Source organism: Numenius arquata, chromosome 1 (assembly GCF_964106895.1).
Source record: "Numenius arquata chromosome 1, bNumArq3.hap1.1, whole genome shotgun sequence".
Taxonomy (NCBI): domain Eukaryota; kingdom Metazoa; phylum Chordata; class Aves; order Charadriiformes; family Scolopacidae; genus Numenius; species Numenius arquata.
In genome coordinates, this window is record NC_133576.1 from 67557884 (window position 1) to 67679779 (window position 121896).

Genomic DNA, 121896 nt, shown 5'->3' on the forward strand with positions numbered 1-121896 from the left:
CTAGAGGACTCTATGATTCTTACTAGGGCCACCAGCAGCTACGTTTACCTCCAGACTCCCCTCAGTGCCAGCTGCCCACCAGCGCCGCATTTCACTCCCAGCATCCTTCTTCCCTTGTGCATAGCTGCATCGTTTTGCCCGTTTCCAGCCTCGACCCCTTCAGGCTGTTTCTGCCATTTTGTTTGTCTCTGAACTACTTATTGCTGATCCTTCTGTTCTGAAATACTTAGAACTCTGCAGATGTTCATTGAAGTGATTTTAAAAAAAAACCACCACCCAAACCATCTTTTGCGTCCCACCTAAAAGGAAACTTTGTTTTTCGCTATTATCGGCCCCATTTCAGACGCACTCGTCAGCCCACCCCAGGCCCCCCGTCAGCCCCTCACCCCGGCCCGCCCAGCCCACCCCCTGCACCTCAGCGGCCCGCTCCGGGGCAGGATGTCCCGCCTTCCCTCCCACTCCTGATTGGCTCAGAGGTTTGCTGGCGTACTGGGGGCCGGGCCGCCAATTGGCCGCGTTTCCCCTGTCTCCAGTACCGAGGGAAGGAGGGAGGGAGGAGCCTGCGAGCGGCTCTGCCGGCGGAGGCGGGGAGGGAGGGGGTGGGAGGGAGGACGAGGGGAGGAGGGGCGAGGATTACCGGGGGCCGGAGCGGGCGGCGGTAGACCGAGGCGAGGGGCGAGGAGCCGCCGCCGCCGTCGCCGCCGTCGCCGTCGTCGTCGTCGTCGTCGTCGTCGTGGCCGGCCGGTGAGTGCGAGGGAGGCTGGCGCGCGCCCCGGCGCCTCCATCTGGCTCAGGGGGAGAGAGGGGGGCAGCGCCCCCCCTCCCGCCCCCGCCCGGTGGAGCTGGCCGCAGTGGCGGGGGGGAGGGCCCGCGCCGTGCGCAGCGCCCCCTGCCCGGGGCCTTCAGCCGCCCGGGCCCCCTCAAGACCTCTGTGGTCCCGGGGGTAACCCCCCCTCCGCCCTCTCCCGCGGGTTGGATTCGCGGCTGGTGGCCGTAACGGGCGGTGACAGCGGGCCGTGAGGGAGGGGATGCTCCTGGGGGGGGCGGTTCTGCGGCGAGGGGGAGCCCCCGGGCCTCGGCTGCCGCCTGGGGGGGATGGCGGGGGGTGAGGTGTGTGTGTGGGTGACCCTGATAATCGCTTTATGTTGGCCTGCAGCTTGCGTAATCTGCGATCAATTATTTATTTCATGCACCACTTATGGGGCGGAGGGGCAGCGTTAGGCCGCTGGTGTGGCTCAGTGCAGCAGAAGGGAGGCTTCCTTCCACCAGTGTTACAGGGAAGGGAAGCGGGGATTTTTTGAGGGGGGTTTCACGCGAAATCCTCTCCCCGTGCAATTTCGGGGGATGTGAAGGAGGGAGGTCCTTCTTCACGATAAATTTTTAAAGATCGAGTGGAAGCCATCCTAGTCTGAACAAAAATAACCTTGTGTGGTTTATTTCATGTGGTAGATTGTTATTTTTCTTCATCTGTGGCAGGTTGGGCTGCTCAGCCAGCCTGGAGAGAAGGCTGGAGAAGGAAAGATGTCTTCTGAATCTTTTTGTCTGGCTGCTCAAGCTAGGTTTGACTCCAAATGGTTGAAGACAGACTTACAGGTAAGGAGTTGGATAGTTGTATTGCATCGTGACCTTTCAGGTGCAGATCAAGGATGCTTTCAGTCTGAACGGCTGACAAACAAGACTGCAGCATTGCTCTTGAGATAAATGGATAGGATTTTTGAATATGCTGATTTAAAACTGATCTTGAAGAAACACTGACTTATTTTGAGCTGCAGATAGATCTGTATTGTCAGTACAGTCCCTTCTGCTTAGAAACTAGCTGGACTACATACGTATGTTATCTCTGCGGAGTGTCAGAGCACACAGCTGAGTATGCAGCATTACTGCTAGAACTATAAAGTCTTTATTTACACTGTTGCTAAACTTCTTGCCTCCATATGAGCTAGCAGCTTTAACACACAAGAGAATTGAAGTGAAATGCGATGGAAATCTAATTTATATTTTGAAGAGTCCAGATTAGCTGTAGTTGCTTGTATAACTCGTAGAGGCTTCCTTTAAACTTTGGTTTTTTTTGAAGGGAGTTAATTTTTTGTCAGAGATATGTGGTTGAAATGGAACTGGTCTTTGTTGAAATTTGTTGGTGTTAGGTGGAAGTTTTCTTTTGTCTTAGAAGATGATCTATTCGTTTATGAAAGTTGCATGATGCGGGGATGAGGATACTATCATGTTTTCCCAATTCAGGTTTGAAAACTAGGCAGAAAATATAGAGAAGTAGAGTAGTTTTGGGTCAGTTATGTTTGTTTCAGATGAAATGGGTAACTAGAGTAAGTCCCTGTTCCGTCTGTAGTCTTCCTTCCCTCAAATGTTGCATATAGATACCTTACTTTGAATAAACTTTACAAGTTCCCGCTCAAAACACTGAAATTCTTGTTGAGGTGGGCCAGCCAGTGTTATTTTTTTGTTACAGATTAATAATAACAGTAATAAATATAAAAACTTGTGTCCTGAGTGACTTTACCTGAAATGACATGCGGATAGTCTGAATGGTTGAGTTCAGCTGTTCTTGTGGTTAGATGAGGGTTTTTCCCCATGTGGTTGTGATTCAAAAGCAGCCTTTCTCCAATATTTTACATCAAACAAGCTAAATTGGAATCAGAAGTGACAGATATAGCCTTAGAGGTTACATTATTTAGTAGGTCTTGTATGTAAATACTATAAAATTACAGGGTTTGCTCTTCATTTGGCTAGATATGTTCTGTTTTCATCTTTTATTCTTACCAAAGTAAAAGTTAAGATACAAAGTTAGATATTTTGACAATGTGGCAAATTAACATAGTAGAAAACAGTTTGAAGATAAGCATATTAAGAAATACAGAAATATTTTTGTGTTTCCTGGAACCTGAGTTCTAGATTACAAATGTGTTGCTTCAACGATTGTAAAATAGAGGAAAATTTTAGCTGAAAAATTGTCAATCTTTGTAACAGCTGCTGACTATGCATTGCCTGTTTTTCTTCTGTATTATATAGGGTGAAAATTGTGACTGTTCATGTGATTTGTCAGATTTTTCCTCTTATTTGTAGTGCCTTTTTTTCTACATTGCTTTTTTCTGTATATAAACTTTTGACAAGAGGGTTTCAGTTGCCATCCAAACTTTAAGGATTATTTTCAGCTGAGTGTGTATAAATGCAATGAAATATTTGTGTTTTATGAGACTGTTGGGTAGTTTATGTGTTGTGATAATTCCTTTTAATAATAAAAATCTCAATTTGTAACAACTTTCTATGAATAAGCTCTCTTATAAATAAGAGTTCTTTACAAGTAGTAACAAGTTAGACTCTAATTGGTAGGGTACTCTCTTTGTTTTCCTCCAGTCATCCTGTAGTCAAAATAATGAGATTAATGAAAGAAGAGAACAGTAATCATTTGTGATCTGTTGGACGCAAACATCACTTCTCTGGAATCTGAAGGCTAGCCAGGCCTCCTGGGTATAATATAATTTTCTTATTAGGTTTTTGGTATTACCCAGGTCCTCATTACAAAACTGTATCTGGATGTATGTGTTCAGTATCTTAAAAAATGTGCACGTGAATCTTGTATTGCTCCTTTTTAATGTATTAAATGGCAGATGTCTTCTGTCAAGCAAAGGGATTTTGGGCTCTTTTTCTATTGCGTGTTTCACTATTTTAGATCATGCTAGTCAACCAGTAGCTAATTGTGTGTAAAATTTCTTCATAGGTATAAGTCCTGTCTCTTAATCCTTTAAGAGTGTACTGAATATGCTGATTTCCTACTATGTGTGTTTTTACTGATGGGCTGTAGAAGGTGCTTACTGGCGTTCAAGATGCTGTCAACAGGAATTGAAAATATGAGCATAGTACCTAGGAGAGGTTTGAAGAAAGACATACTAATTTATGTGAATTAATCAAGCTGACTACTTATTGATGGAATTAGACCCTGAAACTCTTCACTTTGCAGCTAAATTTTTAACTTTTCACTGTACAGCAGTCCAAGAATGGGTAGATGAAAGTTCCTGGAGAAACAGAATTATACCAGGGAATTCTTACCTTAGGAGACATACAGAGATTGATCGGTTTTTAAAATGAGCTTTTTTTTTTGTGGTGTTGTTTTAAATGAAGTTCTTTGTTGCTGCAAAATTTGGGGAGTGTAGCTAGAATCAGAAATTAAATGTTTTATTTGGTGAGCTAGCAGTCTCCAAAATCTGATTTGTTTGGGTTTGTGGTTTTTTTTTTTTTTTTTGTGTCACTGTTGCCAGAGAGTTTGCTCTTTAGACTTGATGGCTGTAGCATATTGTGGGTTAAGCCAGTGAAATCTCTCTGAAAATCATGGAATTCTTTTTTGCTTTAGCTCAAGACTATGTTGCATTAATAATGTAATACATAATATTATAATACTATGTGCATTATCAAGTTTATAATATAGTGGTATTAATATAATAAGAAAAGAATGACACGTGGATTTTTAGCATGGATTGTGTTTAATCATCTGTGCGTGTCACTTTCAGCTGGCATCTAGGCCAAATTTAAATGTTCTTACTCAGTTTTCGGATGTTACTGTTAAGAAACAAAGCCAGTGTAACGTAGCATATTATTATTGTTCTTAAGAGACTGTCAAAGACACAAGCCCCTTTGTAATAGCAGTGAGTCTCTAGCCTGCAGGATTAACTGGTGAAATGTTAATGGAACTGTATCTTGACAATATATATATATTTTTTTTGTTATATTAATTTATCTGAAAATAATCAATATTATTATAGGAAGCTGAAATGCTCTACAAAGAGCCAAGTGCACCTCATAACTATTCCATGTCTTTTTACTAACTTTGTAATTGGTTGACCTCTTACTGTATGATTTACAGCTGCTAGTATAATTTTGAACTGATTAGAAACTTTTTTTTGTAATTAAAAATCTAAATTTCCTGGTGCAGCAAAATTGAGATATTCTGTGTTGTCTGAAAAAACACAAACTGTTATAGCAGCTTAAAAATTAGGATAGTTCAGCTCAACATGAGGTAACATCAGTTGTCAAATATGTAATATGAGAAGATATTACATATATCAATAATATGTGGATAACACCACAATTAATGAAATAAACCTATGAAGTTATAAAACAGGTGGATTTTAGTACAGGTCACTTTCATGGGTCGTGTTTAGCTTAGTTGCTAGAAAGGTTAGCTTAAAGGTAACTTAAAGGTAAAGGTATCACTTAAATTTCCAATTTATTTTTCTAGATTTGGATTAATACATTCAAAACCACCTACATATTTATGTCTCTTACTAGTAGGAACCATCACATTCACAGCAAAATCTGTGTGTAATGGGAGATTGTGTTTTAGTGGCCATTTCTAAGGAAGACAGCCTTTTTTAAAAGAGGAAAGTATGAAAAATATACAAATAGAAGGGAAGATTACAATTGTTTACTTAAACCTGGATACCCAGTTTGCTGTATCAAAGTATGCTTAAAATAATTCCAATTAAATAGATGTACCATACTACTAATTCAGAACCTTATGCAGAGAACTTTAATTAGTGGTGGCCGAATAATGAAAAAACAGAGTTGCTGTCAGCTAATGGTATGCATGTGTGTGTTCGAATGGTGTTTATTAGTCTGCTTATTCTGGATCCTGCAGAGAACTATTGTGCTTAGTAGCAGGGCTTACAGATGAAAAACTTCCATTTTCCTAAAGTGTGGAAAAAGACTTTAGGCAACAGTCAAGGTGTGAGAGCTGTCCACAAGAGCAATATGATGCCTCTTCATCAGTTTTCATTGAGTTTGTGGTTGGCAGGCTATTTCTGTTGTCTTTTGCCACAGAGATGAGAGTGAGTTCTTTAAAATGAAACAGCCACCTGTAAGAGGTGCATTAGTCTGAAACCTTTTTACTTTCCATTCAAAGTTAAATTTGGCGTTTTGATTTTCATGAAGATGCCACTCTTCTAGTATCTAGATCAGTGCCTTTGCTTGTAAGAAGATAATGTAAATGAACCATATCTTTGTTAGTGAAAGTTGCTTTCTCTGTTTTGTTGATTTCCTGTTAACTTTCTTCTTAGTTTTGGTTTTCTGATCAAAAAATGAAGGGCTTATGTGGAAGTTCATATAGAAGACTGCAAATGAGAACTCCTACATTTTTGAAGGAAGTGAGGTTTGCAATAGGGTTTTAGTGGTGTGTTTTTTTTTTTTTTAATTCTTTAAAAAAATGAAATAATGCTGTCCTTCCAAAATAAGTGATTTCCAGAGGGAGGGGTAAGGACTATATGTGGAGTGATAGGTTAGAGAAATTACATTTAATGTTTATGCAAATATTTGGTCTTAAACAGAACTACTGTTCTGCAAATGGAGAAAGAGAATTTGTCCTCTTAAGTTTGAGGAAATTGCATAGTTTTTCTTTGCATATCACCATTAACTGTTAATAAACTTATGGGAGACTAGTAGACTGTTATTATGGGCGGATTTCTAGTTTAACTCCTAGTCTGTTGAAGTAGTGTGGGGAAAAGTAGACTTTCCTGTCTTTGCTATCGGGGCTTTAGAGCAGTATGTTTAGATCTAATGATGTTTCACTGTGCTTTGCATAGGTGTGATAAGCAGCTGTGCTTTCAGGGCATGCTTCAGCAGGGAAGGAAGGAAGGAAGCTAGAGCAAAGTACTGAAGAAGATGACAATGAAAAAGGAACAACAATTGAATGGATTAAAAAAAAACTGAAAACAACAGAGAGACTTGGGAAAGGACTTACTGTTCTGTGATTTTCTTCAGCAATGCTGAGATGAAAAAAAAATCTTGTTTTTTAATCTATTTGTAAAGAAAATTTTTTTCTTTAACGTAGTCTTTAAAATGCAGCCAATGGCTAATGCAGAAGAAACTAAGTGAAAGAAAAGATTCCTTCCCCCTCCACCCCACTGGCAATTCTAAGGGGAAGATTATTTAAGTGGCTTGTATTTTAAATCCATATTGACATTTTGTGATTATGAAGTCACTGTCTTGAATTTCCAGTGCAGTTATATAATCAGGAATCTTACCTGAATCAATCCTTGTCCTTTTGTCATTTTCTTTTCCTGGCGTCATTTTTTCTTGAGCTCAAGTTAACTTTTAAAGATGCTTCTATGGTTTCTGCCGGAAAGTTTATGAAACCACATCAAGAACATGATCTGCTGTACCACATGGAGTACCTTTGTCTGACTTAAACAGTTGACTTTAGAACAAAATCACAGCTGCTGAGTATTCTTAAAATAACTTTCAAAGCACCACTATAATTTTGCTTTTAGTGAATTCTCAGAAGCTTATCCAGTTATGGTTGCTAGATTTAATTTTCTTGAAATATAAGGAAATGTTAATGTCCGTGTTTTATTCTCTAAGAGCTGATGGGGATGGATGGGAATTTCACTGCCAGTGTTGGAGAATGGCAACAGCATATGCCAGCAACCAACCTAGATATCCCTTTGACTTACCAAATATTGTACCAGACAGAATAAATTACAGTTTAACTGCACATATAAGATTAGCAAAAGATTAGAGTGGGGGCTGCCTAGTTTACAGTAGAATTTCACTTTGAAGTCTGCTTAGGCCCTTGCTTTTTTGGTGTGAGATAATTGAGCAGGGCTGAGATAATTAGATCTATATGGGAAGTATGAATTTGGTGAGATACATGCCTCACAAGTGTGCAGAGACCAAGATATGGCCTGGGGATGAGAATGTGTGACAAATGGTGGAAGTGGCTTGGGGTTTGTGAAGGTGAGGTGCATAGGAAGTGACGATATGTGGCTGTGGTCTTATCTGAGAGGAGGTCAGGAGATGCCATGGGAAGAACAAGGGAAATTTTGGGCATGGGGAATGCCACTTGATTTGGTGGAATGAGTAGGGGGATTAAGAACATGGGATCAGGTTGTAAGGCAACGGATAGTGGTGATGGAGCATGGAGCTTCTGTTATCTCAGTCCTGGGAAGGCAGCTCGTAGGTGGTGGGGCAAGCGGTGACTTCGGGTCCTTGTGGGGTTTTTCAAGAGCGTACATCTCTGGAACTGTTGCCAGTTACAAAAGTTCAGTGAAAACTTAATTATTCTTAATTTGTCAGCTTACTGAGTTTGTCAAGTTCATCCCTTTAAACATTCACATATGAAGTTACTAAATTATTAGAATGAAAGATGTCCACATAAATCAAGCAATCTAGTGAGAGTGTTAGACTTAACAAAACAGTCAGGTACTCTTGTACTCGCAACGCCAGTATGGCAGAAAAAAATGAAGACACCAAATGTGTTTTTCTTCTCTTGCATTGTACCATCGATTGCCTTGTGAACTTTCTTTAAACAATTGGGTGTAAGAAGAGCCATGTTTTTGAAGAAGAGTCATATTTTTTCAAAAACAGAAACCACAGAGAGGTGGTCTTTAAATTTGTTCTGAACAGAGTTCTGGTTCTCCTGTCTTGGCACTTGGATATATTGATAGACTCCTTGCAAATGACTGAGTGCAAGAAGTATTGGTGGGAGCAAAAGAAGAAAGTAATATGCGCTTGTGCTGGCTAAGATAGTCTTAAAACTGTAGAAAGGAAGAAAAGCAGGATTGTGTAGTCAAAGCAGATACTTGACTTTTCTGCCATACAGTTGACTTAATGTTATCTTCAGCTACTAGTTTCACAGAATCATGACTAGTTGAGGTTGGAAGGGACCTCTGGACGTGATCTGGTCTAATTCCCCTGCTCAGGCGGGGCAGCGCAAAACCAGTTTCCCAGGACCACGTCCGAATGGCTTCTGAGTATCTCCAAGGATGGAGGCTCCACAACATGCAAGTGCTCAGTCACCCCCGCAGTGAAAAAGCATTTCGTGATATTCAGAGGAGACCTCCTTGTGTTTCAGTTTGTTCTCATGGCCTCTGGTCCTGTCAGTGGGAACCGCTGACCAGAGCCTGGCTACATCTTCTTTACACCTTCCCTTCAGGTATTATATGCATTGATGAGTGTCCTGATGTGGGGTGGAGCAGAGACAACTTCCTCTTCTCTTGCTTATGCTTGTTGCTGTGGCAACCAGGGTCAGCTGACCTGGCTGTTTACCCCATGTTTGCACAGGTGGGGAGGCGTGGACAGGTCAGGTGACCCAAACTGACCAATAGGTTATTCCATCCCATCTGCCATGCTCGCTATAAAAGCTGAGGGATCAAAGGGGTCAGGATGGATGCTTCTTGAATGGCTCTCTTTCTTTGATGACTGATGCCCGAGGAAGACCCTGTCAGTTTGTCTACCTTTGATCCCCATCAAGGTGTTCCTGAATCCAGTTCCCATTCATCACTGAGGCTAGTCTGGAACTTTCCCAGTGCCTGCCAGTGACATCTCCCTGGGAGCTTGATATAATTTTTTTTTTTTTATATATATATATATATATATATATATTTATATATATTGTATCTGTTTCATTAATGAAATATTAATAATAAAGTAAAAAGGAAATAAAGTAGTTTATGTTTTTTTCCTAAACTCATAACTCTTTGTTTCTCCTCTTCCTCTCCTTGGAGTGAGATTTGGTGGAGAGCGTCTGTCGTTTTGTCATTGGCCAACCCAGCCCAAATTATGACAGTGAGTTCCCCCCCTGAGCCTTCTCCAGGCTAAACAGTCCCAACTCTCTCAGCCTTTCCTCATAGGAGAGATGTTCCAGTCCCTTAATCATCTTCCTAGCCCTTTGTTGAATTCTATCCGGTGTGTCCATGTCTCGCTTGTACTGGGGATCCCAGAACTGGACCCAGTATTCCATGTGTGGCCTCACCAGTGCTGCGTAGAGGGGAAGGATCACCTCCCTCAGCCTGCTGGCAACACTCCTCCTAACTCAGCCCAGGACACCCATTAACCTTCTTTGTGGCAAGGGCACGTTGGTGGCCTTGTGTTCAACTTGGTGCGCACCAGGACTCCCAGGTTCTTTTCTGTCAAGCTGCTTTCCAGCTGGGTTACCCCCAGCATGTACTGGTGTCTGGCATTGTTCCAGTTTGCACTTCCCCTTGTTGAACTTCATCGGGTTCTTGTCAGCCCATTTCGCTAGCCTATTGAGGTCCCTCTGGATAGCAGCATGACTTTCTGGCATATCAGTCACTCCCGTTTCTGTTGGTTGAGTGAAATATTTCTCTTGGGCTTATAGAACTTTGGGATCATGAAAATAAAATTGCTTGAATAGTTTAGCACTTGAAACCTCAGACTTTTCTTTCACTTTTTTGGCTATCATAGTGTTAGTGCACTGTTTAATATCTCCTGAATGTCAAGTAGATTAATAGTGAACTTGTTACAGTTTGAATTGAGTTGCCCTCAGGTAAGAGGGATGAAGTGGTTGTAAATTCTGTTTCTTAATTGTCCATTCAGTTGGCTGGTTTGATTATTGCTACAAAAAAAGTCCAGTGTTCCTTTGCTTTCAAACATGTCTCCTTTTCTCCCTTCCCCAACACATACACCACCGGCAAAACGTTAACTACAACCAGGATAAAAGCAAAATTGTTTATCTGAAGGCTGCTTATGGTGTAAGCTTCCACACGAGATATTTGTAGAAGGAGGGGGAACCCTCTGACCTATAATCTTGGTGGTTGCTCTATCTTTATGCAACATACCAAGAAAATGACTTTGATAAGAATTTTAACACCAAACCCGAGGCAGAAGAAATTTTGTTTACTTTTTCAGTGTTTAGTTGCTTGAAAGACTTGGGTGAACTTTGTGCCATGTGAAAGGATTAGAGGTTAAAACAGAGAAAACAATTCTTGATTCTCCTTTACAGCAGTACTTACAAAAGTAGTATGTTTTCTGAAATTAAACAATGCTGCATTATGAAGAACGTTGAATTCAAAGCCGGTAGGCCTTTAGATTGCAAGCTTAAGGGCTGTGAGAATAATTTTTCATATCAAGGTGATATGAGAATGTAAAATAAAAATTATTAAAAGCCAGTTTAACAGACAAATATCTTAACTTTGTGAAAACCGTAATTACACAACCCATCTGGAGGGTTGCCCTGCTCCCTATTTTTCAAGCTTGTATTTTTGCATAGGTTGGCATTCAACAGGTGAATGCTTAAAAAAAAAAATATCTTGTATGACATATGAGCCCAAAATAGTGACAGTTGTGTTTAGCTATTTTTTGCAAGAAAAAAATTGTGAAAAATAGATTCCTTAAGTGCCCCACTGAAATATATGACCACATCTGATGAAGGAGAAAGCGAATGCCATTTATCTTTGAAATATTAATATACTGGGAGCAATGCAAGAAATTCAGTCAATGGTGATTATTTTTTCATTGTTGAAATGCACGTTCAGACTATTACATTTTTTAAAAAAGAATAAGCCGAATGTAAAACTTTTAGCAAAACACGGAATCTTTGAAAAAGGTGTATGTGCTGTCAAGCCCTGAAGAACAGGGACTGTACCTTTCAGTAAAGCATAGTCACAGTGTAATTCTGGTGCTGCACCATTAATAAATTGCAGATAAGTTGAATAATGTTTAGCTCGTGCTGTGTGAATTCTCTTTGTTCTTATCCCCCTGAGATCAGGAGATAGCAAGTGAAAAATACATACTATGTGTCGGCTCATATTTTATGCTGAAAGAAAAACGGTTGAAGTTATTAATATGTGTTGGAGTGAATTTCTGAAGTATGCCATTTGAAGTCAAGAAGATACTATGGTAATTTAGTGTGTTACAGTGGTGTCAAAACATGCAACTTGTCTTTAATTCTTCATGTTAACTGAGATTAGGTAGATCAGCAAAAGACTTCCCTGCTGGTGGTTCTGACTCTTTAACACCTGCAACCTTTAATTGTTAAAATATCGTTAGGAAATAGATCACAATAAAGTATAAGCAGACTTCAGTGTATAAGGGTAAAGATTTTCCAGCAGTTGTGTAAGTAACATATTTGTGTTACTCCTCAGTTAGAACACTTTGGATTTGAATGCTAGTTACGTAACACAAAGATGCTTCTGAATAAGCCTTCAGCAGTTGCTTTTTTTTTTTTTTTTTTTTAAATGTCTCCACTGCACCACTTTGGTATGCTAAAGGTACTCTGTTTTTCAATTTCATGTGCTCCCCTCCTCCTTTATGCTATATGGTTGCAAATTATGGCCTGGTTATTACGGAATTCTCTTGGGAATTTGACACCTGTTATGCAGCATTTTATAAAGCAGAGAACATAATCAGTCGAAGACAAGTTATCCTGGTCATTAGGATCCTGCAAGGGAGATCCAAGTTGATAAATCATTAGGAGACTCTTGTTACAGCGGGCGCTTTCATGAGCGCTTCCAGCTAGCACAGCCCTGCCACTTGTTCTATCGCAAGAATTTGTCCTGTTGCCAGTGGTGGTGTATTGTGAACTGAGCTGGGGTGAGGCGGCCCCTTGCTTTTTCCCCCAGGCACAGCTGGTTTTAGTCTTGATGGGTTCCATAATCTGCTTCAGCAGATGAGCACGCATGTGCGTTGGTCTGCACCGGAGAGGAGGCATGGTAGCAGCTGGAAGGAGGAGGGAGGGCTGTGAGAGATGCTTTGCACAGCAGGGCCGGTTTGAACTGGATAAATACGTTTATGAATCTGTGCCTTGGAAGTCATGTGTTCTGGTTGAGTGCCCAGCTCTTCGGTTGCTGGTTTGGAGAGGGGACTGTAGTGACTTCCTTCAAGCTTCCCTGTTTTGTGACTTTATGCAGCTTGGCTTTGTTTGGATAGCTTTTTGTGAAGGCAAAAAGGACACGCCGCCTCATGCCCCCTGGATTATTGCATGGTGTGATCTCGAATGTGTGGATAGTTCTGAGGTGACCAAACTATGCTTTTGGTGTATTTAAATACAATGTATTTAAATGTAATCTATACTTGTTGTATTTGAGCCTATTTTAAAAGTTACTGCTTTGAGCTTTTAGTCGGAAAATACCATAGATAATCCTGAAAAGATCCCGAAGATCATTTAAATCCCAATCGTATACACACACGCACACAATGAATGTACCAGTGAAGTGAGACGTGTGTTCTTTCTTCTGGTACGAAATATAAAAACTGATGCATTTTAAATGTTAGCTTGACTTGGTTTGAGAGAAAATTGTTGTGTGTAACTATATATCATGTATTATTTTTAACAGCTTGCTTTTACACGAGATGGACTATGTGGCTTGTGGAATGAAATGGTAAAAGATGGAGAGATTGTATATCCTGGAACAGAGTTAACGCAAAGTGGTGAACTACCTCCAAGAAAAGGTATGAATTTTTAAATTTTTTTTTTTTTGTTCACTTTTTTCACCTTGATGATGAAATTGGAATTCAGATTTCATACTGTGACAAAACTCTGGTTAATTGTCACCTGTCTATACAATTTGCAGGTGTTCGTGTTTTGAATTAAATATAATTGAAACTGATTTCTTAAAAGTGTACAGAAAGGTAATGTTTTAAGCCTTTGTTTGAAGGCTTAAATCTATTCCAGCCTTCTGAAATTAAACTTCATAACTAGGCATGTTATTATGAGAGAGGTTTGGCAGTGTCCTTTTGTTTGGTATGCTTGGTCTGTTTACAGCTGAAGTTTCTGTTTAAAGGAAGTGGCCTGAGGAATGGGGTAAAGCTGATACTGCTATTTCTAATTTTGTTTACAATCTTCATAAAGTGACTAAAAGGTCAGCTAAAAAACTGTCCAGAATCTGACTGAGAATGTAGTGTTGTTCTTTTTTTTTCCTTTTTTTTTTTTTTTTGCCTTCTAGTGAAAGCAGTTCAAACACTGCTAATCCTACAAATGGCAGAGTAACGCATCTATTTAGAGAGATTATTTTGGTCGAGGTGGATTTTGTTTTGTGATGAGTTTTTCCAAAAATTGAGTGATTCTGCTATTGCCTTTTTTTCTTCTGCTGATTGTGGTGCTCTTTTGACTTCTTATTGAACAGAAAACTAACCGGGTCAAAAAAGGAAAAGGTTTGTTTCCTAATCTGCCTGAAATGGGTTCACCTATTCATCTGAAATGGTCAGATAAGTTTTGTCAGTAATTCATGTGACCCTCGAATAAATGAGGAGCTCTCTAGGAGAAGGGTGAAACTACTGCCTTTGGTAGCAGTGAACTATTATTTCAGCTTCTGTTACTTCCTGTACTGTATTGTTCGATAGATGGGATATTTCAAACCAGTAATGCTTGATTCCATATGGAGAGAATTTTTTTTAGTACCTATGATTTGTCTCCTTTAAAAAAGCTGGGGGGTAAGAAAAAGAAGTCTTTTTGACTAGAGGAAGTTATTTCTACAGGAAAAAGAAGAAGGGGGTAAGAAAAACAAAAGCCTTTTTGACTAGAGGAAGTTATTTCTACAGGAAAGAAGCTAAAATAATTAGTTTATGGGAGGAGAGTGAGTTATATGTTACTTTTTATCAAGAGTATAAGCTTCCTAGGCTGTGTGTGGCTGTGTGCTTTAGTAAGGACTAGAATTATGCTCCTAACTGTTTCAGAGCTAGGAAACTTTTTTGTCCTTCTTCTGATGCTCACCCTGCTAAATATTATTGTTGACACTGGATGAAAATACAACTGATCTTATCAGAAGGGCTACTACAGCAGCTGGTCATGAAATGAGTGGAGGTAGTTTAATACTTTTTTTTCTTAGGATTGACTAGTTTAATGTGTATTACTAAAAGACATAAACTTGATGCAGTGGAGGGTTATCCCCTAAATGAACCATGTGAAATGCTTTCCTATTCACTGACAGCTCATGGTAGACGTGTTATGACAGTCGTGGTACAACATTTCAATATACTCTGCTGTCAGGTAGCAAAAAGATAACAAACATCTGTAATAATACAGACAATATATTAAAGTAAATACCTGCTTTACAAATGAAATTGATGCAATTTCCTCTTTTTGTGCCAGATACTTACACTTTTTTTTTAGAATTGTACCTGTGCGGGTCTTGACAGAAAACTGTTCTTCTAATATCTTTATAGCTAAGTAGCCACAGAGGATGGGGATTTTTGTTAGTTATGGTGCTGTAGTGCTTTTACCGATTCTGAGAAAGCTTATAGAAGGATGTCATAGTATAATTGCTATTTGTTTTCAGGTGAATCATTGAAATGTCAGCTAGGAAAATGCAAGCTGTCAGTTTTGATCCAAAATGTAGACAGCAGTATAAAAACCGGAAGCACTAAGCGAGTCAATCATCTGTGACTTCACATGTTCATCCACGCTTGGGACACCTATTCTGAATAATGATGGGTTTTTTTAAATGAAATTTTAATAATGAAGTTTTTTTAAAAGTGTTGAGTGTATGTATGTACATGTCATTTGCAAGGATCAAAAAGGTATAAAGTGTTAAAGGCTGTAGGATACTGTTACCTAAAATTACAGAAATTCTGAGAGCTTACTGTGGAAATAAGGCATTTATTTTACCTTAAAATGTCAGTGATCCAGGCTGTGATGAGGCTTTCAAAAGCTTTCTTATATCTGTTTGTGAGATTTCTTTTTTCTCTTTTTTATACAAGACCCTTGTTGTTTCCAGTACTGTGTCCACTGCTGTCCAGTACTGTGACCTTAGCCAGCTGCCCACCCAGCTGCTCGCTCACTGCCCCTCCTCAGTGAGAGAGGGAGAAAATAAAATGGAAAATCTTGTGGGTCGAGATAGAGCCAGGGAGATCACTTACCGATTCCTGTCATGGGCAAAACAGACTTGAGTTGGGAAAAATTGATTTAATGTATTGCCAATTAAAATAGAGTAGTGGAGAGTAACAAAGAAAAATTTAAACAACACTTTCCCCTCACCATTCCTTCACAGGCTCAATGTCACTCCTTTTTTCCTGACTTTTCTAGCTGCCCACCCCAGTGGCAGAGGGGGATGGGGAATGGGGTTGTGGTCAGTCTGTAACAGTTCGTCACTGCTGCTGCTTCTTCGTCATGCTCCTGATCCAGCATGGGATCCCTTCCACAGGCTGCAGTCCTTCGTGAACTGCTCCAGCATGGTCCTCTCCATGGGCTGCAGAATACCCGCCCTACTGTGGTCCTCTCTGCCCACCTCAGGGAATTACCTGCTTCACCACGGTCTCTTCTGTGGGCTGCAGGGGAGTATCTGCTCTGGCATATGGAACACCTCCTCCCTGCTTATTCTGTGATCTTGGTGTTAATATGCTGTTCCTCACTTGTCTTTCTCCCCGGCTCCTCCTCTGCCTGTCTGTCATTTTTGCCCTTCCTTACACGTGCTCCCTGAGGTGCCACTGTTTTCACTGAGGGGCTCAGCTGTGTCCTGTGGTAGGTGCATTGGGATCGCTGTGTCTGACATGGGCTAGCCATGGCCTGTCCTCACAGAGAGGCAACCCAGCAGGTGTGCCCCCCTGCCCATACCAGAATCTGGCCATCTACACCCAATACGCGCATATGATAGGTTAGGTATTGGTAACGAATGGGCGTAGAGATCCTTTCTAAAGTGAGCATTATGTGAGTTTCTCGGCATTTTACTTCCTTTTACCAAATTCTTTGACTAGAGGCGTGTTCAATATGTTAGAGAAAGAATAGAGTTCTTCTAATATTTTGCATTGGATGTCCTGTGATTTTGAGATTTCTGAAATATCTTGATTTTGCATCATCTTTACTTTTGCCTTTATCAATAAAGGGATCAAAATAGTGGCAAGGTGCTCCTGGCTAAAAGCTGAAATAGTCTCCAGAGATGCCATCCACAGAACATGCTCCTTCATCTGTTCACTGCTCTGCAGTTATTTTGCCTGAACCACAGGCCTGAGAAAAGATGGTGTTTGGGATGACTTGGAATCCCTTCTATCTTTGATTTTGGTTTTGCCTCCTTAAAAGTAGCTCTGCGTACATCAGTTTTCTGACACCTTGTGATTTTCTTAAACATTTAAATCATGAATTGGACTTAAGTAGCACAACTATTCTGCCATTTTGTTCCTCTGGAGGGGTGAAGTGTAGGTATTAAATAACACAGATTGCATCTGTTCTTTTTCACAACTGGAGTATCTGTCATCTTCTACATAGGTACTGTGAAAACACCTATTTCTTGAAAAGCTCCAGTAGTTTAGAAATTTGAATATAGCTTTTTCAGGCTCTTAACTCTTAGAATTAATGTATGAATTCTTTTTCAGTGAAGTTAGCCTTCATAAATGCCATTGTACTGGTCTGCAGGATTGGTAAAATATAGTCATCTTTCTCACTAAACTTGAGCTTTGAGAAGAAAAAGCTAATCAAGGCTATTTCTGGTCAGTGTTGATCAGATTTGTGTATTTGATTCCATTAGGCAGTAGTGAATCTTGGAACCAGAAAAGTTGATGGTCAGTTTGTACCTCTGAACTTGCAGCTCGAATTGAGTTCCATGAAATTAAAATCTAGAATGTTTCAGTCTGTTTAGTTGGTAGTTACTGTTTTTGCATAAATGATTTGCAAATGTAATTCAAGAGACGAGGTAAAAGTACATCTCAGTAATGAGATTTACATTAAAAGCAATATATTTTAGTCTCAGTACTCATATTCTGCTGCTAAGTTGACTAATTTGGAGATAAAGAGGAGAGGTTGCTGTAAGTAGTCCTTTTTATTTGGGCTGTTTTGAGAAGTTCTGATTTATGCTCATGCGTTGTAATCCCTTTTTCTTCACTAGTGCTATAGGTCTGTTGATGCTGACTGGCCTGCTCAGAAGAGGCATTCCGCTCTTTCAGGGGATATCAGCAGTGGAAATAGACTGGAAGAACATGCTATTGATAATGAACAGCATTCCTTTTCTCTCTAGGAAGAATATGCAAATAGTGTATTTTTTTTTCCCCCACTGTTAGCAAGAACATTTGGTTAGGAATAACCTCTCTGTTTTTTCTTCATGGCACTTTCAGAAGAATGTGTTTGATAAAAGCATTCAGCAGAACGTATTTGCATGTTTCCAAGTATCATCTGAGGACACAGCTGTGACAGTAGTGATGTCCAAATACAGGTGCACTTGCAGCATGGCAAGTGCTTAAAAAGATAATCAGGCTGCCCTCAGGAAATTTGGATCAGATTAGTATGTTGCATACTAGAAGCTGTGTACTGAAGATAGTAAAAAATATTAAATAATGTTATTTTTACTAAATTCTTAAGTTAGAAAACTATTATTGTAATTTTTTGAGACACATGAGTCAACTATGCACTAGGCAGGTCTCTGTTTTTCTGTGGGTTTTAAGTTCCAGGGCAAAAATACGAAATCATCAGCTTCATCCCTCTGTCCTGCCTTCAGTAAACACTGGGGCTTCCTCTTCTCTTCTGTTCCCCCTTTCTGGAAAGTTGGACCTTTGTCAGTCTAGTGCTGTTGAATCCGCAGACTTCATTCAGTGTTGCACCTGCATATAGGTAATAAAGTCCAAAAGGCACAAGCAGTTCCAGAGAGGCTGGCAAAAACCAAATCTTTCTGGTAAGAATAGCAGTATATTGGAATTGATTATGGATGCTACCGTTCAAAACACGTATGTATCAAACTGTAGTAAGTGAGCAGGCTTGTAGGCTGGCTCCTGCCTTGAGCCTCCTTTCCTGTGTATGAAAGAACTTGTTAAAAGTGAGGAATGCCTCTTTACTCTCCCTCTTTCCTGGTTTCCTCAACCCAGCTGTAGTGGCTGCACCCAGCGGCTCAAGCGTTCAGTACTCAGCTGTGAGTTGCTGTACTCTCTTTGCAGGTCAGAGGGAAGTTCTGCAGTCACCCCGTTGAACAGTTTGACTTTCTAAGTGTAAAATGCTTTATTGCATATTCAGCATATAATTTAACAGATAATTTAAAGGATGCATTTAAAAAAAAAAAAGTATACCAGGAAATAGAAGAAACTTCATTTCTGGTTAGGAGAGAGAATCTGAACTTCTGCACTTGGAAGGCTGTGTAAACATGGTTTGCAAATGGTTAAGCATGCATCCTTCCTTCACAAATAACTATCAGTTAAAGTTTATATACATACGTATATGTGTGTATATATATATGAAGAAAAGCTCTTTGGCAGAGAAAAAAATTATTATTTTGTATTGCAGCTGAAACATTTCCTGAATCTGGGACCAAATACTATTTGAGAATGGTTGTACAATGCAGCCCTTGCCTAAAGCACGCTGCGTAACTTTTTTCACCTTGTGAATGGCCACACCTGTTGGGAAACTGTTGCGGGCTTTTTGTTTCTGCTGAGGGATTCCGAACTCTATCAGTTCATTGGCATTTAAGAGCAGCACAAGATCATACTGTAACGGGTGCCAGAGGCAGCTATGCAGTGTCAGTTATTTTCTTCCTTGAATAGGAAATGTAAGTTCCACCTTTAGTTGCTTCCTTTTTATCCTCTGTTTATGCTGGATTAGGCTATTGCTGTGGAAGGTAGAGCACGCGCTGCCAGCTACTGTGGTTTGGGAGCTAACTTCTAATTGAGGATGGTTATTCAGTCGCTCACTTTTAACTGGCTAAGCATACCTACCTCAGTTTGGAGGCTTAAGGTTGTAAAGCAGAAAGTCCCTTGAGGGAAACGTTACATGGTTGTTTTTTTCCACCACAATACTCAGCTTCAATCTGAGAAGAATGTGACAACCTGTTTTAACTTCACGGCAGCATATTTTTGCATGCATTGTTTTGAAAACTTTCTTATTACTTGTTATTTTGGCCTATGCTGGCTTCACTCAAGATTTCTTCTTCTCTGCCCCGCTTTCTGAAAAATCTTTGGCATTGCCTTTTTAAAAATCCCTTTCTTTAACCATAACTGAGATTTCACAGTTACGATGTCTGTTGTTGCTGCTTTTGATCAATACCGATACCAACTTTGTCCCTTACGGTGCAAGTGTTTGGTGGTTGTTGTGGTTTTTTTTGGTGTTGTTTTTTTTTTTTTCGCAAGTATAGTGAAAAGTCTTTGGAACAATTTGACATGTGCTCATGTGCTTTTAATGTGAATTTTAGCTCAGGTCTCTCTTCTGGTTATACAGACAATGAAAAAGAGAAAGTCCCCCTTGTGGATTTGCATGTCAAAGTTGTTTTTATACAATACAAAGTTTAAGTTCCAGCCTGGGCTGGGGCCTTCTCTATTTGCAGTGCAGAGTTGGGCAAAATGACTAAGTTCGTAGCCCTTTGTTGTCATCCTTTGCCAAGGATCTGCGAAACATAGTGTCGAAGGCACAACACCCTTCTACCCACTAACTAAAATCCCAGACCCTCTGGAGTGTGTCTCTAGATGTGTGGGTGAGTGGCGAAACAGTGAGATTACGGTGTAACTGTGGGAATACTCTGAACTACTGGAGCTAAACAGGGTCCTTAGTCACTGGTTGAACTCTATAGTGGAATTGGTGTTTTTAATATTATTTGCTTGTGCCTTGGAATAGAAACAGCTAGATACAGTCACATTTTGGACATGTGTTACAATGCTGGTGATGCTGTACCATAGGCTATTCCATGGTGTTTGAGAGAAACACTTATACTCTATGATTTCCACTTACAAGTGGGATATCCAAACTGCTTTTTCCTGTTCTCAAGTGACCTTTGCTATCCCCTCCTTAGCTCACAATCTCAGCTGCAGCACGTTGTGCTGCAGTTATGTCTCCTTTTTTTTTTTCTCCTGTGCTCTTTCAGTCTTCATCTGCCACCTCCTGAGCACTTGCATATGTTATAGGCTGGCTTTAATTTACAGTTTGGCACCTTACACCTTGTAATTAAGGCACCTTAAAAAAGTTTTATTTTGGGAGGTGCTATTGTCTATAGCTTAATAAATTTTTAACAGAGGCAGTCACAGATATAGTTATAACCAGATTAGACATTCGCTTTTTTTCAGGCCAGGTGGAAAGAATACTTGAATGTTTTTGTACACTGTGATAGGTGTATTTTGGATTTTCTGAGGTAATGAGAGCCTTTGATCTCCAAGTGGGGTCATGGTGACTGCAGGCTGCAATCAAATGTGCTGTGTCTGGCTGCAGCTGTAAAACTTGCTTATTATGCTATTTTGAAATATGCTGCTACAAATGTGAGATATGAAATAAGACAAAATTCTAATGCTTGTCTGGCTTGTTTTGGCCGTGACATTTGGGAGGGATGTCTCTGTAGACTAGGTTGGCAGATAGGAATGGAGGAGCAGTTGTTTTTAAGAGCCTGGTGAAAATGGCTGGAACTAAACTCTTCATTGGTAAGTTGCAAATGCTAGACTTGAGAAATTTTGGGGGATATTTTTAGAAAAGAAGGTCAGGGTGAGCAAAGCAGTTGCCAATGTGGCCCTTAATTGCAAGGCAATCTCATGCATTGAACTGACTGGAGGTATGGGTATGGAAATCCATATCCCCAATATGAACAAGGAGAGACTTCCAGCTGTCTAGTTCTACTGTGTTTAGAAAATTGGAACTTTCATGCAGCCTTTGATTACAGAGATAAGTGACTAATGTCTCTGTTCTGTCTTTATGAAAATGATCTCAAAAGGATTGCAAATGCTGTTTTGTTGCTTGGGCAGAAAGTGGTGGTATTATTTTCATCACTTGCTGTTAATTACTAAGATACTAGATACGTTACAGATGTTGAAATACTGTTGCATAAAATTAGTGTAAATGCCAATATATAGCTCTCCTTGATTTTTAAATTAAGGCAATTGCTAACTTTTTTTTTCTGTGTTGGAAGTGGAATATGAAAACAAGTAAATACTACAGAAATGTGGATGGCTGGGAGCAAAATCTGATTTAAAGTGCATCCTTTGTGATACTGTGTGTTGCAAATCCTTTGCAAGTCTTACGTGATGGTATTGATATTAAATGTTCATCCTCCCTAGAAGGTTACAGCAGTGTTCTCTAGATTCTAAGGTTACTGTCTTATGAAATGTAACATGAGACCTAGCACCTGTGACAGTTAACATGGTAAAATACTACTTCCCCCCCACCCTGTACTCTTAATGAAAGACAATATTGCTATAAACTTGTGGGCTGGACATTTTACCTTTACATTTCTAATCTAAAACTGAATTCAAGGGGGAAGTAGCTTAACTGTTTGTTTTTTTTTTTTTTCCCCTTTTTTTCTTTAGATGATAGCACTGAATGCCAAACTGCATCAAAGAAAGAAGAGCAAAACGACAAAGAAAAGAAAGATGAAGAAGAGACTCCGCTGCCCACTTACAGGGCCAAATCAATTGTTGAGAGTTGGGTGTGGGGCAAACAACCAGGTATTACAGCTGTTTTGGTCATTCTCACTGAAGCATGACGTATTCTATATTGATCGCTATTTTTGTAGCATCATGAAGTAATTGGATCAAATGTACTTGCTAACAGATGCATCTGTTAGGTTAGTGGAATAAGTTGGATAAGTGGTTAACTGTGATTCAACTTAAACATTTATTATAATTACTTTCGGATCTGATTAGACTCATGACTTGAAGAGTCAATTTGCACCTTTTATGCTGCTTGAAGGAATGATAAACTGACTTGGAACAAATGCAGTTATACAGTGAAATGTTACCATGTCTTCAGAATATTTCTTTTCAGTTGGAGACACTAAAAAGGAATTGCTTGGTTTATGGAGCCTGAAATTTCTGCAGGCAATAAAGGCTTAATAGTGATTTTTCTTTTTGATTTCATGGTCTGGTAGATAAGTTTGAGTGAATCATGGGAGAAAGGTTGAAATGGTTAGTTCAATTAACTGTCTGTCCTGACCTTTGCTGACAGTGTGTTTTGTGTGTTCACATCTTCATGTATGGCTCTATAAAATACTGATTTTGATACTGAAGCCAGTTGAAGTTCATGGCTGTTTATTACTGCAGAACAGCAATTTGTTGTCTAAAATTGGCCACATTTAAAAATAGCAGATCAGAAGAAGCTTCACTTCAGTGGTTTGGTTTACAGTTCTGGTGTGTGATATTGCCAGATTCAGTTGTTGTCATGTACAAACGTTGGAGACATCTGTTGTGCCCCTTTTTCTTTCCCCTCACCCAGAACAACTTGAAGATCCCTGGGAAAAGTATTGTCTCTTCAGCACCAGAATCTGCATCTGTGTAGCACTGTTTGCTAGGGAAGCTATTTGTTTCTGTTGAGCCACAGATCAGCTGCTAGTCTGCTGTCCTCTGCTCTGTGCCAGCCAGCTTGCTCCCTTTTCTTAAGGACAGGGGGACAGATGGACTTGCTGTCACTCTTGTAGTAGGACAGAAATTTGCCATGTAGGAGGAATGAAAAGAATTGCCACTACAGTGGAAGGGAGAGTGAGAATTGAACGTGTTGAAGAGATGTAAGCTAAAGGTCACATTATTTCTGCTTTTTTTTTTTTTTTTTTGTGTTTGTTGCTGAAGAGTAAAATAGAACTGATTTACAAAATGGTTATCTAAATGCCAAGTATCTTGCCAAATTTCTCCCAAGAGACCAACGTGTTTGGGACAAGACCTGGCCTTTAAGGTCACCCTTCAGTTATTTCTTAAAAATGGAACAGTTGTTTAGAAAAAAAAGAGATGTATGTATATTTGGAGTTTTCAGAAAATAATACCTTACTCTTTTGTATTTACTTCTAGCGCTTTTATATAGCATGGTTTATTGGCACACATACAGATACTTTCTCTAGAAATAACTTTGTCTTATGAATTTCTCTGTTACCATTTGTGCTTGAAGTTTGTATCACCTTGTCACATACAAATCATTAAACAATACTACAAACACACCTGCAGTTTATTTATAGAAGTGTTACAGGTGGCTTTTGTTCATGATTGTTGCTAACTTTTTGTTTTGTATTTGTCAGAAACATAGCTAACAGCTGCCTTCTGAGCCATCCTGTTTTTTTATGGCTTGGTAATTAGTTTTGAAAAAAAAAATAATAAAATACAGAGTAAAAATACAGAGAATCACTTCAATTTTGATACTTTGTATAAGTGTTTCATAAAATAAGGAAAACAGTTTTAACCTTTTCTTCTGTCATGCTTCATAAAAATAAAATGAACCTTTGAACGTTTGCCTGTCAAAAGCATGAAGGAACTTTTCGAAAAGTAGAATTGTTTCTTCAATATATAGCTGCTGATCAAGTAAGAATTAAAGACTTACTATGTTTTAATTTGTGTTTGATATTTCTTTTTTACAAAAAGAACTGAAGAGGCATTTAAAGTCTGTGTTTCAGGTCAATACCCTTAGCCGTTTCTACTGAGCTGAATGATTTACAGTCTTATATTATGAAAATAATATCTAGACGTTAGACAGTGTATATCCGTGGTTTAGAAGTGCTGTAATACAATCTTTTCTTGCCAAGAAGTGTGGAGGGTTGTGCTGTTGAACTTCAACAGGCTAATCCAGGTCAGTGGGCCTTGTGACATCCCTCCCCCATGAGGGCTGAGAGATTTTGAGAGCGCACAAAAAAACCCTGTTTATAAAATGTGTTGAGAAGCAGTACTTTTTGTCCCCCCATCCAGGCCCTCCCCTTGTTTCGTCATCCTGGCACAAGTTCAGAGAAGCAAAATGCTTTCCCTAGTTCTGATTTATGATGAGATCACTCCTCTGCCTGAACAGGGCAAAGAGGTCATAGCTTTTTTTTTGGAATGGTCTTATTATTCCAAGTACTGTAAAAATGTGTAAGATTGTAATAAATAACACAGGTAAGTCATTATTTGACTTTAAGGTGTTTTTTCTTCTCTTGCATCTTAGTGTTTGTCCATTTCATATTTGACTCTTAACAGATGTGTGTTGAAATATTCCAGCCTCATTTTTGATGTGAGTGCTTCTTTAGAACACCTTCCACCTACCCCATTCCTACCAGGTTGTGCGTTCATTAATCAGTTCTTCTGATTCTTCCCAAAAATCTTGTTTTACTACTTTCATCAGTTTTCATTTCTGAAAATGTTTGTCTTTGAGCATTTTACATAATCTGCAGAGATGTCTAGGTGTTCAGCCCCTGGATATGGGGAGAAAAAGAGGAAACCCTTTGAAGCAGTCGTTCAAAACCTACAGGAAGTAGAGCAGCATTTAATTTTTTGGGCTTCTTTGTTTTCAGTTGTGATCTGCATAACGTTGGCTATATTGAGTCAAACCTAAGGACAGTCTAGTCCAATGTCTTAACTGCAACAGCATAAACAGCAGCTGCCAAGTGAATAATTAAGTCTCATGTTTATGATTGTCTGTAGTCTATAGACTTTGAGCCAGAAGTGCTGGTATGGGGAAATGTGACTCTCTGTTTGGATTTCCTGCCCTCCCCCCCGCCTTTGTTTTGCTGGAGCATGTGTGTGCATGTCATAGCTTAATAGTTACGTTAGTATAATAACTTAATAACTTTAATACTTTTTTATGTTGATTTTTTTCATTAATTTGTCTTAGTCCCTTTTGAACATTCTGAACCTTTAGCATCCACAGCTATATGTAGCAAGGAGCTTTGCAGTTCAGCTGTTTATCACATGAATATTGTGTCCTCCTACTCCTTGGCTTGATTTTGGCATCTGCTAGTTTGACCTAATGCCCTTGTTCTTATACTGGAAGAGGCAGCGAGTGGTTGGTCTTTACTTGTCTTCCCCAGCACTGGTGGGGGGACTTTTTTGTGTTTCAAGAATTCTATTACAATCACCCCCCAGTTATCTTTCCCTCACTGAAGATCTTGTTTCATGCAACTTCTTTGCATACAGAAGCAATTTCAAACGCTTAGTTCTTCTGTCTATGGGTGTTTGTTTTTTTTTTTTTTCTTCCTATATTTTTATGCCAGGGAAGGTAGTTTGGGAACTGTATACGCTACTTCAGGTATGTTAGCACATGGATTTCATGAAGTGGCCTAATGATCTCTGGTTTTCGTTCCGTCTGTCTCGATACTCTGTTTTTCCAGCTGCTGTGGCCAATTTCTTCTTGGATCTACCCTGCTGTAGTGCCAAGATCTCATTCCTGAGTGGAAGGTTGTTTGGAGCCCCTTTAACAAGGAAAACTGGGATTATGTTTCCCTTGCTCATCACTGTACATCTACCGTTTTATTGCTCACTTACTTAATTGCCTGCATATTTTTGCAGTTGGCTCTCATCTTTACTCATGTAGTACCAACAGACTTAATGACCCAAATATGTCTCCATTTCCACACAATTTATGCATGTGTGGAGCAGCAGAGAAATTTACACAGGTTTCTGTGGGACTTGCTGTTGTTGTCGTCACTCCTCAGTGTCTACTGGTTATTTATTCATATTCCTTGACGTATTCTATATGTGTCTCTACCAGTGTTAAGGGTTCTAGCCCTTAACATTTAATGTATATCGCTATCGGGTGTTTAGAAATGTCTTCAATACACCATGTCTTTATAGATATAAAATCTGAAATATTTGAGTGTTTTCAACTTCCATCCAAAAATGCAGTTTTCCCTTAATCTTAAGGAAGATTAACATCGTAATTCCCTTAAGATTTTTTCTTTTGTAGTAGTTGTGTTTTGTTTTTTGTTATTGTTGGTTTTTTGGTTGATATTTTGATGGTAGGTTTTTTTTTTTTTTTTTTTTTGTCTTGGGGAAAAAGCACTGGCAGTCTTTCTCAAAGCTTAAAACTGTAGAGCCAGCTCACTTTAATTGTGGGTAGAGTTGAGTATTTACTTAATACTACTTGAGGTCAGGTAACTTATTTCTTGGAAAAAAATGGAAACAGCTCAACTGGTGCAACAACTATATGTATAAAAACTTAACTTTAAAAGCTGTTAAATAGATTATGATTCAAATTCACTGTAACTTGATCTAAATCTGTATGTTTAAGATACTAAATATTGCATACTTAGAGACAAAGTTACTTTAAACTCACTTTAATTGTTGTCTGACTAGAAAATGCTACTTTCTCCTTGAAAGTTTCAGTAGGAATGCCACTGTTCTGTCTCCTATAGGACAAAAGATTAAATGAGGAAATAATGTGAACATGCTTAAATGAATAAGCAATGTAAAGTTGAAGTTGATATATTATTTTCTTGTGCAGTCAGATCTGGTTTACATTAGCAGTGAATTAAACTATTATGCTGGTAAATTGGTGTCATGATGTATCACTTATGGGGTTTCCTCCTGCATGAGTGAGAGCTTGTTTACAGACAATGTGGGATCTTGTTTTTCCCGCATTGTTAGTATAGCTGATTGCACTAAGAAATGCTTTAGAGGCAATACCTAAGGGGGCAGGTTAAAATGACCCATGTGGATACAGTGAGATATTATTGAGATACATTTAACTACCAACAGCAGTAGAGTCTTTCTGTGGTTGCTTCGTGAGAGAGAAGGGGACATGCAGAACTCTCATTCTGTAAGGGCTATTAGTTACATGATTGAATCTAAGTTTGTACAGCGTACAAAAGTAATTAAAAGCAGTTATGGTATTGAAAAAAATGGCTTTAACCTCCTTTATAGTGACATTTTCTACTTCAATAACAGTTCTTGATCAATATTTTTTAAGTTCAGATTTAGAAATTCTGATAAAAGAATGTTCAGTCAAAGGATAAAATTTGACCTCCTCTGTTTTACATTTCTCAGAGTTCTTTCATCCCTGTTTTTTCTTGTACTTTCTTGCCACTTGGAATAGATTTTTAACTCACCTTCCCCCCCCGTCCTGCCTCTTGATAGCTGTTGTCCAGCTCCAGGTATCTGTTCGGTTGCAGTTTATGCTCTTTAAGAGATATGTGTATATGTATATTTTTACACACACGCAAAGCTCAGTTCTTGCTATTTTGTTTTGTGCGTATTTGAGCATCTATTTAAACAGGTTTTGCTCACAATATAAAACTTTGAAAATTAAGCACCCAGCCACGTAATGAGATGCATTCTGAATGTGCATGCAACTATTCATTATTTTTCCCGCTGAATACTAATAAGGTGAGAGCTGCTGACGGTCATCTTTTAAATAGTGGAACAGACAGAAGGAAGCTAAAAGCTAAACGCCCTTTTAGAATTATATCCTTTGTTGGTATAAAATAATTTTGGGAGTCTGTTTAGCTGTTTCTGGTGGAAATTATGTGCATGTGATCACTTTTTTGTCTTTCCCTCTAACTTTTGAATTCACTCATTCTGTAGCGATGGCTTGCAGGGCCATTAGATGCTTGTTAAGCCAAGCCAACTGCATCCTCTATATGCTCTTTCTCCAGTGGAAATACCATGTAGTAGAAGGGGAAAGAGGAGACAAAATATAAAAATCTCTAGGATATCAGAGCACATTAGTTCTGCTGCTGACAGGAATGTGTGCTCGTTATAACAGTAGATTCTTGCCAAATTCTGTTTGAAATGTGTTTTTGAGTTTTTAGGTCTGAAATCTCTCCATACCGTAACATCTGTATTTGCCTTTACTAAAGCTTGTCACTCAACCAAAGTCCTTGAAACTTGATATTGGCATTTTTAAGGTCCTTAATTTACCAGTTAGAAGCCTGTCATGTTCCCTGCAAGAGCTAATGAAATAAGTGTCAAGAAACCATTTAGTATGTTATTTTATTTTTTTATTTTTAAGGTGCTAAAACAGGAGCAAACATGCCTTTAGACAGGCTACCTATTTTAGGCTCATGTCAGGTTAGTGTTTTGGCTGTGGCTGAGATGGTTTAAGATATTACTGTCTTCACCTCCTCTTTCTGCCCCCCGTAGTTTTACTGGCACACCTGAATAACATGTCACTTCTTAATTCTGTTCTGTCAAATGATCTGGGTTAAACACTACCGGTATTTTTCCTTCTAATGCAGAGAACTTCTGGCGGGAGGAATCGAGAAGTGAAGACATGTAGTTATGTTAGTTGCTGAGGGGAGGGAGGGATGTGATAAATTTTAACAGAAGATGGTAAAACCCTTACCTATCTTCACTGCGGCCAGAAACATGTCTGACACTAGCTGTCATTTAATAAGTATTCTGCTGGTGGTGGGAATTCTTGAGAATTTAAACTTGTATGGTATGACTTTTAACTCTTGCGTTGTAGGTATGGATTAGGTAAATAATGTGACTCCACTGTTCATAAAATAACTGAAAAACAAAGCATTGCGAGGGATGGTTAGCATCAAGGGCCAGCGTAGTCGCATATGAACAGTTTTGTCTAAAGAGTTCCCTGTAACCTTCTCAAATGAAATTTGAATCGTTACTATTAATAAGCTATTCTCTCATAAGTCTGTTTAGTTCATTGGTGGTGTTCAGACTTGAGGGTCTATTGAAATCAATTTCACTGGATTGATTCCCAGATACATTTAAAACTTTATAAAAATGCACTTAATTTTTGTAAAGATAAGTTTACTTACGGAATAAGAGAAAGTAAGTAAGGAGGTGTATAAATGTATCTCCGTTAAAAACAGTGTTACTTTTAATAAAACAAGACAGTCCTTAGTTCAATTTTGAGATGTCTGAATTACAGGACTATTATAACCTGTTCCAGCCTTTACTACACTTTACATATAAACTTTCTTTTGTGTTCTTGAAATACTAAAGAAGTATGTATAAAATATTTAAGAGTGGAATTATTTAATTTTGGTAGAAAGCATTCCTAAAATTGTAGCCATTTGAGAATGTGAAGGCAAGGCGGGAAGGGGGAAAGAAAAGAATTTTGTTACCACTAAATTCAGTAAACTTAAGTTTGTTTCATGCAGGTTATTTTTATGTGGTTTGAATCTTAGCGATGCTAAATCATATTTTCCATTAGAAAAAAAAGAATTTTGCATGCAATGTTTAAGTATTTGAAAATAGTGTACTGTAACTGAACATTTCTTCATATTGCTAGTTTCTGAATATAAAGACTGTGATTTTTAGTGCTAATCACTTGAATAATGAATTCTTTCAAGCCCTTTTTCTTCATAGAAGTGATTAATTTTCTGGCTTTTGTATTATCTTAATTTGACTTTCTTTTACTTGTTGACTTCATTGACAGGAAAGCAAAATAAGTTGCTTTTAAAATCCCTTACTTTAGAAACCATTTAGAAAGCACTATTGTGAGGTTTTGTTTTGTGAAACATTGCATAGTCTGTGGTACTACGGACTGCTTTTGTATTAAAAAAGAATTGAACCTTTGAGGTATTTTAACCATACAGTAATGTTAATATTTTGTCAAATGAGCCAGTTGTCCGATCAGCTTATTGAGTAGGATGTTGAATATCTTAAAGGTTACCCTCAGTGTGTGTTGCTGAACCATTAGGAATTAATTTATGTGTGTGTAATGCAATGGCCAGCTTTAAAACTGGTACCGCTTGATGTGCATATGTTGTATGTGCTTCTGTAGCGTTCTGTTTTCTATGCATTCAGAGTTCATACAGTAGTTTGTGTCATGTATTGCGTCAAAATGGCTGGTATGCTGATCGCAGCAGTACTATGGTTGATGGAAAGTGGTTTGCAAGGTACGCGGTTGTAGACTTTTAGGGAAACTTCCTCATAAAGTAATTGCTGGAGGTGGTTTTCTGCCTGTCCTAAATGTTTCTTTCCAGTAGTTCCCATGAAACATGTTTAAATGAAGGGCTTTTTAATCTAATTTTTCAACTCTCAGAAGTAATTTTAGAGTGAGTCCACATTTTGATAACTTGCCAGCCAGGAAGGAATGATGGATGCCACAGCTCTGTATTACTTTATAGACTGCCGGGTCTGGCACCTAATGCTTGATTTCTGTAGCACCAAACATAGACTCTCTCTTCCCCAAACATAAGCGTTAATTGAAATACCTTGTTTTTTCTTCATTGACTATTTCTTTACTTTTCCAATAGATACATGAGACCACAACATGGGGAATGAATCTGCAGAATGAAATCAGTTGCCAAAAAGAGCAATGTTTAAGAAAAGCCTCTTTATGAAACAGAGTTTGGTTGTTTCTTACTTCATTGTTGTATCCTGGTGGTATTTAGAGGTTGACAGGGCTTTAGTGTTCAGGAAGGGAAGGAAAAAAGCCCTGATTTTTATCTTTTCTGATGGTTTGTTTAGAGGGATCATGAAACTAGCATGTCAGTATTGACCATGTTCTGTTAAGATACTCTGAAGTGCAGAAGTCATGTGCTGCAAGATACTTTTTTGTATTTTTGCTTATAAAATAAAAGTTAAGGCACATTTAAGATAACAGCAGCAGTCTGAGAACATGTAGTTTATATTTTGTAGAAGTATCTACTTGGGTGCAGAATACTTGTTAACTGACAACTACAGTCTGATATGGTTTTACTTTACATTAAATCTTCCGAGTAAACTTCTATATGGCCATAATGTGAAGCGACATTATAAAAGCCAAACCGAACAAATCAAACATGCCTTTGACAGGCACCTGTTTTATTTACGTGTTACTTTACATTGTAATCTGAAGTAGCTGTTTGTATGTAACTTGTTGATACACAACTGTGGTAGAGTTCTTTGTGGAATTTTGTAGGGCTAATATTAAGGGAAGTGTGGCTTTTTGTCATATTTCTTGTTGGCTTTGTCATATTTCTTGTTGGTTGAGTCAAGGTGATGTACCTTAGAAAAGGTATGAATGTGCATAACAGCTGCTGTTGCTTTTGTCTAATGTTTTTTTAAGGTCTAGACTGCAAGGAACACTTTTTAATCTATTCTTACTCATTGAAAAAATAAGATGTAAATTGCCTCAAGCAATCTAAAAAAAAGGAATCTAACACATAATGAAATAGTGAAATGTGAGAATGAAATAGTGAAATGTGAGAACAGGCTGTGGTGGTGGCTAACAACAAACCATAAGTGACTGTGCAATGCGATCCACTTGAATTCTCTGCTGGGTACGCAAAGCTACGTTGCAAAGTGGGGACAGAACTCTGAAATACATTATATAGTTACATTTGCAAAAAAAGTTATGCCACATTAGACACAATTTTCAACTCTAGAGACTACTTTAAGTATGTCAAAATTTCTATAGCTTGGAGGCAGCTATTAGAAAAAAATGTGTTGGTTTGGTGTGTGTGTGTTTGGTTTTTTTTTAGGTTGTGTTCATCTTCTCACAAACACTGTTACATATATGTGGACATACGTTTGGTTTTTTTTTTTTCATACCCCTTAGTCAGAATCACAGAATATTTTTGGTTGGATGGGACCTTTGAGATCATTGAGTCCAACCAACAAACAAACAAACAAAACTAAAACAAAAAAACCCCACCAAAACAACAACAAAAAAAACCCCCAAAATCCCAGAACACCAAACACCAAAACCAAACCAAAACAAACACTCACAACCACACACCACCCCACCCACAAACAGACACAAACCAACAATCTCGGGCACTGGAGCATGCCCTGAAGTGCCATGTCTACATGCTTCTTAAATCCCTCCAGGGATGGTGACTCCACCACCTCCCTGGGCAGGCTGTTCCAGTGCCTGACCACTCTCTCAGTAAAGTAATTCTTCCTAATATCTAATCTAAACCTCCCCTGCCGCAACTTCAGACCATTTCCCCTGGTCCTGTCATTATTCCCTTGGGAGAAGAGTCCAACACCCATCTCTCTACAGCCCCCTTCCAGGTAGTTGTAGAGGGCAATGAGGTCCCCCCTCAAGCCTCCTCTTCTCCAAACTAAACATGCCCAGTTCCCTCAGCCTCTCCTCATATGACTTGTTCTCTAGACTTGTTCTCATATGACTTGCTGTCTAGGTGTCAGTTAAAACAAAGGTACTTCTGTGTAGCAGTCAGGCAACAAATGTGGTTGGCGTAAGGACGAGTACGGTAATTCAGTGCAACACAGCGTGGTGGCCCAGTGATTAGACTGTTAATAAAGGGACATAAAAGAACCCTTCTGAGAATGCACTTCATTGATGTTTTTCATAGAAATTAAAGCTACAGAGAATGTAAAAATAACAATTTCTGAATTTTTATTTTAAAATGTTGTGGGCTTTTTTTTGTTGCTGACACTGTATTTGTTACCATGTGTTATTAGATTACTAGGACTTTGTTGACTAGGCTGTTGACTGCTTTTTCTGATTAGTGAAGAATTAATTCTCTAGTGTTGGTATGTAAGTCAGATCTTTTATTTGCTAATAGCACTTGAAAGCATCTTAAATTTCTGACATTATTTGTTTCAGGAGCTTAGCAGCTCTTGGCAGTGATCCTAGAACTTCTGAGACTAGTTTTATAACTTCTGAGAAAGATAAAGTGCATCGGTGCAAAATGAAAGCACACCCTTGTGGGGACTTGCAAGGTTGTTCCCTGAACTTAAGAGAAGACTGACTCTGAGGTCTGATGATGATAAGAATTTGCTAACTTGCTTTTTTTGAGAAGCGTAAATATTTCCTATGACATTTTAATTTCAGACATGAAATATGAGGGTTCAGATGTGTTCACACAAAACCAGTTTTGATGATAACCTTTGTCTAAACACCTGTTAAGTATGATTGTGATTATTTGTGGGTCAGAAATGCGCACATTAAATTTGGAAACAGAGTGTTTCACTGGGTTTTGAGGTTCAGACTTCTGGTCTGTTCACAGTTTTTGGTCTGTCTTGATTTTTCTTGATACTGCATAAACCAAAGATGAACACCCATAAAATGATGTCTTTCTCTGATTCTCAGATGTGAATGAATTGAAGGAGTGCCTTCAGGTACTAGTGAAGGAACAGCAAACTCTGGCCACCCAAACTGCTACAACAGCTCTTTCAGCTATGAGGCTAAAGCAGAGGCTAGTTATCCTGGAACGATATTTCATTGCATTGAACAGAACAGTTCTTCAGGAGAACGTCAAAGTTAAGTGGAAGAGCAGTAGTATTCCTCTGCCTGCTGTGGATAAGAAAAGGTAATGACACATGCATGAACAAGTTAGTACATTAGGAAAGTCATAGAAAGGTTATCAACCTGTGTGTGAGCTTAATGTGGTTTCTTCCTTCTCATGAAACGTCAGCAATAAAGAAACTCTTCTTACTTCTTAAGATGGTTTTCCGTGGTGTTACCTGCCATGTAGTTTTCCTCCTTGGCTGATGCTTGCTTATAGTGTCTCTGTTCATACTGGTGGTTTTTATTATAATACATTGTTGCAGTTATTATTCTTTGAGCTATAAGTATACTTTTATTGAGTTCTACTCAGCTAGAAAGTGTGGAGAAGCCTATTTCAGAAATTGTGCTGATGGAGGTTACATAGTTCTAATAGCGTTAATATATTTTTTTTGTCAATATTTGCTCAGTTAAGGCACATAAATTTAAAAATACAAATACAGAAAAGTTGAACAGTTTTCCTTAGTTAGATGAGAAATGCTGTAATGGTACATTTTTTATTAAACTGTTTCTAGAGAACTAACTGAATAAGAAATAGTCTGATTACTTTCAATGTCTAGATAGATTTTTCTGTTTTTAGGTCAATAAGCTATCAGATGAGGCATTAAAGAAGCTATTCAGTAGCTGAACAAGGTTGCTGTCTGACAGAGCAAGCAATTCAGCCAGGGAAATTTTTATGTTAGATTGTCTCTAGCTTCAAAAATGAAAGGAGACAGTAAGTAGATACCATGACTAGTTATTATGGTATTAGAGTTCTGAAAATGATATCTTTCTCTGAATAGTCTGTTCTCTGAAATTTTTTTTTCAGTTCTGATCAAAATTACTGATACATTTAAGTTATCAGATTGCTAAAAATGCCAGTTCAAATCTTTTCTCTTTTGAAAAAGTTGTAAACAGTTCATTTTCTTTTGATGGGAGATTAAAAAGAAAAGAGAATTGTTGGTGCCTTTCTGAGAGGAAGCAGTAGGGAATCTCCTGTCATTAAGTACAAAGGAAAGCTTACTTAAATTAATGTGACTGTTTGCATAAAAAGAAAAGTTAACACAAATGTATGTGAGTCCAGTAGACATTAATAAAATAAAATATGAAGAGAGATTCGTAACATTGACACTTGAATGGAAAGATAAGAAATGATAAAATTAATGGAAATAATTATCAATAATTGAAGATTCATTAAAAAAAAGAAAGCCTATAAACGTAGTTTATGCAGTCCAAATTAACTAAAAGTATAAACCTACTTCATGTACACATTATTTACTCAGGATCTTACGTCTGTGTATTTTGAATACACCATTATAATGTAACTCTAGGTAACTACAGACACCCTTCTAATGGCAGTCAATTATGCCAGTCTAGCTTATTCTTTCTCTGTGAAGCTTTTTGATGTTGGGGCTTGAATTGGTTGTTCCTTGAAGCAGCTGAAGTTGAATTTTGGTTGTTGACATTTTGATGTTGATCACCTTCATGCTCAAGAGGCAATTACAATTCTTTACAAATAAAAAGTATGTAATTATATATGCATGCATGTAGCTAAATTATAAAATTGTCAAATATTCAAGTTATATTTATATTAGTAATTAATTATATATATTATTATAATATAAATTATATCGAGACAATGCATATATAATTTTATTTAGCCCAAGACCTGTAGGCAAAGGTGTAGAAGGACTTGCACGAGTCGGATCCCGAGCAGCACTTTCATTTGCATTTGCGTTCCTTCGTAGAGCCTGGAGGTCAGGTAGGTCTACTCTGTAGTGTATTGCATATATTTTTCATTAGAAGGCAGATGATTTGTTAAAGCGTGTGTGTAATAAATATTTGCATAGAACTATACATTTATAAATGTTAGATTTGCGTAATTCTGTTTCATGTTTATGTGGTGTTGTGCCCACAGTACTGTTGCTGATTGAAGCCATCCAAGCCAGTACCAACGCTGTGTTGTGCTGGGATACTTTTATGCTTAGGAGGGCAAACCGGGATTTGATGAAGAGAATGTATGTTTAATGCCAGCTTTCAGAAAAGTTAGATTTATTCTTCAGACAGGGTCAATCCACTGTATTACTACATGATAGCAGCAGCTTAGAAAAGGAGTTTGGAGCAATAGTGTGAAACTTGTGTTTAGCTTGTGTATTTGTCAGAATTGTCATCTGTGCCACCTTAACCTACCTGTTTGTCTCAGTCTGCGCTGTTTGTTCAGATGGCAGCTGTTTGGTTCACTCTTTGTCCAGCCAGCCCTAGTAGTTCTTCTAATTTCCTCAGGAGATGCATAGTGGGATGGGCTGGTTTAAGAATTGTCACTTTTCTGAATGTATTTTTTGTGAAGCAGCTAGTTCTTCAGAAGCCTTGCAGTCAAAATGGTCATGTGAACACTGAGAACTTTGTATATATTATTAAGTAACTTGTAAGCTTGAGGTTAAAAAAAATAAATCCACAGAACTTTATATGCAAAAATGTGTATAATTTTTGTAAAGATGGGAGTGTAACTAGTATTACTGTGTTCCTCAGGTGAAGATGCAGACCTGTGCAGTGAATTGTTGCAGGAATCACTTGATGCACTACGAGCTTTACCTGAGGCATCCCTTTTTGATGAAGGGACTGTATCTTCTGTTTGGCTGGAAGTGGTGGAAAGAGCTACTAAATTCCTAAGGTCTGTTGTGACTGGGTAAGTTTCTTTTTTTTAAGCATTGCTGAAGTACCTGTTAAATGGCAAACTTGCATCTCTTAGCAGCTGATGGTACAAACAGAATAGCTTATGGAAAATTAAAAAGATTGCTTTCCTTTTCTAATGTTGTTATACAAGCAAGGAAAAGATATACAAATGTTTAAATGCTGTTCTTTAAATATGATCTAATTCCTTTAAGTGTTTAAGAAGAATCTGAATTTGACTATTCCGGATCACTGCATGTAGACTTAACTGAAAAATAGTGTTTCGCTAATGTAAACTGTATCCACATGAAGAGTGCTTTGGCAGTACAACATACGTGTACACTTAATTGTACCTTTCTATTATAGTAAAATAATGCAGACTTCTGTGTGTTATGAGATAAAATATACTCATATTGGACTTAGAGCAGTCCCCTGCTTTTCCCTGTTATGGAGGCTTAAAGTTACCCTTTTACAGTATTTAGCAGAAATTAATTGTTGTTTGAGTATTGGGACTACATCCTTATGGTGAATATCATAAAGAATGTTTTAATTTCTCCTGTGAAAAATGTTCTTCGTGTTCTTAGCATATTTAATAGAGCTATAGAGTAGATAGTGAAGCTTGAGGCAACTTTAAAGCCTAGTTGCCAGTCTTGCATGGACTGTGTCAGCTTTTCTTCTCAGTTGCTTTCATCACCAATTTTATATTTTTCTGTAAGTTTAGTGATTCTTGGTGTGATGTAGATGCTTTTGGTAAGCAAATATGTATTGTTTCCAATTACTTGTTAGTTAATGCATATTGTTTGACTTTTAGAGATGTGCATGGAGCTCCCAGTACCAAAGGGCCAGGAAACATTCCGTTACAAGACCAGCACTTGGCACTTGCCATATTGCTAGAACTGGCAGTGCAGAGGGGTACACTAAGGTGAGAAGGATGAGCGTTCTGATTTTTACCTGTTACTGTCTGTTGGAATGGGCTGAGCAGTGCCTGTCTTCAGTTTTCATGGCTTTGGGTTTAATGTAATATTTGTAGTTCAAAGCATATGAACCTTTTCTGTAATGCAGTGGTCATCAAGCTCTTATATTATCTAGACTGCAAAATCCATTTGATATTTTGATAATCTGTTTAAAATGGAAAGCCATAACATCTGATATTGCTAAACTTTAAAATATAGAAAGTGAATTGTATGAATAACCTAAAATAATGTGTTTAGGAATGCTTATTAATAGTAGATGTAAACTACTTCTTCCAGCCAAATGTTGTCTGCAGTTATGTTGTTGCTTCAGCTTTGGGATAATGGAACGAGAGAAACAGATAATGAGCGATCTGCACAGGGAACAAGTGCACCCCTTCTACCTTTGCTGCAAAGATTTCAGAGTATAATATGTAACAAAGATGTGCCCAATACTGAGGAAGAGATTCAGGTACTTACCTTTGGCTTATTTGAAAGGGGCATTATGTTGTATCAAATTTCATTTGACTGCCTAAAATAATTATAAAATTATCCAAACAAGATTTAGATTTACTTTGGCAGTAGCGTTTTCCATGTAAGATGTATATACACCGCTGTTGTTTGGTTTTCATACGTAGATTTGAGTTTGTTGAGATAGGAGGAAGAATGTCATAATATGGTTAGAGGTAAGCATTGTGTTCCAGAGTTAATGCTTTTCATAGAATCATAGAATGTGTTGGGTTGAACAGGCACCTATAAAGGTCATCTAGTCCAACCCCCCTGCAGTAAGCAAGGACATCTTGCTAGATCAGGTTGCTCAGAGCCTCATCAAGCCTGACCTTGAATGTCTCCAGGGATGGGGCCTCCGCCAGCTCTCTGGGCAACCTGTTGCAGTGTCTCACCACCCTCATTGTAAAGAGAGTGTAACTGTAATAATTAACTTAGAGATGTGGGCAGTTAACTTTTCTGCAGATTTAGATTGTTTTTATTTAGTTGTGTTTGAAGTTAATTGTACTGTAACTCAGTGAATATTACTGAGGTTGATGAAACATAGTAAATAAGCTTTATTATGCTTGTAACTTTCTATTATCTTCACAATCTGACTATGTTTTCTCAACATATGTGTTTGGAATTTTCCTCTACTGTAAGAAAAAGGATGTGCAGAGTTAGTTTTGTTTCTCTTAAACTTGTGCAGATACTCGGCATGTCTAAGATGTCTTGTGTGTCTGTATGTCTAGTGGTATAGGCATACCTTGAATATTTTTCTGACTGCTCTTTTTTCTTTTCTAGCTCCTGACTTACCCTCTGAGTCCAAATGAAAGTTTTCTAAGGTATCTGACTTTACCACAGGACAATGAGCTAGCGATTGATCTGAGACAAACGGCTGTAGTGATCATGGCCCATTTAGATCGTCTTGCCACCCCATGTATGCCGCCTCAGTGTAGCTCTCCTACATCTCATAAGGTAACTATTTGCAACGCCAAAACTAGTAAGGTGTTTTTCTTAAAGGTGTAACTCATTTTCAGTTTGGAAAGAAAACAACTCCTAAGATTCTTCAGATTTCTTTTTGATTTTCACAAGGTAACCTTGAGTTGCCTTAATCTGTCGCACTTCGGTATCTTTTGCTACATCAGTGCTGTGTCCATCAGACTTGGAGTACAATTTATGGTTTTTGAACTATTCTTTCTTATCACAACACTATGGCTAATTCTGCCATAGTTTGAGCTGTTCCCTGTATTTATGTGTTTATCCCTGTGTGGTTTTGGTGTTTGGTGTTAGTTTAGTTTTTTTTGTTTGGTTGGTTTTTTTTTTTTTTTTTTGTTGGTTGGACTCGATGATCTCAAAGGTCCCTTCCAACCAAGAAGATTCTGTGATTCTGTGATCAGAGCAAATGCTCAAGATTGGACTTTATAAATGTTGGGTGTCTGATGTGTTTAAAATTAAAAAAAAGAAAAGGAAAAAAAACCCAGAAAAATGTTAAACTTCCCAACTTGAAAAATCTCTGAACACTTACTGTAGATATTTATAGCTTAGGAGCAGACTAAACTGAATATGATGCGTGCAAGTCTTTATTTTTGATATCTTTTAATAGGTAAGGTTTATTGATTGCTGGCAGTAGTTACCGTCCCAGATTTGAGTATATTTGGCATACAAAGGTTTAAAAAATAATCTGCTCTGTGCGTGTTACTGAGTTCCGTATTTCAAAATTAGCACTTACAGAATTTCTTATTTTCTAGGGATCTCTGCAAGAGGTCATTGGTTGGGGTTTAATAGGTTGGAAATACTATGCTAATGTGAGTGGTCCAATTCAGTGTGAAGGACTTGCCAATCTTGGAGTCGTGCAGGTTGCCTGTGCAGAGAAACGTTTTCTAATACTATCTAGGAACGGACGAGTTTATACACAAGCATACAATAGCGATACTCTGGTGAGTTTTTTTACATGTTTTTAAAAATGTGTTCTTTTCTGTGTTACTTCATAGTATATCTGCAACTTGCACTACTTACAGTACTTTGGAAGAGTAGATGGAGACGTCCTGAATGTTGTGAGCTTCTGTGTTGTTGTTTTTGAACTTTCAGAAATAGTGGGTTTGATACCTTGTGTTGATTTGATGAAATACATCTGGTTTCTGTAATTTTTATCAGGCTAGAGGTTATAAACACAGCAATAATTGCTTTTTTTGGTATGCTGGCCTTAGTAAAAACTGTAGAAATTGAGAGATACAAAATGAATTTTACTTCAGTGATGTAATACTGCATCCAAACTGTGTAGTTTCTCAAACAAAACTACGCTGTACCAGAAACATTTGTCATTACGATTGCCTAGAAGTCTAACACCATTTTCATATATACTGAAGACCTCATAAGGATGGGAACAAAATAACTTCAGAGCATTGTTTTTGTCAGACTCTAAGAGTAGATTTGACCTTTTTTTTCCTTTATACCTCTGCTTCATTAATTTGAGCGTGCAGCTTTGATGAAGCCTTCGGAAAACTCTACCTAGTTATTCTGTATACAGGCAAGTGATACGGAAAATGTAAGCAGTTTTTGTAAGTGTATTGCTGTTGTTTGGTTCACAGGGACCACAGCTGGTGCAGAGTCTGGCTTCCAGAAATATTGTGAAGATAGCAGCACATTCAGATGGGCATCACTATCTTGCTTTGTCAGCAAACGGTGAAGTTTTCTCTTGGGGTTGTGGAGATGGTGGAAGGCTAGGCCATGGAGATACAGTGTATGTAAAAATCATGACATTTATTTGCCAGTGTTCTGAATTTGTAGTAAAAAACGCTTAGTTGTGTATACAAGCACATTCAGCATTTGATATGTCTCTGTTATTGAACAGAAATTGCATTCTCCCTGCATGTTTCCCTGCCTTTATTATTCCCAGTTCTGTGTTAATGCTACTTTCTGAAATAGTTGTAGATAGAGTGTATAGCAGTGGTTGCACTGTTATTAGGCTTTTTATTCATGGTTTTATGAATCCACAACACATTTATCTAGGAGCATTGACTCAGATGTCGGAGTGGGGTCATCATTTCCTATGCAGTCATGTTGCATATGTCATTCCTTTTCTTCCCCCCTTGTTAAACAATAACATCAGCGTCTTGCTTTTGCGTAGGAGCAGTCTTCTACAGGGCTATTCTGTAGGGGGTGTAAATCAATATACTTTAGAGAATTTAAGTGTCTTCCCCCAGTACTGAATTCCCTGTAAAGCAAGGGAGTGAATACACAAGGGTTAGCAGTGTCATTAAATTAATTGTTTAGATATAAGAATTAAAGATGGTATTTTTATAGTAGACAGATATTTTAAAAAATGCTGCATTAATTTAACTGGAAATAGAAATCAAAGACATTATTTCAGTGGTTTGTATAATATTGAACAATCTGAATTTAATTTTTGGCTTATAGCTCTATTTATATTTTGATACTTCAGACTACTAATCAGGTTTTACAGGTAAAATTGCAGCAATTGTTTTCTAACAAGTATGTCACATCTTTTATTATCTATTCATCACCTTTTGTGAAATATGTCACCTTCTCTTTAAATAGCCCTCTGGAGGAACCGAAGATGATATCTGCTTTATCTGGAAAGCAGGCTGGGAAACATGTTGTTCATATTGCATGTGGAAGCACCTATAGTGCAGCCATTACTGCTGAAGGAGAGCTATATACATGGGGACGAGGAAACTATGGCAGGCTTGGTCATGGTATGTTACTTGATATCTTGAAGTAAGATAGAGTTTTGTTTGTCAAATAATTGTTTAGTGCCCATCTCAAATGATCTTTTTTCCAACTTACCTAAAGGTGATTATGCGGTTTCACACGAATTGAAGTAATTATAGGAGGAATTGTCTTAAACCACTAAATTTCTATGAGTTCTGTGAAAATAAGCAGTTGGATGGAGAAGAAAAAATCTACACTGCTCTCTCCCTTGTGAAATAAAGGCTATCTCATGGGTTAAGTCCATACTAGATACCTAAGAAATCACATGGGAGCTTAGTCATGATGCTCAAATCTGAAAACAAAACCAAAGCAACACCTCTCCACCCCCACAAAACAAAACACCCAAAAGCAAGCAAAAAAAAAAAACCAAACCAAAGAAAAGAACCGACCAGACCTTCGTGGATTTGCTTCTCACAGAACTACTTTGTTTTGAAGGCTCTAGTGAAGATCAGACCATCCCAATGCTGGTCACGGGGCTGAAAGGACTCAAAGTTATTGATGTGGCCTGTGGAAGTGGAGATGCTCAGACTCTTGCAGTTACTGAAAATGGTTAGTAGCCAAGTATAACTTAACACTTTTAAATAAGCTTACCTTTTCTCCTTTTCATTCTGAAAATATTTATCTGCAGACATTATGCTTATTTCTAGTGGCTTGAATTCTGGAAGAAGCTGAAATGCCTTTTGGGGAAATATATATGTGCACTTATATGTTCTTGCGTATAACGTTTACAGATATATTGCCATGCATAGATACACAATATTCATTATGAATATGCAAATATATATTTCCATTTATGTTATACATTTACATGGGTATTTAAAATATATATAATACGCACACAGAATGCTACATATGTGTACATACGCATCTAAATTCTATGCATTATTGTATAAGTGCAAATAGCTCACGTTAACACAACAGTCAGAATTTGGGGTAGGAGAGTTGTCTTTGTTAACCTGTGGGAGCTGCCAAAGAGAGGTTGTATTGGAATCCTGCTTCCCAGCATCTCTGAGTGAGGTGCCTAGGGCGAGACAGATTCAAAACCTGAATTTCACTGTGTGAAGTTAAACTTCAGAGTCATCCCTTAGGAAGCAGATAGTTCTTGGAAGCTAGTTGTTCTTTTAAAATACAGCTGGTTATGGTGTGTATTATTTAAAAGCTGAAAGGTTTGTTCATCCAGGAAATGGAAACCTGAATTGAATTTTTTTTTTCTCTTGGTCTCTTCCTTGCATGCTTCCATTGCTTATCAGAGTACCTTACAGACTAGCTTATGCAAGTAGGGAACATAAATACATCAGTGTGTAAAACAAGACAATTTTTTGGGGCATGTGTGGGTTTACCATTCTTGAACCATAATTTTATTTGATGCAGAATGACTTGACTATTTCTAAGTTCCTCTATTAGGGCTTAGATGTAGAGTATTTCAAAAGAAGATGGTAGACAATAGCACTTTTAATTTCATTTCGTGAAATGGTTGAATGACAAGGACTGAAAATTAAGATAACAGGTTTCACTGACAATTTGGCCATTTGATGTAGAATAAAATTTAGCATGTTTTATAAATAACACCTTATTATAAAAGAAGGCAGTTTTCAACTAGAGATCTTGCTACAGGCTTGATTTGAAGTAGATCCTATGCATCATATATTTTTAAGGACTTTCTGTGTACTGAATTTTCAGTGCCTGTTATGTGTTACGCTTTTTATGTTTAGGTTTAGCAGCATGGAAACTTCTCAAATCTTTCTCTTCCTTTCTACTATCATGAACTATTAGAAATTAATTCATAACTGCTATTCTTAAATTAAAATTAGGAAATTGTGCTTATTATAGAATCTCAGATTTTTAAGAACTTGCTTGTCAAACCAGATAATGGAATATTTTTTGTTTTCTTTCTCTTAATTTAAAGGCCAGGTGTGGTCTTGGGGTGATGGAGATTATGGAAAACTGGGAAGGGGAGGCAGTGATGGTTGCAAGACTCCCAAGCTGATAGAAAAACTTCAAGATCTGGACATTGTGAAAGTACGCTGCGGGAGTCAGTTTTCTATTGCTTTAACCAAAGATGGCCAGGTATACACCTGGGGAAAAGGTGACAATCAGAGACTTGGGCATGGAACAGAAGAGCATGTTCGATATCCCAAGCTGCTGGAAGGCTTGAAAGGTAATTATCAGAGCTGGAAATATTCCAAAGTTTTTTTGCTGTTGGAACCTTTTACCATACATCAGAGATCTCAACTTTAAGAATGATGGTACCATATACTCTGTCATATTTTATGCTGGTTGCATTGAAAAAGGTAGTACTGCACCTTGCCCATCACTTCTGCATTTATACCTTTAGAATTCCAGCAGACTTAGAGCTGCCATGTTATGACTTCTTCAAATGCTGCTTGTCTTGTGTTCTCTTTATTCTTACTGCTCTTCTTTTATTAGGTTCACCAAAATGCTTATTTGAAACATGTCCTTTTGCATTGACGTGCAAATAAATATATATAATACATATATATGCTTAGATTAAGGCGTGTGAGTGGAATACATGGAAATCACAGACACTTAGTAATGTCATTGAAGTTGTGTTCGTGCCAGTATTTTTCACTAGTTTGTAACAGAGTGAAGATTATTTCTTCCATTTGTGAGAAACCTGAGGTTCTGTAGGAGAGGATGGGGAAGAAACCTCTTTTATTGCCCTGTCTTTCCTAAAATTGTTGTTCATATGTGATGAATGATCTAATTGAAAGCAACTTCTGAACTAATAACTACAGTATAACTTTATGGTCTGTGTTCATAGATGGTGAGATCTTTTAATAAACCTTTCCTGAAGAGGTACCTGAGTAGAAGGTATACAAAGTAGAAGAGATTTTTTTTTTTTTTTTTTTTAAAACTTGTACCTTTTGTACTTAAGCTGTCTCTTAAGAATCTTTAAATATTTCTTTGGTTTTTCTTTTGCTGTACTCTTCCAATCCACTACTAAGGCAAAGGTGAGACTCTTGACATCCATAACGTGTTCATAGTTAAGTATGGTTGTTTTCCTTACTTCTGGTACTTTTCTGTTAATGATTGTAATCTTTAAGTTATATTTTCAATATTTGACTCTTCTATCAGGAAAAAAAGTGATAGATGTGGTAGCTGGATCTACCCATTGTTTAGCACTGACTGAAGACAGTGAAGTGCACAGCTGGGGAAGCAATGATCAGTGTCAACATTTTGATACATTGCGGATCACCAAACCAGAGCCTGCAGCTCTCCCAGGATTAGACACAAAGCATATCGTTGGAATTGCTTGTGGGCCTGCTCAGGTAAGTTTTTTATTTTTTAATTGTTAGTTGCAATTTGTCTTTGTCTCTCTCTGAGACTGGTTCTGTACACTAATCCCAGTCCCTCTTTCTGTGCTTACATGACTTCTCTTGTTCTTTTTTTTATTCTGAATAAATGAAGGCTTGGAAAAACAAATCTTGTGCAGTTCCTCTGCCAAAAAGGAATGACTAGCTTTCCCTCTGTTGAGTATTCTGAGTAGCAGCTATTTACCCATTTTGTTTTTTGTCTGGTACAGCAATTAAAGAATTGTCAAACAGAATGTTTCCTGCAGTAAAGATAGTGAGGTATATGAACTGGCATAACTGCACTTTGGAAAATGCAATAAGATAATTCTTTTCTGGGATTGGTAGGGTTTTATGTGTGTTTAGAAGGATGGAAGTGGAGGGTTTTCTTCAACAGAAATGCTGATATTATTTCTGCATCTTCTAATACTGTTTGAAGGCAGATGTTAGCTTTACACTCCTGTCTCTAATCAGTGTCATCTTATATTTGGGAAATAACTTGAACTTTATGTTGTTTACATTTAAGAGTTTTGCTTGGTCATCATGTTCCGAGTGGTCAATAGGCTTGCGAGTGCCTTTTGTGGTGGATGTTTGCCCCATGACATTTGAGCAGCTAGATCTTCTACTAAGACAAGTGACAGAGGGAATGGATGGCTCCTCTGACTGGCCCCCTCCTCAGGAAAAGGAGTGTATGGCTGTGGCAACATTAAACCTTCTAAGGCTTCAGGTACTTTCAGTTTCTTACACATTGAGCAGTCATTGAACTAAATTGCTTGGATGAAAATAGTAGACTTAATGCACTTTAAAACATTTCTGTTGATTTAAAAAGTGAAATAAGTACATCACTACTGTTTGAAATGTGGCAGCTAGTGGTTGTTTTTTTTTTCTTCTCAACAGCTTTTGGATCTCATTAAAAATGAACTATAAAAATAAAACATAAATGGATTAAGCCTTGTATACTCACTCAAGCCCATACAGTCAGAGATTTTGAGCATTTCTAAGAATTTTAAATAACATTTTTAAGAGTGAATGTGCTCTTTAGAAGGTGTCTGGCAGTCACAGAATCACAGAATGATAGAGGTTGGTAGGGACCGCTGGAGATCATCTAGTCCAACCTCCCTGCCAGAGCAGGTCCACGTAGAGCAGGTTGCACAGGAATGCGTCCAGGCGCATTTTGAATGTCTCCAGAGATGGAGACTCCACCACCTCCCTGGGCAGCCTGTTCCAGTGCTCTGCCACCCTCAAAGTAAAGAAGTTCCTCCTCCTGTTTAGATGGAACTTCCTGTGTTCAACTTTGTGCCTGTTACTTCTTGTCCTGTCACTGGGCACCACTGAAAAAAGACCGGCCCCATCCTCTTGACACCCACCCTTTGAGTATTTATAGGCATTGACCAGATCCCCCCTCAGTCTTCTCTTCTCCAGACTAAAAAGACCCAAGTCCCTCAGCCTTTCCTCCTAAGAGAGATATTCTAGGCATCTAATGCCTACAAAGATGATCTAATCATCTTGTAGCCCTTTGTTATACCCTCTCCAGCAGTTGCCTGTCCTTCTTGAACTGGGAAGCCCAGAACGGGACACAGTACTCCAGATGGGGCCTCACCAGAGCAGAGTAGAGGGGGAGAATAACCTCTCTCGACCTGCTGGCCACACTCTTCCTGATGCACCCCAGGATGCTATTGGCCTTCTTGGCCACAAGAGCACATTGCTGGCTCATGGTCATTCTGTTGTCCACCAGGACTCCCCCGTCTTTTTCCACAGAGCTGCTGAAGTCACTGAAGATGTGCTGCTTTTCCTACCATGCTGTAGCGAAGTAGAGATAGTTTAGGTTATTCTTTAGGCTATACTTCAGAGTTTTAGGGGATATAGTTAAATACAGTTCATGATCTTTGAGTATTAGTTTAAATTCAGTAGGTGTATGGACAAGACAGCGTTTCCCTTGAATTTTACAAATTTACCGATGAAAGTTTGTATCTTGGTTAGTGAAATTACTCAATTGATCCAGAATTTACTTTTTTTTTCCAGTTCATATCTCTTCTTAATTAAAATTTTCCTTTTTTTTTAACCTTTCTTTTTTTCAGCTTCATGCAGCCATTAGTCATCAAGTGGATCCAGAATGCCTTGGCTTAGGTTTAGGCAGTATACTGCTCAATAGCCTGAAGCAAACAGTGGTAACATTAGCAAGCAATGCTGGTGTTCTTAATACTGTGCAATCCGCCGCTCAAGCAGTGCTGCAGAGTGGATGGTCAGTGTTACTGCCAACAGCAGAAGAGCGGGCTAGGGCTCTCTCGGCGCTCTTACCCAGTGCAGGTTGGTCCTAAGATTTAAACCCATTTGTTTCGTGTTTGCATTTCTAGTTTATTAATAGCTTCTCCCATTCTTAGTTTCAGGAAATGAAATGAATGTAAGTCCAGGCCGTAGATTTATGATTGACCTCTTGGTGGGCAGCTTGATGGCTGATGGAGGCTTAGAGTCTGCACTAAATGCTGCTATTACTGCAGAAATTCAGGTACGTTTCAGCAGCTTTGCAGTTCTGTATAAACAGAATAAGGTGTATCAAGTGTCTTCTGAAGTTCATGGGTTGGTGTTGTGCTCTTTTGACCTGAAACTTGAGCCAGTGTGTTTGTATGGAATCATGAATCATATTCTACTTTTTAGTAGACAGTTTCTTTTCATAGCCTAGAGTGATGATTTTAACAATGGTAACAATTTTTTTTTGGGGGGGGGAAAGATCTGTTGTAGGACCATCGCTTTAGAAAGCGCTTTAGAAAGTACTTTCTTGTTGGATTCTTGAGTTCTTCACTTCTTTGATGTCACTCATGTCTCTCCAGCAGAAATTTCAGCCTTGTTTCTTACGAATTCAGGATGAATGAATTCTTTACAGCATCCCAGATTTCCATACGTTCTGTTTCAGACTGGTTCAAATGTTCTACAGATGCTGACTAAGTATACAAAGGATGAAAGAAGCATTCTGTATATACTGTCTTGTCCATTAGCCTCTCAGAGATGACATCCTCTGCACAGACTGCTTTAAATTCCTGTATTTATGTATGGATGTGAAAACAAAAATGTGCTTTTCCCTTGCCTCTTCATTTGTTGAATTCTTCCTAGTATATTTTATTCTTGGTTTCTCTCCACTATTGGTAAATGGGGAGGTTTATGTTGCAGAGGAAGTGCGTATATTAAGTTTTGCTTTAATGCATAATCTAGCAGTAGCATTCTCTGTTGTATTTAAAGACATGCAGGACCTCTTGTTTCTTACCCAAGTCTTCTAGGGCACATTTATGTTATCGCATAGGTCAGAGATGGCTGAGGCAACTTCAGTTGTATGCTGAAAGTGATCTAGGTAGCAGCATACAACACTGCACAGGTTAATTTACATTGTCTAAAGCCTGGGTGAATTTGTTTCTGTAGAGTTCTGTGTGACTGTAGGTCAGTAGCAAATCTAACCCAGGTTCTTCTCTAGCAGACTGGATGTGTTACTTTCATAAATAACAAATAAATACGTCTTCAGTTATTAGCTACTGGTAGGTGTAAACATACATAGAGCAGAAATCAATTCTTAACTTGGTTTGGTGGAAATTGATTTTGGAGTTTGTCTGCTCTTGTTTAACAACCCCCTTTTACTTTTACTTTTTTTTTACTTTTTACTTTTACTTTTTTTTTACTACTTTGTTACAGAATATACAATACCCATTTGTCTGGTAGGAGTTGCTTCATTTCTGGCATAGGTGAAAGTAACTTGATCTTATTATGAATCCTTGTTAGTAAAGTGTTTCATAATCACAGTGGAAGTTTGTGCATTTTCTTTAATTTGATTTACTTTTTAGGATATTGAAGCAAAAAAAGAAGCACAGAAAGAAAAAGAAATTGATGAACAAGAAGCAAATGCATCAACGCTTCATAGGAGCAGGACTCCATTGGACAAAGACCTGATTAATACTGGAATCTATGAATCTGCAGGAAAACAAAGTTTACCATTAGTTCAGTTAATTCAGCAGTTACTAAGGTAATTGCTTTGAATTTATCTTTTATTTTTGTACAGAAGATCTGTTTAGATGTTTTAGGTACTAGTCAACTAAAGGATGACTAATTTTGACTAGCAAGTAAATAGCTTCCTGCTAGCATTTTAGCTCCTCAGAAATCAAAATATTGAACGTTATCCTAGCTTGCCTATAGTTTTGCTATTTTGTTTGTGAAAGAGCAAAATTCTATACTTAATTACATGATTTTAGAAAGACTTACTGTGTTGCTTTTATGGATTTTGATACTTCTGTACTGAAAGTCTGTGTAACATATAGGACAAATGTACAAAAGCCTGTCTTTACAAAGTATGAGAATTAGCACAAAGTTATTCAGGACTGAATGTTTTGCCTCAAGGAGACTGTAGCTGGGGCTATAAGTGGGCAAGAAACCTGAATTTTAAATTCTTGCCACTGAAAAAGAATTATGAATGCATGACAAATAAGAGTGCTGAAAACAAAGCTTCTTTATAGTGGCTGCAGCAGTATTTAATATGTAGCATATGTAGCAGGAAGTAATTATGAGTTTACTAAGAAATTTATTATGCCTTTTCACTTAATTGTGATAGTAACCATGTAATTTTATCAGTAATGAGACTCTTTTGAACTACATAGTGTCATGACTTTCACTGCAGCCTTTCAGTGAAAATTGTCAGATTATGTTTTTTGTGGGGAGTGATGACAAAGAATACAAAATTGATGTATTTTACGAAACCTGTTAAACAAAGTGCCTCCACAAAAGCCGTTGACCGTTTGGGTATTACGCTGCAAACATGGGAACATCCTACAAAAAAAACTTTGCATAGGTGTCATATATTTGTGTGAAATTCTAGCAAAAGCTTAACCCATGTTTCTGTGGACTGTCTTCACTATCGGCACCCTTTAAGTACTTTACATACTTTTATCCCAATTAGGAACATCGCTTCACAGACGATAGCCAAACTAAAAGATGTTGCTCGTCGCATTTCTTCCTGCATGGACCACGAACATTGTAGCAAAGAGAGATCTGCTTCTCTGGATCTCTTGCTCCGTTTTCAGCGTCTACTTGTTAGTAAACTTTACCCAGGAGACTGTGTTGGGCAGGTCCCTAATACATACAGTAAGTTATTGTAAAAAAAAATAAGACAATCCCCCCCTCCCCAGCATTTCTGTAATAACGTCTTTTACAGAATAGCAGTTTCTTATTTTAATTTATCTTCATGTCTCATCTATCAGCCTATTTGATGAGTCTGTCTGAAAAGTGTTTGAAAGTAGTTTCTTTAAATTGTTTTCTGTAAAGGAAAATTTCTTTTTGGAAGGCAGCAGGATCTAGGTAATAAACTTTTTGTAAACTTTTAAAACGATGTAGTTTCTTAATTCAATGCTAATACTGAGTGGCTGCATTTCAGAAGAGTTTGGTAGCTTTTGAAATCTGTTTCTTAAATGTGACTATGTGATGGTTTTCTGTGCTCTTTCTCTTTTTTATACAGGTCCTGACCTCTTAGGTGTTGGCTCTTTACTGAAGAAATACACTGCTCTTCTGTGCACACACATTGGTGATATACTTCCTGTGGCAACCAGCATTGCTTCTACTAGTCATAGGCATTTTGCAGAAGTGTCTCGTGTTGTGGATGGAGATTTAACAGGTATATTTTTCTTTGCTGCCCTCCTTTCCTCTTCTTCCACAAAATTATAAAGTTATATGGTACATGTTCTTGAAAGTTTTAAATGACTAAAAAAGGAGTAAATTAAATCTTTTGATTGATGGGAGAGGAGGAGGGAAAATCTTGATGGGGAAGGCAAGATCTTTAGATTAAAGCAGTAATAGAAGGCAGAATGTATTGCTTAGCGATTTACTTCCATGATGCTGTAAATGCGGGTCTTGAATGAAATCTGAATGTCTTCTGTTTTCTGTCTTTTAGGCATTCTTCTTCCAGAATTGGTAGTTTCTGTAGTACTACTCCTCAGTAAAAATGCTGGATTAATGCAGGAAGCTGGTGCTATCCCTCTGTTGGCTGGCTTGCTGGAACATCTAGACAGATTTAACCATTTAGCCCCTGGAAAGGAAAGGGATGACAATGAGGATTTAGCATGGCCAGGAATAATGGGTATGTACTAGTAGTGTCTAGACTGTTTATTTATGTTTTCATGAAGTAGCTATATAAAAATGGTGACTATTCATGAACTACTGTCAGGAAGGGAATTCTGCTTCAGAGTACAGATTTTTATTAACCAATTCATATGGCAGTCATATGGCAGTATTTATTTCTGTCAATGAATTCTTAAGTATAGAAGTAGGATTAAGCAGAGTACAAATGCAACTTTTTAAAGAAGTAGTTCCCATCATTTTGCTTTTTGAATGTGAAAAGTTGCAGTGAAAACATAAGTAGTACGTCTACACATTTTGTTACTAAATTCTATCTTTAACATAAAGGGAGAGTAATGTGAAGCTTTGAAATAAGAGGGTTTTCTTTTCCCAGGCACTTTATAATATGGACTGTATCTGGGGTGAGAAGAGAAGCAGAAAATGTGCATTTCTGACTGTGAGCATTTTACTGATAGAGGGAGGTACGAAACAGGGTTGATATGACCCAAGAGAGATAAGGGTCCCACTGCTAGACAGTAGCATGTTGGGAAGAGCAAAAACTATGTGAAAATTGAATTACTGGTCTAATAGAGCAAACTGAGATGAAAGCATATGTGTGCAAACATTAATCTGATGTTTCTTGCCTGGATGAAATTACCTTTAGTTTGAAGTAGTTGACTGATAAATAAATTGGAAGATTTCAAACGTGTATGTAACTTTCCTTCTTTTATTTAAAAAAATATGGATTTAGACTGAAATTAAATATACAGCCAATGCCTTGCAGGCAAGCATGTAATAAAACTGAAGTAATTTTGAGGGAGAACAGACTAGAGCAGTGATTTGCCAGAATACCAGTTGTTCTGCTCCACCTTCAAACAAAGCAGCTGTATAGTTGGGCAATGCTAGGTCTTCGACAGTGTGACATTGGAGATCAGTGCATAAAAGAACACAGCATACACACAATTTAATTGCATCCTATGTAGACAGGAACATATTAATAGCTATTTTGACTTTGAATCATATTGAAAAGACAAGCAGCCTTTTAATACAGGTGAAGAATTTGATTAGGCAACTGTTAAAAGGCTGTTTGCTTTCTGTTTTTCTTTTTATAAATTCTCTATTCTGTTTTATACCTGTAGGTTCATTTTTCACTGGCCAGAGTTGCAGAAATAATGAGGAGGTGACACTTATACGTAAAGCTGATCTAGAGAACCACAACAAAGATGGAGGATTTTGGACAGTGATTGATGGGAAAGTGTATGATATAAAGGACTTCCAAACCCAGTCTTTAACTGGCGGTAGCATACTCGGTGAGAATCAGAGTCTGAATTAAAGACACAAATTACTTCTATTTCACAATGAGATGGCATAAACAAGTTTTTAGATATTATACTGACTACCTCGTTCTTTCATTAGCTCAGTTTGCAGGTGAGGACCCAGTTGTTGCTTTGGAAGCTGCTTTGCAATTTGAGGACACGCGGGAGTCAATGCATGCCTTTTGTGTTGGCCAATATATGGAGGTAAAAATGTTATATATTAATGGATACATGCTTTCTAAAGTGAAATATTGCTTTGCTTTCAAAATTCTTGTTGGAGCTCAGTTCTAGCTTTCAACTTCTATTTCTTCTAATTAGCCTGACCAGGAAGTGATTACAACACCAGATCTGAGTACTTTGTCATCACCTCTAATAGACACAGAAAGGAATTTGGGTCTTCTCCTTGGACTGCATGCTTCCTACCTGGCAATGAGCACGCCACTATCTCCTCTGGAAGTTGAATGTGCCAGTAAGCAGAACTTTATTTTGACCTTAAATAAGTGATAAATACTTGCATGTCACAAGCATGCAAGAAAAAGACACAGGCCAAATAAATTAGCTGGAAATCTAGTACCTCTTTAGTTTTGCTGTCTTCTGAAGAAGTTCTTTATTCTTGACGTTAATTAACACACTCATCGAGGTCCAAAAATTTAGCAAGATTTAAATAAGGATTAGATAATTTTGAACAGTTAAATATCCAGAATTTTGTAATACACAGGATAGAGAGAATATTGGAAGAGAAAGGAGACTGTATCGCTTACCTCACTAATTTGTGTTCATTTAAGAGTGCCTGAAGCATCTGATGTTGGATTCTGTTTTGTTGGGTATCTTAGTTTGGTGAATAGAGGGTATAATTCAATATTAATCATAGAAAACTAGCTAAGGTCCTATTATCTCTAAACAGTGATGGCTGTCCTGTTGCTTAATTGTTCCTTAGTTGCAGCCCCCTTTTTTTCTACGAAAAAGTTGCAGCAAATGGAAGAGCTGCTAAACCTTCTCTTTTGAGTGTGTACATTGTATTTGAGGGAATTGTTGAGTCTCGATAGCTTAATCTTTCATCAGAATATACATTTGTGTTTTCTTTTCTTTCTTTTAGAATGGTTGAAGTCATCTATCTTTTCTGGAGGCTTGCAAACTAGTCAGATTCATTACAGTTACAATGAGGAAAAAGATGAAGACCATTGCAGTTCACCTGGTAACACTACCCCAAATAAAGCAAAACTGTACACACATCGATTAACTTTGAGTGACCATTCACAACCTTTTCTCCAAGCTATTGCAGATAATAATATTCAGGATCACACTGTGAAGGTAAGCCCTCAGTAGTTCTCCTCACAAAAAATGTTGCTGAAAGGAGACAGTGGTGGCCTGAAACAATTTTGTGGGTGGAAATTCTCCAGAAGTTATAAAAAAACAATTGTAAAAAGTTATTTCAAACTTACTTTTTGTGAAGGAGTGGTTGAATACAACTAATGGATAAAATGTGTGTGTTTCACTTAATATCATAACAGTACGGTTTCTTCTTTTGAATTTGAGTGGGAGGACTAAAAAATTTACATGTATTCTTATCCAAAAAAAGTTAATTATGCGTTACTTTTCATGTCAAGTTTTAGTAGCATTGACAGATTCTGCTTACCTCCAGTTGAACTAGGACGGAGTTTTCTTTCTCAAAGCAGATGTGTTTTGTGTCAGGTGCATATATGCCTTTGTCTTAAAGTCCCTTTGTGCCTTGGGGTTCAGGTTTCACCTCATTGGAATTGTGGATGTTATGAAAACCTCTATGATTTACATTGATCACTGTCTTCTGTAATACTTTCAGATTTTCTAACCCCTTGAGTTCAGTTCCTTTATCAAAAAACCCCAAATAAGTCTTTGGGAGGCTAGAATAGCCATAATGATGAGTCAGGAGAAGACAAAAATAGTGTTAGGTGACGTGGCTATCTCAGGAAGAGATAAAAGCAGTAGAAACTTTGTTCCTTGAGCAATGTTGCTCTTCGTACAAGAAGAATGATACAGGGTATTCTTTGTAGTATTTGGTTATAACTGCTGTGTATTAAATAGTGCATATTGTGTGTTGTATGTCACTTCTGAATGTTAGTTCAGATTGTGGAGGTTATTCAGTGTTATTTAAATGCTGGCTGCAGTATTTTGGGTCCTTTCACTGTATTTAAAACCAAAGTTAAATAGAGGCTGTTGTGTGTTTTTTGTAGGACTTCTTGTGTCAAATAGAGAGATACTGTAAACAGTGTCACTTAACAACACCAATCACATTCCCTCCTGAGCATCCTGTGGAAGAAGTAGGACGTTTGTTGTTATGTTGTCTTCTGAAGCATGAAGATTTAGGTAGGTAGGCTTGTGGTATAGCTGTCCCAGAATACGTTTTGGACCAGTTTAAACTCTGCTATGGATGATTTTGGAAATGTATATTCAGAGTTTGTCTTTTCCCATTAAGGTCACGTAGCACTGTCTCTTGTTCATCCTGGTACCCTTGGAGTTGACCAGGTAAAGCACAAAACCTTACCAAAATCTGTAGTGGATGTGTGTCGTGTTGTCTACCAAGCAAAATGCTCACTGATTAAGGTAAGCCTCTTACTTGCTGAAGTTTAGATTAGTTTTTATTTGAAGTGTTGTATTAAAAAGTTGTATATCGTTCATTTTATTGCATAGTAAACAGTAACCTAATCTTTCAATGGCTTTTCTAGACCCATCAAGAACAAGGACGTTCTTACAAGGAAGTTTGTGCTCCTGTCATTGAACGTTTGAGATTCTTATTCAATGAGCTACGTCCTGCAGTTTGCAATGATCTCTCTATAATGTCTAAATTTAAACTTCTTAGTTCCTTGCCCCGATGGCGGAGGGTAGCTCAGAAAATAATCAGAGAAAAAAGGAAAAAAAGAGGTAAGGCAATGTTAATGTTGTATTTTCTTTGAAACTGTGAAAATGAATCTAATTCCAAGGTCTGTTACTCTATATTTGAGACTCTTGATAGCTAAAGCATCAAAGCTTTTTGCTTTCTGCTGCATTTTCATGAAGTTTTCTAAATCAATGCTTACATGTCAGTTCCTACAGCAAAAACAGGCAGACAAGAGCCAAGGTTAGGTGAGGCATGCTTCTTTCTGTTCCAGCATATTAAAAATGATCCATCAATATCAGTCCCTCTGAATTGGTTTTAGCGGAGTTTAACTAGAAGTGGCATTTTACTAAAAATCATGTTTTATTAAAGCAGTGTAGTCAAAGAACTGTTTAAATGGAAATAAATTAATGTGGTGAACAAACACTCAAGTGGTTTTGAAGCTGGTCTTTAAAGATAAAAGCGTATTGCAGATACTACTAAAGCTAATTTGATAATAGTTGGACATAGAGTTCACCAGGGGTACATTTCCATTGTATTACAGGCAGATCTTAAGCATTCTGTATGCTTAGGTTATCATGCAAAACTAAAATGTGACACTGTAAAATATTACAGGTTACATGAGAAAATTTTTTTTTTTTTTTTCCTAGTGCCAAAAAAATCTGAATCCGCTGATGTGGAAGAATCCAAACTTGGAAACGAAGAGAGTGATTTAGAAGAATCCTGTGTGGTACCTCACAGTCCTGTACCTATCGAGAAAAGGCCCATACCAATCAAATCACCCAAGGTAGGCTATAAGATTTTGAATCAATCTTGTGAATAAAAATAACAAGAGGAAAAAAATATTACCTAAAGCATGATTGCTATAAGTTGGCATTTAATATTCTGATAATGGGAGTTTGGGATACATATATGGCACGTTGTTTTAGTGAAACATGGATTAATTCTTAAAAATAAGCGTGTGTACTGTGTACATATCTAGAGTATGTACCTTCTCTAGTTTTTAGAGTACTAATAATCTTAGAAGTGTTCATATAAAGCTTCATTTCAAAATAAAAGGTTGTGATGGGTTACTTCCTCTTTTTTGAATATTAATACATTTGAAATTTTGTGGAGCAATTTTAAACAAGATAATGAGTTATAAATAATACTAAGCTCTTTCATGGCTTTGAAGAAGTTCCTTCTTTCCCCCCCTCCAAGTATTTTATATTTGGACATGGTTTTTCATGAAATAACTTACATTTTTGGTAATTTAAAATCTGCTTTAACGTGCTACCTTACTGTTTTTCAGGATAAGTGGCAGCCACTTTTGAGTACAGTTACAGGTGTCCACAAATACAAATGGCTGAAGCAAAATGTCCAGGGCTTGTATCCACAGTCTGCCCTCCTTAACACCATTGTTGAATTTGCACTTAAAGAGGAGCCAGTGGATGTAGAGAAAATGAGAAAATGTTTATTAAAACAGGTAAAATAGATGAAAATGGGCTTGCATGTATTAGCAGTTTACATAAGTATGACAAGTTTTTTTTTCTCTTTTGCAGTTGGAAAGAGCAGAAGTTCGTCTGGAAGGAATAGATACTATTCTGAAATTGGCAGCAAAAAATTTTTTGCTCCCATCTGTACAGTATGCTATGTTCTGTGGATGGCAGAGGCTTATTCCAGAAGGAGCCAATATAGGGTAAAACTTTTTGTTGTTATGGCTTTCACAATTCTTCACTAAATAAAAAAACAACTTATTTTTGTTGTTGTTTTTCTGCAAAGGGAACCTCTTACTGACTGCTTGAAGGATGTTGATCTGATACCACCGTTTAACAGAATGCTGTTAGAAGTAACTTTTGGAAAGTTGTATGCGTGGGCTATTCAGAATGTCCGGAACATCTTGCTAGATGCTAATGCAAAATTTAAAGAACTAGGTGAATCTCATTTTGTTGTTGTTGGCTTGGGGGGAAAACTGTTTTAAATTAATATTGATTTTTTTTTTTTTTTAAAGTTCCCAATAATTGGTATCCTAAAATCAGTTTACTTGGTTTGTGCTGCGAAACACTTTGACTTTCTGTCCATCCATGTGTCATTCCGCTCCCCTCCTGTTCCTCTGCTCCCCTCCTGTTCCTCCTTAACTCACTTTTCAGTCTTTAAGAGAATGTTGCTGGTATCCCAGCAACAGGTGATTGATTACTCATCAGTAACATTTTACCATTAAAATCTAAATTATAAGAAGTTTCTTGGAACTTCAGTGTGTAAGCTCTTAAAGTCAAGCAGGGAATAAAAAAATATTTTAAGCCATCAAACAAATCTATAACCTGTTTTATTGTAGCTCCCAGATGTCAGCTGACATTTATATTACTTTATATATATATATATAGTAATATTTATATTACTTTTGAATTAGGTGTGCAGCCTGTTCCTCTGCAAACAATTACTAATGAGAATCCAGCAGGACCAAGTCTTGGGACTATTCCACAAGCGCGTTTTCTGTTGGTCATGCTCAACATGCTGACGCTGCAACACGGTGCTAATACCTTGAGCCTCCTCCTTAATTCTGGTATGCTGGCATTGACGCAAACAACGCTGCGGCTGATAGGTAGGAGATCTTCTGGTTTCTTGTTTGGAAGAAAGCACATTTTATAAATCTCCTGTATGTTTTACCTGTTGGTGTCCCCAAACTACAGAATGACTTTAAGGCTTAAAGATAGTACTTAATGCTATTCACCTTTACCACTGATACAAAACCCACATATTAAAGCACAATTGAGATTAAAGTTAGTTTGACTATAGCCTTTATTCATTCAGGATTTTCTCCAAAGCCTTTGCTTTGGCCATCTTTGCTGGAACGTAGGTGTGATAATGTAGTTTTGGTGGAAACATTACAAATAAAATTAAAATGGAAGCACTAAAAAGTGCCTGCTCCCTTTCATTTGTTGTAGCTATTAAAACCGTTCTCAGTTTGGTCAAAGCTGCCTTTGTGGTGTTTTTTTGCCATGATTCAAGTTGGCCTGCTTTTTCTTTCCTGTTTTTTTAAATATTAGCAAATATTTGTTCTCGTAACTGGTACTGAACTGGAGTGCTTATAAGAAGTTTTTCCAAAAACATTCTGTTGTTAGAACTATCTAGCAGCTAGACTCATCATTGTGATGTCTCTATTATTTGTCACTTACTTTTGTTCAAACAAGTATTGAAAGCCATGTGCATTCAAAACCACTATATTCTAGTTACCTGCAAGCTCATGTCACCTGTTAAGGCAGCTTTCCTATTTGTTATTGCTCTTATATTGCAAATCTTATGTACCTGAAAGTTTAAGTGTGACAAATGTACGTATAAAAACTTGTAGCTGGTTTTTAAATTTTTTGTCATGTTTTTTCTCTTAGGACCTAGTTCTGACAACATTGAAGAAGACATGATTACCTCTTCTCATGGAGCTTCTGCCACAGTCCTAGAAGAGTCAAGAAAGGAAACTACACCTGTTCAACTCCCTGTTTCTGGACCAGAACTGGCAGCCATGATGAAAATTGGTACCAGAGTGGTGAGAGGGGTAGACTGGAAATGGGGTGATCAGGTACAATTTCTTTCATATGGGTTTGGGTGTGTTAAAATCTAAAGTCTTTATTTAGTGGACTGTCTGTGAATTTTATGTTCAAACTTTAAAGGTAATTTTAATTTTCAAAGACTTGGAGAATTAACATAAAATATATTAATTATTTGTTAAACTTCATTTTTGGAGATGAAAATTCTTTTTTAGTGAGGCTGTTCTAATTCATGATTTAACAGGAAATGAATGTTTGCTACAATATTGTACACTTCCAATTAGGTGTGTATGGCACTTATGTAGGAAAATAAATATAAACATGAGCGTTGCTGCGTTTTACTGGGGTGATTTCTTTTGAAGATTGTGAAATGCTTTCCAACTTTATGCTGGATTTTGAAACATTATTGAATGTTTGTTGCCTAACCATTAAGTTAGCAGCAAAAAAGAGCAATTGCATTAATACTTTATGAACTTTGGATATGAGTTAGTGTTGTTCATTGTGTAACTTGAGCCCCTTTTTTCTGTCAGGATGGACCCCCTCCAGGTTTGGGTCGCGTGATTGGAGAATTGGGGGAAGATGGCTGGATCAGAGTGCAGTGGGACACTGGAAGTACAAATTCTTACAGAATGGGGAAGGAAGGGAAATACGATCTCAAACTAGCTGAGCCGCCGCCAGCAACACAGCCCACAACAGAGGATTCCGACACTGAGGATGATTCTGGTAAAAAAGCAATTTTTTTTTTTAATAAAAGTGGAGGCCAGGTTTTAGTTGAATTCCAAAATTGATAGTCCATATTATGAAAAAGCTTCTTTCACAGGAGAAAATGCTCCGTCAAAGAAAGATTAGTTTAATAGATGTACATTCCTGACCACAATCTTTCTTAAGATAGCTTTACCTTGAAAAAGGAGGATAGAAAGGATGGTATCACATTTGTTGCGTATTTGTGGGCCAAAGAAAACAGTATTATCCAACTGAAATAGTTTGTTACATATAGCAGGAGGTATACTTTTTAACATATGTTAATGCCATTCTGAAGTGTGTTTTTTATATGGCCTAATTTGACATCTAGTCATGATGCTTCCCTGTTCTTGGCACTGCATTTGGTATTTCTCTTGAGTTGTGTACTGCTAGAGAATAACTTTAAAATGTCTTCATAAAATACCTGGTTTATATTTTGCTCTTGCAGTTGGAAATAAGGAATCTTCTTCATGTCAAATAATCTTAGAGAAAATATTTACAACAAATACCTCACATCGTGTTTTTTTCAGAACTCTTTGTGAAATAGATTAACTCAATATTAATGTGTTCCTTTGCCTTTTGTGTCTCCCTTCAGAAGGAGAACAAGTTGAAAGGAATCTCCACCCTACTTCCATGATGCTTACGAGTACAGTGAACCTGTTGCAGACACTGTGTCTCTCTGCTGGCGTCCATGCTGAAGTCATGCAAAGTGACGCTACTAGGACTTTGTGTGGTCTACTCCGTATGCTTGTGGAGAGTGGAACAATAGATAAATCAGGTATATTATTTAGAAACAGTCTGACTCAGCTGTGTGCTTCTGTTTTGTGCTTCGTTGTCTTGTAGCTTTGTAAATCTTTTGTGACTAGTTTATAGCCTTTAAGGCCAAAGGCTAGAAAATGCATTTTCAGAGCTTTTAAAAATCTTAATTGTTAGCAAAAGCAACGTAAGTGATCTTGAGCATTCTTAGAACATTAGCAGTAAAAGCAGGAGAAATGCATGGGATGTGTATGTTTATAGTTGGCTTAGACAATAAATTTTAACAGTCTTTTTGAGGAGAACAGTATGACTGGATGTCATACTGATTTCCATAGCTGCTTTGTAATTTCAGAAATAATGCTAACTACTTTAAAATGAGGAAACAGTGTAAGTTTAAGTATTGTTTTAAAGGCATATTTAATAAAATTAATTACAGACTCTAAATTGAAGTTAATAGTTCATGTAAAGACAGTATGATTTGTCAAAAAAAGCCCCATGTAGTATATAGAGAAATACGTAGCTGTCAACTGTTATATGTATATATCTTTTTGTTTTTAGCTTCCTTGCCAAATAAATTAGTTTATAAAGAACAGCATAGGAGTTGGTGCACGTTGGGATTCATTCGAAGTATAGCACTCATGCCTCAGATGTGCAGCACTCTTAGTACATCTCAGTGGATAACTTTGCTAATGAAAATTGTTGAGGGGCATGAATCTTTCACTGCTGCTTCACTACAGAGACAGGTAATGTGTATATTTCCAAATTACTTTGATAGGCAATTAATTTAGTAGACTTTAGTTGTCTTAAAAAAAAAAAAGCCTATTTTAAAAAAACAGATGGGAAATGTCCTTAAGTCAATTTTTAATTAATTGAAAAAAAGATAACATGTCTTCTTATATTTAGGATTCAGTGTTTTAAATATATATCTGTAAGTTTTTTGAGCCTTCAGGGCACTACAGACTCCCTTGTTCTATTGAGAGCCTGAAAGTTTTGCATAGGTGAGAGAACAAAACAGTGTTTCAAAAATGTATTCAGGAAACTCCCATATAACATTTCCTAGAAGTTGAATAAAGAAAAGAATACCAAAAAGATGCTTAGGAAAAATGTGCAATTTCATGTTAAAGTTATCAAATTGTGTATTATCAACTTTCCCTCCTTTTGTAGTAGACTGTTACTATTGTTTTAATTACAGTCTTTCTTAAGAAGCTGCATCTTTGCATCTTCTTTTGTTATTGTATGTCCCTTGTCCCCTTCTGCCTTTTCTTTTTTCTTCTTTTCTTCTTTTTTTCTTTTTTTTTTTTTTTTTTGTGTGTGGTTGGTTTGGTTTTTGGGATTTTTTTTTTTACCTTTCCTTAGCATCTTATAGTGACTTTTACATGAGATTGAAAGGCAACCTTATTATGCAATAACTCTTCTAAGTTTTAAGCCTTGGGAATCAAAAGATCTTCTTAATCTTTTCCTTGATAAGACACCAGCATTTTTTAATAAAGACTTGTACCATAAAGGCCTTTGCATTTTTGTGTGATCTTCCAGCAAATTCCAGGAAGATCACACGTTTTTGTGTGATCTTCCAGCCAATTTGTTTTAATATGGTGAGACTTCTGTCGTCATTCAGGACTTAGTGCATTAGTCATCTGTGCTGTTCAGGGAATACTCGAGAGAAATAAGCATTTCTCATCTACCAGCATCTAACTTAATAAGGAAAAAACAAGACCTTGAAGTTTTAGAAATATGTGTTATTGACAGACGGTTACGAGAGAGGTTATCTTCACTGTTCTTGGTCACTTTTATTGTACTGGTCTCCTGGGTAGGAGGTGAGGAAGCTCAAAACCTGGAATACTCCTGTTCAGAGTGTGCAGCCCCGTCTGCTCTTTGATACTGCAGCTCGGCGCCTTCCCCGTGTTCCTCGTCAGTCCTGCACTGAGTGTCTGGGTTTAGAGATGGCAGCCTGTTCCTTCTGTGTTGGAGGCCCCAGTTTTGCAGTAACTACTTTTGGGTGTCACTGTCGTTGCTTTTTGCCTTCTTGTATCATTCAGCTTTATATCCCATGATTTTTAATTATCATACCTTCATTGCAGAACACTTGTGAACTTCCATTCTGAAATACATCTTGGTACTAAGTTCTGAGTATGGAATCTGAAGAAACCTTCCCATTCTGTATTCCTATTTTTCCTATGTGTTTTAGTCATTTACATTGTTTCCCAGTATGTGCTTGTCTCATGTCCTGAATATCGAACAGGTTGTATTCACTAATATAACATGCCAATAAAATTGTTACTGACTTTGAACTGGCACAACTTCTTTTAAAGTATTCCTTAGCAAACTGAACAGCAGATTGGTAGCTCTGTCATTTCTACATCCGGAAAGAAATCAGTATTATGGAAAGAACTACAAAGGAAGGCTAACTTTTAAAATGTCTTTCTTCTGTACTTAATATGCTTGAGAATTTCTTTACTATTTTGTGACTTAGAATGGAATAACACTAATTTTCTTCTCTTTTTAGATCCTTGCTGTACATTTATTGAAAGCAGTACTTCCGTCCTGGGATAAAAATGAAAGGTCAAGAGACATGAAATTTCTTGTGGAAAAACTGTTTGGATTTTTAGGCAGCCTGCTTAGTACTTGTTCTTCAGATATCCCGCTACTCAGAGGTAGAGGAGTTTTCCCTCAGTGGTTTATTTTTATGTATAGAAAATGGGTGCGTTAAATTGATAACTGTTGTGCAATTGCTTTATCTTTCCAGAATCTACTCTGAGAAGGAGAAAGGCCAGGCCCCAAGCATCTCTAACTGCCACTCACAGTAGTACTTTAGCAGAAGAGATAGTGGCATTGCTGAGGACGCTCCACTCGCTCAGCCAGTGGAATGGACTCATAAACAAGTACATCAACTCTCAGCTAACCTCCATCACCCACATCTTTGCAGGAAAACAGTCAGAAGGGGTAGTTTCCACGTTTTAAAATAAGCTCATTTTTATAGCAATATTTATTTTGAAATTATAAATATTAAATGTTTTTAAACAATATTAAGCTTAATTTTGAAACCATTTTTCTATTTATATATATGTATTTGTTTTGTAATTTTTAAATTGAAGTATGTGTGATTAACTTTGTATTTTAAAGCAGAGAGAAGTTTGAGTTTTCTCCCTACAGTTAATTTTACTGTTCTTTGTTAGGCTGTGTTGGACGACTACTTCTCTGACACCGAGAATCCGGAGGTGGGAGGCTTAATGGCAGTGTTAGCGGTGATTGGTGGCATAGACAGTCGCTTGAGACTGGGAGGACAAGTAGTTCATGATGAATTTGGAGAAGGCACAGTCACACGCATCACCCCAAAAGGGAAAATTACTGTACAGTTCTATGACATGCGAACATGTAGAGTGTGCCCTCTCAATCAACTAAAACCAGTAAGTTCATTTTAATGAGGCTTTAATACAGGGAAGGGTATGATTAATGACTCTGATATGGTGCAAAGAAAATATTTGTTCTTCATTGGGTAAATATACTGACATTCAACACATACAACGCTCTGAATGCAAATTTAAGATGATACTCATATGAACCTCTCTAGGGTCTTTAATGCCTGTCCTTATTTGTTGAGGAAGTGAAAGGAGAAGGGATTTGACCTGAAGTCCATTAACTTGAGGTAAAATCCCAAGTCATGACAATGTGATTTAAAGCTCTTACAGGAGAGGAGCTTATTTATTTGTCTTAACTTGATTTGCTGACTAATGTAGAAAGTGGTCAGTGTTTTCATTTGAGTCTTCATAATGTGGCTTTAGTGAAAGCACAGTCAAAGTGGCTGGTCTGCTTCAGGGACTGCAGTTCTTCCTTGCTCCTGACTCTGTCTTTTCACCAAGTAGACTTGCAATTGCATGGTACAAATACAGGTTTAGGAGCTATGTAAGGAATGGAAACACTCCTCAGTTGTTTCTGGTCAAGAGCAATAAGACAAATACTATTTTTTCTCTACTTCAGTTAATAACTATTGAAACTACTGAATGATTTTGTAAAATTTTGGAAAATGCTTAACTGTATTTTGTTTTGTTTTGTCTGGTTCTTCTCCCACTGTCTAGCTTCCAGTTGTAGCTTTTAATGTGAACAATTTGCCTTTCACTGAACCTATGCTATCCATTTGGGCTCAACTAGTAAACCTGGCTGGAAGTAAAATAGAAAAACAAAGAATGAAGTCTCCCAATCAGGGCCTTTCAGGTACAGCTCGGCTTTTTTTTGGTTGTTTTTTTTTGTTTGTTTTTATATAGAAGGGTGTACTCTGGAAACAATACTGGTAACAGCAAATGTACATAAGAGAAAGATGTTTATGGAACCCTACCTTTTTTCTTGGTTAACATTGAATAGTATGTACTTAGAAGACAAGTTCAGCTAGGAGATGAGTTGCTCTGCACTGTAAGTGGAATGCTGTTTGTACTTTGGAGAGAAAATGTAAATAAGATTTGGGTTTCAACTTTTTGTATTGAACTGTTTAAAATACTGGATACATATAACAACTGCACTTACTGTGCTATATATCAGCTGTATGATTGTCCAGGGTGTGGAAAGTAGGAAGGCAGTGTTTTTAATATCATGGGTCATAGAATGTGTGCAGACTTCTTTTCCAGGTGCTATTCAGACTGCCTCATATCATCAATATTTCACAAGCTTTCACACAGTGAGTTAAGATGTAAACTGATTTTTGGACTGAGGTTGTAAGAGTGATAGCCTTTCTTTATTACAAGAGATTACTAGGGCTCATGGCTGCTTAATGTTTCTGATAGGTCAAGTGGATTTGGATCTACTGCGATGCCAGCAATTAAAGCTGTACATACTGAAAGCGGGCCGAGCTCTTCTTTCTCACCAGGACACGCTAAGGCAGATCTTATCTCAACCAGCTGTTCAGGATTGTGCACTAAATCCTGCAGGTATTCTGAAATGCAGCTTGAGTATTCTGCTGTTTATTTAGATGGTAGATAGAGTATGTGACTGTAACCCTCGCTAGTGGCAGTTGGATGGTAAAATTAGGTTTACCCTCTAAAGACAAAAAATTAAAAATTAAAATTCAGGAATGCTTTAACCTTATATATAAAAAGCATTTTGACTTTGTAACTTACATTTTGAAGACTAAGTGGATCAAGTGTTTGAAGCTTGAAATATTGGCATTGACTAAATTTGTAAGTGTCCTATAGTTAATGTTGTAAGTAATTTTAAGGTAATTTCTGTGGGTTTTTTGCATTGGTTTCTCTTTCTGCTTCAAAACTTGAAGTATTAATTCTCAATTGCCTTTCCTTTTACTTCAAATGCTTAGTTTTGTTGGAGTGAGAACATTCATAAACATGAATATTTATGCCAACAAGAATACAAAATCAAATATAAAAGTTGCAGAATCGTGAGCTGGCTGATTGAAAAACAGTGTACTCTTTTGAAGGGGCAGTGAATACCTATAGGGACCTCTTTCCAAGAGGTGTATTAGAGGGAGAAATTACTCAACCCAGAAAGTATACACGATGATTTTGGGGATCAATGAGACTGTTGGTTGTCTATGTAAAGTGGTTTTTCCTGGAAGGACTTCTTTATAATAATATTATTGTAACAAGGTGAACTCAGAAGATACTTGTGCAAATTCACTGTCTGGTGAGCAGTTTCTGCTGGACATGTTCTAGGTGTATTTTAGTAAAAACTATTGTTTATCTACAAATTTCTCAGTTGCTTTTTTGTACAGAGATTCTGGCACACATGATTTAATTTTAAACACATGATTCCTGTGGAGAAGAAATATGGGAGAAATAACAATATGTTTGATCAACCAGTAGGCCCTAGAATAAGTTTCCTGATTGACTTGTATTACACGGTTTTGGTTAAAATAATGTTTTTGTTTCAAGAGGATGGAGCAGTTGCCTCTCCCGATATAGGAGATATGTCTCCTGAAGGACCTCAGCCTCCCATGATTCTTTTACAGCAACTTTTGACAGCTGCTACACAACCATCACCTGTGAAAGCAATATTTGACAAACAAGAGCTTGAGGTAGAGTCTGTGTTTTCTGCTAATTAGTAACCTAATAAATCTTTCTAATTCGCATCCCAGTTAGAATAGACTAGACTGTTTCAGTTAGAAGAGACGTATAAAGATTGTCTAATCCAACTGCCTGACCAATTCAGGGCTGACCACTTAAAAGCATGTTGTGAAGGGCATTGTCCAAATGGCTCTTAAACACTGATGCGCTTGGGGCATCAGCCACATCTCTAGGAAGCCTGTTCCAGTGTTTGACCACCCTTTTGGTAAAGATACGCTTCCTAATGTCCAGTCTAAACCTCCCTTGGCACAGCTTTGAACTGTTTGCACGAGTCCAATCACTGGATCCCAGGGAGAAGAGATCAGCACCTCCCTCTCCACTTTCCCTCCTCAGGAAGCTGTAGAAAGCAATGAGTTTGTCCCTCAGCCTCCTTCTCTCCAACCAAGGCAAACCCTGAGTCCGTAGCTGCTCCCCATAAGACATTCCTTCCAGCCCTTTCCCCAGCTTTGTTGCCCTCCTCTGGACACATTCAAATACCTTCACGTGCTGCTTAAATTGCGGGGCCCAGAACTGCACACAGCACTCAAGGTGAGCCTGCACCAACACTGAATACAGTGGTATTATCACCTCTCTTGAGCAGCTGTTTACTCTGGGTTTGATGCACCCCAGGATGCGGTTTGCCCTCTTGGCTGCCAGGGCACACCGCTGACTCCTGTTGAGCCTGCTGTCAACCATCACCACCAGATCCCTTCCTGTGGGGCTGCTCTCCAGCCATTCCTCTCCCAGTTTATACTTGTGCCCTGCATTATTCCATCCTAGATGCAGGATCCAGCATTTCAACTTGTTAAATTTCATCCCATTAATCATAGCCCAGTGCTCCAATCTATCTAGATCCCTCTGTGAGGCGTCCTGTCCCTGAATAGAGTCAACAGCACCTCCCAGATTGGTATCGTCAGCAGACTTGCTAACTCCTGTATCCAGACCATTGATAAATGTATTGAACAGGACTGGCCCTAGAACTAAACCCTGAGGAACACCACTGGTGACTGGTTGCCAGCCAGATGTAGCCCCGTTTGCTACAACCCTTTGGGCTCTGCTCTTCAGCCAGTTCTTCACTCAATGCACTGTGAACCCGCTCATCCAACAGTTGGACAACTTGGCCAGAAGGATGCTGTGAGAGACAGTATCCAAAACTTTACTAAAATCCAGAAAATTACCTCCACCGTCTTCCCGTGGTCCACTAGGTGGATGACCCTATCATAGAAGGATTTCAAATTAGTTAAATAGGACTTACCCTTTGTGAACCCCTGTTTTCTGTTTCTGATGATTGCATTATTCTTTAAATGTCTTTCAGTAGTACCCACTATAAACCTCTTTGTAATTTTTCCAGGAACTGAGGTTAGACCAACACGTATGTAGTTCCCTGGGTCTTTCCTCATGGCCTTTTTTGTAGATTGGAATAACATTGGCTGGCTTCCAGTCATCAGGGACCTCCCCAGACCCCCATTGAAGTTGAAACCTGTTAAGATACAGGTTTAAAAAAAAAAAAGTGACACTGAACCCTTTTTGGCAAATAACCTTTAATTTCAGGCACATACACAGAAAACATACTAAATATGCTTGTTTTACATGGACTGATTGATTTGTTCTCCTTTAGGCTGCTGCTTTGGCAGTATGCCAGTATCTGGCTGTAGAGTCTACGCATCCTTCAACTCCAGTGTTTGAAGACTGCAGCTCTAGTGAAGCTACAACACCCGTCACAGTGCAACATATCCGACCCACAAAAGTGAAGAAACGCAAGCAGTCTCCAATTCCACCCCTCCCCATTGTAGTTCAACTTATGGAAATGGGATTTCTTAGGAAAAACATAGAATTTGCACTAAAATCTTTGTCTGGAACTTCTGGAAGTGCTTCTGGATTACCAGGTATTTCATTTAGTTAATGATGTTAGAAGGAAAGGTGCAAGCAGATTAAAATACTATGTACAAGGGAGCAGTTGTTACTTCTCTTTTTGGATGCTATCTTAAGAATGTCAGAGAATCCCTTAGAGACAAACTGAGTTTGTTTTCTGTATTAGGAGTGGAAGCCTTGGTTGGATGGTTGTTGGATCACCCTGATGTTCAAATTACGGATCTCTCTGATGCTGATACTCTGTCTGATGAATATTCAGATGAGGAAATAACAGAAGAGGTAGAAGAAGCTGAAGCTGCTTGCCCTGTGGTAAGTATCAATTTACTAAATCTTGAGCCATGCTAGCTGGCTGCAAATTTTGTAATTATTTCCTTTTGTAAACTTGGTTAGAGTACAAGGACATTCTGCTGTCCCAAGCTTTCAAGACAGTAGCAAGGACCACGTTTGCTATATGTTTCTAAGGCATGTCATGAAAGAACTCAAGATCTATAAATAGATTACAGAGTGCTGGGTCCTGCACTGGGGTCACAACAACTCCATGCACCGCTACAGGCTTGGGGAAGAGTGGCTGGAGAGCTGCCTGGCAGAAAGGACCTGGGGAAGTTGGTTGACAGCAAGCTGAATATGAGCCAGCAGTGTGCCCAAGTGGCCAAGCACCCTGGCTTGTATTAGAAATACAAGGTGGGGATTGGTCTCTTCTCCCAATTAACAAGATGAGAGGAAATGGCCTCAAGTTGCTCCGGAGGAGGTTTAGATTATTAGGAAAAATTTCTTCATTGGAAGAGTTATCAAGCTTTGGAACAGGCTGCCCAGGGAAGCAGTTGAGCCACCATCCCTGGAAGTATTTAAAAGACAAGCAGATGTGGTGCTGAGGCGCATGGTTTAGTGGTAACTTGGCAGTGTTAGGCTAATGGCTGGACTTGATGATCTGAAAGGTCTCTTTCAACCAGCATGATTATTTAACAGTAGCACAGGGGAAGAGTGGTATGCAGGTAGATATTTCACTAGTGGTAGCTCTAAGTATTCCTGACAGTTGGTCTCAGTTTCATCTGAAATAGTCAGTGCTATAGTGTAATATTTGTGAAGGACTCTTTTTTAATTATAATTTTATTTTTTTTAGTTTTACTTTTTTTCCCCACCTCCCTTCCTTTGGTCTTGAAAAAAAATGAGTGTATGTTAGATACAAGAAATGTCTGAGGAATTAATGAATAAGTGGCAAAAAGATGTCAGTGAAATAAATTAGCTTTTTCCTTATAAAAACTGTTTTTCACTTACTGGTGATAAAATATCCATTACAATGCTTATTAATTGTGGTGACTTTAGTATGAATTTATATTAGGCTTCTGTTGACTTACAGGAACAGTTTCAATAAGAATTTGCCAAGGAAATGAAATGAGTTCTATATTTCTTTTTTTTTTTTTTTTTTTTTAAGGAGTTATGTTGAGTTTTCTGGCATGTGGGATCTTGTAATTGAAAGAAATGCATTATATTTTGAAGGAAATTAACTTGACATTGAGTTCTGATATCAGTGAGAAACTGCTGTATATTACCTTGAATAAAAAAACATTAATTGCTCAAAACAGAACAAAATTATCTGAAAATTCTCATTACAGATGGAATGCAATATTTCTCTTAAAATTTTTAATCAAATCTTGAAAGGAATCACTCCTGATAACTACAATCCTACCTTTTTCATCAGCTTGTTTTTCTAAGGGAATACTTTAAATCCCATTGTATTATATAACAAAAAAAAATTGGTACTGTACTTTAGGTAGAAGATTACCATTCACCATTGTTTGTTTGTTCGTTTGTTTTTTTTTTCCTCTCCAAACAAGTACCCTAAGAAGTGAAACGTGAATGTGTATCTGCACGGCAAAGTAGATTAATCACAAATCATTTTCTAATTTTATTTGGCAAGCAGATTTCATAAAAGCAATTTGCAGCTTGTTTCACACATGTTGAAAATTTGCAGCTACATTCCTTGGCAAGTAATTTTGGAAACTAAACTTTAGTTTGAAGTAAAGTAGATCAAAAATTTTAGCCCGATAGTGAGTTGACCTATTGAAGATTTTGCCCATTTTGGCATGCAACTTGGATATTGTATGTGTTTGGTTTTGTTGTGTTGTCTTCAGTCCCTGCTAACAATTTTATTTATCCGAATTGAGAACAAATTTTGTAACTGTTATATGTTTATTTTTGGTTTTTTTTTCCAGTCAAGTGGTGCTGTTGTAACAGAGAGCCAGACCTATAAGAAACGAGCTGATTTCTTAAGTAATGATGACTATGCTGTGTATGTGAGGGAGAATATTCAGGTAAGCGTGATAATGAAAAGATATATATATATATATATATATATAAAAATAAAAAAACTACTTTCCTCTGGTGTAAAAGTCTTTACGCATCTATGGCATTCTGTTGTCTTTTTTTCCCTAGGTGGGGATGATGGTTAGGTGCTGCAGAACCTATGAGGAGGTTTGTGAAGGAGATGTAGGCAAAGTTATTAAATTGGATCGAGATGGATTGCATGACCTGAACGTACAGTGTGATTGGCAACAAAAGGGTGGTACTTACTGGGTCAGATATATCCATGTTGAGCTTTTAGGTAAGTTTGCTGCTGACTGCTTTTTAATAAAAACCTAAATTATACACTAAGGGAGTTGTATTTTGGGGGAAGCAAAACCCGCTCACTATGCATTTATTCTTACAACTGCTAGGATTTCCACCGCAGAGTTCTGCCTCTCATATCAAGATAGGTGACAAAGTGCGTGTGAAAAGCTCTGTTACCACACCCAAATACAAATGGGGATCAGTTACTCATCGAAGTGTGGGAGTTGTCAAAGGTAATGTATATTCAAAATGGGGCATGGGGAGGTAGTAGAACTGGAAACCACACAGACTTTCTGCAATGTTTAAGGAGAGAATCTTCTAGACACTTAAAACTTTATCACACTGTTTTGTGGAATAGTGCATGATGATAAAGAGTATAGGATGCATTTCATGTCTGTGACGAATTTTTAGACACATACTCTGTGGCACCCTATTTTGTTATTTGAGCCACTTCATTCACATACAGTAAAGGTCTTCTCTGCAGCTTCCCGTTGTAGTTCTCTTTTATAATTTGGATGAACCACAAATGGTTTTACTTTAAGAAGTAAATCTAGCTTGAAGACTTCATATGAAAGTGAGGAGAAGGTGGGATGAGCTAGTGTCAAACTGTAAGGGATTTTATAGAAGTAATCTGTGGGACATAGATTCTTAGAAGGTGTACAGATTTTGATCTTAGAAGGTCTAGGCTTAGAAGTACTCTTTCCCTTTGGGAGCTGTTTTAAAAAAAAATATGAAAAATTCAGAGTCAAAGAATTTAAATAGATAATATGTATCTTTAAAAAATCTTGAGAATTCCTTTTCCCTCTGCCCCTTTCTAGGCTGATTAGGTTAATATGTAGTTCCATTAAAATAAGATTACTTTTGAAAGCTACTTTTATTACGTGTTTCTGCTCTGATGTTGCACCATATACTTTTCTGCTTCTTTTTATAAAGATTTGTAACACACTGTATTTTCTGCATGTTTTTGTCATAGCTTTTAGTGCCAATGGAAAAGATGTCATTGTAGACTTTCCGCAGCAGTCTCATTGGACTGGCTTATTGTCAGAAATGGAACTGGTCCCCAGCATTCATCCTGGAGTCACGTAAGTCATTATTTACATTTTTCTTAATGTGTGTGGGCTATCCTTTAGCTTTACTGTCCTGATTCCATTATCTTGACTGGTGTTACAATTAACTTTGTACCATGAAAACTTCTAGAAATACATTTACTCGTTGTTCTTTTGTGAAATCAGGTGTGATGGCTGTCAGATGTTTCCTATCAATGGGCCTAGATTCAAATGCAGAAATTGTGATGATTTTGACTTTTGTGAAACCTGTTTTAAAACCAGGAAGCACAACACCCGACATACTTTTGGCAGGATAAATGAACCAGGTAAGTTTCAGAATCTAAGTGTTTATTAGATTAATTTGATATGCATTGAATTTGTTTTTAGAAACGGCAGTTTTAAATTTCGGCTCCTTAACATAAGAAAACTAGTGTTCGGACTGACCCTCTAGACAAAAAAAAAAAAAAAACAACCAAAACATTTTTAGTAGATCATAGCACTGCTACAATTGCACATGGCTGACTACACCAAAAGATCAACCCTTAAGATTTCTTTTTAGTGTTTAAAAAAATTTAAAAAATATGGCTACTTGACAGTAACTCTTCATCAGAACTGAGATTTCAGCTACACCAAGAGTAAAATGTGTAATTCTTTAATCCTCCTGCCTTTTGCTATCAGCCTAAATGTAGGTGAATGGAATCCTCATGGCAGCAGGTGCAGTTTGAAATACCAAAGATACCTTCTTACACCTCAGTTGCTCTTCAACAATTTTGCCTATAAGTGTTTGATGGCTGTTGACTCATTTTCCTGACACTAGCTTTTATTTCTTTTCTCTCCACCTGTCTAAAAATCAGTCTGATCCCTAGTATTTGCAAGGTGATGCTGACTTCTGGACTAAACCTCTTCATATTTACACATAGCTGGTCTAATTGGTTTGGAAAACGAATAAAACTGATTCCCTACTAGAAATTATGAATGTGCATTGCATGTGTATGATGGTTCATCTAAAGCTCAAGAAAGACTTTCCATGAAGAAATCAGTTAATATGGTCATACAGCTAGTATGGCGTGAATCTGTAATCCTTCTCGTTGTCCTGGATAGAGTAGAGGAGTTACAATATTCTTTTAGCCAGGCTTTCTAGAAGCTACAAAGATCGGTGAAGGCGAAGTAGAAGTGGGTTTTTGCAGGGAGGAAATCAGCAACTTGCTAAACCACCTCGTTCTTGAGCAAGATTAGGAATTTTTGAGTGTTGTAACTTAGCTGTGTCTATTCTTCTGTAAGGAATGTCTGAGGGTTAGTTCATCATTTTTCATATGCTGTGGTGATGTACAAAATCCATGTGCGGTTGACCTGTATTTCAAAGTATATCATCATGAATTTTGATTTGTATTTCAAAAGGAACGACCCTTTCAAGTCACTCTTTAGTCAAGAATGCTAGTCTTTTAAGGATTCTGTCAGTTTGAAGATTGCACGACCATGTAATGTTTTATCATTTGATTTTAGGAATTACTCTTAGTGTCTTACATTTCTGGAGAGAGTAATCTTCCTTAATTTTTTAATGTTTATTTTTTACTAAATTATGCTTGGTTTCTTGGTACAAATCAATCATAAGTGTAAGAACAAAAAATATGTCTATCCCACCCAAATGATAGGCATGAAAACTCGTACTCAGGTAAAGTGCTTGAAACTCCTTTAAAAATAAATACATCTTGAGCTATGCCCTTTAAGTGTGAGTTACCATACCTATGTAGCACGCTTCTGTATTTTACTTTTAGACTACATACCTGAAATCTTTGATTTGTTATATTTCCTTTCACATTGCTTATGGGCTTAATAAAAGCAATTTTCTTTGAGAGGTACATGCTTAAAGTTTCATTTAACCATGCAGGTCAGTCTCCAGTGTTTTGTGGGCGTTCTGGAAAGCAGCTGAAGAGACGGCATAGTAGCCAACGGGGAATGTTACTGGATGATTGGTCAAGAATAGTTAAGAACTTGAATGTCTCATCCTCTGTAAATCAGGCTTCACGTCTTATTGATGGTAGTGAGCAGTGCTGGCAGTCTTCTGGCTCACAAGGAAAGGTAACTTAAGGCTGTGACAGGTTTATTCTGGCATACTTTCTTCTTAAGAGGCATACTTCTTCTTTACTAAGTATTTGCCTTAGTGAAATATATTTGTCTGTTACCCTCATCTAAGATAGAAGAGTGGTAAAAACAGACATCAGAAGCACAAAACTGTTTCTTAGCAAATATGTCTCTTTTTTAAGCTGTGCTTCATCTTTTTAATTATTTCATGTGAATTATAAGGAACTTGTGTGATTTTTAAACACAGGGTAATTCTCTATTCTATTCTGTAGTTGGTTAAATGGTTATAATTGCATTTTCAGTATAATAACTGATGATAACTTTTTTAACAATCACATTGATTATATTTTACTTAAGGGAGTTTGTTGCAATATGAAAAGCACCTGTGTTCTTGCTAGGTGATGCTGCCTCCAAGCACTCCCTCACTTGCATAGAATCATAGAATGTCTCGAGTTGGAAAGGACCCATAAGGATCCTGAAGTCCAACTCCTTCCTTCTCACAGGAGTACCTAAAACTAAACAATATGACTAAGAGCATCTTCTAGATGCTCTTTGGACTCTGACAGTCTTGGTGCTGGGACCACTTCCCTGGGGAGCCTGTTCCAGTGACCATCCACCCTGTCAGTGGAGAACTTTTTCCTCATGTCCGATCTGAACTTACCTTGATGCAGCTTGTGTCCTGTCAGTGGTCACCAGAGAGAGGAGATCAGCATCTCCCCCTTGACTGCTCCTCTTGAGGAAGTTGTAGGCAGTGATGAGGCCACCACTCAGCCTTCTCCAAGCTGAACCAAATCAAGACCTCATAAGTCTTGCCCTTGAGACTTTTCACCAACTTGGTCACCCTCCTGTGGACCCTCCTGTGGACCCACTGTAGTAGTTTGATGTCCTTCTTATACTGAGTGCCAAAAACTGCACACAGTACTCAAGGTGGGGCTGCACCGGTGCAGTGCAGTGGGGGACAGTCACCTCCCTCAACCAGCGAGCTATGCTGTGCTTGATGCATGCCAGGACACAGTTGGCCCTTTTAGCTGCCAAGGCACACTGTTGACTCATATTCAACTTGCCATCAACCCAAACCCCAGGTCTCTTTCCACAGGGCTGCTCTCCAGCCTCTTGTCCCCCAGTTTGTACGTATAAGCAGGATTACCCTGTCCCAGGTGGAGAATACGGCACTTACTGTTGTTAAATTTCATACAGTTGGTGATTGCCCAGCTCTCTAGTCTATCCAGATCTCTCTGTAAGACCTCTCTACCAATGAGGGAGTCCACAGCTCCTCCTAGTTTAGTGTCAACAGCAAACCTGCTTAATGTGTATTTGACTCCTGTGTCCAGGTCATTTATAAAAACATAGAACATTTTTCCTTAGTTTATGGTTTATCAGTTTATTGGCCCACAGCACTCCTCTGTGGCTAGCCTAGGCACTGGCATTTATGGCTAGGCTTCTGTGCAGTGTGTTTTGATGTTCTCTTGATGGCTATGCAGAGAATATCCCCGAGTACTCTTTCTTTGGGTTGTCTACAGACTGTAACCAATCAAAGATTTACATTGCCTCCCGTTTCTTGACCTCCAATGGTATTGTGCTTTCTTAGTCTTCTCAGTGGTGTGGCTCTTGGGTGAAATACATCATTTGCTGCAACTATTTCACTTGTATTTGGAGGTTGGACAGGTGAGAAGTTCACAAGGTCATTTTCCTTTGGCCAGTTTGCATGCATTGTGTACCATTCACAAATGTTTTTCACACTTTCTTCAAAACAGCACACGTTTATTCTTGTTAACCATATGGTGGTCCTAAGAGTACTGTCTGAAAATGAAATTCTTTGTGTTTCTCCTAGCACTGGATTCGCTTGGAGATTTTTCCAGATGTTCTTGTTCACAGACTAAAGATGATAGTGGACCCTGCAGACAGCAGTTACATGCCCTCTTTAGTTGTAGTTTCAGGTATGTGCAAGTTCTCAGAGAAGTCTGAAAAATACTTTTTTTGTACATTCAACAGTGGGTACTTACCTGGTTTCAGTTAATATAGTCATGTATTTAACATCCATAGTGCCCGTTTATGAAACAAACATCATATCTTAAAATGTTTTTCTTTCCATGTTTTGTTTTCTAGGGGGAAATTCCTTAAATAACCTTATAGAGCTAAAGACAATCAATATAAATCCTACAGACACCACAGTGCCTCTTCTCAGTGATTGTACAGAAGTAAGTGAAATTTATGTGAGAATTACTCTTGTAGGCAACAGAAGAATATTTTGCTGCAAGAGAGGGGTGAAAAGCACTGTTGTGATTAGTAAAGCATGGTGTTTTATTTTACTCTAAATTAGCGCTATTTCTGGCAGTTCAGTAAAGCTAATTATCCTGGTAAGTTTTACCACAATCACAGTGTAACTCTATAATAGCCTTAGTAGTAAAGATATTTTTAGGTTTTTTGATGTAAATCAAGATACCTATGAACGAAGAAGACAACCCAATAAACTTAAATTTGGGGATAATTTGGTGGGTGATAAAGTTTATTTTGGATAGTAGTTCTGATCTTTTTCAGTAACAGCAAGGAGGAATGCATAATGAATTTTTAGAAGACTGGAAGTGAAATCATTCTCAAATCAATAAGGCCATATGTTTATTTTAAAGTATGAATTATGTAGGACTGAAAGGCCAAATATTTAAAGTTACAGATTCATTTTGTTAAAGTGACAAATTGAAGCAAAAGTTCTAATTCTTTCCTATGTTTTATAAAGTTATATAGGACCCAAAAGATAGTAATTTAGTTGTGGTTTTTTTTTTTTTTTCCTTAGTACCACAGGTATATTGAGATTGCAATCAAGCAGTGCAGAAGCTCTGGGATTGATTGCAAAATACATGGCCTCAGCATACTGGGACGTATACGTGCAGAGGATGAAGATTTGGCTGCAGTCCCTTTCCTTGCTTCTGATAACGAGGAAGAGGATGATGATAAAGCTAACACTGGGAGGTAGATAACAGGAGGCAAGGGGGAAATGATAAAGAACCTTAGTGTCTATATATTCCAAGCAGGAGATTATTATAAGAGCAGCAACTTAATTAGGCTGAAAGGTAGTAAAGAGAAATCAATATCTTTATTTGTCAGAATTATAAGTAGGTCATCTGTTGATAAATAACTTCTTGAAATTACCACACTGGTAAGGTGGTAGCATTTTGTACAACTCTTCAGCTTCTGCAGTATACTCAAAGTGGAAAATCTAGCTAAAAACTTGATGTGTTTATATTTGGTATGTGACGTGTATATTTACCACTGTTCCACAAAACATTCTGGGTTTTTTTTTTTGTTTTCATTTGTTACAGCCATCGCTTAACTGTGGTGGTGTACTTTGAGTACTGAAACTGTTCCAAACTGTAAAATCAGTTAATACAGTAAAAAGATGCCGATGCTATATAGCATGCAGGTTGCTAAACTGCCTTTTTTTTTTTTTTCTTTTCCTCAATACGTTCAGTCTTGTTAGGAAGAAGGCAGCTGGGCTCGAATCGGCAGCTACAATAAGAACCAAAGTTTTTGTTTGGGGACTGAATGACAAAGACCAATTGGGAGGGCTGAAAGGTTCTAAGGTATGTTTGTCGTTTTCATACTTAACTACAAAACAGACCAAGCTAAAAGTAAAATGTACGAGTATCACACAAGTCAAAATTAATTAAAATTTAATCAGAATGTTAAAGTTTATTATCAAAAGCTATGAAGAGTAGGTTTTAATGGCTTTTTACTGTTAAGACATGTAGATGTCTGCTGGGTGGAAAATTGGAGAAAATATGCATTTTGGTTGTTACTCTGAAATCCAGTTTGATTTTTAGCAGCCACTTCACCATTTGTTTTAGATGATAGTGAACTAATTGTTCTAAAAATGTGTAGCACTGTACATATTCTGTTCCCTTTGAGTTTGTGTGCATGAAATGAAGATATTGGTGAACTTTTCTATGTATTACTTGTACCTGAGGCTGGGTGGAGTAATCAGAACTAAAAAGTTGAATTCTAATCTTTTGATTGGTGTAACTTGATTACAATTCAGTGTATTTTGAATGGAATTTCAGCCCTGTGTGCAATTATTTATACATAATTTTTAATACAATGCAAGATGGGAAATATATGGCAAATGCTTAATCAATAGAAGATACCATTAATCTGAAAAGTATGTTAAGAGAGCATTTCTTTAAGTTTTAAATAAAACATAAAGTGTTGTATCCATAGAGTGCCTTTCAGGAAACAAAAAAGTTACAGTATTCTCCATCATAGAGAGATAAAGCTAAATAGAGGGCTTTGGCTGGATCTCAGGGAGAAAAGGAAAGTCTACGATCTCTGGAAAAGGGGGTTTGGTTACTTATGAGCAATATCAAGGTGTAGTGAAGATATGCAGGGGAAAAATTAGAAGGGCAAAAGCCCAAGCAGAACTTAACTTGGCTACCACAGTTAAAGATAACAAGAAGAGTTTTTTTCAGTATATCAATAAAAAAAGGAAGGCTAGGGAAAATGTAGGTCCCCTGAAGAATGAGGTGGGTGCCTTGGTGGTGGAAGACACAGAGAAGGTAGAGTTGCTGAATGCTGTCTTTGCTTCGGTCTTCACTGCCAAAGCTGCCCCTCATGAATCCCAACCCCTGGAGACAAGGGGGAAGGTCTGGAGAGAGGACGACTTTGCCTCTCTTGGGGAGGACTGGGTTAGAGACCACTTGGCCAAACTAGACATCCGTAAGTCCATGGGCCCCAATGGGATGCACCCACGAGTGCTAAGAGAACTGGCAGATGTTATTGCTGAGCCACTCTCCATCATTTCTGAGAGGTCTTGGAGAACAGGTGAAGTGCCTGAGGACTGGAGGAAGGCAAATATCACACCAGTCTACAAAAAGGGCAAGAAGGAGGACCCAGGGACCTACAGGCCAATTAGTCTCACCTCTGTCCCTGGGAAAATAATGGAGCGACTCGTTCTAGATGTCATCTCCAAACACATTGAAGATCAAGAAGTTATTGGAAGTGGTCAACACGGATTTACCAAGGGTAAATCGTGCTTGACCAATTAATAGCCTTCTGTGACATTATAACTGGATGGCTGGATGAGGGGAGAGCAGCAGATGTCATCTACCTTGACTTCAGCAAGGCTTTTGACACTGTCTCCCATAACATCCTCATTAGAAAATTAAGGAAGTGTGGGCTGGATGAGGGGGCAGTGAGGTGGATTGAGAGCTGGCTGTGTGACAGACCTCAGAGGGTTGTAATTAATGGAGCAGGGTCAAGTTGGAGGCCTGTAACCAGCGGTGTCCCCCAGGGGTCAATACTCGGCCCAGTCCTGTTCAACGTATTCATCAATGACCTGGACGAGGGGACGGAGTGTATCCTCAGCAAGTTCGCTGATGATACCAAACTGGGAGGGGTGGCCGACACTCCAGAGGGCTGTGCCGCCATCCAGAGTGACCTGACCAGGCTGGAGAGCTGGGCAGAGAAGAACCTAATGAGGTTCAACAAGGGCAAATGTAGGGTCCTGCACCTGGGGAGGAAGAACCCCAGGCACCAATACAGATTAGGGGTGGATCTTCTGGAAGGCACTACTGAGGAGAAGGATCTGGGAGTCCTGGTGGATAGCAAACTTTCCATGAGCCAGCAATGTGCCCTTGTTGCCAAGACGGCCAATGGGATCCTGGGCTGCATAGGGAAGAGTGTGGCCAGTAGGTCGAGGGAGGTCATTCTTCCCCTCTACTCTGCACTGGTGAGGCCACAACTGGAATACTGTGTCCAGCTCTGGGCTCCCCAGTTCAAGAGAGACAGGGAACTACTGGAGAGAGTCCAACGTAGGGCAACAAAGATGATTAAGGGATTGGAGCATCTCCCTTATGAGGAAAGGCTCAAAGAGCTGGGGCTCTTTAGCCTGGAGAAGAGAAGGCTGACGAGAGACCTTATCTATGTTTACAAGGATGATGGAACTGGACTCTTTTCAGTGGTTTCCAGTGATAAGATGAGGGGCAGTGGGCACAAACTGGAACATAGGAAGTTCCATTCAAATATGAGGAAGAACTTCTTTATGGTGAGGGTGACAGAGCACTGGAACAGGCTGCCCAGGGAGGCTGTGGAGTCCCCTTCTCTGTAGATTTTCAAGACCCGCCTTGATGCAGTCCTGAGTAATGTGCTCTAGGCAACTCTGCTTTAGCAGGGGAGTTGGACTAGATGATCTCTAGAGGTCCCTTCCAACTTAGACAATTCCATGATTCTGTGATCATGTATTTTATTGGCGCATAAAGCCTTTAAGGCTTCAGTGCAGAAGCGCAGTTTTCGGATCGTCCTTGCTCTAAACATGTTGAAGGCAGAATTGTGGCTCTGCTTGACTGAAGTGCTTCCCCTCCACCTGGAAAAGGGGAGAACTATAGGACAGTTCAATGGAAGAAATGAGGGGAGAAAAAAACCCCCGACAGATACCTCTATAAATATGAACTAATTCTGTAAAGATGAAACTTTTTTGAATGGAGAAAACAGGCTGACATGAACTTGCACAGTTTATCTTTGAGGTCTTAAGTTATTAATATTATTAAATGCATAAATGGATTAATTAGGATAATAATTTAAAAACTAATGTAAGGATTTTCAGATGTCCTTCAAACTTTTTTCCATTATACTGTAATGAAGGAGTCTGCTAGAAACTTTATTGCTTTAGCTGCATAAAAATACATAACTAAATACTTTTATTATAAAAGGGGTTATGCCAGTTTGAATGTATGTTGATGTAAAACACTTGAAAAGGGATCTATACATATATATGCAGCTTGATCAAAGACTTCTTTGTAGTAATGGAGGAAAATATGTTTCGTGGTCTCTCTTTTTTTTTTTTTTTGTAGTTCCCCCCAAGTTGATCTCTAATACACATTGCTAAAGCATTTTTCTACTGAAAAACTCAGTTGTGTTTTTGTGTTCCCATATGCTGATCTGAAGTGTGTTGGTTGACAATTTTAACTATGTTTATTTGGCTGTTGTGCCTTTCTTCAAAACTGAGTTTGGTTTTCTCAAGAAAACTTTACTAGAAGGAAAAAATCCTTGTTTATATCAGATCTTATTTTTTCTCATAATTTGTATTTATCATGCTTTCAGTCTTAAATGCTTTTTCTTAGTTTCTGTCTTTTGCCTGGTGTTTATTAACTGGTATGCATGAAGTGTCCAAATAATATTGGGAGTTTCATATATTTGAAAACCAAAAAAAGTGCTTGTTAGATGAACTGGTTTATCACTTAATAATAGCTCTTCTTTTTAAAGTATAAAACTCTAAAGTGTATTGTAATGATCTTTATTTCTACTCTAGATAAAGGTTCCTTCCTTTTCTGAAACCCTGTCTGCCTTGAATGTTGTACAAGTAGCTGGAGGATCCAAAAGCCTTTTTGCAGGTAATACAAGTTTAAAATAAATGTAATTATTTAAGGTCAGAAACCGATTTCCAGTTGTGAAATATTAACAGTATTTCAAACTTTCTTCTTCATTTTAGTGACTGTAGAGGGTAAAGTGTATGCCTGTGGAGAAGCCACAAATGGAAGGCTGGGTCTAGGAATATCTAGTGGAACTGTGCCTATTCCCCGCCAGATTACAGCTCTCAGTAACTATGTGGTAAAGAAAGTGGCTGTTCACTCAGGTACTGGCTATTGCTATTCTTATGTGTGTAAACATAACACAATAAGCCTGAAAATAGTTGCTTTGCAATTTTATTGGGTGCTGTGATGCCCCAGCATATCTTATGTTCTTAAAATTTTTTAAAAATAAATATAGGTTATTAAAGTCTGTTGCATAAAATGACAGATTAATTCCAATGGCTCTGTTATTAAAATCTACAAATTTAGACCATACACAGCTTCTTACTTGCTGGAAGTTAAATTTCGTAACTTCTGAATATTTTTTCAGTCTGATCCAAAGAAAGTGTTTTCCCTTTTGAATATTACTAAATGGTGCATTTGGTTTTGCTTTTTTTTGCAGCATAGAAAATAGCAAATTGAGTGATTATCTTTTTAAGGTGCCAGGAAACCTACTTTTACAAAAGTTTTGTATTTTAAATCACATAAAAACTCTGAAGAAAACAAGTATTGTGTATTGGGTTGAAAGGCTTGTACAATTACACTGTAGAAGGGCAGCAGCATCAAATTTCTGAGATCTTTGCTAGACCTGCTGCCTGCTTGAAAGCTTGACAACTTGAATTTATGTTTACTCTTTCAGGTGGCCGGCATGCTATGGCATTAACTGTTGATGGAAAGGTATTTTCATGGGGTGAAGGAGATGATGGAAAACTTGGTCACTTCAGTCGAATGTAAGGATACCAAATTTGTGTTATTTCTGTAAGAGGAGATTTGTGTTGCATATTATAACACAGCTGACCACCACTATTGACAATAACAGGATTTTTAATACAATGGGAATAAAAAATTGTCGTGAAAAGATTTTTTCAGCTGTGCATGTCAATTTATGATGCAGCATTTGTAGCAGTCTTCAGTCATTTAAAAATGAGGCATTCAATTAATATAATAGTTGGAAACATACTTAGTGGATGAAGTCTTTAATAGTATTTTTGAATGTCACTGATGAAATGGCACACTTTCAGACACAGAATTTTTGGTTACTTTTATAAGGTAAGGTTTACAGAGGTGCCTTGAGGTGTAAAACCGTAGCAGTTTTACATTCCTGAGCTGTAACAGTTCATAATGTAAGCCTGCCAGAGTGTTTTGCAGCCCTTTTCATTAGACTTCTGTTCACAAAGCTGTTAGCCAGAAAGAAATTTCAGTAATGCATAGCATAATCCTCCACAGGACAGCTTTGAGGAAAATTTGAATTGTCTCGGGAATTTTCTTTATATGCACCACAGAACAATGTTTTGAAAAGAAAAAAAAACAACTAATAAACATAGCCCATAGGGAAATCTTTTTTGTCATTCTGATATATTTTGAAGTCCTGCTCAGAGTACATAAAAAAATTACAGTGCCCAACTTCTATGGTTAATATATAACAACAAATAAAAGTTTATTTGGGTATGCGTGTCGGATCAATGAAAAGGGAAGTCCACATTAGAGCTGTATTGCGTGTTTATTGTTCAACTGCCCCATGTTTTCTGTAATTTTATTAAAAGTGAGACTTGGAACTCTTGGGTGGTTCATGGGAGCAAATTTTCCAGAGGCCATGCATAATTTTATAAAATCTTAATAGTGGCTCTGATACACAGTCAATATTAGAAAACCTTGAGTTGAAACTCGTCCCTGAATTCAGAGGCTATTGTAACCATATAAATAGTAAAAGTTTCCTGTACTCTCATAGAAGCCTAACGTAAATTCCCATTCTAATTTCTCTCTTGTAAAAAGCAAAATTGGGATGGGAGTGTCACCTCTTAATTTTACTATCTGGCTCTATGTCCACAGGGTGGAGAAATAATTACTTCTAACAAATCACTCAACTTTGGGCAATGACAGAATATCAGTTTTCACTTTGTATTCTACATTTTTGAATTGATTCATCACTTGGGCTTTGTCACCTAAGTTTTGCAATGTATGCATAAAGTATTTCTTTAAATAAACTTTGAAGTACATTAAAATTGTGTAAACTTTGATTTATGCTGCTACTAAAGAGTACATCTTGGAGTCATAATGTGCATCTTATTTTATCTTTAGGTTACTGTTAGTTATTACACAAAATTTTTTGGATTATGAAGGTTGGAAAACTCTGTCATAATTAACTTAACGAATTCTTTAATCTTTTTCTCTAGGAACTGTGATAAACCCAGATTGATAGAAGCATTGAAAACCAAACGCATCCGTGATATTGCTTGTGGCAGTTCCCACAGTGCTGCCATTACCTCCAGTGGTGAACTGTACACATGGGGTCTGGGAGAATACGGCAGGCTAGGACACGGAGATAATACCACACAGCTGAAGCCTAAGATGGTAAAATAAATGTTTCTTGTCTCTGATGAAATGCAAATGTGTATGTTTGTTTAATAAATGACAAAATGAAGCTAAAGTAAAGCCAAAACCCATGAAAGCAGTATCAAGGCATAATTTTGGAGTGATCTTAATGAGGTTTTGGTACACATACCTCTAATAACAGGCAAGCTATTTCAGAAAGGCCAAAAAGATCCAGTTTCTTTCTTGGGAAGTGATGTGGCATAGCTAGTGCTGTTTTGAACGTTCCTGTCCTGCACCTACTTTGATACGTAGCTGTAAGCTACTACAGTCATTGAGCGATATTGGATCCTGAGTGAGCGAGGCTTGATAATCCTTTGCTAAATGTCATGCTCAGGCTGGACATGATGATCAGTCATAATAGCTTGGAAATGTCTGTAGGGTTTTAAAACAGAATTTCTCTGAAGCATCTTGCTTACTTTTTCTGTTTTTTAGGTTAAAGTGCTCCTTGGCCACAGAGTCATTCAGGTTGCTTGTGGAAGCAGAGATGCTCAGACTCTTGCACTGACAGATGAAGGTAGGAAGGTCTTGTTCCAGAAGCTTTCTAGCGCTTGGGAATACTGTGATCATTGTTTGACCTGCAGTTTTGTGTTTGTTAGGTTTGGTGTTTTCTTGGGGTGATGGCGATTTTGGAAAACTGGGCCGGGGAGGAAGTGAAGGATGCAACATTCCTCAGAACATTGAAAGACTGAACGGCCAAGGTGTTTGTCAGATTGAGTGTGGTGCACAGTTCTCATTGGCACTGACCAAGTCAGGAGTGGTATGGACATGGTACGTTACATCTGCCAGAAAATATTAATAAAGCAATTACAAAGGATATGTTGTATTTATTTGCTATTTGAACTGTCTGTGCCTTATCTGTGTGCTTTGCCGTTTAAATTGGCAGCTCTTTGAGACAAGCTCTGATGTGTTCAATTACTCTAATACTGTATCTTGTAACATGCTCAGCTGTGTGTTGTACTCGGTTAAGATGCTCGGGTCTTACTGAATTAGTGGTGGAAGGGGAAGATCATTCTCTCTTTTGAGAGCAATGGAGCACGTAAAGGAATGTTAATTTAAGACTTTGGAGTGGAGCGGGGGGGAAAAAAGAGAACCTGAGAATTAGTTTGGAGCATGTAGCCTACAGCTAAAGCAAAGACCGAGAGACTAAGGATGTAGCAGAGTAAGGAAGCAAGCTGAAGTTCGGAGGAGGTGCGAAGAACTTCCTTGGAAACACAGGGTCTTTGCAGAGATCATTGGTGCTCAGAAGGCCACTGAGTTGTCAGTAGTGGTGCCTCAATGCAAGAACTGGTATGAGATGATCACTGAGAGTTATTCAGAAACTCTTTTTATTTTTCTTGTCTGCTTGCTTTTGCTTTGTTTTGAACACAAACCTGGCTTTTTTGAGGTTTATAAACCCTTCTGTAAAATTTGAGAGCTTACTGTATGGCAGATCGACTTGAGAGCTCTAACCAGCTCAAGGTCTTACCTCATCCTTCTGTAATAAGACTATGACTGGTTTGATGTATATCCAAAGCTAAGAAGACTTAAAATGGTCTTTTTTGTTTTATTGTTTGTCAGCAATTGGTGAATGATATGAAGAGAAAACCACAAAACTTGTGTTTTCAGAAGTTAACCTCTGTTCCTAAAAGGGAGACAAGCTTTTAGCAGAGATGGTGTTTCGGAGTGGCCACTGGAAACAGTGTTTGTCTCTCTTTTTCTCCTCCCTCTTCTAAATTCTTTTTTTTGGTAGTGACAAAAGGAGTAAGAGGAAAGGGAATTTGGCAGTCTTTAAGAACTCTGCAAAATTCTTCTTTATTCCTTCCCACAGTTTGTCTTAACACTGTTACATCTAGTCATAAAGTCTACAGCTATGTCATGACATTGCAGGACTACAGGGAGATTTTTTGGGTCTGTTTCAGCTATGCATGTCTGCACTTTAGGATGGCTGAGTTGCTTCTAAACTTTTGCTTTTATCTTTTCCAATTTGTACTGATTTGAGGGAAAAATCACTTCTGTGTTACAACTTTAGGTAAGCAACAGTACTATATATTATATTCACCTCCAGCATAACATAATCTTTCTTGAGGAAAAATTGGTGGTGTTGATGGCTAGCAGCAGAACTGAGTGAACAGTGATTAAAAACACAGTGGAAAATATCTCAGGGTTTTCTTTCATCTTTCCTGACACAGAGGCATTTTAAAGTGTTTACATTACTTTTACATATGGTGTATTTTTAGTGCAGTTTGTGGTATAACAATTTTAGCAGAATTTAAATTACGGAGGCTCGAGAACCTATATTGAGGCTTGCAACAGTGTGAACTCAATTCTGAAAACATGTTATTTCCTGTATGTTTTTTCATGTGAGTATACTTGTCAAAGGGGCTGTTATTGTTAGGTTTATCCTCAGTAGGATAAATCTAAGTCTATCAAAACACATCAGTTTCGTAAGTATTTATAATTGCATTGTTTCTGGAACCGAGGAAATTCAATGTAATCAGAGTTGCACTACATACAAAAAATAGTCATAATGATGCCTGTTCTGTATTGAGGTGAAAAGTTACAGAGTCATAGAACTGCAGTTATCCTCATTTTTAGGCCTTTGTGATTTGGATTTGAAGAATTTTCTAGTTGGTGCTTGTGTTTATTCCCAGTGATAAATGAAGAATTTTGATTTGGGAAGCTGCGTTGACACAGTAATGTATAAACAATATAATTGTTCTAAATTTTACATTTGCTATCTCTTGCAGGGGTAAGGGCGACTACTTCAGGCTGGGCCATGGCACAGATGTACATGTACGAAAGCCACAAGTTGTGGAAGGACTGAGGGGTAAAAAGATTGTGCATGTGGCTGTAGGCGCGCTCCATTGTCTAGCGGTTACTGACACTGGACAGGTACGTTGTGCATCGCCCTTCTTTCCCGTTTATCCTTGATCCAGAAAGGAATAAGCTAACCTGTTGAGGAAGAAGAGTGTAATAGCATCAGTGCTGATTAAATGGAATAAAAATTTCTAATGATATTTATTTGCTTATTAAAGTCCTGAATAAATATAACCATGATTGTAATTTAAAGTACACTAACTTTCATATTATTATGGAGTTTAAATTATGATATTGTAACAGCTTTTGTAATATTTTCCTAGTTTGTGTATTAGCTCATGATCAGTTTCTGCTTCTTGCTGTTGAAATGCAGAAGCAGTCATCGTATTCTGGACAGATTTTTCGACTGTGGTCCAGCATTATCGTTATCATAGTATTGATTCAGATCCCCAGTGTAATTACTATGCAACTAATTCTTCTAACTTTCTGTTCACTATGAACATTGAATAATTTATGAATCAATGGATGATTTATGAATTGGTGATAATTTATGACTCATCTGATGAAGTGCTGCTTGGATTTTTTTTCTTTTAATATAAGATTAATGCCTACATTACTTAATGGGGTGCGAGGGGGGGGGGCACGAGTCATGGCAATGGTTCTCTAAAGTGTCCTAGATTAATAATACAAATCACTAACATTCCTCTATAGGAATTTTTAAGAAAACAATTAAATGAGTTTAAATGAGACAACCAGTGAAGCAAAGTAATACATGGCAGTGTTTATTGGCAGGTTTATGCTTGGGGTGACAATGACCACGGGCAGCAAGGCAATGGAACTACTACAGTCAATAGAAAGCCCACTCTTGTCCAGGGCTTGGAAGGCCAGAAGATCACACGGGTTGCTTGTGGGTCTTCCCACAGTGTAGCATGGACAACAGTGGATGTAGCTACACCATCTGTTCATGAACCAGTACTTTTCCAGACAGCGAGGGACCCTTTAGGTGCTTCTTATCTTGGTTGGTATTTATTGCCTTACGTTGTTGGTATTTTTATGCCATTGGAGAGTTACTTGTGTTAATAGGTAATAGAAGAAGGCAAAAAGAAAACTGTCTTTTAAAAAAACAGTACAAAACAACAAAATCCATACACACCTCTAAAAAAGCCCCCAACAAAATCCCTTCCGGACAGTAGAAGTTGTAAAGGACTTGTTCAGAAGTAGCATTAGTTTCAACTTTTGCTGTTCTTCAGGAAATTAAAATGCAACATGCTTTATCAAACGCCCCAAAGACTTTGTCTTTAATGTGGGATAGAGCTTTATGGAGGTAACAGCAGATGGATGCTACTGTAATATTCTTCATCTTACATGTTACCTCTTGCTATAATTCTTGATGCTACTTTTACCTTTTGCTTCTAAGGTAAGTGACTTAAGAATTAGGAAAGCAAACCAGCAGTGTTTTGTGTTGAATATAAAAGCACCAAATATTTTTCTAATTAAGGTATTTCATGAACAAGGCAATGTGTTTAAGAAAAAGCAAGAACTACATGTATAGAATATTTGATTAGTATTTTTAAGAGTACCTAATAAATACTCGAGCTATTTGAGAAATTTCTGTGTAAGTAAAACCTGTTTTAGATGCTGATCACCTAAATATTTATATCTGTATTACCTTAATTTTCATGAGTACGAAACAAGGTGGAACACTATTTTATGAAAGTGCTTGCTGCAAAGCCTCAGTATTGCCTTTAGTCTTTAACTGAAGACACTGCAGTTTAACAATCTACTGTGGAGTTAGTTTTACAGTTGTCTTCCTGACTTGACAAGAAATCAGATAAATCAGTTCCAGTTATGTATTACACCATTAAAAAATGCTCACTTTTTTTTTTCCCCTCCAGGTGTTCCTTCAGATGCAGATTCTTCTGCTGCCAGTAACAAAATTAGTGGGGCAAACAGTTCCAAGCCAAATCGCCCTTCCCTTGCTAAGATTCTCCTATCACTTGATGGGAATGTCGCCAAGCAGCAGGCATTATCTCATATACTGATGGCATTACAAATCATGTATGCCAGGTAGGCATGCAAACATTCTTGTCTTTTGCAGAGCAAAAGATGACATAGCTTACCATCTATTAGGGTCTCTTGGGTCAGGTATAAATTGTTTCACAAGTTTGGACTCCTCGGTTTAGGCCTAAGCTTCATTTAAATTTTATTTTGATGTTCATGTTAGCTTCATGCTGTTACATTTTCTTTACAATAAGAAGCTCCCAGTGCCTGGAGAAAAAAGATATTTACTTAGGAATGTTGAGGTAAATCACGATAGATGTTGTGGAGGAGGCAGTAGGGGGCAGGGTGGAAAGAAAATAAAAATTCATAGTGCCTTTCTTATTGTTGGTAGAGAACAGAGTATTTGTTCTAAAGTTTATGAAGAGGAACTTGCATGAAATAATGGCCTTAAAAACAATATTTAAGCATCAGGCCCAAAGGAGAATGGCAATACGCTACTCTCTAAATTCCAGAGCTTGAAAACCTTTCCTTATTTTATTAAGATAATTTTTTTTAAGTTCAACAAGGGAGTATAATTAGGGCTATGTTAATCTATCCTAAATGATTTCAGGGATGCAGTTGTTGGAGCATTGATGCCTGCAAGTATGATTGCACCAGTAGAATGTCCCTCTTCATCACCAGCCCCGCCGTCAGATGCTACTTCTACGGGAAGCCCTGCAAATGGAGATGAATGCATGCTTGTAGGAGATGTGGAAGAGAGGCTAAGCCCGAACCCATGGCAGGACAGGAGAGGGGAGGTGAAGTGTCAAATGAATATTTTCAACAGCTTTTAACACTAAAGCTGAAAAAGATTGTCCCGTTTAGTTTGATAATAGCAGAGATTAAACAGCTCTTTTGTGTTCTAATTTTTAGAGTGTGTTCTCTACATATTTCAGATTTGGAAAACCTAAAATTTTAATGTGAAATCAGCTTAGAACTTTCAGAATGCACTGTGTCATTTAAATGCAATTGTGATGATTTTTAGTACTATTTTAGAGTTAGCATGAAAATATTAGCAGTATGTGCAGGTATCAAATTCATTTTACAGGAGTGATCTTTGAAAAAAAAAAAAGTCAAGACTAAGAAAATTTTTGACAATTATTTAATGAAATGTAATTGTAAACTTATATCAACTGATGTAGACAGGAGGGCCTGAATGGAATTCTACTCTGTTGATTCCCAACAGCTAACAGAAGCAGAAAAAGAAAAAGGCTTGTTACTGAAGAGATCTTTTCCTTTAATAAGCTATTAATTTGACATGCATTGTCTTCTACATTGTAGAAAGACTTGTCTACTACGTTGTAGACTTTTCTGCAGGCCCTCATGTTTTATTATATGTTTTTGTAGCAGTCGCCAGTGAGAGGGGTGTCAGCTGGTTTGCCATGCTAGGAACACAAAATAGAGAAGCTAAAAATATAGGGAGCGAATCTGTTGGTTTTGAATTCATGGCTATTTTTAAATTGCTGATGTCTTTGAACATAAGCCCTTCTAATAAATAAAATAAAGGTTTTACAGTATCTTGTTGCAGCTTTTGTTAGTTCTTATTTGTTTTGGCTAGGTTGTCTCTTCAGAGGATGCTGTGACACCGTCTGCTGTAACTCCCTCAGCTGCTGCTGCTTCTTCCCGTCCTTTCATTCCAGTGACAGATGATCCTGGAGCTGCCAGTATCATTGCTGAAACCATGACAAAAACCAAAGAAGTAATGTTGTTAATACCGTCCTTAAAACTTAAGTCCTTACTGTGCTTTCATCAAGCAGTTTTGCTTTTTTTGTGCTTTTAAAGTTGTTTTATAAAGGACTGCATTTTTGAAATCTGTCCAAAGACAGAAGGATGTTTTTGTTGTTTTGTTTGGTGGTTTTTTTTTTTTTTTCTCTTTGTCCAAAGTTAAAAGAGGTTAGTTTTGGGAAAGCTTTTTCACTTGAGAAATGGGTTTAACAGTAGGTTAATTTTGGGGCCATATGATCCCAGATTTATAAATTGTTTTAAATTACCTTTAAACTTCTTCAGACAAGTTAAGTTGTTTGGATTCCGTGAGATACTTCTTTCATCTTCACTGTCTAAATATTTCTGTGATTTGTTTTGTAGGATGTAGAAAGTCAAAGTAAAGTGTCTGGCCCAGAACCGCAGTACTTGGATGAGTTTACTAGTCTCTTAGTACCAGACGACACGCGAGTCATGGTCGACCTGCTAAAGCTTGCTGTGTCCAGCCGAGCAGGCGAAAAGGGAAAAGATGTTCTTTCGGCTGTGCTGTCTGGGATGGGCACAGCTTACCCACAGGTCAGATTTTGTTTCTGTTGCATTTTAGCTATGGCCGCCTTATTAGTAGCTTACTAGAATATTTTCTTGTATTTGAGTTGCAGTTCAACATACTGAGAAACTTCATGAACGTGAAAATTTGAGTTGAACTTAAATGCTTGTGAACCTTAGTGATTTTACTAGAATTATTACATGACTACATGCATGTGCTACAAATGTCAGTAACACGCTATTTCCTCAATTTGTCATGCTGCAATTGGACACTAAAATAGAAGCTTAATGAACTGCATTTATGTGCTGGACAAGTGGCTGTGGTTATTGAAATGAAGTGGAATTAACCAAGCCCTGTTTCCTGGATCTGTGGAATGTTAGTTTAAAAAAAATTCCATCTTGGTTTTTGTCTTGCCTCTGAGTTTATTTCTCAGTTTGCAGTCATTATTGCTAGCTAAAAATGCTGTTAATCTATTGTTAATGATAGAGCAATTCGTCTTAACTTTTAAGATAACATTTGATGCACTGAAGTTTCTAACCATTTAGTATCCATGAATGTGGGGGTTTTTTGGGACAACTGACAAACAGAATTAATAAATGCTGTAATATTAGATACCAGCAGCTGTATGAAAGAATGTAACAAATCATAAATTATTTGTAGAACATCTGCTTACAGTAATGAATTGAAAGTTGTTTAATGTTTCTCGTAGCTTTACCCTTCAAATTTTTTTTTTTAATGAATAACAATACATTTCTTTTACGATGCTCGTATGATGTAGTTAATTTATGCCTTTGCACTGTTTAGACACTGGTTTGAAACATCAGAAGTGATTATGCAAAGCTGATTTTTGTATTCTTTTATTAAACTTGGCTTCGCTAACCAAAAAGATGAATAATGACTTTGCTAAGAAGTGTTCATTGAAGTGAGAGAAATCTTGTTTATTAATGGTGTAAGTGACAAGACAGCTTCAGTTTTAAACAATGAAGTCTTATGGTATCTCTGTCCGAGTAAACTAGGATTGTGGGAAAGCCTGACTGTTGCTATTCCTGTATAGGCAATTAAGTGGTATTTTTCAAACTGTTAGGTTTCTTTGTCTCTCCCTGTTCCCTGCCCCCAACATTTTCAATGATCAGCTCTGTATACTCATGTTCTGGGTTTCAGATGTAGTTGTCCCCCTTCTGCCCCAATTAGATGCATGCTATATATGCACTTATACATTAATTCTGGATTTTTGCTTCTAGCATTAATAGTGAGTAGCTAAAACTTCATGTTTGTGGGTGGTTTTTTTGCGGTTTGTTTTTTTTTTTAACCTCGAGAGTCAGAATTTTTTTTTAAACTGCTCTTTAAAAATGAGTACTATCAGAATTTTCTCTCTGAACAGTGCTTTGCAATATTAGATACTGGTTAAATATTTACACCTTTCATTAATCTCTTGGCCTGTGCTTTACAGTTTAGATTTTGCAGTTTGTTTTTTCTGTAAAGGAAAGCAATTTTTTGTGTTGTCATTTACTTACTGGAAACTTACTTTGGCTTTTAGTTTTAGGAGTTTTTCTAGCTTTAACAGCACCAAAAAGAGTTTTTTTGAATTAGTATGATGGTTGATGAATCAGAATTCAGAAAACAAGTGATTTATTTATTTATTTGTTTATTTATTTAAAATTTGGAAAGAATGGTTGTTGGCATAGATTTCCTGGACTAATCTTGGACTAAAACTTGCTTCTTATAAAGTGCATATTTTTCTTTTGTTAGGTTGCTGATATGTTGTTAGAGCTGTGTGTTACTGAACTAGAAGATGTGGCAACTGATTCACAAAGCGGTCGCCTCTCTTCGCAACCAGTTGTGGTAGAAAGCAGCCATCCATACACTGATGATACATCTTCTAGTGGCACAGTTAAAATACCAGGTATAGAATTCTTAGAGTTAAATTTAGTTAATTTCAAGACTGCTTGCGTAATTTCTTTCTTAGCTTGCAAAAATGTGTGTTGAACTTTCAAAGCCATGTCATGCATCCCATTACTATAATAAAGTATTTCTTAAAACACATACTGCATGAACATTCTCAATCCTGTAAAATACACATTTTTGAGTTCACTGGCTGTGACTGTGGCTCTATATCACTGCTGTTTTCTGTTTGGTTCTGAAGCTGAGGAGGACTGAGTCTTTTTCAGGGTCAGTAACTGAACACCTATCTTCTAGTCTTGAGTGTTAGGGAAATACTTTTCTTTGTTTTAACACTGTCTTTTCATTTAGTGCTTCCTTCAGTATGTTATCTAGTACTTAACAAAAGGTACAGGCAACAGAGAGCTATTTGCCTTAACTGTAAATAGACATTTTTTTGTCTGTTGCTACTTCGGTTTGGAATGTTCTGTCTGCTAGCCCCTACTCACATGGTCTTGCTATGTTGCAAGCCTTTCAAAGACAAGAAATTACAGACAAATAATGTCATTAAACCAAAGGAAGTAATTTTTATTAATGAGTGCTATGGCTTCCGAACAACAGTGTTTGATTTCATGTGGATTTCTAAAGTACTGCATTTGTTCGTGGTATTGATTGCTCTGTAGAAATGCGTAAACTCTCTGTTACTGTTTAGGTGCTGAGGGACTGAGGGTAGAATTTGATCGCCAATGTTCTACAGAGCGGCGTCATGATCCACTCACCATAATGGATGGTGTCAACAGAATTGTTTCCGTCCGATCAGGTTATAAGAACTAGTGCTTTTCAAAAATGTCTTGTGTGATTTGATGTTAAATGCTGAATGAAATGTACCACTGCCTGTGACTTGACTTATCTTGAGGGATATGCTAGTAAAAAAAGAGGAAAAACTATGTGAATTGATACTCTCTTAAATCAAAAAAGATGTAGGATCTAGACACAGACATGTGAGAGTGATCTTGCATCTTTAAATATAGAGGATCTCTCAAAAGAGCATGTTGTTACACTCTTCCTAAGAGCAGTTAGAGTGTAAAAAAGCAGTGTTTAGCACCCCTGCCAACATGTGTGAGTTTCTGTATAATAAAAGTATATTTTAACAAATGGGAACACAATTGGAAAAGGATACTTCTTTTTTTAGCTTCTTTCTTTTTCAAGTAATACTTACAGAAATTTGAGCTTTCAAACAGTCAAGACAAATGCTCTTCTGCTGTCGAATGCCCAAAATAATATCTAGACTCTCTTTCTATTTTCTACTCTAGCCTATATATGTGATACTACATGAAACCTTCACATCTTTTATTCTATTACCTCTGATTTAATTTTTAAGCACTATTAAAAATACTCCTCTAAAATCTATTGCAAATTATCTTATCAAATTTTACATTAAACTTACCCATAGATTACATCGTGTGTCTTGGTAGTTACTGCCTGTGCTTAAGATTTCTGGGCAGTCGGCTTTTACTGTTGACCCATTTTTCCCCAAAGTGTTTCAGATGCACATGTGTTTCATTATTGAGATATTTCTGATTGTATTCCTGGTTGGAAAAAGCTGTAAAGCTTAATTTAATATATGTGTTGCTGTATATTTTTGTAATATGAAAAAATAATTTGAAAATAGGGCAACAGATTTTAGTAAGATCTCATAATTGTCTTTTGAATGGGGTATTCAAAGTACCAAGGATAACTGTTAGCAGTGCTAACTGAACTGTTTAAGACTTAGGTTTTGTTGATGTAATATCTTTATAGCTATGTTAATTTGCTCCACATAGCTATTTTTCTTTTTCTTTAATGCCTTTGTGGTGTTTATAATAATAGGTAACCATGGAGGGAAGTTGCTATTAATGAGTAGCTTGCATATTGGCTCAGACGGTATAGGTGAATATGTTTGTATTACCTACTGCAACAGGTCGTGAGTGGTCAGATTGGTCTAGTGAATTGCGAATTCCAGGGGATGAACTAAAGTGGAAGTTCATCAGTGATGGCTCTGTGAATGGATGGGGATGGCGATTCACTGTTTACCCCATTATGCCAGCTGCAGGTAAGGTACCATGTATGATGTTTGCAGAAGGGTGAGAGAGTAGATTTACTTGTCTGTTTTCTACGGTTGCATTTATTGCATGGTATTTACATGCCAAAGTTCAAGAGTTCATTTACATACGTACTAAGAAAATGTTCTCATTCATACTTAGGAAACAATTTAAACGAAGTCCTGAGAGGTACATTTGTACATAGGGAAGAGAGAGAAATATTTTGTAATGACTCTAGTTTGCCTCTTCATCAATGAAGAGAGGATAGGGAAGGATAGTTTTGAGGCACAGTTCATCTGAAATTCTTTTTTTTTTTTTTTTTTTTTTTAATGCATCTGTTTTGGAATTAGTTGTATTATGTCATGAAAGAGCCTCTTTCTTCCAATCCCTTCAAAGGGAGTTGGAATGGACTAACTCAGATGCAGACTGGCTCTCTAGACCGCTGTGTCTAGTCAGCTAAATCCTGCCTATGTCTGTTCGTATTTCAGTCTGCGGACAAATCTTCCCCACCTTTTTGTTTTTGCTTTTTGTTTCTTGCAGGCCCTAAAGACCTTCTCTCAGATCGTTGCATTCTTTCATGTCCCTCAATGGATTTGGTTACGTGTTTGTTGGATTTTCGCCTAAATTTTGCTTCCAATAGGAGTATAGTTCCTCGCTTGGCAGCTTCTCTTGCAGCTTGTGCTCAACTGAGTGCCTTAGGTAGGTGTAGTCTTAAAATTAATCCTATTTGTTTAAAGTTAAAACGATTGATTTAACTATGTTCTTTGTGTGCTAATCTTTCCTTAGCTGCTGGGCACAGAATGTGGGCCTTGCAGAGGCTACGGAAACTGCTCACAACAGAGTTTGGCCAGTCTATTAACATCAACCGGATTCTAGGGGATAATGATGGAGAAACACGAGCTTTGGTAAGAAGGCAGTGATGCTCTCCTCTTCACATTTTTCACATTAAGATGTATGTGAAGCATTAAAGTGATAACCCTGATGTACATTTTTTTTGTTAATGGCAAAATAGGAAATGTACAAGTTCTTGCACAGGTCTGCAAGTTTGTAAAGGTACTCCATTTTACAAAAAAATGGCTACCTAAATGACCGTGTAGGCGTGGTATTGGAATTGCCAAAAAGTGATAGAAATATTTTCGTGTTAGGAAATAGATGGAAATAATACTTCACATAGCTATGGGAAGTTATTAATATTTTGTCATAGTTATCTAAATAGTGTACTTTTTGTAGTACATGCAGTAAGACTAACTTTCTAATTCTGTGGTTTCTCTAGAGTTTCACAGGGAGTGCTTTAGCTGCTTTGGTTAAAGGTCTTCCAGAAGCTTTGCAGCGACAGTTTGACTATGAAGACCCCATTGTGAGAGGTGGCAAACAATTGCTCCACAGCCCTTTCTTTAAGGTAAAGGGTTACAATCAGTAAAGAATTCATTAGTATAGTTCTGGACTTTTTTGTTAAGACTTGGTAAGCTCACCTAGTCCTATATCAGAAACACTTTCTGACAAAAATCAGAATACTACTTTGAAAAAGACAATCAAATATACAAATACGGAATAAGGATTACTTAGCTAGACAGAGGTAGGTAGATCAGAAAAACATCTTGGGAGTACAGTAGAATACACTTTTTGATAGGTAATTTCTGAGTTCTCCTAATGGGAGTGTTGTATATGTTTGTTTATTTATTTATTTAAGTACTCTAAAGGTTTTATTTACGTCTAGTTGGAAAAGTAAGAATGCCTTAAAAGGAAAGCTATTCAGTTTTGAACCCTGTACTTAAAAGTAAAAACAAACAAGCTGAGGAAGTCTAGAGAAGAGGAACAAGAATAAAAGGCTGAAAAATTGTCCCATGTAGTAAAAGTTAAACTAAGAGGACTTATCTGTCTTAAGGGAAGAAATTCTTAAAATATGTAAAAGTTTATACAGAGAAGAACTAAACCATTGTTCTCAATCTTCATCAGTAAAATTGATTTGAAATTCAGTTAAATTGAAAATCAATTGAAAATTGATTCAATTGCAAGAAGACAGTTTAGAAACAGAAGATAAAAAATTCAGCACGTGATATTTGATATAGAAAAGTTAATTCATCTGGTGTGTTTTTCATAGGGGGTTTGTGAAAATTTCTGGATTGGAAGAGGAAATTAGATACATAACCATGTGAGACAGTGTGGGTACGCTTGATGCATCCCATCAATGAGGATAATGAAGATGACTCTTAATTTCCTTTGCACTTTACATGTCTTTGAGGCTGTGTTCAGACCCTACTGGTCTATGAGCTGTTCAACTGCATCAAATGCATATTATTTTTTATTACACCTTTTTGTTACATCTCTAAAATGTTTTTTTGATGGTCTGCAGGTGCTGGTGGCTCTTGCTTGTGATCTAGAGTTGGACACTCTCCCTTGCTGTGCAGAGACGCACAAGTGGGCCTGGTTCAGGAGATACTGTATGGCATCCAGGGTTGCAGTGGCTCTTGATAAAAGGACACCATTACCTCGTCTTTTTCTTGATGAGGTACTGCAGGAATATTTTAAATGGTTCATGGAACACATGAAAGTGTTTAATTTAAAAAGATATACCGAGTTTGAAGTATTTTGTGCCAACTGTTATAGGAGTAACTGGTAGTTTGAATAATGTTGTTTAATCCAAAATATTTTTCAGGTGGCAAAGAAAATCCGAGAATTAATGGCAGATAATGAAAATATGGATGTTCTTCATGAGTGCCATGATGTCTTTAAGAGAGAACAGGATGAACAGCTTGTCCAGTGGATGAATAGGTTATTTCTTTCAGCTGTTATTAGTTTAGTCTTGTGATGCTTTATTGTTGTACAATGATAAACTGAACTTCTTTGTGAATTCTTTTAAAATATAATTTAAAATTTTGTTTGTTTTGAATTTTCTGCAGACGACCTGATGATTGGACACTTTCAGCTGGAGGCAGTGGAACTATTTATGGTTGGGGTCATAATCACAGAGGACAACTTGGTGGGATCGAAGGGGCAAAAGTCAAAGTCCCAACTCCATGTGAAGCTCTTGCTACCCTTAGACCGGTGCAGTTAATTGGTGGTGAACAGACTCTGTTTGCAGTGACTGCTGATGGGAAAGTAAGGATGCAACAAATGATTGTTTGTCAGAGTGCCTTGAAAAATTTCATCCTCAGTCAGAATGGGTTTGCCTAAGTAAAAAATAATGTGCCTAGCACAGATCTTTTTTTTAAATAATTTTTTTTTTTTTTAAAGAAACTGAGCTGTACCATTTCCACCAGTGCAATCTTAGGAATTCAGTGTACTATAGCATTAAGTGCATGAAAAAAAGATAGGTATCTTAGTTCTCGATTCAAAACTGTGATCAGATTTTGGAAAACAAAGCTGAATACAAGTAATGTGCTCACAGTGTCCCATAAAACAGGACAGACAGTGAAATGTGTTGGTGATTATGTCTCTCTGACAGGGGGAGAGGTGTAATTGAAATCTGAGATTGTTCACAATTGGCTAAATGCCTGTAAGTTAGATATTGCAGGATCTAATGAGCAGATGCTTACATCCTGAGTGAAAAGGAGCACCATACAGAGATTTAGTGTAAGGTGTAGGAGAAAAAAATAAGTTCACGAATTTGAAGTCTTCATTTTGATACAGATGGGAGCTTTTTGTTAAGGATGTGATCAAGAATTTTGTTATGTATAATGTTGTGTAACGGTTACATTAATCTAGTGAGATGCTGTAATAATTCTGTCATCAGTAGTCAGTATCATCCTTGTTAAAGATTCACGGAAGGATAAGGGACAGGTTAATGACATTGCTTGACATCATTCTGTTGAGAGAAATTACTTTCAGATAAAGAAAAAGAGAGTGCAAAGCAATACTTAAAACTGTATTTATGGGGTGGGAGGGGAAAAAGCAACTGTTTTTAGATATGTATATTCCACAGAAGAAAGAAAAATAAAACTGCTGCTTGAAAGACACTTATAGGTGATAGATGATTTTGTAATGTTATCATGCAAAGCTGTGGTTTCTTCATACTTTTACAAAATCAGCCTTAGGATTTAAAGTGAAATCCCTTAAGGCAGTTACAGTTCATATTGACTTAAATATAGCCATATTTTCACAATTTTTTTGGTGGAATATCTCAAAATATTTCTTATTTTCCATAAAAGGGTATAAAGGCATGTAAGAAACTGTTCTTTCAGGCTTTCCTTTAACTGTACTCTAGTTCACATTCATTAAGAATTCTTCTCTACAACTCTAGTGAATGTTCTTCAAGGGGAAAACAAAATTAAATTTTGTTCTTCATTTTAAAGCTGTATGCCACTGGATATGGGGCAGGTGGTAGGCTTGGAATTGGAGGAACAGAGTCAGTTTCTACTCCAACTTTACTGGAATCCATTCAACATGTGTTTATAAAGAAAGTTGCAGTGAACTCGGGAGGAAAGCACTGTTTGGCGTTGTCTTCTGAGGGAGAAGTTTATTCCTGGGGTGAAGCAGAAGATGGTAAACTTGGTCATGGAAACCGAAGGTCAGTAGTGCTTTGAAATGTTATTTTTAAAAACTATTAATGGATACTTATTATAGTTGCTATGTATTTGAAATGTTGTATGAGTACTACCTGTACGTAGTAGTCAGTTTTAAGTAGTGATGTGGAAATGTATGTTTTTAAATTGGAGAACCACAAAATAGGTTTCAGATAAAGTTACTCTGATTTCTGTGGTTAGATACTGAGTTCTAACACATCTGTGGATGCTAAAGTCCAGTGGCTTTCCTTTGGGATCTATCTTGTAGGTATGTGGAATCTCAAGGCACTTTGGAGAGCAAAATTCCGATTCTGCTTCTCATCTTCACATGTATTGTTGCCTACATTAAAGGAGAAGTTCTGTTGGTTTAGAGATAATGTTCTGATCCAAAAAGAAAAAGGAATGCTGAATTCCATGGGGGGCAACAGCACATTTTACGCTAGAAATTTTTGATAATGTATCTTAAATTGGATTGAATTTCCAGGGTAGATGCTTAGCTTTGACTAGATTTTAATGCAAGTGATTCTGTAGTTTCAGCTTACCTGTAATGCTGTAGTATAATATCTGGTAAAATACTTCTAGCTTTTCTAGGCCTCTAAAAATATTTCTGAATGGCTAATTAAACATAAAACTTTAGGACATTAAACTGGAGCGAAAGCAAATAGTTCTTTTAGGTGTCCTCATACTCATTTTTAAAAACCTCTCTGCATACATTGGTAAACATGAATGGTCTATTCTGAAAGTATTGTCAAGACAGGTGTTTTTATTTCAGCCCTTGTGATCGTCCTCGTGTAATTGAATCTCTGAGAGGTATTGAAGTGGTTGACATTGCTGCTGGGGGAGCACACAGCGCGTGTATTACAGCCGCAGGAGACCTTTTTACGTGGGGAAAAGGAAGATATGGGCGCCTCGGGCATGGAGATAGTGAGGACCAGCTAAAACCTAAACTGGTAAGAAAACTTTGGAATTCTCTACAGCCTTAGTCAAGTTCTTACCTTCTCATTTCTAACTTTTTGCATTTCTGCATGTAAAGAATGAAAGGGCAAAATGGTGGCATGTACTTGTAAGAAACGAACAGTTGCTTTAGAAAACGGGAATGGATTGGAAGAATAAAGTGAAAGTGAAGCTGTAAAACTTTGCTAGAGGCCACTAAACCACCTTATAAAGAATTTTTTTTAGAGAAGACTTAAAGAAAACCCCAAATCAAACATGCCATCCCCTAGTAAGTAAATTCCACTCCTTCACAGGAGTAGTTTGCACTGAAAGTAACAAGTGAGCTCTCCTTGTCTACTGGGTCCCCTCATTGTTTACGTCCTGGAAAATATACCAGTGATTACAGTGATAGCCACTTAGTCACCTGCAGACAGCTTTGTTTCCTGACATAATGATTATACTCTTAATTCTCATGATTGAATACTGAGATGTTACTGAAGTATATACTAACATAATGAGAATTTAACTTAAGTAATTATGAAGTATTTAATTGCCATTTGCTAAAGAAATGTGAGTTAAGCAATTATTGATGAAGGTGATACATGTTTCCATTTGACTCTTAAGTCGTAAATCTGAACTTAAACAGTATTGCATACAGGAAGACTGAGTGTACTGGTTAGCTGACGAGTGATAGTTCAGACCATCGTACTCTCTGAACTAGCTTGAAGTCAGAATAGTGGTATTAAGAAAACTGCCCTGCCTTTGAAATGAGAGTTCATTTTTTTTACCCATGTTCTCTTGCTGAAAATACAGCAAGGAATAAGATTACATTAGTTGAATCAAACTGATTTTTAGTTTGTCATTTTTATTGATAGCTCTGTGCATATGTTTCTATTTATGCAAGCATTATTTTTTTTTCAGTGCTTGCATTTGTGGGATTGAGGTATCATACATTCTTGGTCCACTTTGGGACCCTATCACCTATATCTACCTGTATTCCCCTGCCCCCAAAAAAGCAAGGTCTACCCACCTTTTCTATACATCTTTATACATCTATCTCCCCCTCCGTGTTCGTGGTTAGTATGACACTAGGTAATCTGTATGTGAAGTTCATGCTGCTTTGGATGATGGATTGTGCTATCTATAATCCATTTCAAGAAGGGGTGAGGATGGGGAGGATGCGATTATATGTGGGTCACTCTCCTTTTACTTTGTGAATCCATCCTTGATCACTAGATGGCAGCATTTGAAAAGATGTGGATTAGGCATATGATCCAAGTGCTAGAAAATTGTAAACTAGTAAAACAGTAATTGAAAATAAGACTTTTTTTCTTACTGTATGCAGTAGTCACCTAGAGAGCCTGAAATTATTTAAACAGAATATAGTTTTTGATAACCTTACATGTTTTGTATGAATTGTTTTGCTTTTTAAAAAAAAATTAACTAGTTCAACTAAAAAGAATGTCAGTATTTAAAATACGTAGTTAGTTTTCATTTTGCTGGTTTGAAAAGAGAAAAGCCCTTTGAATTGCCTTTATTTGCTTGTTCCTGTGGTGTTTCAGACTTGTAGTTCCAGTGAAGTGCCGCTACAAGTTTGGTTTGTCACCTTTCTAAAACTAAATGGCAAAAATGGGTGATTTCTTCACAGGTGGAAGCTCTCCAGGGCTACCGTGTGATCGACATAGCCTGTGGCAGCGGAGATGCACAGACATTGTGCCTAACTGATGATGATACAGTCTGGTCCTGGGGTGATGGAGACTATGGAAAACTTGGCAGAGGAGGCAGTGATGGCTGTAAAGTACCAATGAAGGTATTTGAGTGTAACTTTTTAATTGTCTTAGAAACCATGAGGTTGATAGAGAACGCTGAAGACCGATTGGTCACTGTGTGCAAACTTCCACGCATCTTGGATCAGGATTCTTCTGATTGTTGTTAACAATGAGCTTTGTAGGCTACAATGACAAGCCTTTAAATTTTGTGCAGGCTGTTAAAGTTGCACTTGAAGGTTTTTTCGTTGGAGAACATTGCTGGTTCCAGCAATTTTTCTCATTTTAATTTTGGTTCCTGTCAAAGTGTTAGATATTTCTGTGTGTTAACAAATGTCCGTAATACTGCTGAAGTCATATCTTCATTCCAGAAAGGGGTATCAATTGATTAAAAAGTAACGTTATGTTAAATTAAACCTTTCTTGTGAATTCATGGTTGACTTGGAATTTCTTCATATGTTACAAATGAAATCCATGTAGCCATGCAATTTGAATTAAAGCACTTGTTATGAACATGAATGGTGTTTGTGTTTGAGAAATGTATGCAAGTGTCTCTGTGTATACCTATGCACAGTGCATTTTAGATTCTTAGTCCAGAATTATACTTTATTACCTGGATACAGGTGTCCCAGTTTTGTTTCCAAATGGGCAAAGTCTACCAGCCTCTCCCAAATAACAGTTTTTTATTGGCTGATGTTACACAATATGAAAATAGCTTGTTTATGTTTCATCAATCATCAGTCCCATAGGATTGATGGTAAAGTCGAATAAGGATCTATGCCAAATAAATAAGAAGAGTGTACTGGAGGTTTAAATATTTTTACTATGTCGACAGGATCACATCCATGTCATACAAGCTAGAGATGATTAATTTTGAGTATTTGGAGACAGAGCCTTACCGTTTCTACTAAGGAGCAGTTGCTGAGTAACTATTGGCAAAACATGCTAGAGATGATCGTCAACAGTTTGCCAAATCTGAGCTGCTTCTTAATGTTTAATTTGTAAGTGGTAGAAAGTTGAAAAGAGTAGAATTCTGCTAAATGATCTACGTAGACATTTTAATTTATAAATATGCATATAGACACTTACACACTTGCACATATTTTACTTAAGGCAGCACGGTCTATGAAACTGTAGTCTCCTTAATTAACTTCAATTTCATTTGATATTACTTTCCTAGATTGATTCCCTCACAGGCCTTGGAGTGGTTAAAGTAGAATGTGGATCACAATTTTCTGTGGCTCTTACCAAATCTGGAGCAGTATATACATGGTAAGTATTTTGTGTTAGTTATTTTGACAGTGTTAGATGTAACCTTGTCTGCAACAGGTGTTAGTGTTGCACTGCCTTCACTGTTACGATTCCCTCCCCTCCCCCATCAAAATCTTTTTTGAGTTGCTCTGTCTTAATTAGTAATAAAGTCTACCACTTTGGGGAACATTTTATACTGCTGTTGGAATGAAAAATCAAAGTATTTTTTCTTGGAGACCTAAGCACAGAGTTGTCATTCCAGGCATTGACCACTGCAAGATGCAGAAGTTCCAGGGAGGTCAGTAGAGATATAAGCCTGAAGTTTCATGCAGGGTGCAAGATGATAGCTTAAATAATGTCCTGAAATTTTATCAAAATTGTGTCTAGCTTCTGGTGGCTGTAGTTTGATAATTTGATTTTAGTTCATTGTTTTAACCTTCTTCTGCCGTTCCAAATTTTGTAGTTTAAACTACTAGACTTAAGTGTTTAAAAGACTAAACAAAATACCTTCCCAATATCTTTCTAGCCCCTTGTTTCCATGGCGTTAGAGGTATCCTGAAACTGTACAAAGTTCCAGTCTTTTAGATCAGTAAACATACTGCTTTTGCAGATGAATGCTTCTAATACTTGACCCTTTTAAGAGGAAAAAACCAAACAACCCCCAGCGAAAGTGGTAAAAGGACCAACACAGAATAAGTAGAAAAAGCACATTGGAGGTTTAAGAATATTTTACTATATCAGCAGAATCACATCCATGTCATGTGAGCTAGGGATGATTATGTTTAATGCTTGGAGAATATCTTGGAATTGAACTGTTTATAAATACATCTAGAGGCCAAATATCAGGCACAGTCTATCATTCTGTTTTTCCACAGTTAAAACACAGTTTTGAAATGTTTTACTTTCTCTGTGCAGGGGCAAAGGAGATTATCATCGGTTAGGTCATGGATCTGATGACCATGTTAGAAGACCACGACAAGTGCAGGGACTGCAAGGAAAGAAAGTCATTGCAATTGCTACTGGGTCTTTGCACTGTGTTTGCTGCACTGAAGATGGTATAAAAAAATCAAATAATTTGCTTAGTTCTCAATACTGAATTTGAAAAAAATGAGACTTTATTTTTCAGTCAGCTGTTGTTAGGTTGTCCTTGCTAAAAATGGTGGTCGTCTGTGCATGGACATATTTTGTGTTTGCAGATGTGTATTTCTTGAGCAACAAAAATGTCATTGATTTAAAACGATCACATAAAACCAACTGAAGTTTTTTAATTAATAAAAAAATAGAGTTTAAGTTTCATACATGCTGATGGTCAAAGATTAATATAGAGGTCTAAAAGTAATTACAGTTTGGTCAAGCAGTAGAATGAATGGATTTTGCTTTTTTTTTAATAGCGTCTTCTGAGCCTGCTGAGGTGTTTAACTTGCTAAATGAAGCACTGCACAAACACTATTGCTTCTCACAGAGCAGCCTGAGATACTGAATATTCTTTGTAGCAGACTCACTCTCTCATTTAATTAACAAGTCTGCGCAATAACTGAGTGTTTTGTAGGTGTTAGTGAAGTAGGATATAGCTGCAGAAAAGGGATGCTCAGAAATAAGGTTGCTATTTTAAAAGTATTTTCCAAGTATTTTTGCAACAGTAAGCACCCCTTTTAATGTCCTCTTTAGTAATACAGTGTATGGTAGGATCTTTTCTTTCATCTCATACAAAATGTTAAGCCTTTTCTAATTATTTTTTTTTAATATCAGCTTTTTTTGGCTATGAAACTATCAAATACTGCCTGTTTCTGGTGTATCTCGTGTTGTTCGTCTACTTCACCATTTCCTCCTGTTATGGAACAGAACTTTTAAGTTATACAAACTATGAGGAAATGCATTTTATACCAGCTGCTCTACATAGACCATGGGCCTAATCATGTCACTCAAGACTTATCCGCACTAGACAGCGGATTTCAGGGTGGCCATCAGTCCTAGAAATCTTGATTACAGTCCAAGGCCTAATTCGGTTAAATGATTTATAAATGCTAATTTAAAAAAAAAAAAAAAAAGAAAAAAGGCAAAAAGCTTCTATCTTAGCTTCAGAACAATTAATTCTTTTTATTGGTTTAGGGGAAGTGTATACATGGGGAGATAATGATGAAGGGCAGCTTGGAGATGGAACAACTAATGCCATCCAAAGACCACGCTTGGTTGCAGCACTTCAGGGTAAAAAGATCAACAGAGTAGCCTGTGGCTCAGCACATACTTTAGCATGGTCAACCAGTAAACCTGCTAACGCTGGCAAGCTCCCCACACAGGTAATATTTTTAGCTTATTGCATTCAGATTTTAAACATACTTGGTATGGTTATTGCTGATCTTTCGGCAGATGTATTTCCTTTCTAAATGCCTGTATAAGCACAGCGTGCTTTGATTTGGCTTGGAGTTTGAGCCAGTACGTGTTTTACTTCCATATTTCCAAAGAAGGATTCCAATTTTCCGAGGTGAGAAAGACCCTTCATTCAGCTGTTAATCCAATGCAGAATAGTAACTGAGTTTACAAATTGGCACCAATTTTAATTCTGTATTTCAGCTATGAAAATCCTATGCTTTCCAAAGGAGTTCTTCATTTTTTGCTTTACGTGGAGAAGATTGGTTTTTTAATTTTCCATCTTTCAGCTATAATGCCTGGGTGCAGTGACAACAGGATGTAAAATGTGTCTGTTTATGGATAAAGAGAATTGTAAAATATGGAATAGCAAGAACAGTCTAACTGTCATGTTTCTAATACTTGTTTCAGTTTAGACCGATACTGCTTTTATCTTTTATAAACAACTGAACTCTGTGTATTACAAAGTTCTGAGTGTGAATAAGCAAATATCTGAATTTCTAGTACAAATTTACCTACAAATCTTATAAATTGTTCTTCTTTTTAATAAGATAAAGTGTGTAATAATTCTAAATAACATCTGGATATCATTGCCTTATCGTAGGTTCCTATGGAGTATAATCATCTGCAGGAAATTCCCATCATTTCATTGAGAAACAGGCTTCTGCTGTTGCATCACATTTCTGAACTCTTCTGTCCTTGCATTCCAATGTTTGATCTTGAAGGAAGACTTGATGAAACTGGCCAAGGACCCTCAGTTGGGTTTGACACATTACGGGGAATACTGATATCACAGGGAAAGGTATTTGTAAGAATGTTTTTAAGGGAATGATTTGTAACTGTAAAGGAAATGTACTGTTTAAATTGTTTCTAAAGAAAACGGAACTGTTTATCTCAATTTGTTCTCTAAGTTGTATATCAAATATTTACAGTCTGATTATGCAAACTTCTTTACTTGTGAGTGTGTTCTTTTTATTATGTTTTCCTCAGTTCTTTATCATAGACCTGTTGTGTGTTGATCTTAAAAATAACTTTACACTGTAAATCTTCAGTTTTTAGTATAGCTGAATTCTCCTAGAGTATTCAGTAGATGCCATCCTGGAAAACATGTAAGATAAGTATGAAATGGTCATTATCTGTCGTGATCAGGTTATATACTAGTTGATCCAAAGCTCTGTGCAGTTACAAACTTGTTTTAAACTGCACTAAAAGTGAAGACAATACCTAGGAGTTCAATCTCAAATTGGTAAAGTCATTTTTATAGTTGTAAGTAAAGTCAATCATGAGAAAATCTGAATAATTATAATGCTTGAAGGCTACAATAGTTAATCAAAACTTCAGATATGGAAAACCTTAAAAACATAACATATCTTCAGTACGATCATCAGTTTTGGATCATAATTTTCTCAGTCGGAGTAACTTGTCTAATAAAAAATGGTAACCTTATATAAAGAGACAAAATCTGCTGGGAGATATATTTGAAAAGAGAAGCGGTTAAATTTCCCTCTGTGGTGCTGTTCTGTGCCCTTAAATAAGACACATGGCCTGTAACTGTACTCCTTAGCACGTATTGTCTCAAGGTCTCTTTCTCTAGACTCTAATAAAATTGTGTAGTAGAGCAATCCAGCTTTGCAGACCATGAGAAGACCACACATTTTTCATCAAAACCGAAATTGGAAAAAAGGAAAGGAAAATTCTAGCTATTCTGTTCATGACACTTTTATATGTTAGTGCTATTAATAGGCAGTCTTAAGGTATATGATGTTAAGTATAGGCATGGGTGTGCAGGAGGCACATTCAAATAATTTACTTTGAGTCTGCAGAACAGTTACAGAAAGGCTACGGATATAAGATAAAATGAGATATCAGGCATATTTTATGTCAAAAGCATTCAACAGAGACACCAGAAGATGCAATGCCATATTCATATCTAGGCATGTCAAGCACACCTTCAGAGATTCTAAAGACTTAATAATCCTTTTAAAGCTTGCTTGAAACTGACAGTGTAAGATTTGATCCAAATATTTAGTGTGAGAACCTCAGATAATTGAATTCGTGTGAAAAGTTTACTTTTTGTTCTTATTTGTTGTCTTCCATAGCAAGATCATTTCACCTTTGGCTTTTTTGATTTATTTTTCTCTGATGTTACTTATTCTTCATATACACGTATTATTTTGGTATAAACTAATTTGTATCTGCACTCAGAGACAAGCTGGTTGCTTAGTAATAACTGAGTGTGGGTGGAATACAACCTTTTGAGCCATGGTTTTGAGTGGTACAGGAGAGACTTTCTTTTTCACTTAGTATCCTGACTGTTTCAGACTTGAATTGTATTAGCAGAAATAACGTGATCCTTAACTAACATCTCCTAGCTCTGTCTTCAGTTGTTTTTGTTTATTTTCAGTATTTCAAAAGTATTTGATGCTTGTTTCCATTTCTTCTGAAGAAAGACTCATAGGTGTTACACCTTTTGTAGTGTTTTGTGATGGACTTGGAAGGAAATTGCTGACGGATAGTATTGCAGGATCAGTTTCTCTGTTTTACTGCAGTCTTTATTTTTCCTAAGTTGACCCAAGTATGTGTTTATCCGTGAAATATGTGCAGCTTTCTTACTTGATTGCAATTTTGCCGCTATTTTAACTTTTTGTATTTTCCTTTTTTAGGAGGCAGCTTTCAGAAAAGTTGTGCAAGCAACTATGGTGAGAGATCGTCAGCATGGGCCAGTTGTAGAGCTCAACAGAATACAGGTACCTTAATCTGAAGTTTTAATTTTAGTATCTGTGTGTTTAGCCCACAGTGCTATACATTTGTCAAAGTCCCCTAGTCTTTCAGCTGTTTGGTATCAGAGTACTGAAAAGTTGAATTTTTATCAGAGAATCAAACAGTGAAGAAATGAATGCAGCAAGGACTGCTCATTTCCTTTTCAGTATGTTTTCGTCCACACTGTAGTTGTTTGGGGGAGGACACACACACATACACACACTTGTTGACGTGTTAAGTTAATGATTTAAACTCTAATGAGCAAAGTATTTCCTGCTTGACAAAGGACAGCTTTTTCAAAACTACACTTGTAACTTTGAAAACTACTCACTACATTATATAATTTGAGAGTAGTGATTCCTACTTACCTTTCCAAATGGTCACATGAATTATTCAGCTGTTGCTTTCATAACAAAGAACATGAAGGGAAAAAAAAAAGGCAAAAAAAAAAATATAAAAAAGCGTCCTTGAATATAATGAAAAATCAGGCTGATAAAATCTTGTCCTTTGCTGGCTATCACATGTGGTCATATTGATTGCAGAACTGTTTGATACAAAAGGGCTTTTTTCCTTATCATTGACGTTAGAAAATGTAATGTTGTGCCTTAGGCCAGATAAGTCTTTTTTCCATAGATATTTCTGTAACATAAAATAGTGAAACATTGTTTTCATTTAAATGGACTGAAGCCTGGTCTTGCAAAGTCCTCATGCATTTCTTTCCTCTAGTGGTGGTTTTCTTTTCTTTTTTTTTTTTTTTTTTAATATTATAAAAAGTAAGGAAACCTACTCTTTGTAAAGTTAGAATGGAGAAATTGTGCCTAATTAGTTTTCTTTTAATGAACAGAAGTACATCCTGTTGTGGCTGGACCCTGTTTCTGCTTCTTTGCCATTTTCTATGAGCACTGAATTTCTTGTGGTAATGTTATGTGATTAAAATATGTTGGTTTAGTTTATTATTTGGGAAGTTGGAGCTGAAGACGGATTTTCTTGTTACTTTGTATGCATGTGAACTCAGAAAGTCCAATAAAGCACTGCAAGTATTTAACTTTAGGCAGGAAACTAGTGAGTAGGTTTTGGCTGATTTCCAATTGTCACCCTTCTACTGTTGAGTTAATTAATTAAGTTAGGCTTTCTTTTATACTTCAGCTCATTACTTGAATCTGGCTTGAAATCTAGAAAAGAGCTGGTAGCTGCAGGACTTCCCTTATTCATAGCTTCTGGGGGAAATGAAATATTGCTGTAACACAAGTCTGTCCTAGAATTAGCCAAGCGAAGGCTAAAAAAGACCACGTTCATAATCTTGGCCTGATTATACGGTACCAAGTACGGGTCATGATTTCTTGAATTAGCTTTTGCAGAGAATGAAAATGTGGATTCTTAAACTCTTTGATCCTTTTTAATATTTAATTGAAGATTCAAAGCTGCTTTACATAGTCTCAAACAGCTAATTGTCAATGTTAAGAATTTTCATCTTATTTGCAGTTTGAGTTTAATTGCAGCTAAGCTTTGAGATCCCTTTGCTTTCAGAAGGCTCTTCTTACAGTTTATAAGTTATATGGTGCAGTCAATTCACTTCATCATCTTCCTTCATGTAAAATAAGCAGATAAGTTTTTAATTTAAAGTTGTTTTCCAGATACTGAGTTGTTTTATAAAGTGTTTCTTCATCTGCCTTGTTGCTCAGTGGTTTCTTTGGACATTCCAGAACTGGACATAACAGCTGTCTAACTTGCGGTGTAAAGGCAAACCAAACACCACTCCCTTGTCCTGAGATAGAGTTTTACATGGACCAGATTCCTTTAGAGTAGATGACATTCGTCTTACATACTACTTGGCACTGGGTCTTCTCTGTTGGGACCTTGTGCTAATAGGACACAGTAGTTTTATGTTGTTTTCTTGCTCAAGTTATGTGAAATACAGTGTGATGGGTATACTGCAGCTCACCCATGTGCCAGCCTGATATTGCCGTAGCATAAAACTGAGGGTGGATGTTTTATGGTTTGAAGTGTAGCACGAGGGCAAGCTTGAATGCACAGAGACAGTTTGGGACACTGTTGGAAGACTGTGTAGGGCAGAAGAAACCAACCTTGATGTAGTTTTATCCATGTTACTTTTTGGGAATGGTCGTTAAGTGAAATGTTCCAAAACAGCAGGTGGGCCTTGTTCTGGAAAGATGTAATAGAAGACTGAGCCAGAAAGTGAACTAGCAGTTACATGTCTAGACAGGGCTCCAGTGCTCAAGTTTACTTACTAGTACCCTAGTAAATCTTACTAGCAGATCAGATTTATCTGGTATTTAAGTACCTTAGTAGCTCATGTGGTGTCAAATGGACAGTGTGTTATGACCTATAAGCAGACACCTTCATAATGCTATTAAATCATATCTTGCCTTTGGATGAAAGAGATTATCATGGCAGTTGAAAGGAATTTCCTCCTTTTAAAAGGGAAACAAATTTCATTTATTAAGGAGAATGTCTACTTTCAGGAGTGTAATATTGCAAAGGATCTCCTGGTTCAATGTTCTCTGCTGTTATGGGAGGAATGTCACACTTATGGATATATGAAATACCACTTTGAGAATAGTTTCTTCCTTCTCACTAGGCCTCCTTATCAAATGGGGATTACAGAAATCTCACTAACATGATGATTAAAAATTATCTGATCTTAAAGTAGGCACAGAATGTCAATGAATGAATTATTTATTCTTTTGTGAGTGTTATACTTTATACATTTTAAATACCATTCCTCCTTCCTGGTTATTGTCTTCTTCCTTATCAAATGTGCTTTTAAAGAACACTCATTTCAGGACAGTCTTCATTTTCCTACACAGATCAGGCTAGGCTTTTCTTTTCTGCTTGTGTAGAAGTTTTTCTCTCTTCGTCATCTTTTTATACTGTATATTTTTCTGTAGCATTTCAGTTGGAGCGTAGATAACTGAAACCTAAGGTACAGGTGAGACTGTGTCTGCGCTCTTGTACTTATCACACTGATACTTCTCTGCCCCTTCTGGAAGTTGATTTCATGACATATCCTTGAATTGTGTGTATTTTCTTTGTAGATAGATCTGTGTTCTGTCAATAGTATATGTTTCTCTTTAGCTGATTCCAGCTCATAAGCTGTCATCATTTTGTAAACTTATTCATTAGCCTCTGAGTGCATGTCTTTATGTGCTACGTTTTCCCCAAGTTCTGGTGGGTTGGAGAGAGTCCCATAGGATGGCCAGTATTTCAGTGGGTACTGTCACAGGCTGCTTGATACAAATAAAAAGTTTGGCTCTTCAGATTCAGAGAAAGAACTGAAATTTTGGTCTTCCTCACTTCAGAATTCTTTAACCAGGTTACAAATTGGCTTGAGTGCCTCTCCCCCTTTGTTGCAGAGATTCTGCTTACAACAAGTGATATTCACTTAGGCAAGTTCTTGAACTTGATTCTTCCATGCTTCACTGTATGCTGCTTTTGAACTGCTGCGTTTCTCTCTGGTCCAAGGAAAGTTGGTTTTCCACTGATAGCTGATAACTTCTGATGGCAGATTGTTTTATGAAAATCCTTCTTGGGCTCTAGTCAACATATTAACTTCTTTTATGCGAAAAAATTATCAGCAAGAAGGCTGGAACTGTGTTTTAAAAACTTGAGATGCTGCATAATCTGTGTTTAATAAGGCATGTATTCAGTGACGGCTATATCTGAGCCTATTCAGTAAAATAGATTTCACAGGATACTTATTAAATCTCTAAAGGGGATGATTTGGAAACATGAGAAAGATGATGTGCTCTAGACCTCTTCGATAAAATTATAAAACACCTGTGGTGGATTGTGGCCTAAACATATCTGTATGAATTTTTGCCATTTTTCAGTGAAGTGTTTTACTCCTTGCTAATAACCTAGCATTTCTCTTTGTCAGCAAGCAGTATATTAAGGTACTGGCACAAATGCCAGTAATCTTTCATCTCATTCTTACATTGCTTTGTTAAAAGTCAAGTTGTAACCATTCCTGCATCTAAATGATCAGATTAAATTAAAATTCTGTGTTACTAGTAAATAAATGCTAATTTAAATGTATAATAGCAAATGTACATACCGTCCTATTCAGTTCAGGCAGGTTTACTTGCCTTTTTATTGTCGCTTGATCAATTTGTGTTTTAGGTCTGAGGTCTGCAAAAGCAGTGAATTAACTAATGCTTTCACAGACCTACTTATAGTTTCTTCTTTTTAAGAGAAGGCTTGATGATTTCTCAACTTAAAACCTCTTGTGCATCCAAATTTCTTAGAAATCTATTGAATTAAGACCAGCTTGTGTTGATACAGAACGTCTTATACATGAGGGCTTGAGTGTGTCAGCCTTTCAATAAAACCTGAAAGAAATCTGGTAGATGTTTTATTCAAAGCATCAGAACAATTGGATTTTGAGATGCACTGTACCTTGGAGTGGGACCATGTGAGATGAGTCTGGGTTATTTCTGAATGAACAGTCTCAAGGATATGGGTGAGATACGTGCACATTCGGATGTGGTCCTGAGCAACTGGCTGGCTTTAGGTGGCCCTGCTTGAGCAGGGGAGTTGGACCAGATGACCCTTAGACATCCTTTCTGACCTCAACAATCATGTGATTTTGGAATAATTCAGGAGTCCTAATAGCCTAAGATTTTATGTGCTTTCATCCTTCTGGAGAGGATCGGGATACATAATAGGAGTCTGTGATATCTAGGGATGGATATTAGATGGTACTGAAAAATAACGTAGTGCTGTAATTTGAAATTTTGCTCTTCTTCTGTGTATGTCACATATATACAACATACATTGTGGACCTCTGCAAATGTTGCACTGAACACATTAGTGTTTTATAAACGTTAATCTTATGGTCTGATCTGCACAGTGATGCCAGCTGAAATATGTTCTTACAGTGACTTTTATAATGTGCTTACTCAATAGGTAAAACGTTCGAGGAGTAAAGGAGGACTGGCTGGGCCTGACGGTACAAAATCAGTGTTTGGACAGATGTGTGCTAAAATGAGTTCCTTTACCCCTGATAGCCTTCTCCTTCCTCATCGTGTTTGGAAAGTCAAGTTTGTTGGTAAGAGGATTCTCTACCCACCCCGCTCCCACCCCCAATTTTGCACTTAATATTACAGTTTTCTTCAGATTTACTTTTCTGGAGGATGGGAAGGAAGGAGGAGATATAGGAAAACAGTGTATGTGTGTAGGCAGAGAAAGGTGCTTAAAATGTTAGGAAGTAAAACAGCCTTTTAAAATTACTTTATTAACCCCCCCTCAAGATTCGTGGAAATGTGTCTGTAATTGTCCTCAAATTCTGGGGGCAACTCTTTTGCTTACAACAAACATCCTGCAATACCTGAACATGTTTTTGAGCTGCCTGAATTGGTAAATAATCTTGGCTAGCTGGTTTTACTGGTAGGGTTGTTCTTACAATTTACCTATCACTTTAAGCTTTTTGATGAAAAATATTTTAGATTGAAGAGCCTGTATGTAAGATATATAAAATATCTGCTGTAAGATATATAAAATCTACTTTAAATTGTCACTTAGGAATCGCATTGCTTTGATTTTCTTTTTCTACCTCTCTTCTATTTTATTTTGATTAGTGCATAATGCAAAAATGTTAATTACACTCTGGGAAAATAGTATTTTTGACACTGTGATATGTTGTATAATCTTCTAAATAATAGAATTTACAATGAACTGGAAATTTCCAAATCTAGAGCAAAGCATAAAACGTTTTCATATGAATAGATATGACAGTGTGGCTTTTAGTCAACTTTTGTTTACTCTGTCATCCCTGTAGAAGGAAATACAGTTTATTTCAATACTTGATTTATTTTGAAAGAACATTTGATTTTGAGCCTTTTTTTCTTCTCCCAGGTGAATCTGTGGATGATTGCGGTGGAGGTTATAGTGAATCCATAGCAGAAATGTGTGAGGAGCTTCAGAATGGGCTGACCCCTCTGTTAATTGTGACACCAAATGGAAGAGACGAATCTGGAGCAAACAGAGATTGTTTCCTATTAAATCCTGCTGCCAAGTCACTCTTGCATATGAACATGTTTCGTTTTCTTGGTAATTCTTAACACCATTATGACATGCTGCTTGCATTACATGATCAGAATATTGGGAATCTAACAACAACAAAAATATTCTTTTTAAACTTACAGGTGTACTTTTGGGCATTGCTATCCGGACTGGCAGCCCTCTGAGCCTCAACCTGGCTGAGCCAGTGTGGAAACAGCTTGCAGGAATGAACCTAACAATTGCTGATCTCAGCGAGGTAAGTATGAAGTTTCTGAGTAGGATATAACTTACAGAAGACAAGCAGACTCTAGCATAAATCTTTCTCCAGTCACTGGCTCCTCTGGTATATTTGTGTTTTGACTGTCCTTTTCTGTTTTGAGCCAGTATGTCAGGATAACTTGTAGTCACTGTTAAAACCATAAATTTAAGTTGTTCAAAAGTAGTTAAGCTGTTTGATTTCTAGAGCATTCTCAAATCTTCTCATGGGTTTAACTAGAAAAACATTTGTGGTTGAACTGCTACTTTCGAGTAGACCTTTCTGTAGCTGTTACTGTCTGTTGTGCCAAGATGCAGTAACTGATTGGGTACACACACACCTACACTGTTTTTGAAGTAAAATAAAATTAGTTCAAACTACTACTGAAAATAGTTTTTACCCACATACTGAACATCACAAACTTGCCATTACTATTTACTGAGCTCAATAAATGTGGAGTAGGAGTTCGGCCTTCCTTACAAAGAAGGGTTCCTTCTCAAATACTGTCATGTAGAAATGTACTTACTGTAAAAGCATTGAGTCATTTACTTGTCAGTAAGAGGATTCCTTTTGTGGCAAAACCAGGCATTGGACTTTGTAGACGTGATTATGTTTTTAAGCTTTAAATCCATTTTCTTATATAATACAGTTTCTTGGCAAATGCTCCACAAAAGATTTGAAATCTAGAACACATTTACCCTCCCACATCCCAGCATAATGAAATTTTATGTAAAATACTAGGGTTTTGTGGCTTTGAAATTCAAATAGATGGGTCACGGTCAGATATTTGATGATGCTTTTGGTAGATGACACATGATGCACTGCTTTTGCTATGCAAGAGACACTCTTACATAGTTCTAGTAAACTGATTTCAACCTGGGCTTGTTATTTTCAAAAGGTTGATAAAGATTTTATTCCTGGGCTTATGTACATTCGAGACAACGAAGCTACTTCAGAAGAGTTTGAAGCTATGAGTCTCCCATTCACTGTGCCTAATGCAAGTGGTCAAGATATTCAACTGAGTTCCAAGTATACCCATATTACACTGGATAATAGAGCTGAATATGTGAGGCTGGCAATAAACTACAGGTTTGTTGAATAAATCTATCAAATTATTGACCTGAATAAGATTTTTCTTTTAAAAATATGTAAAAGCTTTTGAACAATATACTACTTTAACCTCTTATGTGCAATTATTTAATATTTTCGTGTGATTACAATGTTGATTTTTTGATTTCTTTTAATCTCTCCAGGGAGAAAAGGTTAAACTTAATTTTTAGGAAACAAAATAAAGTAGCAGATATGGCTCTAGATTTTAATAGCTGTCCTGACAGAGCAGTTTTGGCAGGCCAGGTTTATAGGTGGAGAAATGCCCCATCTATCTAGTTCTTCCTATGCGATAAAGTAGTAGGCTTGACCATTAAGTTCTTTGTGAAGAGAGTTTAGATTTAGTACTGCTGCTCCCACAGTTTCTCATATCATCAGTTGCAGTCAAGAGCAGTCCTAGATGAATTCTTACTATAGTCTTATCTAAGCTGGAATACACAAACCAAAATGTTCATTCCCTGTACACCATAAAATAAGTCTGTCACCTATGTGCAGACAAGTGAGTTGTCACCCCACAGGTGCCAAAAGCTGAACGCTGCACTGAAATCAGTGGCAAATAATTTTTCAGTATTTGAGAAGACAGACCTTTGGTTACTAAAATGCCTAGATATCTAGTATAGACAAGTACATCTTAAGCAACCATAGACATCTTGTTATGTGAAGCGGTGGGTCTAGTGCCTATTTAATTACAGAAATTCAGAGAATTTGGATGAGATACTGATTTATAGTTGTCTTGTTCTCTCTGCTGTAGTTAACCATTTCAGAAAGTTCTTGAGCAAGACTGTATCATCACTATATATTTGCTTACTTGTTTGTAGTTATAGTGTCTGCAACAACTACTTGAATTACAGTCTTTGGTTTTTTTTTTCCTCTATTAATGGTTGTGAACTAATAATTAAACCTATTTTTAATGATAGCGAGAGGAATTTCATTAGGAATGGATAAATGATATGTCTATAGAAGATGTTACATTCCTTTGAAGGAAGTGATTTTGTTCTCTTGACAGTTCTGGCTATCCTCAAAGGACATGAGCAATTCTAAAGCATTTTACAGTTAAAAGTCCTTTGGGAGAAACATTGAAATGTTAGATTAAGTATCAAGTTTTTTAATTATGTGAAGCCCTTGAGAGGAAAACTAGCACCTGAACAGAATCCATGTGAAAAAGTGGATGCATAAGAGCAAGTTTGTCCTGACATCTTTGTTCGTTTTGGTGATGATAAACCTGGGGACAGAACTTGTCAATGATGCAAATCTCTGCTCTGGAGAGTTCTGTAAAACATTCCAGAAACTATTTGACAGGAAAAAAAAAAGCAAAACACAAATCATGGGTGGCAGCAGATGCATTAAAGTGTTAGACTTACCTATGTCTGTCTTGAAATACAGCAACTCCTGTCCTCAAACATCATGTTCTAGTTCAGACCCATTTTTCTTGTACCATGATGTCTGTCTACTGTTGGGAATGTTTGAGGGCAGAGTTTCAAAGCACAGTCGTTTTTTTCCCAATAATTTGATTGTTTCCAAATGGGGTATCAGTTTGTTCTTGCCAGACACATCACATGAATAATACTGGAAATACAATATCCCAAACATTGTGATGTACCTCTCCATACTGAGCTTGCTGTGCAATGTGAATTGGTGTAGAAACTGGTATAAGTCAAGTATTTTGTGTGATAAATGTTTATTAATATTCCTTGGCACATAGCTGGAGACTTGAGGAAAATGCTTCAAGTTCCGTTGATGTTACAGCAATTGCTAGAAATAATTGCTAGAAATGGCATTAACAGAAACTCTGAAAATGTGTCTCTGCAGACTTCATGAATTTGACGAACAAGTTGCAGCAGTTCGTGAGGGGATGGCCCGTGTTGTTCCAGTTCCTCTACTTTCGCTCTTTACAGGATATGAACTGGAAACTATGGTATAAATTTCTGCTTTGCTACCTCTGTCAGACTAACTTGGAGTGTGATTTTTCACTTATATCTTACTAATCCAAAACCCACATTAAATAATACCTACAATTATCACTCTGTGATTGTAAACGTTTTGTTCAAGGAAAGACTAGAAAATGTTTTATTGCCCTCTTGGTGCTAATAAGATTATTTTGCTATAGCTGACCAGTGATGTAATTAATTATTTCTGGAAGAATAAAACAAACAAAACCGAAAAAACCCACAAAACATGGACCTATGAGGTGAATTGGAGATATTCATCCCAAGTAAAATGTTTGATTCTTCATGTGATTCAGGAATGTGGAAGAAGGTTCATTATTGTCCCCTGATGGGTAGATGTATATTTAGTATTGTTTTAATAGGAGATTATGCACAGCACTTCAAATATTCAAATGTTTGTTTTGTCAGTGTAAAAGCTGATTAAATATTTTAAAGGAATGGAGGGAAAAATTGATTGTAATTGATTTGATCAGATTTTATGTAGCCTATCACTATATTTTATTTTTCAGGTATGTGGAAGCCCGGATATTCCACTTCACCTTCTGAAATCTGTAGCAACTTACAAAGGCATTGAACCAACCGCTTCCTTGATACAGTGGTTCTGGGAAGTGATGGAGTCCTTCTCCAATACAGAGCGATCTCTCTTCCTGCGTTTTGTGTGGGGCAGAACCAGGCTGCCCAGGACTATTGCAGACTTTAGAGGGAGGGACTTTGTTATTCAGGTAAGGGGTGGGGGGGTGGGGATTTTATTCTAAAAAGCGTGGTGGACAAGTAGTAGCATGACATAACAAGAGAATAGGCTGATTTCATCAAACTGTTTATGCAACATTACATTGTAGGTTTGACAGTGCAACAGAGACGTATAATGTGTATAAACGGTTTTCTCTCTTGACTTGGGCAAGTGGATATTTGTGTCGTTTCCCAGCCATTTGCTTCTCTGGATTTTGATAGTTTTGCACTGACAGTCATCAGCCGTTTTTGCTGACATTTATTTAGTATTTCATTCAGCTCAGTAATCATTTCGTCTAAATTAAAAAAACCCCACAGTCACCAAAATATGATTCGAAATTTGCTGAAGTAATATAATCTCTTTTAAGATTGTTTCCAACCACATATTCATAATCAAAGCAGCTCATGGATGTCTGGTTTTATTTATTTACTAAGCGTAGGGAAATTTGGATCTGGTCTTTTCATTGTTGTTTTAAGAAGCTTCAGAATCACATATCTAACATGCTGTTAAAAAATTTCTCAGGTATTATTTTTATGGTTTGAACAGTGAATCAATAATATTATGCTTTTTGTTTTCAACAGGTATTGGACAAATACAATCCTCCAGACCACTTCCTTCCCGAGTCGTACACTTGCTTCTTTCTGCTGAAGCTGCCCAGGTATTCCTGTAAGCAAGTACTAGAGGAAAAATTGAAGTATGCCATTCACTTCTGCAAGTCTATAGACACTGATGATTATGCCCGCATAGCGCTGACAGGAGAGCCAGCGGCTGATGACAGTAGTGATGATTCTGATAACGAAGATGCAGATTCTTTTGCTTCAGATTCTACACAGGACTACTTAACAGGACATTAAAAAAATATAATATAAGGGATAGTTGTCACAAGCACTGAGGCAAAACGCCAAAATGACAATGAAGCCAAGGACAGTTTAGGTCTCAGAATATAGGGTATGTAGTCAGAGGGATGGTAATCTCCTGAACATGGGGAACGTGTGTTTGTTACTCACAGTAGGAGTTAAGGGTTACAGCTTAAACCATCAGCTTAGAATAAATGGCACAGTATATGGGCATTTAACATTTATTTTAAGAGCTGAAAGTGGCCCCCCATAATGCTGCACTACATTTAGAACCTTTGTGTTTACTGAAGTGTTGTAAATGTTTATATAAATATGGTAGTGCAGCATCCAAAAGGCAGCGAAACCTTTAAATTGTGGGTGCAATAGGTTTTTTTTCATATTAAGTGTTGTGTTCTGTGCATCTTCTTGATTGTATATTGGAAATACTGTGCAACAACTGAATAGTATTATAAATATTTCAATTAACTTTACTAGAAGTTTGTTAAAAATTTTTGAACATTGAATTAACATTATTCCTTGAAATTCTTCTATAGATAATAAAAATGGCCAATAATTTCACCTCCACCCCTGGTTTGTATATTTTAGCTTATGCATTATTTATCTCAAATTTGATACCTTTCTGTGAACAGCATCATAATTCTTATCATGGAAAGTGTACTGTATATACTTTGTGCCATGTAAATGCAAAAGTTATAATTTCCCTCCAAATAAAAGTTCTGCCACAGAAAAAAGTAGCGTGTGGGTTTTTTTGATGATAACGCAGCTATTGTAGGGGATGAACATTGCAACAACTGTACTAAGAAATGTTTCTGCAGTTTGCAGCTGGTGACCAAACGTTGCTGGTGCTGCTCCACCAATGTAGAAGGTGCATCTCCATAGAGCATGAGCTGTAGTAAACTCAGATCAAGTCTGTGCAACATGTTAATGGTAGCAATTAGGTACAGTTTGTTTATGCAGTTGTTCCTAATGCTGCTAATGTCAGCAATTGTAAATTTGATCTTGGACACTTAGGAAAAAAATCGCTTTTGAGCAAGCGTAAGGGACAGATGTCTTCCAAGTACCTGAATGTGAGTAGAAGAGTATGATGACACTTGTGTAACATATTGTCACTGAGAAAATTAGATCATTTTACAAGGCTTGATCATGAAATGTTCTTCATCCAGAGTCGCCTGAGTAACTCATCGAAGTCAAGTGGCGTTCAGGCAGGTATTATGTGTTTACTACATGGTGTATGCACTGGTATTTAAAGTAGGAAAATAAGATTTAGTTGTGCCAAAGCACTAATAATTTACTTTAAAATCCAGCAGAAGGTGATGTCAAACCATTTCTTCACTAATTGTTAGGATAGGTATATGTGAATATTTAACATTTTACAATTCAGAGTTGATTCGATTTTTTTTTTTTTTTTTTAACTAGCATGTGCATTTGACTTCTGTTCCAACTTTTGTAAATTTAGATATTAACTGTGGTCATGAAACACGTTTCCCTGGAACCTACTTGGTATTTCAAAATAGCGGTGAAACTACCTATTTGTTGTTAGGACACCAGAGTTTTGAAATTTGTTAGCTTTAGAGGCATCTATTTAGTGCTGAAGATCTCTTGCAACAAATGCTCCTGTCCCAATCCTCTGTCTTGCTGGAGATTCCAGAAGTCAGGCCTGTGCCTTCTCCTCCCAATTTTCTCTGTCCGCTGATGAAAAACATTGAGCCCTTTTTGAGTCTTAAAAAAGATGCAAAACCCAAAATCCTTAAGCAACCTCTTTTATCTTTGCTGCTCAATTGAATTTCTCCTGAGGTGAAGAGGGGACAATCTAGTACAGAAGTGCTCATGTGGTCGTCTGCTGTCCCTTGCCATGGTAACACCAGAGCCCCATAGGCATCCAGCTGGATCAAAGAGATCCTGTAGTCAGCTCTTCAGGAGACGTGATGGGTGAGTCATGCCCCAATGCCACAAACCCAAGGACTGAGACCATTTAAAAACCCGTTTCAGGAGCATATGAGCTACTGTAATATGGAGAGGTTTTGTAACTTGCTTAGGAAAGAGTATCAGAGCTTTTCTTCCAAGAAAAGCAAAAAGGAAGTATCCTTTGTGTAAGGAAGCAGTTTAGGTTGTTAATTAGTGAACTCTGTAAAAGAAGGTTTTTAAGCCTCCTTTGCTTTCCCATTCTAACAGAAGAGCCTCAGACATCCTTTTACTGTGTGAACTGCTTGTCACCTGTGGCCTGATTTACGGCATTTCTCAGTAACCAGTTTTTGGAAAACCATTGTTTCAAGTGGTCAAAAAATGGGATTTGCTTTTAATTGGCTTTTAGATGCAAATTCCTAGTTTGAGAAGAAAAAGGATTTAGTCTTGCAAATGAGGACTGGATTGCTGGTGCTCCTTTCCCTTCTTTGTATATTACTTCCCTGTAAAACTAAAGATGATTTATAATAAAGCTTTACCATTATGAAATTGCAGAAGACTTAGAGAAAAATCCCTTCCCGTGTTCAAAATTACTCTTTGTTGCCGGGGTACATTCCCGATACCTCTAAAACCACCTAATGGCTGCTAAACAACCTGTGAATAAGGAGAAGAGGTCATTGAGTCCCAGCAGTTAGGGGACTAACTGCTCCCAGGAGAGTTAGTTAGACTAACTCCCAGGAGTTAGGGGACATGTACCATTAATAATCATGGTATTTGTTCCTTAGCACTGTGCTAGTCAAAGAAGTCTTCAGGCCAGCATATATAGGTACTTGCCTCCCCTGCCAGTGTCTTTATCAGCAGACTATATGCAAAACTAAGCCATGCAGCGCCCCTTTATAAAAAAGAGAAGCAGTGGCTTCCAAAGATCTCATTGTTAAAATATTTTCACTTTTTTAGTTTAAAGAAAATGTATAGATGT

At 37.4% G+C, this 121896-nt stretch overlaps 1 protein-coding gene across 1 annotated transcript; it reads left to right on the forward strand.

The window, feature by feature from the left end:
• The first annotated feature begins 601 nt into the window (after positions 1-601).
• On the forward strand, positions 602-119740 carry HERC2 (HECT and RLD domain containing E3 ubiquitin protein ligase 2). The gene is made up of 93 exons (XM_074168238.1): positions 602-744; positions 1477-1593; positions 13080-13194; positions 21934-22071; positions 33302-33521; positions 35137-35237; positions 36005-36161; positions 36957-37067; positions 37396-37567; positions 38386-38559; positions 39333-39521; positions 40173-40324; positions 41143-41300; positions 41752-41865; positions 43223-43474; positions 44413-44606; positions 45154-45354; positions 46706-46934; positions 47009-47133; positions 48455-48633; positions 49561-49745; positions 50116-50271; positions 50548-50733; positions 51851-52021; positions 52128-52231; positions 52346-52496; positions 53124-53338; positions 54238-54370; positions 54480-54607; positions 54730-54925; positions 55529-55665; positions 56170-56343; positions 56420-56556; positions 56640-56791; positions 57268-57459; positions 58244-58431; positions 58930-59122; positions 59736-59918; positions 60455-60639; positions 62400-62547; positions 62640-62836; positions 63070-63300; positions 63970-64105; positions 64669-64812; positions 65770-65912; positions 67559-67826; positions 67979-68121; positions 70026-70124; positions 70246-70414; positions 70527-70652; positions 71393-71501; positions 71652-71791; positions 73354-73544; positions 75379-75484; positions 75654-75745; positions 76339-76514; positions 77014-77125; positions 80845-80926; positions 81025-81168; positions 81744-81834; positions 83278-83455; positions 83909-83990; positions 84073-84244; positions 86203-86347; positions 87065-87290; positions 88168-88339; positions 88884-89070; positions 89871-90011; positions 90398-90589; positions 92310-92463; positions 93151-93258; positions 94399-94530; positions 95060-95218; positions 95306-95424; positions 95793-95918; positions 96873-97028; positions 97176-97291; positions 97420-97618; positions 98812-99026; positions 99794-99971; positions 101603-101764; positions 102901-102992; positions 103887-104026; positions 105081-105268; positions 105943-106140; positions 108002-108085; positions 113025-113166; positions 113973-114167; positions 114263-114375; positions 115274-115464; positions 117292-117397; positions 117938-118150; positions 118740-119740. Exons 2-93 carry the CDS (start codon positions 1522-1524, stop codon positions 119010-119012), a joined length of 14520 nt encoding a protein of 4839 aa, XP_074024339.1. The 5' UTR covers positions 602-744; positions 1477-1521; the 3' UTR covers positions 119013-119740.
• Positions 119741-121896: the final 2156 nt, after the last annotated feature.

Excerpts from the sequence above, each read along its gene's own strand:
- HERC2 (XM_074168238.1), top strand. The coding sequence starts at position 1,522 with ATGTCTTCTGAATCTTTTTGTCTGGCTGCTCAAGCTAGGTTTGACTCC. Across the intron at positions 47,134-48,454 it reads CTATTACTGCAGAAATTCAG|GATATTGAAGCAAAAAAAGA; the intron begins GTACGTTTCAGC and ends TTTACTTTTTAG. Across the intron at positions 49,746-50,115 it reads GCAGGTCCCTAATACATACA|GTCCTGACCTCTTAGGTGTT; the intron begins GTAAGTTATTGT and ends TTTTTTATACAG.